Source organism: Lotus japonicus, chromosome 1 (assembly GCF_012489685.1).
Source record: "Lotus japonicus ecotype B-129 chromosome 1, LjGifu_v1.2".
NCBI lineage: Eukaryota > Viridiplantae > Streptophyta > Magnoliopsida > Fabales > Fabaceae > Lotus > Lotus japonicus.
This window is the reverse complement of record NC_080041.1, coordinates 117,704,761-117,832,800: the sequence shown is the minus strand read 5'-3', so window position 1 is coordinate 117,832,800 and position 128,040 is coordinate 117,704,761. Positions and strand designations below refer to the sequence as shown.

At 34.6% G+C, this 128,040-nt stretch overlaps 9 protein-coding genes, 2 long non-coding RNA genes and 3 pseudogenes across 23 annotated transcripts in view; 6 read left to right on the top strand and 8 right to left on the bottom strand.

The window, feature by feature from the left end:
* Nucleotides 1-10,623: 10,623 nt before the first annotated feature.
* LOC130721420 (oligopeptide transporter 1-like) lies at nucleotides 10,624-17,407 on the bottom strand (annotated as a pseudogene).
* Nucleotides 17,408-17,930: 523 nt separating this feature from the next.
* LOC130721412 (oligopeptide transporter 1-like) lies at nucleotides 17,931-19,157 on the top strand (annotated as a pseudogene).
* A 15,704-nt stretch (nucleotides 19,158-34,861) lies between these two features.
* Nucleotides 34,862-36,591, top strand: LOC130729734 (major pollen allergen Ole e 1). The gene is made up of 2 exons (XM_057581569.1): nucleotides 34,862-35,307; nucleotides 35,876-36,591. Exons 1-2 carry the CDS (start codon nucleotides 35,121-35,123, stop codon nucleotides 36,211-36,213), a joined length of 525 nt encoding a protein of 174 aa, XP_057437552.1. The 5' UTR covers nucleotides 34,862-35,120; the 3' UTR covers nucleotides 36,214-36,591.
* Nucleotides 36,592-37,512: 921 nt separating this feature from the next.
* LOC130729733 (uncharacterized) lies at nucleotides 37,513-39,207 on the bottom strand. The gene has a single exon (XM_057581568.1). It carries the CDS (start codon nucleotides 39,128-39,130, stop codon nucleotides 37,712-37,714), a length of 1,419 nt encoding a protein of 472 aa, XP_057437551.1. The 5' UTR covers nucleotides 39,131-39,207; the 3' UTR covers nucleotides 37,513-37,711.
* A 324-nt stretch (nucleotides 39,208-39,531) lies between these two features.
* Nucleotides 39,532-40,680, bottom strand: LOC130721404 (glutathione S-transferase T3-like). Its single transcript, XM_057572207.1, has one exon. It carries the CDS (start codon nucleotides 40,678-40,680, stop codon nucleotides 39,532-39,534), a length of 1,149 nt encoding a protein of 382 aa, XP_057428190.1.
* Nucleotides 40,681-45,831: 5,151 nt separating this feature from the next.
* On the top strand, nucleotides 45,832-49,526 carry LOC130729732 (uncharacterized). Of its 6 annotated transcripts, none has more exons than XR_009016092.1 (4): nucleotides 45,832-46,505; nucleotides 47,217-47,285; nucleotides 47,394-47,523; nucleotides 47,719-48,129. It is a non-coding gene; the product is annotated as an uncharacterized LOC130729732 (long non-coding RNA). The 6 variants fall into 6 exon arrangements; XR_009016093.1 differs by lacking the exon at nucleotides 47,217-47,285 and adding an exon at nucleotides 49,508-49,526 and having other exon boundaries at nucleotides 45,843-46,505; nucleotides 47,719-47,991; XR_009016094.1 differs by lacking the exon at nucleotides 47,217-47,285 and adding an exon at nucleotides 48,563-48,888 and having other exon boundaries at nucleotides 45,843-46,505; nucleotides 47,719-47,991.
* A 1,682-nt stretch (nucleotides 49,527-51,208) lies between these two features.
* On the top strand, nucleotides 51,209-61,642 carry LOC130729731 (uncharacterized). 5 transcript variants are annotated; one of them, XR_009016089.1, is made up of 10 exons: nucleotides 51,209-51,438; nucleotides 51,866-51,963; nucleotides 52,085-52,165; nucleotides 52,838-52,962; nucleotides 53,054-53,112; nucleotides 53,201-53,278; nucleotides 54,988-55,033; nucleotides 56,152-56,229; nucleotides 58,941-59,139; nucleotides 59,258-61,642. It is a non-coding gene; the product is annotated as an uncharacterized LOC130729731 (long non-coding RNA). The 5 variants fall into 5 exon arrangements; XR_009016088.1 differs by having other exon boundaries at nucleotides 51,219-51,438; nucleotides 58,941-61,642; XR_009016086.1 differs by lacking the exons at nucleotides 58,941-59,139; nucleotides 59,258-61,642 and adding an exon at nucleotides 58,287-58,934 and having other exon boundaries at nucleotides 51,220-51,438.
* Nucleotides 61,643-65,054: 3,412 nt separating this feature from the next.
* LOC130721366 (ubiquitin carboxyl-terminal hydrolase 14-like) lies at nucleotides 65,055-72,740 on the bottom strand (annotated as a pseudogene).
* A 4,635-nt stretch (nucleotides 72,741-77,375) lies between these two features.
* LOC130729730 (uncharacterized) lies at nucleotides 77,376-78,363 on the top strand. The gene is made up of 2 exons (XM_057581567.1): nucleotides 77,376-77,724; nucleotides 77,930-78,363. The coding sequence occupies exons 1-2, from the start codon at nucleotides 77,533-77,535 to the stop codon at nucleotides 78,227-78,229; spliced, it is 492 nt and encodes a 163-aa protein (XP_057437550.1). The 5' UTR covers nucleotides 77,376-77,532; the 3' UTR covers nucleotides 78,230-78,363.
* A 1,363-nt stretch (nucleotides 78,364-79,726) lies between these two features.
* Nucleotides 79,727-82,310, bottom strand: LOC130729729 (omega-hydroxypalmitate O-feruloyl transferase-like). Its single transcript, XM_057581566.1, has 3 exons — nucleotides 82,203-82,310; nucleotides 81,387-81,846; nucleotides 79,727-80,785 (listed from the first exon to the last, which is right to left on the bottom strand). Exons 2-3 carry the CDS (start codon nucleotides 81,825-81,827, stop codon nucleotides 79,928-79,930), a joined length of 1,299 nt encoding a protein of 432 aa, XP_057437549.1. The 5' UTR covers nucleotides 81,828-81,846; nucleotides 82,203-82,310; the 3' UTR covers nucleotides 79,727-79,927.
* Nucleotides 82,311-91,998: 9,688 nt separating this feature from the next.
* Nucleotides 91,999-100,374, bottom strand: LOC130729728 (actin-related protein 2). The gene is made up of 15 exons (XM_057581565.1): nucleotides 100,220-100,374; nucleotides 99,990-100,100; nucleotides 99,644-99,778; nucleotides 99,459-99,530; nucleotides 99,290-99,368; nucleotides 98,753-98,802; nucleotides 97,831-97,934; nucleotides 97,660-97,728; nucleotides 97,510-97,573; nucleotides 97,063-97,131; nucleotides 96,763-96,846; nucleotides 95,693-95,751; nucleotides 94,815-94,881; nucleotides 92,820-92,903; nucleotides 91,999-92,504 (listed from the first exon to the last, which is right to left on the bottom strand). Exons 1-15 carry the CDS (start codon nucleotides 100,259-100,261, stop codon nucleotides 92,424-92,426), a joined length of 1,170 nt encoding a protein of 389 aa, XP_057437548.1. The 5' UTR covers nucleotides 100,262-100,374; the 3' UTR covers nucleotides 91,999-92,423.
* Nucleotides 100,375-106,184: 5,810 nt separating this feature from the next.
* LOC130729727 (uncharacterized) lies at nucleotides 106,185-114,671 on the top strand. Of its 2 annotated transcripts, XM_057581563.1 has the most exons (11): nucleotides 106,185-106,514; nucleotides 107,373-107,435; nucleotides 107,541-107,632; nucleotides 108,234-109,058; nucleotides 109,180-109,279; nucleotides 109,371-109,520; nucleotides 109,618-110,373; nucleotides 110,485-112,692; nucleotides 112,773-112,845; nucleotides 113,789-113,937; nucleotides 114,016-114,671. In XM_057581563.1, the coding sequence occupies exons 1-11, from the start codon at nucleotides 106,436-106,438 to the stop codon at nucleotides 114,345-114,347; spliced, it is 4,827 nt and encodes a 1,608-aa protein (XP_057437546.1). In that variant the 5' UTR covers nucleotides 106,185-106,435; the 3' UTR covers nucleotides 114,348-114,671. The 2 variants fall into 2 exon arrangements, with proteins under 2 accessions (XP_057437546.1, XP_057437547.1); XM_057581564.1 differs by lacking the exon at nucleotides 109,371-109,520.
* A 4,271-nt stretch (nucleotides 114,672-118,942) lies between these two features.
* Nucleotides 118,943-123,682, bottom strand: LOC130729723 (pentatricopeptide repeat-containing protein At5g14080). Of its 3 annotated transcripts, none has more exons than XM_057581558.1 (4): nucleotides 121,836-123,682; nucleotides 121,321-121,692; nucleotides 119,751-119,958; nucleotides 118,943-119,485 (listed from the first exon to the last, which is right to left on the bottom strand). In XM_057581558.1, the coding sequence occupies exons 1-2, from the start codon at nucleotides 123,544-123,546 to the stop codon at nucleotides 121,394-121,396; spliced, it is 2,010 nt and encodes a 669-aa protein (XP_057437541.1). In that variant the 5' UTR covers nucleotides 123,547-123,682; the 3' UTR covers nucleotides 118,943-119,485; nucleotides 119,751-119,958; nucleotides 121,321-121,393. The 3 variants fall into 3 exon arrangements, with proteins under 3 accessions (XP_057437541.1, XP_057437542.1, XP_057437543.1); XM_057581559.1 differs by having other exon boundaries at nucleotides 118,943-119,482; XM_057581560.1 differs by having other exon boundaries at nucleotides 119,751-119,901.
* A 948-nt stretch (nucleotides 123,683-124,630) lies between these two features.
* The window catches only part of LOC130729725 (ACT domain-containing protein ACR6-like), a 3,761-nt gene continuing 351 nt past the window's right edge, over nucleotides 124,631-128,040 (bottom strand). Inside the window, exons 2-7 of the mRNA XM_057581561.1 lie at nucleotides 127,628-127,673; nucleotides 127,378-127,492; nucleotides 127,179-127,246; nucleotides 125,769-126,374; nucleotides 125,398-125,502; nucleotides 124,631-125,316 (exon numbers count right to left, since the gene is read on the bottom strand). Coding sequence (XP_057437544.1) covers nucleotides 124,975-125,316; nucleotides 125,398-125,502; nucleotides 125,769-126,374; nucleotides 127,179-127,246; nucleotides 127,378-127,492; nucleotides 127,628-127,673 — 1,282 coding nt within the window. The 3' untranslated portion in view covers nucleotides 124,631-124,974. The remainder of the gene's footprint in view (nucleotides 125,317-125,397; nucleotides 125,503-125,768; nucleotides 126,375-127,178; nucleotides 127,247-127,377; nucleotides 127,493-127,627; nucleotides 127,674-128,040) is intronic.

Here is a 128,040-nt window from a genome sequence, read left to right as displayed (position 1 = left end):
TTCTTAAATTAGGTTATAAATAAATGTTTATGCAATAAGCTTTTTTTCCCAAACGCGCATTATCTCTTACTTATGTTATTTTAACCTATCAATTAATCTTGTCGTTTTCATCAAGAGAAAGTGGTAAAGTTAGGACTTTAAACTCTATCGGCAAGGGAACAATCTGATCCACCCATTAGGGATATGACTTCTGATAGACTAGTTTATTTAATGGGCATAACTAAGGGTGAATAAAATGCATCGACCGGTTGAATAAAGCCACCAACCCACCTTATATGCATGTGGGCGGGACGAGAAGAGATGCATGACCCTTCAACCCGCTTTGATAGACCTCGCCTAAATCATTTTTAAAGCGAGTTGAAAGCTAAACATTTCAGATTGGCCTATCAAGTCAGCCATTTGTTTTTGAAAAAAATAAAATTATTGTAGATTGCGAGTCCTTACTACTCCTCAACCTTGATTAGGTTTTAATGAATCAATAAAGAAAAAAATGTTGAATACTGTGAAGATTGGAAAGCATGAGGAATCAAATTTCATAGATAAGATTTATAACATGAAAATAGGTGTACGGTACACGAGGTGTTATACATTACATAACCCGCACGCTAGTGTAGTGTGATTATGGGTCTGATAAAATCGGTGTTGTAGCAAACCGGACCCATGCGGTCCTGTATAAAATACGGAACTCTAATATGAAGTCCTAAAACTTTTCAAATTCTTGTGAGATGTAGTACATGTTACTCGCCTACCCCACATATCTTTAGTGATCAACTTGTAGGAGTGATGACGTTCCTCACCAGGTCTCATCTGTGGACCAAGACAAAAACAAATAACATAAAATAAAGAGTTATGAATTCCTACATTTTCTTTCTTTTACAATTTATTTTCACCATGCTTTTATTTCTATCTTTGTTGTGCATTCTATCACATCACTTACATATTACCCATTTCACTTTCTTTCATTCTTAAATTTCAAAAGGTTGAAAGGTAAAGGGGTGTGTACCCAATATTTTCTTAAAAGAAATCTCATCTTAAAAACTCTCGTGTAAAAATATGAAAAGTTAAATTCAAAATTAAGTAAGTATTTGAATCACCATATTAGAATTGATTTTAGTTATGATTAATTTTAGTAAAATTGGTTATTATCAAAGTAATTAATTGAAAGTAAAATAGTTTATGTTTGAATGAACTACTTATAAAGGTTAATTGGACAACTTTGCATGCTAAAAATCAATTGCTTAAAGAATATGGTGAACGAATATTCAGTAAGCAAACAGGATTTTTAAAGCCCGATGCCACCTAGGAAGGGAAGAACTTTGGGGCAAACTATTCCTTAATCATCATCAGCATATACCTGCAGCAATGGCGCCATTGCCTCTTCTTCTATTTATTTCTCATTTAAAAAAAAAATTCTCTTGTTTTGGCCTTAATTTTAACACTTAATTCTATTTCAGATGAACAAATTTCGATCTCAACCCCCCCCCCCACAAGACTTCAAAGTTCAAAAGCATAAATTTTATTTAGAATTAAGATACATATAGGTAAACAATTTAATTTAATTAAACACTTATGATAAGAAGCAGTTATGCGACAAATGCTAATTCATAAGCCAATTTAGAAATTTATTGAATTATATTGAAAATAAGTTTTAGATAAACATAAGTTCTTATTCATAAGCTAATCCAAATAATAAACTATGTCATAACCTGTTTATATAAGTTGTTCCAAACGGTTGTATAAGCACTTATGTTATAAGATAAACTTAAATAAATTTTAAAAATAAACCTTTATTTTAATGGGAAGTCATACATTCACCATCTTCATCAACATATGACATTTTCTACAACAACTTTGCAAAGTTCATGTCAAGATGTCAATATTTCGTGGGTGCGTGGAGCGTCCTTAGAGGCGCTATTAACAGAACAGCCACATGGTTTTGACAAGCTAATTTGGAACTTAATCCTTTATTCTATTTGCTTAATTGGTAGTTTGGAAGGAGAACTAGCAATAATGTCAGAAATCTTTTGATGTGAATTATGAGTTATGTGAATAATATCACAAAACAAGGTTGGCTTTGGTGGATTAAAGCTCATTGGCCTCAATGCCCTTATCAATTATCTCAAGTGTTGCAGACAAGATGCAGAATATTTGACTTCTTGATCTCCTCAGGTTGTGTGTGCATTTTCTATGTGGCTGCCCCCATGAAATATGTTAAAATTCAACATCGACGGAGCATGTAGAGGAAATCCAAACCTAAGTGGTATTGGGGGAGTACTTAGGAAGGGGAGAGCAAGATTTTGGGGTGTAAGTATGTGGTCACGAGTTGAAGGATTTAATGAAGGCACAATGGTTGTGGGCTGTGGAAAGATTTTTGGTTTGGTTCAAATGGAGATGGGTGGAGAGTATGGTCTGGAGAAGATAGTGAGGAAGGGGTCGGCAGGCGTCACGAGTTGAAGGATTTAATGAAGGCACAATGGTTGTGGGCTGTGGAAAGATTTTTGGTTTGGTTCAAATGGAGATGGGTGGAGAGTATGGTCTGGAGAAGATAGTGAGGAAGGGGTCGGCAGGCCGGCCGAGGAAGGAGGTGGAGGAGAGTGGCGAGTCCATGCTACATTTGCTATGTAGTCTACTAGGTAGTATCCCGTGCGATGCACGGTTGCCAATTTTTTATTTATTTAATAATTATATTATAACATGTAAGCTAAAAATCAAATATACGTGAATTAGTGCACATATTTGATTTTGTTTCGTACTAAAACCAAAGAAATTAATGTGTATGTGTCGTCAGTGTAACATTGTTTATACAATCACCAAATTGAATTCCGACAAATCAAAAAAATATCATGGTTTTAATTAAAACTTTAACTAAATTAATTATTTCACTTATGTAACATGCTATAATGTGTTATACGTATAAGAATTTTACACTGACAGTGCATATCCACTAACTCAAAATAAATACATATCCATTCTATCGAATATAATAAGATTCAATATGGAGTACCAATTAATCCATGAAAAAAAATTATACTGGTCATTGTTACAGGAGGTAGGGTACAATACAATCTTAAGACAACACCACCTGATATCTCATTGGTGTTTACTCCATCATTCAACAACTATTTCACTTAGAATTGAGTTTCCAAAGACCCTAAAAAACTATAAATACACTCCTCTTGCCTTCACAAACAGCACAAGTCATTGACATCCTCAAGTATTCAAATTTAAAAACAAATCCAGCCAGAAATTAATACCTTGAGGTCAAGGTAAGTACAGAAAATAAAAAGGTAAACATAGAAATGAGACAAGGAGAGCACATTAGTTTCAACGATCCACTTACCAATACATTGAGAATAGACAAATACATTGATTAGAAGCCTTTGATTATAGCATACCAACATAGCAGCATAACCGTTGATGTGCGAAAGTAGAGCTCCAGGGTACACATATGAGAGAAAAAGAGAAAAGAAATCAGTAAAGGCAGGAAATGGTAAGAAGATGAAATATTTTGCAGAACAGATAAGAACAAATTCATAAATCCCAGATAGATGAAGAGAAACAAAAAAAAAATGAGGAATGAGCAGGAACGACATAAACAACAAACAATGGCAATGGCTATGAGTATGACAGTATTTATAGACAAGTGAAAAGGGAAAATCAATGACAATTGAATGGAAGAAACAAACCTGCTGGACCATGATGAACCCCTCTTGTACTCAACTGACGGGAAAGCATCAGCTGAGTAAAGGACGTCTTTGGCTTGTGATTTTGCTCTTCTCCTGACAACAAACAGTGAGAATTTCCACCATCTCCTTCAACAATCTATTTAAATGAACAAAAAATACATACAGGCTGGATCAAAATGGATCCCAACCCTCTTGTACTAACCTGACATCTAGGGAAGCTTCAGCAGACGAACAAACATGAACTCTTTCTCATTTTGCTCTTTTTCTGACAACAGAGAATCATCACTACTTCCCCAATCTCCTTCAATAAACTAACCCTAATCCAACTCATTGTCACCTAACCCAAACTCAATTGAAGAAACATACGTCATTGTGATGAAATCTCAAACACTCCCAATATCGATTAAAGAAGCACATGACATAGTGACAAAATTCTGCATCCCTGATAATTCAAAATAATCCCCAAACATCACCTCTTTCTCAATTTACTCTTCTTCCTGACAACAGATAGTAAGTACTTCCCCAATCTCCTTAAATAAGTGATTTCATACAAAATATTAGAATAGTAGAAATGATCAATCATAATTGTTCAGCATTGGATTGTGTGAAATAAGTAAACTGTAAACTACACTCTAGAAATTATTTATGCAATGTAGTCATTAATTGAAGGACAAATGAAGTGTAGGACAGAATCCTCGTTTCTGGCCTCATGCACACATATATGGTTAGTTCAATTTTGGCATTTGTTTTGGCATTATAATTTTGCTTGGCCAAAGAAAGCACATAAATATAATAAAGAATTTTTAACAACTAATGATGGCTTACATGAAGAGGTAAGATAAAGGAAATTCACATTTTGCTAATAGCTTTGATTAGTACAGTTCTACCATTATAATTAAAGAACTCAATCATGAATAGACACAGTCAACCAATCTTTCTTCAGTATAATAAAGTTAAGATTTTTACTAATTCTGTGAATAGAAGAGATGGAGGAAGCATCATTAAAAGGAAGAAGGCAGAGTAGTTTTCTTTTAAAAAAATAGAAAGAAAGAAGCACAATATTAAATAAAGTTGAGATTTTGAGTGATTCTGTGAATGATTGAATGTGGTTCACATGATATGAGAGTGGTGATGAATGAGGAAGAGACTCACCCGCCTGAGAACAACATTGAAACTGCACGAGAAGACTCCATCGCGTTTGTTCTCTCTGCTGAACTAACCACTGGATGAACAACAACACAACCGAGGGTCAATTTATAAGCACCATATAACAAAAATCAATATCCAATGAACAAACCAAAACCAGAAAAAGATAACCAGATGTGAGAAAGAAAAAGTTGGCTAAAGAAGAAAGCATGTTGGTATGATCCAGTAAGTGAGTAAGCTGCCAAATCTTGAAAATTTAGCTAACACATATTTTTCAATCCCCCCCCCCCCCTAATAAGATAATTAAATCAGTGGTCGAACCGAAATGAAGAAAGCATGCCCAGACAAGGGCTCTATTTGGAATGCTTCATTCCAGTTCCACAGCAAGGCATCATTATTATTGAGAAGACCTTTCAGGAGGTAAACTGGATTAGAAGTTTCTGTTTTTTCTCTCTAAACTTGTTTTCTTTGCGAAGTGACGAAGTCCTTCAAACAAAAATGAACTTGCTGAGCATTAACTAAATCATGGTGAGCATAAAACCAACAGAAAATGAGAATAATTCCATAAAACAATTAAGTGTCCCTTCAGAAATCCTTGGTACGTGACTATATGTACCTGGAATCAGTAGATAGCATAGCACAAACATGGTTTTTCTTAGATAGCATTGAAGAACAAATAGGCAATGCATAGAACAATATGGTAAATCCATTGAGTAGTTTAATTTAAAAACTCAAAAGCAATACTTTATATAAGCCAAAAGAACCAACCATAGAATCAAAAGAACCACCCTCGTCATATGACACAGTGATGTCTTCCATTTGCAAGGCATCAAAGAACACGAACCTGTGAGTCAATCACAATCAAAGAAAATTATTAGTTATGTAGAAATGTAGAAATAGAAAAAGAAAAGGGTTATGAGCAGCAAGAAGATCACAAAATGACAGTATTTAACTATTTATAGACAACTGCAACTCTGCAAGTGAAAAATCTAGGACATTTGAATTGAATTAAATAAATTAAAATTAAATTGAAATGAATTGGATGCCAGAAAGAAACTTGTTGGAACACTACCACTACAACCCTCTTGTACTCTACTAAAATCAAATGAATGTCAGAAACAAACTTGCTTGACATTTGACAACTATGCATACCAAACCTAACCTGTTTATATTATTATAAATTACACAGTTTAAATTATTATGAATTACCTTGACAAAGATAAAGATGAATCTATCCCCTTTAACTATCTCCTCCAATGAGAATGCAGAAGCTTTCCAAAGAGTCACGAGACCCCCAGCAGTTCCTAACAAATGAACAAACTCCATTTCATACTGAAGATGCAAAATTCCTCAATGACTTCTCTCTAGATTGGTCAAGTTTTGTTTCTCGTAATAATACTATCTCAAGAGAGAAATCCGAAATCACAAAGTGGAGAAGAGGCAAAATCTCGATGCACAAAACCAGAACCAGAAATCAAAAAATCAAAAATCAAAAATCTGTGAGAACCTGGAGGCAGCGTTGAAAACCAGAACCAGATACCAAATCAGAGAACATAAATCACGAACCAGATGTGAAAGATTGAAGGAGAGGAGCAAGAATGAGGCGATTGCCAACCGAAAAGTCGAAAACACCATTGTTGAAGCTGGAAAAATCATCTTAGCAGAGAGAGCAGAGAAAGTTTCATGTGGGTGGTTGTGTAAATAGATGAACCAAAAGCTTCGAATGTGGGTGGTTGGAGGGATTAAATAGATGGAGAAGAAGAATTATAATGGGTTAAAACTATCAAAAGTATGCTCAAAAGTTCAGTTTTCCTCCAAAAGTAACATTAGATACCAGAGAAGATGGAAGAAACATGAAAAGTAATCTGAAAAGTAAAAAAACAGTTAAAAGGCAAATAAAGTTTAAAAACCAATGCATTCATGCTCAGGAAAGTAGAAAAAAGGGCTAAAAAATCAGACAAAGCAACAAAAAGTACCCCAAATCATGACCTTATGGTGCACCAACACACATGCTATAAAACTCTCCTAGTGAACAGTAGGAAGAAACTTCTCCCTTTGTAGTGTTTATAGATGCTACATTTACTATGTAATATCCTAAGTAGTATTTCATGTGTTATCTTTTTCAATCAAATTAAAAATAAATGTCACATATCAGGTATATGAACTTCCGTCTAAGTTTGTTGAAAATTTTAATGTGAATAAGTAAAGACGGAAGTCATAATTTTGGAGGAATGAAAAACCAATTTTTTGACATAAACTAAAAATGAAAATGAAAAATATTATCGGGACCAAATTAAAACTTGTTTAAGCCATAAGTTAATATGTATCTTTCCCTTGCACAGATCTTTGACAAAAGAAGAAGCTTTCAATTAGTCCGTAGATAAATTGACCCCACATTAATTAATTATTTAATTAATTAATAGACAGCTGAGATTGGGAAAAAATATAAATGATGGAAAAGGTCCTACTATACTAAAGTTTCTTGTTTTACACCAAGCTCACATTCTATTAAGATCAATAGCTTGTTTTATGTCTTGTTTTTGAGTCCTGAAACAGATACTATTTGGCTTTGATTCTATTGAAATTCGTTAATGAATGGTATAGATGGCCTACTCAAAGTGATAGTTCTGACTTCTGAGCATAGCTCCACCCAAGTGAGTGCCATTCTCTTCCATTACGGCATGATCTTCTTAGGACCACCCTCCACTAAATTATTATGGCCAAGTCAAATAGGCTTAGATTTGATTTGTACTTCTCTGTGTCACTACATTCATTAATTCTTACAATGATCCGTTCTTAGTTAAGGAAGAGGAAATAAAGAAAAGTAATTTTGACGGTAATTGTCTCATTCTTACAAAAAAAACCCAATGATCTATTGCTTAAAACAATCGGTGATTAATTTTTTCTCTCACTTTCATATCAATTAGCTACTTCCTCTATTTTAGAAAGATTGTTATATTTAATGTTACGATATTTAAGAGTAATAAATTATTAATAGTACAATGTTACTAAAACTCACCTACTTAGGCAAATGTTAGTTGTTAGAAATGTTAGTAAATTAAAGGTGAATATAGTTGATAAAGAAAAGTTGTAGTTGATTATTATGAAAGGTGATAAAAGAGATAAAATTTACCATACGAGGATATAGAAAAAATTAGAAATAAATACATTCATTTTTTAAAATAACAAACTTTTTAGAAAAATTGAAGAAGGGCTAAAATAATAATTTTGTAACGGAGGAGGAAGTATTCAAGTAGGTAACTACTTAAACTTGGTAGAATCTCTATGGATTACACAACATTCTTTTTTTTAGTGATTAATGTATATATATGGTCTAAAATCTAAATTGAGATATCACTTTATGTTTTTTTTTTCCTTTCTAATCTAATACAAGTATACAACATGTATCCTCTCTGAGTCAATTCTATATGTTTTTTTTTAAGTCAATTTTATATTTTTATTAAAGGTAAGTAAGACTACTATAAAGTAATATCCACAAAAAAAAAAAACCTATAGAGTAAAATTCTCCCTTTGAAGTGATTACACAATAAGATAAGTTTTAGTAAGCTATTCCAGAACAGGGCCCTAAACACTTTGGATTCCAGAATGTTTTTGGGTAGGACAGGGATGGGCCAACATTGAATGTACACTAATAATTTGCTAGCATAGAATTAGAGCCCTCTATGGACTGCAGGCTTAATGAATAGGCCATGACCATTTTTCTTAAATTAACTTTACTAAATAGTTTAGAGAAAATGGTCAGTAATCATACCCATTTAGAACACTTTTCCAAAAAAAGAATCCATTTTTAACTTGGACAAAAGGTAACGGACTCCTTAGCAAGTCATATTAGTAATATATCTAGACTAATCTAAATGAACTTAGACAAAGTTTGTGTTCAATTATACAGTACTAGTTTTAGGTGGATTAATAATATTTAAGATAAGTTAGTTTCAAAAAAAAAAAGATAAGTTATAAAATATAAAATTTAAATTGCACTTATTTTAAAGAGATTCACTTAGAATTAGAGTAATTTAAGTATTTAACTGAAAAGGAGCATGAAACTTGACGAAGAGTGATAAGTATTTTTTATTATAAAAAAATTATATATTTTAGTGACTGAAAAAAGTTAGGTAACATTGATTTTGTTGGAGATGGACTTATACCCTGCAACTTGCTTGTATGAGGTTGGGACAGATCGAGGCCAAGGCCGGAAGAAGCGTCGTAACTAGTAGAGCTTTTGGGTTCAAAAAAAATAGTAGAGCTTTTTTGGTAAGGTTGTGCCACAACTCCAAGCAATGGAAAACCTAACCATAATTATTGATTAGTTAACTAATTGATCAAAATTGTAATAATTTTCATATGAGGTGATAAATGAGAGATATAAGATTGTTTTTTGTTCTTGGATAATGAGAGAAGTTTGATATTGGTCTTTGATCAAGAAAAAAAAAGTTGCAAAAACAAATGCATTTAGAGAAATACACCACATTAAGTTTTCGTCGGAGAATAAGATTCAATGACCTTATCATGTGTCGGAGAAGGTGATGTGGCATGTGGGCGTGAGAGGTGACTTGACTAGCGGAGCTTGAGTACTATATAATATATATAATATTTGAAGGGACCAAAATGAAAATAAACCCAAAAGCTATATATATGCAATATTTAATTCAAATGTGTCCTCTGGTGAACATTATATAATTTTTTTTTTTGAGAGCAAATAGATTTATTCAATGATAAAAAGAAGGATACAACCCAACGAGGTGGGGAAACCAAAAAAAAAACCAAACCACCCAAGAAAAACCCGAACAACCACCCAAAAGAGAAAAGATCCACTACCCTAGCACCTGGGAGGAAAATTTTCTTTAATAACTTCAGCCAATCCTCGAACGGCATCTTCATCACTACCAGGAAAAGACATGCCTACGGACTTAGCAAGAAACCAAGCCTTCCTTGCTCGGGTGAAATAAGGCCCCGAAGGAGACGGAGGGCTAGGCGGCGCGGTGTCAATGGCGAGAACCACACTCTCGGATTTACGGGGACGACCCCTAGGCCGCCGAGAGCCCTCACACCTCGTCCCCGAATTTTTCCTCGGCCTACCACGAGGAGAACATTATATAATTTAATGTATGGCATAAAAAAAGTTTAATTACATTTTCAACCCCTCTAGTTATTTCACTTAGTTTTAGTACTCTATCTTTTTAAATAAGATAAATTTGATCCCCGTTAATTTACCATCCAATCTTTAACAATGTTGACTAAAGCAGTGTCTAGAGGACATGTAAGCGTGATATGCACCCATAATTTTTGTTTTAAAAAAAAACTTGTGAATAGTGACAATTTCTCTTTCATCTAATACCCCGTCAACACGATCTCGCCAAGGAATTGTTGATAATGTGTCCGTAATAGCTGCAATTAAGAGGGGATATTTAGTTAAGATTTATTTTTCTTTTAAGATATTATTGGCTGGATATTTTTTATATTTAATATTATTAGATGGTTATATTGATTTTAACTTCAAATATTGATTTTAAGGGAGACCAATATAACAATTGAAAAATACATATTAAAGAAAAAAAAAATTCATGAGGAGTGATTGCCTCATTTCCTATATGTCCATGGGTTCAATCATGAAAAAAAAGAGGAATTTAATCTTGAAAAGCTTCCTAATATTTCTAAAATATGAAAACTTAAAGAGAAAGTTATAATTACATTCAAACTTTTTATAATATGTTATGTTTTTAATGTTACAAGTTAATTTGTAAGTATATATTGCCCCTACAAGTTAGATCTGTCACTGTTGGCATCCCCCAACAACTATAATAAGAGGTGTGGGGCATTGCACCAAATGACAATGATCATCAGCATCATGAACCCACCAAGTAGGTCCAGAGGTGTCATAGGTTAGTAGTGAAACATATAGTAAGGAACCCATGTAAACAGAACCAGCCTCCAAAGAAATAAAGGTAATATAATTTTGTCTAGCCCACCAAACTTTGTAATTGAAAAAAACATAGAAGTTTGAGAATATTCCAATGATTCCCTAAGGAGTGAAGTTTATTAAAATTGTTGGTGGGATGCCACTACCCCTGCAGAGATGAGAGGTATGTTGATGCTTTTAATCCACTTTTGGTTGAAGAACTTCATTGCAAGGAGACACACTAGCGCAGGTAAAAGTGGACCAATAAGGAAGAACCATATTATTCCAGGGTAAATGTCATCTTCGGTAAGTACTCTTTTTGGTCTCACTACTCCGCATGATTGAAGCCTTGTAAAACCCAACTGATAAGTGCCAATTTTACCTAATTTCGATGAGTAACTTAGGCATTTATCCTTATGAATTCATGATAAATCTTGATCAAATCCTACTTATTTTGATTAGAACTTATTGATAGGTGAACTTTAGGCTAAGATGTGCTTAAGTTTGATTTTAATCTCAACTTGTATTGTAGGATTGAAGATTCAAGGAAGATGGCATGTTTTGGCAAGAAAAATGGATTTTGAAACGACCAATTTTTCCTAGAACAAGGTACCCTAGGCTTGCAAGTCCCCGTTGTCACGTCGGAAACTTCTGTTAGAACTCAGAACCCCACCTGTCACGTGGAAATCCACTGTTGCTCCTACCCGAGATATTCTAACCCTAAGACAACTAGTTCACTGAGTGATTTCTCTCTTGAACTGGACCCGCAATTATCTCCCAATCTCATGCTAGTCCATTGAAATCTAACACAAATCAATCGATACTTATAGCGAAGAAAGTAAAACTTTAACACAGTGTTGTGACCTAAGACATAGGCGTTATACTTTCATTTATCTAAGCATTCACCAACTCATATCAACCTCTCGATCTATTTACAAATTAGTGAAGCTCATTTGATTATCAATTGATTGGTTAAAAGCATAAAGCATAGAAAGAAACACCAAGCATGGAAGATTTCCATATACATCAATGAATGAACTTAGAACAATCAAAGAGTCAAGCTATACAAATCTAAATACACAAATAGAAAACAACAACTACAAGGGAAATGGAAGAAATAACTGAAACCCAAGAGGAGAAGACGTAACCACAACCATGGAAGCTCTCCCAAGCTTTCCATGGCTTCCGGGAGGTTGTCACCGTCCTCCCATGGTTTCCATCACCATCTTGAAGCTCCAATCCATCCAATCCTAGCCCAGGGATCCTTCTAGAGTCGTGCCTAGCTCTCTTGCTATGAGTTTTGAGAGAAAATGGTGAAAAATCTTTCAACAAATTTGGCGCCGTTGCCGGGGAGGTGTGCCAATACTAATTGCATTGCGATAGTTTTCATTCTTGAATGATTGTGAATATAGTGTATAGTTTTTGTTTTCAGTTTAATTTTCCTTGTTGTTACTAATCTCTTGTGTTAGCTTGTGCTTTCATTTTCATTTAGTCGGCTACTCAAAGAGAAAAGAGCAACAAGAAGCTTCTGAGTCACTAACCTCCAAAAATGCAACAACCATCAGTAAGAGATCAGGTAATGTGGTGTGATATTTGTTTTAACACTCACTGTGTGGGTTATTGTCCTTTTCAGGAAGTACATGTATCACCACCACCATATCAGTCATATTATTCCCCAGAACAGGATAGGATTGCTAAGCTTGAGGATACCTTGGTACAATTCATGCAGATTTCAATAGTTAACCAAAAGAATACCGAGGCTTCCATCAAGAACCTAGAAAAACAAGTGGGGCAGCTTGCAACACAACTAGCTGAATATGATAAGGTGGTTGTGGAAACAAAAGAAATTGAGAAAGAAAATGAGGAAGAAAGTGAGGAAGAAGAGAAAAAATCAAAAAAAGAAGAAAAAGGTCCGACCCTGCACCACTTACCGACTCCTTCAAGCCCTCCAAAGGTAAAACATGAAGTGGATGAGGTAAGCTTTAAAGATTTTGATAGTGTATCACATCACCAATGCAATGATGAAATCCTTAATGTTGAGCATATAGGCTTTGTGTTCGGTGATAGGTTTGATGAGCATATTGCATCAAATTCTTCAAAGAATTGTAAATTTGCAGTCATTCATATGCATGTAAATAGCTTGGCATGTGATTTGAATGTAGGTGAATTGAGTTGGACCGTTAAAAGAAAGAAAAAGAATGAATTTTTGATGGCTTGGAAGGTTTTTGGTAGAAAATTAGATGAAGTCCAAGTCAAACGACCTAAGAAGCGGAAGGAGTTATATTATAACCCTTGTTTGTGGTCACCTTAATTGTGTTTGAGTCAAGCTAATGACGTTAAACGAGCGCTTCATGGGAGGCAACCCAGTATTTTTATTGTTTTTATTATACTTATGTGTTTTGTGTGTTTTTAGAACTAGGTTAGTGATTTTGTGAAGCCTTGTTTAACTGTGTGTTTTAATGTGCTTCACAAGCTTTGATAGATATATTGAGTGTGTTCATAGGCTTCGGAAGCAATGAAAATGTTAAACTTGAAAATTGAGGGTGTGACTTGTGAAAATGCATGAAAATTGAGTGAAAAATTGGACCTCGTGATATTTCTTTGAAAAACCTGAGTTTAAGAGTTGCTACAGGTCCAATTTGATGTTTAGCACGCATATGGATGATTGGTTTGAGTGTTTTTCAAAATTTGGGGTATGTTGTTGTGAGTTTCGGATGAAAAACTAGTCTCTCTTAGCCATTTTCTGCATAAACTGTGAAAACATGCTTCCAATTACTTATGAACCATCTCATGTGTGAATCAATGTTGTTTTTCAAGTTTAAGAATAGTTTTGTAGTGAACCCTTTGATGATGTGATGAAATTTCAAAAGTGAAGGTCAATTTGCTCTTGTGTGGTCTATGGAGTGTATCATGAGAAAATGTGCTTCAATTGTGTGTTCTAAGGCTCTCCACAAGTTTTAAATGACATGAATGAGTGATTATGAGGCCTAGAATGCAAGGAATTTGAGCAATGAAAAAGATGAGGTGTTGAGTTGTGAAATCATTAAATTTGACCCTTAATGGAGCCTAGAATGACTTTTGTGCTTCAATTGCTGATTTTTAGGTATGTACAAGTTTCATAGGGTATTTGAATGTGTTTGGACCAAGCGGCATGTGCTATAAGTGAATACATCAAAATATGGCTTATTAAGTTCCGAAAAAGCATAAAAACTTGTATTTGGAAGCCTTGCATTGTGAATCTTTGATAAAATGTGTTTGATTGTTAAATTTTAGGGCTCGGACAAGTTTTAAATGACATATGAATGTGAATAAATCAGTTGGCATGATCGGGAAGTGTAAAGCTCAAAATTTGACCTATCTGGTTGTGGTTTTTAAGTTTTCTTGAGATTTTACACTGCCCAGAGCGCCCAGCGCCCATCTGATAGGGCTCAGCGGCCTCAAACTCTGATGCTGACCGCTCAGCGGTATGCAGAGGCCGCTCCGCGCCACCCTTTTCTCAGCAATCCACTCTTTTATTCAAATGAGCATAACTTCTTCATTTCTTATCGGATTTGTGAAAATGACCACTCTATAGAAAGCTCTTGAGGTCTATTTTCATATGGAATAGGGTTTGAGTTGTTTCAATGCTTTGATATTCTCATTTATCTCTTGTACTCTAACATGTTTTTAGTGACTGTAAGGCAGATTAACAGGTGAATCATGCAATTTGGCCTGAGGACAGTCCAATTCCCATGGAGGGAGAAAGAGATCAAAGATTTAAGTAGAGAGCTTGGTTCAAAGCATTCACATCATGAGGGAGTCCCTTTTTTCACCGTTTTTAGTTTCCTTTTAATCATGTAGTTTATATATAGCACTCGTGTTCTGGTTTCCATGATTTTTCTGACTGTTTCAATACTTGTATGACTATTATAAGAATTGCTTGATATATGCTACAAAAATAAATGATTCCATGATTGAAATTGTGCTTGCACTCATTGATTCCATGACTTGATATGATTGCATGATTTACTTGGAATTCTTGAAGCATACATGAAAATTACTCGAAAATCAGGGAAATTTGAAACTTTTTAGTCTGTGAGGGAGTGTTCCTATACACTGTGAGTTGAGAGAACATCACTGAATTATATGGTTAACTTTGTTTGAGTCTCTTACGAACATTGGTTGCATGGAATTTCTGGGAAATGATCAAGGCATGTTTTGTTCTGTATATATAGCTACTTAGCCAAACAGCCTATCTATGTCAATTAAAATCCATTTGTTACCCCTTTGAGCCATAAAGTTGAAGATTTGTGTTTTGTTCATGATTATAACCCTAAGCCTAAAAGAAAAACAACGACTTTCCTAAGCTCGATAGGCTAAGAGAGCATTCACTAGTGTGAGTTGCATGCAAGTTGGGGGGAGAAGGCTCTTGAGCTGAAGTTTTTGTACAATTTCAGATTCAATGTATTTGTAAATATTTTCAAATGTGAGTATGCTTGAAAAGAAAAAGAAAAAGGCAAAAATAGAAAGAAAGAAAAAAGAAAAAAAAATGCAAAAAGAACAAAAAGAGAATAAAAGAGATTGATGAGAAAACAAAGGGTTGAGTTGAATTGAACATGGTGAATGGGAGTTGGTTTAAAGCAAGTTGAGAGGAGTGAATATGATGAAAGTGAAGTGTGATTGCTCTCTTACCTTGTTGAGTTTCTTTGCATATCTTGAAAAACCAAGTTCTTTGTAGCCAAGCCTCATTACAACCTTTAAAAGTCCTTAGTGATCCTTGATTGCACATGTGACTTTGATGATTGAGGAGACAAGTAACAATCTTGACTTTTGTGATTCAGTGATGTACATGAGCGAAACACAGACCTTGCCTGATTTACATGCTATATCCTGACTTGATTGAGTGGTTCCCTGATCAAGAGTAATTGACTGCATGCCTATTGAGTTTCAGGTTGAATAAGTAGTTGTATCACTGTTATGCATTCTCTTGTGGGCATCATGTTTCTGTTTTGGATCATTGATTCAATCTTTGTGAGATCTTGCAAATTTAGCTTTGAAAAAGTTTAAGTCATGCTTGTTTGATTTAAGTCATTACCTTTTGTTTGAGGACAAACAAAGTGCTAAGTTGGAGGGAGTTGATAAGTGCCAATTTTACCTAATTTCGATGAGTAACTTAGGCATTTATCCTTATGAATTCATGATAAATCTTGATCAAATCCTACTTATTTTGATTAGAACTTATTGATAGGTGAACTTTAGGCTAAGATGTGCTTAAGTTTGATTTTAATCTCAACTTGTATTGTAGGATTGAAGATTCAAGGAAGATGGCATGTTTTGGCAAGAAAAATGGATTTTGAAGATGTACTGGGCGCCCAGCGGCCTGCAGAGGCCGCCCAGCGCCCAAGGCGGTGCCAGAAACCTTCCCCTTAAGTTATCTGGCCGCCCAGCGCCCAAAACAGGCCGCCCAGCGCCCTGTACTGCGTTTTTTCAATATAAAAAGTTTCTCTTAAGAATCTGGTGAAAGGAACTTGAAGAGAACAGAACCCAAACAGAGGGGAAACACAAGAGAAACATGGAGAGAGGCTTAGGAGGCTAGAGAAGAGGCTTGGACATCGGATTCGGCGGCGAGACATCGCGACGATTTCGGTTCTTCTCATTCTTCTTCTCTATTTGTAAAGTTATCCATGAAAATGGATAGCTAATCTCTCTTTTGTTGGGGTTTGATGTAATTGATTGATACTTATGTTTTCTATTTGATTCTCCTTGATATAAATCATGTTCTTTGTTTATGAGTTAGTGATTCTCTCTTGATCTTCATGTTATGTTTTAGTTTGCGCACCTAGAACATATATGCTTGATTTGGCGTGAGAGCGAGAGCTATATCGCCTAGAGTCCGAACTAGAGTTAATCACCTAATAATCCTAATTGCTAGACATAGAGTTAGGTTTGTTAGTCACTTAAACACCTAAGCTTCATGATAACTATCTTTCTTAATCATGTGAGACATCAATGTTTAGGATTAGAGAGTTATTGCTATCCACTCATGCGAGACATCGATGATGTAGGGTTGAACTAGTGTAGATGAGTCATAAGCATAGACTTGGTTGTATTTGAATCACAAGAAGGCACAGAGGTCATTCAATGAAATCTCATCCCAACAATTCCTCATACCTGTTGTTTCTCCGTTATTTTACTTGTTTTCATTTACTTTTATGTTTTTAAACAAAAATCAAACTATTGTGCAACCATCATTTAAGCTTGATAACTATTGAACGACATAAGTATTACACCTCCCTATGGATACGACAAAACCCTTTACTATACTACAATTGAGTCTTGAGAGATTCAAACGTAGAGTGGTAAAAAATCTTTCAACACCAACATCACTAGGGCAAGTCCATGGACTACCCTCAAGCAATATTTATTGATCATTTATATATGGAGTAGTTGTTAGAAGCCACAATGATATGCCAAAGCAGACACTTAAAGAAACTAGAGTTCCTGTTGCCTAAAAAATTCAAGAAATTACCACAAGTCAGATAATTTGCAATATTCATATTTGATTACTGACTTGTAAAACTATTTTTAGTTTAAAATAAATCAAGTTTGATTTGTTCTTAAAGACATATCTTACATGGACGATGAACACTAATATTGGAGGGACATTCATGTGGCCCATTTTTAAGTGACTAAGAATCTCTAGTGCATGTGTCATGCTAATGTACCCATCAGTCTTAAATGTTTCTCTAGTGCATGTGACTAAGTTGTGTAATCACGTTCAGTCCAACTTGTTGCATAGAAAATTACTTTATGTTAATTAAAACAAACTTTGATAAAATTATAGAAATAATCAGCACGATTGGATCAACTTCTGTTTCATCTGAATCAGCATGCTAACCACATGAGTTTCTTCATAGAATTGATTCTAAGTTTAGAATTAATTTTAGAAGAGTTTCCATGCAAGTACATACAAGGGTATTTTTTCTATTTGGACAAGGAACTTTAGCATGTCTGTTGTTGCTTGATTGACTCCAATTGGTAAAGTGAATATGAATGCTATCAGTTGAGAAAGCAAAAATCTTAACCATGGAAGTTGAAGCTGCTTGGGAAAGCCTTCAAGACATATTATAGCAAAGATAAACATTGACACATAATAAAAATGACCTAGGAGCAACAAGAAGACTTCTTAATCCATAACACTAATGGAAGTCTTCTTGTTGCTCCTAGGTCATTATTTATGTGTCAATGTTTATCTCGCTGTAATATGTCTTGAAGGCTTTGATAAGCAGCTCCAACTTCCATGGTTGGGACTTTTGCTTTCTCAACTGATAGCACTCATATTCACTTTACCCATTGGAATCATTCAAGCAACAACAGACATGGTAAAGTTACTTATCCAAGTAGAAAAAATGTCTTTGTATGTGCTTCTTTGGAAACTCTTCTACAATTAATTTAAAATCAGAATCAATTCTAGGAAGAAGCTCATCTGATTAGCTTCTGAGTTTTAAAATTAATTTAGATGAAACAGAAGTTGATCCAAATATGGTGATTATTTCAATAAATTTTCAAAGTTGTTTTTATTAACAAAAAAAGTAATTTGCTATGCAGTAAGTTGGATTGAACGTGATTACACAACTTATAAGTGATTACCTTTACCCTGTAAAGCCTCTTGCTAATGCAAGATTTAAGACTTATGGGTACATTAGCATGACACATGCACTAGAGATTCTTAGTCACTTAAAACCGGGCTACATGAATGTCCCTTCAATATCAATGTTCATCGTCCATGTAAGATGTGTTTTTAAGAACAAATCTTGATTTATTTTAAACTAAAAATAGTTTTACAACTAAGTAATCAAATATGAATATTGCAAATTATCTTACTTGTGGCAATTTCTTGTTTTTTTAGGTTACAGGAACTCTAATTTCTTCAAGTGTCCGCTTTGACATATCATGGTGGCTACTAACAATTATTCCAAATATATGTGATCAATTAATGTTGCCTGAGTATAATCCATGCACTTGACTTGGTGATGTTGGGTTTTACAAGGCTTCAATCATATGGGGAGTAGTGGGACCAAAAAGAGTGGTTACAGAAGATGACATTTACCCTGAAAAGATATGGTTCTTCCTTATTTGGTTCAGTCTTATCTACGCTAGTGTGTCTCGTTGCAGTGAAATTCTCTAACAAAAAGTGGATTAAAAGTATCAATATACCCCTCATCTTTACTAGTGGCATTCCACCAGCAAGTTCAATAAACTACACTTCTTGGGGAATTATTGGAATCTTCTCCAACTTCTAAATTTATTCCAAGTACAAAGTTTGGTGGGCTAGACACAATTACATTATCTCTATTGCTTTGGAGGCTGATGCTATTTATATGAGTTCCTTACTATATGTTTCACTACTAACATACTTGGTGGGGTGATGATGCTGATGATCGTTACCATTTGGCGCAATGCACACAACTCCTGGTATAGTTGTTGAGGGATGTCAACAATGACATATCTAACTTGTAGGGACAATATATAAATATAAATTTGTAACATTAAAAACGTAATATATTATAAAAAGTTTGAATGTATCATAACTTTTCTCTATAAGTTTTTATATTTTAGAAATATTAGGAAGCTTTTCGATTAAATTCCTATTTTTCATTGTTGAACCCATGGACATATAGGAAATGAGACAGTCACTCTTCATAATTTTTTTTCCCTTAATATGTATTTTTCAAATGTTATATTTGTCTCCCTTAGAATATTTAAGGGAGATAAATCAATATTTGAGGTTAAAATCAATATAACTATCCAATAACTAAATATAAAAAATATCCATTTTTTTAAATAAGACTTAATAGTCAAATTTGTTCATGTTTAGTAAGCGAGTTTGATTTTAATTTTTTTCCGAAAAAATGACGTTTAGTGGCGGTAAAAAATATTCAGTAATTATAAAAGTGACCGCTACTGAATGTCATTTTTCCGCTGATGGATTGAAATCAAACTCGCATACAAAATCAAGGATTAATTTGACCATTAACCAAAAATCAATATCTAAATTCACTTAAATAGGTCAATTGCACTAGAGAATTGATTTTAAAAACGATATATTGCCATGTATTGAATTTAATATTAAACTAGTATTATTTTAATCAGATTAATTTCTATGCACTGACGGTGTAAATAAGTTTTACACCATCATTCAATCACATCCCTCCATTTTGTTTTCTCACAATTAATTTTGAATTTAATAATATCTAAAATAGAAAATAGAAGGTTGTGATTGAATGATGGTGTAAAACTTTTTACACCGTCGGTGAATTGAAATTAATCTCTTATTATAATATCTTCTCATTAGTATTTTAAATTTAATTTCAGGACTGAAAAACTATATATTATATATTGAAACGGACCTTTTATGGTATATTTACAATTTTTTGGAATATATATTTAGAAAATGATTGTTTGCACTATTGAATTTTGATTCTTATACTATATATATATATATATTTCCTTTATTTTTAATTTTCCATTTTAAATTATAATTATATCATATTGTTATAATTATTAAATAATTTCTATTGAATTAAAATTAAAATTAAGTAGACATAAAAAATATAAATATATAAGGTATTATGGGATCCAACACAAAGTAGAATAAGGTGCCTTATCGGAGCAAAATCTGCACCAATAGCTTATAGATACCTTATATCTTATGTTACATTTCAAGTCCACGCAACTAGTTCTAAGTGTCCACTAAGGTACCAAACATTAGAAATGTTGTTACTTTACCCCTTTCCACATCCACTCTCTTTGAATTTCTCTTTCATGAAGTTCAGGCTAGATACACAAGGTACGTAAAAGGTTATGTGACCGAGTTGAATTGGAGTGGAGCAATCTAAGAGTGTGAAGATACCATTATTCCAAAACAAATTACAACTAGCACAAAAATCAAAACTACCAATATGTATGAATAAATTAATTAACTAAAGATTGAAAAGAAACCATACCCGGATGTAATCTTGTTTGAGTTGTTAATAATTAATAGTGAGAGAAGAAGTTGATAACAAGCCTACATGAAAATCATTAGACCAAAATTAGCAAACCTGATTACCTTGAAACGGGATGGATATAATCAAAGATGATGACTATTCTTAAAATCTGTTTGTTAAAGCAAGTAAGAGATAATTCAATGCTTGACTTTAGCAAATCCTATATATATACAAATTTACAACAGTAGGGTTAGGGTAAATGTTGAAGGGTCTAGGGTTCGAACCTTGAGAAGAACTAATTTACTATCATTACCGACAACTAACATTTGCCTAAAAATTTTGATGCCAAGAAAATGAAATACCTGGTTACATTTAATGCATCTTCTATTCTTAATTTTTTATCATTCAGGTTTATTTGTGTTAGTGCTCCCACCTATGATTAAATTCCAGGTGCGACTTCCATTTGTAACCCCCAAAAAAAAAATCCAGGTGCGAAATTGCAAATGATTTTTCTTTTTAAATAGAAATATAATCCTAACATTCCAGATTGTCATGACACAAAATAATGTGAAATATTAATTCATATTACCTGAAGAATGGCAAAGCCCCTTGATAATCTTGTTGTCCAATCATTCGTCATCTTGTTTTTGAATTTTTCGTTATAAGTATTCTGCAAAATATGGAATAGATGTGTATGTAATCCAAAGAGATGTCAACCATGCAATTGTTAATCTTAAAACTCAAAAACTGGTGAAGTGTGATGTGAGGCTTGATGAGTTAATTAACTGGCACAATTAACAATATGCATGTTAACCCACGCTAAACAACATTGTGAATATTGAATGGCAACAATATGTATGTGTGTATTGAAGGCTAACATTTCAATTTCAATGTCCGATCCAGACACTGAGAAAGCCTCGATCATGCTAAGCACATCAAAACCAAAAACCAAATGAATTCTTAATGATTATCACTATTTTTAGTTTTAATTAAAAATGTAGAACTAATAAAAAGAGCAATATAAAATTTAACTAAAATAAAACATGCGTAGATAATTCAATGTGTTCTACTCAACTACAAAACCAATAAGTATTTGATAATTCAATATCAAGTGCATTTTTTATTTGATTAAAATTAACAGAAAAAGAAGCGATCATAATTTGAAGAAGCAAAACACCCATAATCATAACCATAACTACTCAATTCAAATAAAAGGGGTAATACTTCACGACTCAATCAATAAGAATCATGACTCATCTATTTTCCATTTGATTTTATCAATTGTTCCTTCCTTATTCATTTTATCATTATCATTATTCATTAGTTGGTCCAACAAGCAAAATCAACGTGACTAATAGCAAGTAAGGACACACACAAAAAACATGTGAAGATGTGAAGCAGACACAGTAAGAGATGACCTGATCAGAGGTGATATATTCTGATATAGTGGCACGAACCATGGCAGCGTGGTGGTGCGGTGGCTGGTCATGTGGCGTGCAGTTAGGGAAGAAAGAGAAGAAGTGACGGTATAAGCCATGAGGGTCAGGATTTTGTAGGTTGAATTGAAGGTGGGTGGGAGGAGAATTTATGGATGAGAGAAGGAGAGAAAGGCTGATGCCTCTTTTTTAGGAGACTGAGGGAATATTTCAATGGGAGAGCGAGTATGTTGGCTGCTCAGGATTTTTCTTATTTAAGAAGGGGAACTAGGGTAGATTTGGTCTCTACCTTGCGCCTTTAGCTGACAGTTTTTGTTGGAGTACTAAATTAAGTTTGAATTTTAAATTCAAATGTATCTTAATGTTAGGGTTGTTAATACCTTTAGCATAGTTTGTTATTTTTTTTTTTGCTGCAATAGTTTGTTATTTTTAAAATCTAATTGCTGATATCTAGCACAGCAACAGCTTTGTAATCTATATATCTATATATATATATATGAAAATAATGTTTCCTTCTAGAAACCTATGCCACATGACACCCCCAAATTCTTCCAATTTCCCTCCAAGAAAAAAAATCCTTCCTTTTTTTTTTCCAACATAAAACCACATGACTCACATAATTATTGTTATCTAATTTAATTTTTAGTTTTCTTTGATAAATATAAAATAGAAACAATTACAAAACACATGCCTAACATTCAAAAAAATTAAACAATACGGATTGAAAATAATTTTTTTATTAAACAATGTGATGATTAAGATTATATATATGTGCACCAAAGGGTATTAACCATGTACATGTATATTTTTCAAATATTATATAGATTATATGATCACATCATATAAAGGAAAAAACCAAAATACATTTCCGTAAAAACTATTATTCTGGATATGTTTAAAACTATCTTAATTATTTAATAATATGTATTGTTGTCAAATTAATATACATATTTTTTATTTTATCACATTAATATCGTTTTATTTTTTAAAAACATTTAGATAATATAATCCATTAAAAAAGTAATTCATGTCTCCTTCTTAGTAATTCATTTTCCCTCCATGACAAAAAAACTCATTTCCATTATTTTTTTATCTCATTAATTGCGAGATTTTATAACAATTATGACCACATACACAATAAATAAATAATTTCTGAAATTATTTTATAACAATGTTGTTATCAAATATTTAACATCTAACGTCAAAAACAAAAATATTTAACATCTAAGGATTAATACAATTATACACTAACTAATTATCATGCAACTCAAATTAACCAATAAAAATATGAATTATTGAATATATTTTTGGAGACATGTTTCAAAACAAAACAAAAAATAAATTTAAAATTTAAACTTAATAACCATTTTCAAAAAGAAATTATTACAAAAAAATTTGAGATGTTGTATTCAAACTAAAATCAAGATGTTAAATTTTTTACATCATAAATAACTCAATTCCGGTCATTTTTTTATAAGCAACGAGATATATTGAAATGAAGTACAAGGGTACTGCAACTCAATACATATAAAAAATATCAAAGTAAGTATATAAATTCAATTTTATTTTCCCTTAAATTATTTTTTAAGATTTATCAAATATTAAAAAAAAATATTACAAATTTGAAAATGCGATTCATACAAATAATTGGAAACCTTTTTATTTTAATTAATAATATACTACATCCTAATAATAAATATACGTATTTATTTCAAATAAAAATAAATATTGGATCTTTTCATTTTTTATTTTCTAAAATTAATTTATTTGTTTTTCTTTAATATTATGGTTAAAATGATTTTAAAAGATAAATTAATTTTTTTAAAATTCGAATTTCCTTTATTATAGTAATTGTTTAAAATCTAATTAATACTAGATTAGATGTAAAATGAGTGTGATGAGCAAATGAATTTTCGAAAATAAAACAAATATTGAATTTTTCAAATTTTCAGCCTCACTATTTTTTTTGTTTTTTTCAAAAAAATTCCAATTGAATAAAAACTTCCTATTTTAGACACTGCAATTTTTTTTTCTTATAATAGAAATTAATGGCTCTAATTAATTCCTAAAATTAATTAATTATCTTTTTGAAATTCAAATTTTAAAAACATTGATGCTCAAGAATTGATAATTTATTGGAACAATGAAATAATTTGTAATAAATAACGAAAAAAATTATTTAGATGAGACAAGATTAATTAAATAATTGAATTTTCTTTTTCATTAAATTAAAGAATTGAATTTTCAAAATGGAATATTCCACATTTTCAAAATTAAATTGATATAATTTAATTAATGAATCCTTAAAACATTTAATAAAAATAATTTTTATGATATGTTTAATTTCTGATTAATTTTTCATTGACCAATAGTAAATATTTCATTTTAGGAAAAAAATTAAGCATTAGTAAATCAAAATTATTAATTTAGGAAATAAAATTACATGTTAAATTTATAGCATTAGTCACAATTTTAGCATCATTTTGTGCATACCTCCTCGACAACAAGGCAATGACATTCATTTTTCTCCATTTTCTATTCATCATATATACTTCTTCCTCGCATCTTTGATATTTCTTAAGAAAAAAACTCATCCCGTTTTTTTTTCTTTGTTCGTCTACTCCATAGTAAGTATTTTCAACCTTCTTCCATATTTTCTATACTCCTCTCTTTCCTCCCTTTCATTTTTCTTTTACTCAATTTGTTATTCGATTTCATGTTAAGGAACTTTCACCTTCAAATTTTCTTTCGTTTGAAACATCTATAGAGAAAATATATCAATCATGTGCAAGGTAATGCTTTTTATCTTAATGCAAAAATAATTAATTTTGTTATACCTGCGCATTGGTTTGAATTCATTTGCTCTTTTGGGACATTATTCACATTATTTATTTAATCTATAACATTCTATTTCACGCGTTTTTTGTAGCATTGTGTTTATCTTATTCTGATTTATTGTTTTTAGAGTTTTATTTCCATTTTTTTATTTTATAATTCTTCACCACCACTGTATGATCGCAATATTATAAGTTTATTATTGGTTACATTAACCTTAAAATTCACTCCTTTTTATTTGTTGTGTAAAATGATTTATTTCATGTTTCATGTTAGGGGGGTGTTCGCGGTTCGATTTTAAAGGAAAAGTTCTTCCGATTCGATTGTTTCGGATTTATAATTTAATCATCAAATCATTTTTTCTTCAAATCCGAACCAATCTGATCCAATTTTTATCAGTTTGGATTGGATTGAATTTCAATTTTTCAAAGAAACTAAAAATCTTGAAATAAATAACGAAATAGACAATAAAATCATAAAACAAGAAACACTGTAAAAGTTACAGAGACAAGAAATCATGCTTAACACTAACATCAATATTGTAAAAAATGAATTAAGTACACACTGATACGATGATTGTTAAGTGATGACTGTAATTTGTAACACTACTGCATTTCATGGACAATATCTAATTAACTCTATCTAAGTTGATTATCAACCAACGTTATAAATGTATTGTTTTGAGTAAGAGGCAAAGAAGCAGAACAATGAGGGTTTCACTTTCGCTTAGTGAAAAGAAGACATATGTCTTTTAACTTGGAAAAGGTTAAACACATTACTGTAAAGGTTTGGGTATACATGGAATAAAATATTATAAGTATGGTTAAATGGGTAATTATGTATGTCAAAATTTAAATAAATAAATACTTTCGGTTTGGTTTGGATCGGTTCTATTTTGAACATGGGAACTGAAAATCAAACTGATCCATTAACAAAATATTGGGTTTTTTTGGTCGGTTTGAGCTATTTTAATTGGTTTGGTTCGGTTATGAACACCCCTATTTCATGATCCTATTATTTACTCATTCTTCCATTTTCGATTCACCATTATATATTGTTTCACCTCCTCAGTTTGGTTTGGATCAGTTCTATTTTGAACATGGGAACTGAAAATCAAACTGATCCATTAACAAAATATCGGTTTTTTGGTTATCGGTTTTTTCGAGTTTTGGTTTTTTGGGTCGGTTTGAGCTGTTTTAATTGGTTTGGTTCAGTTATGAACACCCCTATTTCATGATCCTATTATTTACTCATTCTTCCATTTTCGATTCACCATTATATATTGTTTCACTTCCCCGGTTTGGTTTGGATCGGTTCTATTTTGAACATGGGAACTGAAAATCAAACTGATCCATTAACAAAATATCAGTTTTTTTGGTGATCAGTTTTTTCGAGTTTTGGTTTTTTTGGGTCGGTTTGAGCTGTTTTAATTGGTTTTGTTCAGTTATGAACACCCATATTTCATGATCATATTATTTACTCATTCTTCCATTTTCGATTCACCATTATATATTGTTTCACCTCTTATTTAAATCATGAAGGGGAAAGATGGAAATCCTTCATTTTATCTGCTTGGATTGATAAAATGAATTTTTTCCTCCATCGTCTTTGGTAGGCGGTGGTTACCAAAGGTATGATCTAAGAGTCAAAGACAAAAAAGGGGAACGAGTTCAAACTTTTAATAGTAACGTGACACTTTATTCAAAAATAAGAGAAACCTTTGAATCGAAATAATTTTCGTTAGTCGTTGTTTTCTCGATTTTTCAATAGGGACCTTTTCAGTGGGGGTAGGCTAGGGGTTTTATGTGGGCTTTTTTAGCACGTTTGTGTGCCTCTAGGGTTCTTTCGAGGTTTTCGCTATAGTGACATGGTTTTATCATTTCAGCTTTATGCTGCTAGGTTACTGTACTCATGTTGAGAGGGGATATTTCTCAACACTTTTTATATATCATTTTGCTTTTAATTTTTTTCGTAAATTATCAATTATTTTAGTTTATTTAATCTGGTGATTTTTTCCTATGATTTGATTTGATTTTTATTAGAAGTGGGGTTTCATTTTGTTGTTATATATTGATATTGATTTCTCTTGAAAATTAACATTTTGAATCAAAATATATATTATTATTGTTGTTATTGTTATTATAAATAAAAACATTGATATGAAAAATAGTCAATCAAATATTAATAATTAAATATGTATTAAAAAATTTAAAATATAATACTAATTTAATGTATATACAAAAATTTGAGTGAATTTAAGTCTTATAATTTAAAATATTTAATTTTTTCATATTTAAATAAGTAAAAAATTATTGTAGACTAATACACAGTTATCAATGTAAAAAAAAATACACAATTATCACTATTAAGAACATATAATTGAAACAATTGTTAAAATATATTGACTAGAAAGATACAAAACATAATATTACACGAAATTTAAATTGTAAATAACAAAATTACACGAAATTTAAATTGTAAATAACAAAATTAGTCACTCGTGCAGGGCACGGGTAATTCCGCTAGTTCTTATGTTTTGGAAATACAAGATTTATTAATTCAAACTTCTATATGGTATCAAAATTCAAACTTAATTTAGTATTTCTACAGTTTTTTCTTTATGATTTTTTATAGGCAAATTTTAATGGTTAGTTGTTACTAGTAAGTTAGAAAATCCCTTCAATTATTTTTTCTTTATGATAACTGAGTCATTTCCTCTTTTTTGTGTGCGCCACTTCATTTGCTTCCTTTTTTTTTGTGGATAAGGACCAATATCTAAACTCCAAGTTAAAAGATTAATTAAACATGAATAAAATAAAATTTAAGAAAACCTTAAATTAGTGAAATAAACTATTTTTGTATATTTTTAAATTTCTATCATTTTTGTTTCTTTTTAAATTTTCTACTTTTTAGGAAAACTATATAACCACTAAAAAACTAGGCAAAGTTTGAGTTTTTACAAAATCTTATAAGGTGGAGTAAACTTTTAAGATATTGATAAGAGTAATTAGTTTCTAATGCCTTAGTCAAGAAATATACGTGACAAAATTCTAGCCTTAATGTCTTAAGTCCTAGTGATCGCAAAAGGAGCATTATAAGGGCTGACAAAAAAGTTTTAAAAAATAAAGAAAGAGAAGATGCACCATGAATCTATATATATATGAAAATAATGTTTCCTTCTAGAAGCCTATGCCACATGGCACCCCCAAATTCTTCCAATTTCCCTCTAAGAAAAAAAAGACATCCCACTTTTTTGTTACAACATATTTCATCTCTCACCTATTTAATTTCATTTATTATTAATAATTCCTTATCCTATATGATACACTTGAATGTATATTTTTAAATATTATATTTTTGAAAGTTTGTGACAATTCAAGTAATATTACGAAATCTATTTAAAAAAAATGATTATTTCGAAATCTTTTTCTCACTTTTTAAATTTTAAATATAAAAATTACTTGAAATTATTTTAAAAATAAATCTAACATTAGTTTTTTTTATTACAAATTAAAAAATATAATACACAACAAAAATTGGAATCCTTTGTTTGTTCAACTCCAACAGCAATGTTGATAATAAATATTGAAACTTTTAATTTAAACTATCATTATTTCCTAACCTATAATTTATGTCTTTAACATGTTTTTAAAAAATATATTTAAATTTTTTAAAAAATATATTGGAAGGAAATATTATATTAATTTTACATTTGAAATTTAACTTTCTTCATTATAATAATTGTTGAAAATCTAATTAATATTATTGGTTGTTGGTTTACTTAGATGAGAAAATGAATGTTTTCAAATCAAATAAATATTTTTTTTTTCCAGCATCATGATTTTTTGGTAAATTGGAAAATAAGCATCATGTTTTTATTAAGTTTGATTTATTCTTCCGAAATTTTAATCTATATTAAACATTTTATCCTTATAATTGTTATTAATGACTCTAATTAATAACTAAAGTCAATGAATATAATTAATTACCTTTTTTAAATTCAAAAATGAAAAAAATCAATTTTTTAAAAAATTTGTTTTTTTTTTTGGCTAAAACTTCTACAAATCAAACAAATAATTTATATGTGAGACACACATCATTAATAAACATTTCATTACTAAACAAATTTTCAAGGTTTTTTCCATTAGCGAACCTTATTATCCTATTTGATCCAAAAAGCTAGAGCATATTCTGGAATTTTTTCTCAAAGAAATGGAATATTCCAAAAATCTATATATATGTGAAAATAAGGTTTATTCTAGAAGATCTATGACACATGGCACCTCCATATTCATCCATTTTCTCTCCAAGAAAAAAAATATTCATTCTACTTTTTTGTCACAACATACAATCATGACTCACCCTATTTAATATCATTTAATGTAATTCCAATTTTTATGTAACCTTTATTTAAAAGTTCAAAAATATTTTAAATCCTTTATAATTGAATTATCACAACAATTAATGTTTTAATTTTTTAATATTTAATATTTAATTTCGATTTTTTATATAACCTTTACTTGGAATTATATTTGAAAACATTACAAATATGATAAGAAAAATTAAATTTGAAAATAAAAAATAATAATCACAAATCGGAAAAAATACTTCTTAATTTAATTTTCAACGTAATTATTATTTTAATTTTTCATCTGTTTCGAAAGTACAGATTTTCAATATTTAATATTGATTTTAATTTCAATTTTTTATGTAACCTTTACTAGGAATTTTATTTGAAAATATATCTAATATAATAAAAAAAATTGAATTCGAAAATAGAACAAAAATAATAAAAAATCAGAAAATAAAATTAATTTAAATCCTTTTTAATTTAATTTTCAACGTAAATGTTATTTTAATTGTTCAATCTATATCTATATATATATGAAAAGAAGGTTTTCTTCTAGAAGACCTATGCCACATGTCTCCTCTTAAGTAATTCATTTTCCTTCCAAAACAAAAAAATATATTTCCACTTTTTTTGTCACATTAATTGCTAAGTTTAATATAGGTAAAATCTTTATTAAGAATAAAACATAAGTAATACTTATAAAAACTATCAAAGTAAGGATATAATTCCAAATAATATTATTTTCTGCCCCTCCATATTTTCGAAAACATGATACAATACATGAACATCTCTAAACCTATTTCATTTCATCCATTATTAAAAATTCATAATTAGATTAAAACTTTTTGAAAATAATCAATTCTGATTAAAAAAAATTAAATTTTTATTTTCCCTGAAATTATTTTTTAAGATAAATCAAATATTTTAAAAAAATATTACAAATTTGAAAATACGATTCATAAAAATAATTACAATCCCTTTTTTTAATTAACAATATTCTAAATAGTTATAATAAATATTCGTAATTATTTCAAATAGAAATAAGTATTGGATCTTTTAATTTTTATTTTTCTAAAATTCATTTATTTGTTTTTCTTTAATATTATGGTTAAAATGATTTTAAAATATAAATTAATTTTTTTGAAATTCGAATTTCTTTTACTATAGTAATCGTTTAAAATCTAATTATTACTAGATTAGTTGTAAAATGAGTGTGATGAGCAAATAATTTTTTGAAAATAAAATAAATATATTTTTAAAAAAAATTTAGCATCATTTTTCTTTTTTTTTTTAATTTTTCGAAAATTTGGCAATTGAATAAATATTCCTATTTTAGATACTACAATTTTGATTTCTTATAATTGAAATTAATGGCTCTAATTAATTCCTACAATTAATGAGTATAATTAATTGTCTTTTGAAATTCAATTTTTAAAAACCTTGATGCTCAAGAATTGATAATTTATTGGAACAATGAAATAATTTGTAAGAAATAACGAAAAAATTTAATTAAATTAGACAAGATTAATTAAAGAATTGAAATTTCAAAAATGAAATATTCCACATTTTCGAAATTAAATTGATATAATTTAATTAATGAATCCTTAGAACATTTAATACAAATAATTTTGTTGATATGTTTAATTTCTGATTAATTTTTCACTGACCAATAATGAATATTTTATTTTAGGAAAAAATTAAGCATAAATAAATCAAAATATTTCAGCATCATTTTGTGCATACCTCCTCGAAAACAAGGTAAGGACTTTCATTTTCCTCCATTTCCTATTCAACTTATACTTCTTCCTCCCATCTTTGGAATTTCTTATGAAAAAAACCCATCATGTTTTTCTCTCCGCTCCATGGTAAGTATTTTCAACTTTCTTCCATATTTTTCATACTCCTCTCTTTCCTCCCTTTCATTTTTCTGTTTCTCAATTCTTTATTTAATTTCATGTTAAGCAACTTTCACCTTCAATTTTTCTTTCATTTGAAACAATTATAGAGAAAAATAATTTATCAATCATGTGCTAGGTAATGCTTTAATTTTATCTTAATGCAAAAATAATTAATTTTGCTATACATGTGCATTGGTTAGAGAATTCATTTGCTCTTTTGAGACATTTCTCACATTATTTATTTAATCTATAACATTTTGATATAATTTAATTAATGAATCCTTAGAACATTTAATACAAATAATTTTGTTGATATGTTTAATTTCTGATTAATTTTTCATTGACCAATAATTAGTATTTTATTTTAGGAAAAAATTAAACATTAATAAATCAAAATATTTCAGCATCCTTTTGTGCATACCTCCTCGAAAACAAGGCAAGGACTTTCATTTTCCTCCATTTCCTATTCATCTTATACTTCTTCCTCCCATCTTTGAAATTTCTTATGAAAAAAACCCATCCTGTTTTTTTCTCCGTTCGTCTACTCCATGGTAAGTATTTTCAACTTTCTTCCATATTTTTCATACTCCTCTATTTCCTCCCTTTCATTTTTCTGTTTCTCAATTCTTTATTCAATTTCATGATAAGGAACTTTCACCTTCAATTTTTCTTTCATTTGAAACAACTATAGAGAAAAATAATTTATCAATCGTTTCGGTTTTATAATTTAATTACCCAATTTTTTTTTTCAAATCCGATCCAATTTTTATCGGTTTGGATTGGATTGGATTTCAGTTTTTCAAAGAAAGTAAAAATCTTGAAATACATAACAAAATAGAAAATAAAATCATAAAACAAGAAGCACTGTAAAAGTTACAGAGACAAGATATCATGCTTAACACTAACATCAATACTGTAAGAAATGAATTATGTACGCACTGATATGTTTCACTTTCGCTGAATGAAAAGAAGACATATGTCTCCTAACTTGGAAAATGTTAAACACATTACTGTAAAGGTTTGGGTATACATGGAATAAAATATTATAAGTATGGTTAAATGGGTAATTATGTATGTCAAAATTTAAATAAATAAATACTTTCGGTTTGGTTTGGATCGGTACGATTTAGAACATGGGAACTGAAAACCAATCCGATCCATTAGCGTAAATATTGGTTTTTGCTATTTTCGGTTTTTCAGTTTTTGGTTTTTTTGGATCGATTTGAGCGGTTTTAATTGGTTTGGTTCGGTTATGAACACCCCTATTTCATGATCCTATTATTTACTTATTCATCCATTTTTTATTCACCATCATATATTGTTTCACCCCTTTTTTAAATCATGAAGGGGAAAGACGAACATCCTTCAATTTATCTGCTTGGATTGATAAAATGAATTTTTCCTCCATCGTCCCTGGTAGGCGGTGGTTACCAAAGGTATGATCGAAGAGCCAAGGACAAAAAAGAGGAACGAGTTCAAACTTAAAAGTAATAGTCACATGAGAGTTTATTCAAAAATAAGAGAAGCCTCTGGATCTAAATAATTTTCGTAAATTATCTATTATTTTGGTTTATTTAATCTGGCGATTTTCTCCTATGATTTGATTTGAGTTTTATTAGAAGTGGGGTTTCATTTTGTTGTTACATGTTTTTTTTTTGTCCTTTGGCCACCAGTCACCACGGGGGAAAAGAGCCCCACGTGACTAATCTGGCTCGGGATACGGTAGTAATGTCCCTGACCACAAATGTATTATATTTTTCCTTAGAGGGGATCGAACCCGGACCAGAAGCCTAGGCGAAATCCCTTAAGGAAATGCACATTCACCAAACATTTTGAATCAAAATATATATATTATTATTAGTGTTATTGCTATTATAAATAGAAACATTGATATGAAAAATAATCAATCAAATATTAATAATTAAACATGTATAAAAAAATTAAAATACTGATTTAATGCATATATAAAAATTTGAGTGAATTTAAGTCTTATAATTTAAAATATTTAATTTTTTTCATATTTAAATAATTAAAAATTTATAAGTAAAAAGTTGTGGTAGATTAATACATAATTATCACTATTAAGAACATATAGTTGAAAGAATTGTTAAAATATATTTACTAAAAAGATACAAAACATAATATTACATGAAATTTAAATTGTAAATAACAAAAGTCACCCGTGCAGGGCACGGGTAATCCCGCTAGTTAATGCTTTGCAACAATTAGTCAGTGCACTCCCTTACTTTCATATAACATTACTCTTAGCTTATTAGTTATTAGTTGTCGGTATTAACGTGGACGCGGGATGGATGGGCTCTTCCTCCACCGGTTTTGGGATGGTTGCGTGATCACACGACTCACAGCTAATGGTGGCAGCATCGTCTATTGAGCCTTATCAATCGGATCCAACGATTGCAGAGGCTATGGAGCTTCAATGGAGTTTGAAGACTACAACGGATATGCAAATTGAAGATGCAATATTTGAGTCGGATTCTCAGATTGTTATAAATGCAATCCACTCAAAGTGCAGCAGGCCAGACATTGATCCTATCATAGCTGATTGCATACATATCATGAGATCCTTTAATTCCTTGATGCTTAGACATGTTAATAGAAGAGAAAATTAAACAATGCTGCTCATGTTTTAGCTTCCATTGCTTTTGATTTTCCTTCAAAATTCTGGTGGGACAATCCCCCTAGAGCTTTGGCTGAGGCTATCTTTGTAGACACATTTGATTATTACTATGAATAAAATGCCTCGTACTTGAATGAAAAAAAAATGTTATTAGTATTAATGAAAAAAATTGAGTTTTATGTTATTACTTGTTGCTTGTTGCCCCTTGTTGGTTTGGATAATCTTCAAACATCAATAGGTGATAGGTCCTGAGTTCGGATCCAGCAGCTAAAAAGCTTTGTGTCCTTTGCCTTCTAAATTCTCCTTTACTTCCAACCAGGGACCATGATTTATTTCACCTATTAATGCCTTCCCTGAAATGACATTTTCCAATGGCTGAAGCTCTGCTCAGAAATGCACATGAACGACATGAATGCTCTTAAATCTTGACCCTCCTCCCTCCACTGTCACGCTATTCTTCAATGCCTTAACTTTTCCTATCAGCAACAGCCAGATGCATAGATAGTATATGATCTCAATCAATGAATGATTTAAATGGCATTGTACACACTACATGTCTAGAACTGCTCTGTGCTTAATGCTCATGCACTTCAAAAAAAAGGATTGTTTTCACAAGATTTTGTTGCAACTAGACTTGGTGCATGTTTAGAAACCTTTTACAACTAATTTTGAAGGCAAAATCAGTTTTGGAGAGAAACTTCTATTTTTGGAGTAGTTTGTGAATTTCAGAATTAATTTCGACGAAATAGAAGGTAATCCAAACATGCTTCACAAAAGAGCTACTCCACAATTACCATTACAAATTACAATTGTGGGTTCCTGTTTATTTATATTGCAGATAAGGGTGTGGAGTAAACCGTGACAGCAATAAACCTTCATTACTACACAACCCTTTTTATGTACCTACCTTGTTGGTCTTTTCCAAACTAGAATCTCTATTTAAACTGCTGCATCAATACTCAATTTCCCAATAGAAGCTATCCTGCTTTGCTCCTATTTGCCTCTTTTTCTTCCCAAACCAAAGAATCTACTACCTCTTCTCTCTCCTACTCATAAGCTCCATGTCTTGCCAAATAACATTCACATGTCTTTGTTTCTTGTGAAAAAAATAAATCATTTCCATCTTTTTTCCCCCTTGAACTTGGCCCTCCCCACTCACTAACAACTGCCTCTCATTATCCACACACCAAACTCACTCATCTTCTACTAGGTTGCTGCTAATGCTCTGAAACCAAAGCTCTAGCCATGAATTCCATAACCCTCTTGCTCCTTTTACCTTTGCTTGCTCAGGTTTTGGAAGTTGAGCCTGCAAGAACTAAGCTTCTGCCAGGGAAACCCAGGCTTCCCATTTCTCAAATCAGTGTCATGGGTTTTGTTTACTGTGATTTCTGCTCCAACAACAGCTTTTCCAGACACAGCTACTTCTTGCCAGGTAATGAGTCTCAATATAACCTTCTCCTATGTCATGTTTGGATCAGCTTCTCTTTCATCATAATGAGTTTTAAAATCTAGAAGTTGCTCACACAGGCTTCTTCCTAGAATTGATTTTGGTATCAGTATCAATTGTAGAAATGTTTCCCAACATTCACTTAGATGCAAGTGTTGGTGATGCAACCTTGATTTGCATATGTTTAGTTACACTTTTTTGTTTTCACAAAAGATAGAAACAATACTTATAATTATGTTTAGATCATATTCTTCAGCAACCTTGATTTGCATATGTTTAGTTACACTTTTTTGTTTTCACAAAAGATAGAAACAATACTTATAATTATGTTTAGATCATATTCTTACTCATAAGAGTCAATTCTGAAACCAAGGAGCTACTTAGACAAGCTTCTCATTAGAATTGATTCTGATTTCATAATAAATTGTGAAAAACTTCCAAACATGCACATAGATACCAGTGCTGATGATGCAACCTTGAGTTGGATATGATTGATGATTCCAAGTAGGGAATTTACTTATACTTTTTTGTTTTCACAATTATTAATTTCCAGGAGCTGAGGTGAGAGTAGATTGCATGTTCAAAGCACTTTCAGAGAAAACTACAGAACAAATTTCACTTTCAGTGAACAGAACTACAGATAAATTTGGGCTGTACAGGCTGGAAATTCCATCAGTTGATGGAGTGAGGTGTGCAGAAGATTCTGAAGTTGTGTCTTCCTGCAAGGCAAGCTTAATAGGGAGTTCATCTTCTTCTTGCAATGTTCCTGGCTATAAAAGCACTTCTAATGTGATGGCAGTGAAAGCAAGAAAAGCCAATCTCTGCATATACAGCATCAATGCTTTGACTTTCAGGCCATCCAAGAGGGATATCACTGTATGTGGTAATTAAAGGAAGCAGATTACACAAGTAGCCTAGTACTTTGGTGAGGTTACTTGTGTATTCATTATTACAAATTCCCAAAAACAAAAAAGCTCATATATGTTATCTTGTTCAGCCTTTTGAAGGTCATAGATGTCCTCTCTCTTTCTCTTTCACCCTTCATTGTTTTGCTGCATTAATTGTTTGGCAATACTATTATCATATTATGCTATGCCAAAAAAAATATCATGCATGTAGAATTTGGGTGTGGAATAGTTTGATTTACCCAGTTGATTAGGACCTGTTAAAATGTACTTGATGAATATAGTTTCTATTTTGTGAAATTGTAAAGAATGAGAAAGTTGTTCAACAAAGCAACATTATGATTAAAGTAGTTAATGTTATGCATATCGTAGTTCCCATGTGAAAAACTACTTCAAAATAGAAGATGGAAAGAATACACATCATAAATTCAGAATTAACTGGAAATCTGCAATGCAGAGACAAACTGTAGTTCCTAAAAAGATGACACTTATTTTGGTCCAAAGTTTTGCTTTGCAAATTAGTACCTAAAGTTGTCAAATTTCTATGAATCCAAACAAGCCCACATGAAGTTTGTAATGTGCCTTCCTAATATTAAGGGAAATTGTAAACTCATGCGTTCATGGAATTAGAGCTGTTCAATCAAAATCAGACAACTCAGATGATCACCTAAGTTTGTAAAACTCGTAACACTAATTAATACCAACAACTGCAATTATAAATAAGTGTGGGAGTGGGTGTATAATTCAGTGTGATTTTTCAAGAATTGCCTCAATATCATAAAAGGTAACTATTTCTTTGCCAATTATATACGGTCCCCCCTCAAGCATGATGCAACTTGCCATTTGTTCCACAACCCCGTACAACAATATGTCACGTAATCATGTCTCTCTGGTCCTTATTAGCTCCATAGTGGAAGATAAATGCTATGAGAGCAACTCCAATGCTTAGGCTCTTATTTGGGCTTTTATACACTATTCAGCACTATTCTACACTATTCATGTGCCACGTCAGACTTAAGAGCCTGCTAAGAGCCTGAAGCAGATTTTGCTCCAATGCATGGGCTCTTAAATTACTATTACAAGGGTCCCACTGTGTCCCACCATACAACATTAAATAATGATATTTATTTTCACCTAATTTAGATTTAAAATTTAATAGTATATCAATACTTCAACTAGAAATTAATTTAATTATTACTTATACTAATTTAATTTAAAATTAATTTTCCTAAAATTTTAAAAAAAGTACATTGTATTGAATTATAGAAATAAAAGAGAGCCAAACTTGAGAGAGAGAGCCTCATTAAAACCTTACTAGGAAAAGCCCAATTGGGATACAAGCCTAGTGAAGGAAAAAGAGTACAACAATCCCTAAGAGAGACCTTAATACATTACATTAACAAAATAAATACGAAAGGAAATACATGAGAATGAAAAATAAACAACAATACATTTGAAACGAAATACACATCAAGGCGTGAAGATTAAGTTTCATTATTATCGATTTCAGGAAGGTCCCAGATATGCTCCACCAAGTCTGCTTGAAGTTGGCGATGGATTGACTTTTCAATTTGATGTGCTCTCCTTTCCAACATATTTCTAAAAGCGGGAATAGGACCGCTTAATACTTCAGCATCCGATATGTCATTATTGACCTGCTCATAAACAAAATTACCTTTGTACGTGTTGCGCTCATCTTCAACAATCATGTTATGCAATATGATGCAAGCATAGATGATTGACTTCATGTCATTCGGATGCCACCAGCGTGATGGACCACGGACAATCGCAAACCGAGATTGGAGCACTCCGAATGCACGTTCCACGTCCTTTCTTGCTGCTTCTTGTCTTTTGGCAAACTTTTGCTTTTTTTCTCCTTGTGGCATTGGGATGGTCTTCACAAATGTACCCCACTCGGGATAGATACCGTCTGCTAGATAGTATCCCATGTGATACATTGTTTCATTCACTCTAAATTTCACCATGGGAGCAGCTCCACGCAAAACCTCATTAAACACCGGAGATTGGTTTAGCACAGTAATGTCATTATTTGAGCCTGCAATGCCAAAAAATGCATGCCAAATCCACAAGTCTTGTGATGCCACTGCTTCAAGCATGATTGTGGGTCTTCCATGATCACCTCGGGTGTATTGACCTTTCCACGCAACTGGACAATTCTTCCATTCCCAATGCATACAATCAATGGAACCTAACATACCTGGAAATCCACGAGACTCCCCCCATTGAAGTAGGCGTGTCATGTCTTCCTCGTTTGGACGCCTCAAGTATTGCCCACCAAATACTTCACACACACCTTCTACAAAATTCTTTAAGCACTCAATTGCAGTACTTTCACCAATTCTAACGTATTCATCAACACTGTCAGCAGGTGATCCATACGCTAACATACGAATAGCGGCGGTGCACTTTTGTAATGGTGATAGACCTTGTCTTCCAACTGCATCAACGGACATTAAAAAGTACGGGTTATAAGACCCAAGGGCCTCTACAATTCTGAGGAACACATGCTTTCGCATTCGAAACCTTCGTCGGAAAAGCTCTTCCGTGTATACAGGATTTTCAGAGAAGTAGTCCTTCATCAACCGCTCGTTCCCAGCTTCACGATCTCTCTTTATTACTCTTCTTGTTTTCTTGGGCCTAACGGTGTTGGCATGTTGTTGTTGTTGTTGATAGAACTCCATCTCCTGCTGCATCATATCTTCAACGAACGTGTCATTCATAAAATCCTCCACACATTCGTTGTAAAATGTGTTCCAGTCGGGTAAATTGTTTGGATCCATTATATGGCACAAATGACAAAATATTGGTGTAATTTGATAGGAGGAATACAAGATGAGAGAACGAAAGAACTGTTGAATGTTGAAATGAATGAAATATGGCATGAATAAATAAGAGAAACAACGGTTATATTCCCAACGGCTATATTCCCCAACGACTATATTCCCAACGGCTATATTCCCAACAGCTATATTACCCAACCGCTATATTCCCAACGGCTATATTTCCCAACGGCTATATCCCCAACGGCTATATTCCCCAACCGCTATATTCCCCAACGGCTATATTCCCCAACATTGACATAGTACTTATTACGAAATTTGAATGATAAAATTACGACATTGACAATATACTAATTAAGAAATTAGAATAACGAAATTACAACATTGATTCAGTACACATGAAGAAGCTAGAATAATAAAGTTACAACATTGATGCAATACACATTAAGAAATTGGAAGAATAAAATTACATCACTAATACACATTAAGAAACACAAGAAGATTTAAGACATTCCTAGTTCACTTAAGGCGAAAGCACGTAGTGCGTTATGCGTACGCAACTCCTCATCGTTCATTCCAGATGTGTTCTTGTTAAGGATATCCATATATGCCCGAAAGTTCTCCGCCTTCTTAAATTTGAGTTCTTCCTGTCTCAATTGCAGTTCACTTTGTTTCAGTTGTTGGTCAGCTTGTTGCAAATCTAGTTCTCTGTTCCTTATCTCCCTAAAATTTGCCATCATTTCCATTTTAGCCTTCCCCATGGCTAACACATCAGGGTGAGGAGCAAAAGATAGAGTACTTGACGCAGTATCTGTTGTTTTGGCCTTTCTCTTCTCTGCCTTCTTGCCCTTCGGGCGAGTTGTTGGTGGTGTTGCCTCATATTCGTCGCAATCAATTGATGCACTTGGGTCAGTCGATGTTCCGTCGGCGCCAGCTCCTGACTTCTTTTGTCCCCTTGAATTGGTTTTCATTGATTGTCCCTTCCACTTTGGTTCATCTTTCACCATCCGCCATACATTCTCATGTGTGAAATCTTTTTTATGGTCTACCTGAAATAGGGCATGCGCCTCAGCCATGATATCCTTCTCTGAGTGTCCACTTTTCCAAGGAGTGGTAACTTTGTTGTAGCAACCGGTAAAGAATTGAATATCTTTACTCAATTTTCCAAAACGACATTTCAGCATCTTCCCTGTCCTCGGAGGAGTGTCAAAGTCACGGTACTCATCAAATTGGTCGCGGATCCTATCCCAAAACTTTGCTGCCGTTTGATCAGTTCCCACCGTCGGATCCTTAGAAATGTTGAGCCATGATTGAACAAGAAGTAAATCGTCTTTAACCCTCCATCTGGTGCGTTTCTTTCCAGAAGATTGATCCTCATCTTCAAGATCAATATCATCTAGACCCTCGTGTTGTGTATCATCAGGCGTAGCCTCACATTGTGTATCAGAGACTTTTGAACCAGTGCTACCAGTAGGAGGGGCTTGGCTTTGAAATTGGTATTGTGGTGGATACATGGGGTATTGTGGATTTGTGAAATTTTCATCAGGGTGAAGTGGTTGGTTTTGAGATGTATATGGAAACATTTGGTACTGAGAATTATGAACATTGCCACCGGTGTGAGGCGATTGGTTTTGAGGTGGATATGAAGACATTTGGTATTGAGAATTTTGAAAATTGTCACCGGGGTGATGCGGTTGGTTTTGAGGTGGATATGGAGACATTTGGTGTTGATAATTTTGAAAATTGCCACCGGGGTGATGCGATTGGTTTTGAGGTGGATATGGAGACATTTGGTGTTGAGAAATTTGAAAATTGCCTCGGGTGTGACGCGCTTGGTTGTGAGGAGGAAATGACGGCGTAGGTCGAAACACCTGTGAAGGTTGGTTTCCTTGTTGTAACACCGGCGGAGGTTGAGAACTTTCATTGGTGGGAAGTGTTTGATCGTCCAACAAATCATAGTATTGTTGATAATGTTGGTGATCCATTTTGAATTGATGTGTAAAATGATGAAGTGCACACTATATATAATGTATAAAAGCTGAAAATGGGAGAGAAACGGTCTGATAACCGGCCAAACCAGTCAGACAACCTAAAACGGTTAAAAAACCGGCTCCAGCCGGTCAAAACCGGTCTGAAACCGGTCCACAACGGGAGGGTGACCTGCTGGGCAGGTCACCCTATATATAAACCCATCAAGAGCCCCATTTGTGAACCCTAGCCGCCTCTCCCCCTCCCCCCCCCCCTCGAAACCCTCTTCTCCTCCCCTCTTCTCTTCTTCTTCTTCTCCTCCCCTCTTCTCTTCTCTTCTTCTTCTTCTCCCCTCTGAAACCCAACCCACCTCTGCAACCCCACCACCACCACTGAAACCCAACCCACCGAAAGCCTCTTCTTCTTCTTCTCCTCCCCTCTTCTCTTCTTCTCCCCTGCCTCCTCGAAACCCCCTTCCCTTCTTCTCCCCTCTTCTCTTCTTCTTCTCCCCTCTGAAACCCAACCCACCTCTGCAACCCCACCACCACCACTGAAACCCAACCCACCGAAACCCAACCTCACCACTGAAACCCAAAACCCACCTCACCACCACTGAAACCCAAAACCCACCTCACCCCCACCGAAACCCAACCCACATCACCGCCTCAAACACCCACCACCACAGCCAAAATCCACCTCACCGCCCCCAAATCGACTTACCACCACCCAAATCGGAGCCACCAGATCATATCAGGGGAAAGGAAGCCCCTTTTCGCACATTCAAGTCTCCCTTTCAACAAGATCGGACATGCAAGGCTCAGAATTTTTTTTTTTCCTATGTAAATATCAGTTGCAGTGTAAAAGTTTGATTTTGGTTGTAAAGTTTGGATTTTTTTTTAAAAAAATTGATTTTGGTTTTGTTCTTGTGTTAGTTTATTTCAAATCTGTTCTTCTTCTTCTTCCCTTCTACCGTTTCTTCCCTCTGAAAGTAGTTGATGAGGAGCATGTGAGAGAAAATAATCGTTTTTTAATATAAGAGCTCATTAAGCAGGAGCTCTTGCAGAAGAGCCTCTGGACTGTAGCTAAGAGCTTTAAGGCTCTCTCCAATGCAGGGAAAAAATAAGAGCCGGCTCTTAGCAACTCCAGCAGGCCTAAGAGCCCAGCGTTGGAGTTGCTCTCAGTACACCAATATAGTCCAAAGTTTTGCAAGTGCGGCCTAATAGTTACATGAGAAGTTGAGAACAACAACGGAAGCAACCTAATAAGTGCTGAAGTTGCAGCTGGAAAACAGGATTAGCTTATAAATGTGATACTTAGATTTGAACTAATGGTAATTGCAAACAGTACTATACGTCTATACAGGCAAAGTAATTGCAAAACCCATGAACTGATTTGAACTATAATGTAGCAATAAAAAGTTATCTATTCTTTTCTCTCTGGTGGTCCGTGGTCGGAGGCCATAAAATTAAGAATACAGTTGAAGAGCTCTCCTATCATTGGACTGTTAATTGTACATGCCAGCATGCTTGTGTCCCCAGAGTTTTTACCATTCGAGCCAGTGAAGGGGGACAATAATAAATTTCTTTGACACAACTTGAGCCGGATTGGGATGGTGGGACTGGGACAGGTATGTTTTTTATCTTCTAGAAATAGAGCAAGCCAATTCTTTGAGCAAGTGTGGCAGTGACCGACTAGGTGCACGGTGGAATAGTGGTGGAGAAAAGGAGTAGCTTGGCAGAACGGTGGTAGAGGTAACAGCTAAAGGCACTATGACACTCAAGTCAACTTATAATCATAAAAAGAGAATCTCAAACTCTAGGAGAGCAATAATGATTTGTCTGAATTACTTACAATGTAAGGAAATCTTTTATAACTGTATGATCAATTGTATATGTAGTTAATTATTTCCTAGCGTCGTATAACGGTTTAACTTTGGTTGAGTTAGCTTGATTATGGTTTTAACGGATTAACTTTTGTGATTTGCCAGTTGGTTAGAAGAATGGAAGTCAAGCTCTGATTGGTGACTTGATTGTAATTATGCTCTTGGTCGTCCTGCCCGGTCAACCTGAATGGCATTAGTTTTGTGTACGTTTAGGCCATTGGTTGTGTTGCCCAGGGCCGGTCCCAACATTTTGAATGCCCTAGGCAAATAATAAAAATAATGGACCTCTAATAATTTTAACGTTTAGGTCATTGGTTGTGTTGCCACCCGGTACATAAAAGTAACACGCATAGTTACTAACTACTAGACCAGCTCAAGTCATTAATAACATTTTGAACATTAATTATTATAACTAAATTTTATTTTAGGGGAAAGTTTAATGAGATTTTTTTTGGGGCCCTTCTTTTTTGAGGCTCTGGGCTGTGGGCCTGCTTGCACAGGCCCAGGGCTGGCCCTGGTGTTGCCGACCTAGATAACATTTGGTCGAGTGGTCGTTATGGGCTTAACAAGAACATGAGCCCCTTAACTTGGAGTATAATGTAAAAAAATGTCAAGATGAATATACAATGTCAAATTAAATAGTAAAATGTGTCAAATGAATAAGTAAAATAAATTAAGAGATGAAAAGTTGCAAATCAATACCAAGATTTTAATCTGAGGCTGAGATAAAGCACTCAAACTTAGCTTTCATTTACAACCCTATGAGCTGCTGACGAGTTGTTCGCTAGTCGCCCGACATCTTTCTTCCTCTTTGAGTCAGCTCAGACTTTCTTGCACATCATTTCTTTCTTGATTAGTTTCAATTTTATGTTGTAGCAACTTCTAGCTAACTCTTGGTTCCCTCTAATAGTAATTACCAGGGCCGGCCCTAAGCCTGTGCAAGCAGGCCCACAACACAGGGCCTCCGAAAGGAAGGGGCCCAAAAAAAAATTCCCAAAGGCTACGGTTTTTAAGGTGTTGCGTAAAATATTTAGGCAACAGCTCATAAGCCGTAGCCTTTTATGAGACCTAGTTTCTACCTACACAAAGAGGAAACCGTTGCCTTTTCAGACTTTTAGCCACGGTTTTCTGACTGTGGCATGTGCCCGTGGCCTTTTCTCCAAAAACTACCCCCACTTTGCTAAATAATTTTTTCCATCCCTTTTTGCTAAATAAATATTTTTTTTACATTATTCAGAAAAAAAATCTTAAACTTTCCCAAAAAAAAAATTAAGATTGCCCAGGGCCTCCAAAATGTCGGGACTGGCTCTGGTAATTACTACTCCATTCTTGTTCACAAATTTCATTAACAGATGCCGAGTAGGAAAGAATGGTTGGACTACTCTCCTTTAGTTGAATTGTCTTCCTCACCCTTTCCGAGGAGGCAATCTAGTCCATTTTTTACTTCTTTTTTTGCGATATCTTGATTCTTGAGATGAATCATCTCGTCTCGACTTTCTTGGAGAGAAGTTTTCTTTGTCATCTCCCCTAGCTAGAGTCCCGACTTTGTGGGCTTCAAGATTTTTTTTGTTAATCATTGTTGCTCCAACTTCCTCTAGTATCATGGCCTTTCTTTACATACCTATTCAATTTCCATCCTGAATCATTTGCTTAATTGTATTGAGTTGAACACTATCATTTGTATTATGACCGTTACTTTGGTGATACTCACAATATTTTGAAGAATAAATATATTTCTGAGGCTTTTCGAGCGGGGTTGGTCGGGGTACAAGAGCTAAGGTGTAACATTTCATTTTTTCTTCACTAATTCAATTATTATTACTATTATTATTTAGTACTAGTGTCGTAACCTGTGCATTGCACATAAATTTTATGTTGTAATATTTTAAAAAATAAATAAGTTATTCGTGTATAAGTCAACCGTGTAAAGATATATGAAGAGAAAAATGAAATAAATAATTGAAATTGTGTTGTGTACATCAAACATTTCCAAAAACTTCCTTAAACACTACATTTACAGTATTAGCCTGTTGTTTGCCCACCTCATCAAGTATACAAAGTTTAAGACCTTTTTTTGAGCGTACTCTAGAAAGAGCTACTATAACTGACCATGTGAAGACGGGCCTCAGAAGGAAGAGCCCAACCTGAGATAGTGTTTGTCCTTGGCCCTTGTTTATGGTCATAGCAAAGCATACTGCAATTGGAAACTGTATTCTTCTGAATTTAATTTGAAATTTGGAATCAGAACGAACCAAGTTCATTCTTAAAATGTGCACTTTATCATCGACATTTGTTCCCGTGATAACAGTTGTACCAATAAAACGTTCATTATGTTCATCCACAATTAACCTGGTTCCATTGCATAAACTTGTTGCTTGGTCTATATTTCTCAAAAGCATAATTGGAGTAGCAATTTTCAATAAAAGTTTGTGGTTAGGCATTCCTGAACTTTTAGTGTCGTTCAAAAATTCCGTGGTAAACCACTCACCTTGGATTAGATGGTAGTTATAGAGAGAGACGAGTCATTGTATGGGTTGAGGTGATAAGGGTTAGTGGGTTTTTGGTTTTTATGCGTTTCAGGTTGGTGATTTTGCGAAGTGGATTGCATTGAATTGTTGTCATCAATGGTAGTAGTTTCCGAGAGTATTAGGTTCTTTCATGTGCTTCAAGATATTAACCAACCCCTTGGAAAAGATAGGAAGGTGATCATTAGACGTGTGTGTAAAGATTGTAATGCGCAACAAGTGGACTTAGCAAGGTTGAGTTCTAGTTCGTATCTATACTATATATAAAGGGAGAGTTTGTGCAGCCTTGGGGGTAAACCTGTCAATCAACAATTAATTTAAAAAACTATGAAGCTTGGCCATGGTTATTTTAGTAAAAATGCTTTTTATTTCACTTGGATTCAATCTCAGCCGTGGATTCAGAATTAGTTATTGAACTTGATCTCCTTCAGTATTTCGTTTACGTTTTGCTTTTCCTTCCGTTTCCATTCATCCAGCTTCTCGCGTTGCCCGTTTTAATTCTTCCACCTCTTTTAATCACGTCGCCCGTTTTCCCCTTTATGGCTTCCGTTTTCCACCTCCTTCTCAGATAGAGAGCTCGATCAGTTGTCAAAGGAGACATCTTTGAGGTGTCTCATCTATTGTCTCAAACACCTTCGCAGCCGTTTCGCACTCAGCAGCGTGAAAGAGATGGATCCAAGGGGATTTGTGGCTCTTCCGACAGAAGAAGCTCCTTCGCAGCACAGGCAAGGCCGCGTGGATTGTTGGAACCATCTACTGTGTTCGTTTAATTCTTTCGTTTGTCTGCCTCCTCTGCGACCTGCTGATCGCCTCCGATCCTCTGCACACTGTGAAATAGGGTTTGGGCGCTCAGAATGTGGATGAGTTACCTTCTCCTCCCTTCTCCTTATTTCTTTTTCCCACTTCTCCTTTATCCCCTTTTCTTCGTTTCCTTTCTTTTATAGTGTGCATTGCATTGTTGTTACTGTTGCTATTGGCGTCTTTCCACAGATTCTTTGATTTTTTTTCCCTGTTTCTATTTGCAGCATAGGATTGGACTGGACGACTGAATTTGATTGGATCAATTCTCTTCTTGGCAGATTTGCTGCCTCACTAATCTGTGGTGAGGATTTCTTCTTGAATTTTCTGTCCACAGATTCTTTGTTTGATCTTTTTTACCCCTGTTTCTATTTGCAGCATAGGATTGGATCCTATTTTTATATAGAATCCAAAAAACTCAAGCCACTACACTATCTGCACCCAAATGCATTTAGTCTAAAGGTCACCCCAAACCACACAGGTGTTGGTTTCCAATCGGTTTCCTCAAGACTGATGTGAAAAATGTTTTTTTTTTCTTCACTTTTTTGCGTTTATCATATGTCAATTTTCCCCAAAAATTACTTGAGGTTCTCCATGGCGTTCTGCAAAGATGTCTTTGATTGCTTCTGATTTCAGTTCCCTTCCAAAAGTGAAGATACTTGGTAAATGAGCTCCATTGGTTTCAACTGAAGTACATTGTTGTTATATATATATATATCCTCAATAATATGTGTTGATTTTCTTATCTCAAGCATTAGAGTGAGTACTCATGCTGCAGTTCTTAGAATGAGGTCTTTATCCACTTCCTTTAGAATTGACCAATCATTAATTCTACACATCACACATCTTAATATTGAGATAAAAAAATCCACTAACTGTGATGGATTGCCACTTCGGTTTCCAGGCCATCTTTCCTTTCTCCACAGTTCATGCAATGTTTAATGTTTAAAAGCAACTATATCAATAAACTTTTTATTTCCATTAACTACTTATTGAAAATAGGTTACACTTGCAGGATTTTTCCCAGACGTGGGGCTTAATCCCTTTTGTGATTTGATATTTGATTTCCAATGGGTAGCTACATGTCAGTTTGTTTATCACTGTAGTTCTTTTTTTCAGCATCATTATTAGTGTTTGTGTTCCGAACTGTCCCATGAAATTTACAGTTTTTTTCCCTTTTGCATATTATTAGCTACACAACTCTGATGTGGGATGAACGAATAATGGGTTGCTGGAAATTAAAGGTTCTTGGCTCAATAGTATACAATATAAGATCTATATTGGTTTGATAGTCGTGTTGAATCTTATCTTCATGACTTCAGGTGAGTGTCTTTCCTTTTTTCTTTGTTGTGATTGTTGAATATAGTACTCATTTGTCACAATCAATTAGAATAACTTTAGCATGGATTTTTATATCTTTATCATTATTAGTATTAATTTTGAACTTTGACCTATAGATAGCAGTGACATAGTGTACTTATACAAGAGTTGTTCATGGTGGTAAAAATTTTATGCAGGGATTTGAAGTAGTGTTGCTGGACAAAGAAACCGAGGAACACACATTGGTTCCTGCAGTGGAGTCTTTGTCAGGAAAGGACATTGAAGGAGCAAGGAACTTACTGAGAATCGCAATCCATGTTCTTTTGGTCAGGGCAGTGAACGTGGTGACTCTGGCATCTGATGATCTGCTTGGTTTTCTTCCTCACAATGATCCTCTTCTCATGAAATGCATAGACCCCATGGGTGCTTTAGCCAGATCAACTATACATTGGGCAGAAACAACAGCAAAGGTACTACATAAATTGTAGTATTCCCTTCTTCCAAAATCCTGGCATCATGATTTAAGTATTCCTGTAAAAAAGTAGATCTGTGTATACATAACCTTTCTTTGATATATAGAAGAATAAAAAGAGAGTTTGTTGTGAAAATTGGTTTTTCATCACTAAGCAAATATCATTAATTTCATGAGTCATGTTAGTTCTTAAAATTTAAACTTCTGCAGTTGACCAATTATGGGGTAGTTCAATAACATAACGAATTTAAGATAGGCTCTCATACCATCTTGATATTCAGGTATGGGCCTAACTTCACATAAAAGCTCATTTCATTTCCAATGGGTAGCTACATGTCAATTTGTTTATCACTGCAGTTTTTTTCCCTGCACCATGATTAGTGTTTATAATAGATGCAATTTTATCAAAGTACCTTGCAATTCTATTAGTAATGAGTTCTAAATAGGGAACAACACCGGCATCCCTTTGAGGCTCTGAGAATATCCAAGCCTCTCAAGTTAGAGGCAAAGAGGAGTTCAAAATGGGTAGATCTTGGATGCTTTAAACTGGAGAGATTTCAATTTAACAGGACTGAGGTAGGCACAAAATAATTCAGAGTTTGGATATATGGAGAGAGCAGCAACATCGTGGGATATGGATTTAACTATTGCCATCAAGAAAGGATTGGAATTTAGTGTGTAGTACCATCGTGATTACCTGTTCCTGTCCTCCCCCTAAAAAAAGAGAATTTGTTGAGCTTTTTTATTTTTTGTATAGCTATTGGTTGAGATTTAATCAGTGTAGTATAATAGAAAAATGTAATGATCCTTAATAAAAACTTTTGTGTTGTATGATGGATGGTGTATCAGAGTGTATTGATCCTTATTGGTGATATTCAAATATTATTTTGCACTACATGAATATACAAAATTGATTATTATTTGCAAATGAAAATAAACTTTTTCTGGCAAGCTGACTTTTAGATTTTTATTTTGGTACATTGGAAAGATAAATTACACCTTCTATCCTTATAAATAATCTATATATATTCAACTTTAAAAAACATATTTTTAAATAATTAATTTAAATTATAACTAAAATCAAAATAATCTATATGTTCTTTTTTTGTTATTGGGAGGTGGAGAGCCCATCAGTGTATTCTTTTTTAAAATGAGAAAATAATCTATATATTTAGAAATAATTAATTCTAATTAGTTTAAAATTTAAATCATAATTAATGTCATTAAAGGTTGATTTGAGTAGTTTCTATCACCTTGAATTAGTGATATTAATGCATATTAATTTGCTAAATTAATATGTAATTTATCATATTACTAATTGTAAATTATTATATGTTGTAATATATCACACATATACATTCATCCTCATGTTTATTTTTGAAAGTTTCCTCATATACGTTTGTGTTTAGGTTTTTTTTTTTTTTCGATAAGCACGTTTGTGTTTAGTTAATTATTTTTTGACAAAGTGTTTAGTTAATTATTAGTTACACACTAAATAAAAAAGTTTACACTAGGTTGGGAGCTTTCAGCTGGAGGCATTTTTGGTTGGATGATTTTGGAACCTAGGTGCGGACTCAGGCTCAAAGTCTTAATGGTCTAAAATTCTTATTAGGTGTTTGGGGAGCCTAGAGATGGCGTAATAATATAGTTCTTGATGCTAATCGTTGGACCCTTGAGACAGCTTGCCGAACGGTCTGTCATATCCATGATGAGCTGTTTTGCTTTCTCTGTTGTTTATTTTCCGAAGCAACAAAAAAATAATTCCATTGGACATTATAATTTTTTTAATACATACTATATTAATTATATTTATTAATAATATTTAACAATCAAAGGTTAAGAGTTTTAATATTAAATTTGAGATGATTGTCAAATACAGGATTAATTATTATTATTTTGTTACAAGAGGAAAAAATACATGATTAATTATTTAATAATTATTAAATATATTAGTTAAAATTAGAAACTAAAGGGTTTTAACATTAGATTTCATATCAATGCTAAAAAAACTTTTCACTTACCCTTCCCCTTACAATTATTTTTCTTTCAGTTTTGAAATATCAGTTATGAAATTCCATAAGACATGATCAATTAGTTTATATTTCTATAATATATTAATTAGTATCTGTTTAAAAATTTTAAAAATGAACTTGGATGTTCAAACATTAAAGAATATTATATAGTATATTAATTTTGATTTATATAGTATATTAATTAATATTAATCTTAATATGGAATTCTATAAGACATGTTAAATTATTTTGGATTAATAAAATATGAAAATTAATATTGATATTAACCTTTTCACCTATTTATTTCAAAAAAAAACCTTTTAACCTACATTTAGTTTATTTTTACTGTTTAGTAATAAAAATATCAATACCGGGGTATAATTAATAGAAATTGGTAATTTTAATTTTGTTCAAATTAATATATTTCATATCGCTTTCTATTATCTAATCATAATTAAATTTGAGAAAAAACATTGAAAAACAGTTTAATGAAAACATGGTTCGTGAAGACATTTTATGTTTTCATTTTTCATTTTCAAATTCTTCAAGTTTAATAAACATGTATTTTTTTGACTTTTTCAAAAGAAAAAAATGTCTCCGAGGGTTAAGTCAAGTGGTAAGAGTTAGGAAACATAAGAGTCTGGGGGAATGAAGGGTGAGGGGTCAGGTTCGAATCTTGGTGAATGAACTAATTACTAACAATTAACATTTTCCTATAAAAAAAAGAATACCCTGTGCATTGCACGGATCACAAGTGGCAGATAAATAAGATAAAAACATAGTAACTCGAAAAACAAAAACAAACATTCAATACATATTTTTTTTACAAATTTATGTTCCTTATATCTAAAATAAATTTTGTTCTATTAATCCCTAAAATATCTATAAAGAACATAACACATTTTAAAAAATCAGAAATAAATAAATGAATATCCCCGTGCATCGCACGGGTATTGCATATGTAATTTAAATGTGCCCCATTGAGAGTTAGAGACTCTTTGTATGTGCCTTAGCGTTGCTTTGTTTTTATTATTATGATTTTCGAAGAAATAAAAAACTATGAGATGTCATTTATTATTAGCAATTAATATATATATATTAATATTTAATTACCTTTGGTTTGTATCATTTCATGCTAACTTGCAGTTAGCAATCGCTAGCTGGCAATTAGCTTCCAAGGTTGACACTTGTCTTCCCCTGATAAGAGACGATTCAAGACCCTGTTTGCATCATTTCACGCTATTTCTTTCTCCCTCTCTTCCCCTTCTTCTTCCTCTCTTCCCTTTCTCTCTCTTTCTCTCCCAAATCCCTAACCATTGACGATGAAACCCGAACACTTACCTTCGTTGAACTTCGATCTCTCCCGAGTTCAGATCCCGAAGTCGGAGAATCGAATCTACAAGCACGAATGCTGCGTTTCTTTTGACTCTCCGGTATTATTTCTCCTTCTCTGTGTAATTTCTTTCTTTTTCATCTGTATCAATGAGCATTTTTGCATTCAAGTTCTTGATGATAATCTGTAATGGTTGTTGTGTTATCGTTAACTCTCTTGAGGTGCGATTGCGATTGGGAAACCAAAACCCTTGGAATCTGAATTAGGTATCTGAATTAGGTCATTCTTAGTCAAACTATCATCTAAATTATGGAGAATTTTTCAATATTTGTTCAGCTGTTGTTTAACTAAGATTATAACACCAATCCTGTATTTGTCACATTTACTCTATGTTTCCTGCACTGGGGTATTGCTCTACTATTCTTGGTATTGAGTTGTGGAGTCATCAATTTGTCAGTTTTTTGAAGGCCAGATGATACGATTCCTTTTTTGGATAACATAATTTAGTTCATCTTATTTATTTTTAGGTGTGAACAATGAAGTCGAGTATGAGGAAACTTATAAAGTAGTTATATTACCTGACTATGTGTCTCTTCTGTTCCCTTCTGTGGAATTGCCAGACAAGGTACTTATTACCCCCGCTTTTAGTTTTCTCAGCTTGTTTTTTTTCCCTTTAATCAATTAAAAAGAAATTTATGCTACGAAGTTGTTAAGTTTAACTATCTCATTTCTTAAAATTATTTTAGGTAAATGCGGCAGTTGATGCAATCTTACAGGCTGAAAGTGCTGAGGGGAAGGACCAAGTTGGAGCTTGGATTGCGGATTACGTAAGTGCCTATGCAATGAATTTACCACGGATTGACAATGGTGTTGTTATTTCCACCATCTGGGTGGAAGTGTGCTAAGTGTTATAAGAAGGACAATCTTTGGCTGAATTTAATGATGAATGATCCATTGTGTTATTTTTTCCTTATGTATCTCATGAAAACATATTGTTGGAATGAATAAGTCTTATTGGAACTGGACCGCTGTGCTGTTGCAGGATTACATGCTTTATTTTCTTGACCTACTATTTTTTAGTGTTGAGATTAGATTGCAGTTGTATGTGTCATATATCACGGGCTTGCTATTTGTGATGTCTAAAGATTTTATTTCGTTGTAGGATACGAGGTACAAATGAAATTGATTTTTTGGGTTTTCTGTGTTTTCATTTCAATTCACCATGCTATATCACATCCAAACAACAAAATTTAAATAGTAACACTTCTCAGAGTTTGAGATGTTCTGATGACTGGTGATATTATATTGCTTGTATGTGATACTTCTTCTGATGGAAAGCTTAAATAAAAGTAGCTTCTGAGGGTTAGGAGATTCAACTGGATGTTTGAGAATTAACTAATGTCTCGATACTCTAAGAAGTATACTGTAAGAGTGTATTTACTGTAAGTTAAATATCAAGTCACTCATAATATTTAGGTGACCCACTTTCTTATATGCAGACTCAAATGACGGTTCCTGAAAAAGAAAATGCAATTTTTTACTTGAATCGAATGCAAGGAAGTGAACAACCATTACCTTCAGTTTCTGGACCCGGATACACGGGATTGTTCAACATTGGTAACAGGTAGAGTTGGTCCCTTGTCCCTACTGTATGCTGCTTACAGTGTAGTACTACTTTAATGCATTCTTATTTCTTCTTTTTTGTTTTCTTTTAGTTGTTATATGGCAACAACCTTGCAATTACTGTTTTCAACAAGGGGCCCTTCATAAAACGGTCAGTCATGCTTTTTAGTATTTTTTTTTGAAACATTCAGTTATGTTTGCATTTACTTCAATTCCTGTTACTATTTCATTCTTCTTAGGTACCTCGAAGACCAAAGTCGAAAGGAGGCGTTTGAGGTGTCTCCCGCTGATCCAACTGTTGACCTGAATATGCAGTTGTAAGTGCATGATTTGATTAGCTTATTGCGTAAAGATCTTATAGCCAAAATTTTGTAACATTAGGTTTTTGTATAAAATATAAGAAAAGCAAACACATGCTAATTAACTAGTTTGTTTAAGTTATTACGTTCCTGTTACTATATTTTTTTGGGTACAAATGTGTTTGGGGTGAGAGAGAGCACGAGGATCCATTAATACCAGGTGTAAGTCTTGACATACTTACACCCTTTAATAATTCTTATAATTGGCATATTTTGTCAATCTAATTGTTGGATTGAAAGTTCTCATAATATGCTATTTGACTTATTTTAACTATAATATGCTATTTGACTTACATGATCATCCAGATAATATCATATAGACATAGTACAATGGTTGTGATCAGTTGATTTCACATTCTACGAAGTTATTAGGTTGTGCAAGAATCAACCTCTTTCTCGTGGTGTTAATGGCCGCTTAACGCTAGTTGTAACTTCAAGTCTTGGCAAACTTACCATCTAAGAACTTTTATAAATTGTGAATTTTATCAATCCAATAGTTGAATTGATAGCTGTTATGAAGTATATCATGAATAAAAAATGTCATACAAATTAACAGATAATTCATTGTACCATTATATTTTTTATTTGGTAATATGCCATTCTAAATGCAAGTAAACTTGCTATTGGAAATTACAATATCTGTTCTGAATGTTTAAATTATCTAAAATATAGTATACGTGGTCATCAAGATTAACATGATTTAGTGGTCAAAAAGTTCTTTGGTGGTGTATTTGCCTCAGACTTACACCTACATCTTGTCTCGGTGCGAGCACATGCTTGATTACAGGTCAGCACTAGGGTTGTCAATAGCGCCCTATAGCGCCACGGCGGTGCGTAGTGGCCCTTGTCCTCTCCTAGTTGTTGTGTAGCGGTGCAGTTTAGTGTAGCGGCTGTTGCGGCTGCTCAAGCGGAGGAAATAGCAGCCATAGCGGTGCTATTTGGCCGCTATATGCTGGAACTGATAAAAACCCAAAAACAACCCACAAAATGTTCATGATAGGGCATTTTGGGGAGGTATTTCAAGGTTTTTTCTTTGGAAACATACTGAAAATGGTCTAACTTAGGAGGATGGGGAGGAAGTGATATAGAACTTTCATGTTCTTAGATACTAAATTTATGAATTAGATACTTAAAACTTCTTGGTTATGTTGACTTCTGTTGGTATTGGAATGTTTTGTTTAAGACACCTATGGCTTTTGAACGTTAGTTATGAGTGCCATGAACTTTGAGTATTTTTTATCATTTATGTGTATATTCGGCATAGCGGCCATCCCGCTACTATACCGCAATACCATTTTTGTGGTTGGCCGCTACGCGCCGCTATCCGAGATTGACAACACTGGTCAGAACACACAGACCTAGCTGATCTTTGAGGGTATGTAAACCTCTCAAAGCCCAAATGTTCCAATCTCGCTCAAATGACTAGATAGCCCTCTCTCTCTCTCTCTAAACTCCTTGTCATTTATGGGCAACATGCCTTTTTATGCTAACTATACCTAACTAACAACTCTCACTGACAGTCTTCTATCAATATAATATGAGAACATTATGTCTTCTTCATAAACGAAAAATGCTTTTTACTGAAAAGGAGATACTCCATGGCAGAGTTCCTTTTTTGCTTTCATTATAATTTAGATAAGTATTATAATAGTGCCATTGGTTGACAGGACTAAATTGGCGTATGGTTTACTTTCTCCGGAATGCCCAGCTGAGGTATGCAATAGCTTAGTAAACTTCATTTGAAATGTGTTGAGTCTTCATAAATTTATATGTCAATTTTATTTATTGTCCACAGAATGATAAAAAAGAAAATCCGGGATTGTCTATTTACTAGCTTTTTGGATGAAATAATTTTTTCTGCATGGTATTAACTTTAATTAAGATAGGCTTGAAGTTTTTGCTATGGCGTTTGGTTGAAGTCTCAATTGATAAGGAACGATTCATATTATTGAATGTTCTCACATATGATTTTTTATGTTATAGTTTCCATAGTAGTCAATCGCGGCAAATAGCGGCGCTATCGCGCCGTCGCGTCGCGTCGCGGAACGCCGTCGCGGCTGTCGCGCCGCGAATCGCGGCCAAATCGCGTTCAAATCGCGTTCAATCGCAGCAAATCGCGGTGCTCCAGGTTGAAGATGGGTCGGGTCCAAGGAAAATCCCCAAATTGCCCTCAAAATTTCAAAATTAGGTTAAAATTTGAGGGTACTTTTGGGATTTCGCTCTTATAAGTGAAACGGTGCGTTTCACTCGTCTTCTTCAACGCGTTTCTTCTTCTTCTTCTTCTTCTTCTTCTTCAACGCGTTTCCTCTGCAATCTCCGGTGTCGTTCCTTCAGCTCAGCCCCTTCGACCAGAAGTCCAATACCCATGGCCACGGCGCAATCTGACAAGCACCTTCCAGGCTCCGGCGACCACCACCCCTGTTTCTCTTGGGCCTTTGTTCTGTTCTGAGTTGCTCTGTTTTTTATCTTCTATTCCTCTATTTTTCTTTCCTTTCTTTTCCTTATTTATTATTCTGTTCTCAAAAATACTTCTCCAGTTCTTCTCCTCTAGTATTCCTCTCTTCTCTATCACTTCATCATGTTATGAATTTGAATTTTGAAGTTATATTTATCCCTTTTTAGTAATTATATGTATATATTAATTATATAATATTATATGTGAAAAATCAAAATAGCGGTCATCCCGCTATCCGCTATCCCGCTATCCCACTTTTGGGGTCGGCCGCTACGCGCCGCGATCCGGGATTGACTACTATGATAGTTTCTTGTCTTGATTAATTTTCTTTTCTCATTTTCTCTATCTGTCTCTGCTCACTTTTTTCAAACATTAGAAACAAGGGATACACCCACATATGTTCAAAGGTGTAATTGCTGCAAGCGATCCTAAATTTTCATCTGTGCAGCAACAGGTGCGTTGAGCAACTTATTTTTTCCTGAACATGATGATATAAGAATCATTTTTTTGTTTTTTTTTGTTTTGTATGTTCAAGGTTATTTATTTCATTCGCATGAGAGTGTCTCTTGAATATGAAGGGCAATCAGATTTTACTCTTGTATTTACATTATGGGTGGTATAAAAGTAGAATGAGATGAGAGAGAGAGATTTAAGAGAAATCTGAAACTGAATTCTTGTATATTGACAGAATGAATTATTACACAGAAATAGCTCTTATATAGAAGAGCTGAGAAACAAAGCTAACAAGAGAAGCAAGACAAACAACTAACAGAATAGTTTGAACTACTTTTAACTGACTCTAACAGAAATGACAGTTGGTACAGCTATCACAACTAACACACTTCCAGCTGGCTACACTAATTAATTTAGAAGAGAAAATATTACAATTAAAAACAGTATGTCACTATGTCCACGACACTCTAATATTGGGGATTTTTTTTTTTGTTTCTTTACTTAACATTTGGTGCACCATAATTCTTGGTAATCTTGATAGTATTAGTACTTAAGAAGTTTAACATTAATTCAAAATCTTTATCTGGTGACCTGGGCTGTTCAAACTTCAAAATATCTAGGATCTTCAAATTGTCTGACTTATTGAGTTGTATGGCTAATTTGGTGCCTTTCAGAATCTACCAGGTGTTGAGCATTAGATTTAGAATTTTACACTATCACTTCCCTTTCATGCAGCATTTTTAACATAACTAGTTGATTCGTGGAGAAGCATGCATAATATTTCTTCCCCCTCCCTTGATGTTATTTCATATCAACCGCAAGTGAGAGGAATGTAGTTATGGGAGAAAAAAAGGGCAACCCTTGGCTATTAGATGTTGTACAAATATTGAAGAATAAATTACCAGGTCATGTGACCTTTAAGAGACATTTATTTAGTCATGTGTCCAGGATCTAATGGTAGGATTCTCATCCCTCACCTTTCATAATCAACATGTCTCTAGGTGAATTTATAATTTTGGTTCAGCACTTGTCATTTATAAAATGCTGTCTTTAAAATCAAGCAAACAACATTGCTACAAATTTAATTTCATGTCTTCTTTCAGCTCATTCTCTGTCTTATTTCATATTGCTTCAACTTTCTTGTGAGAAGGATCAAATTTTGTATTTTAAAATACATTTGTAGTCATAATACCACTTAGACTAGAAATATTTTGAACAATTATTGATTGATACATACTTGTGATTCATACAATATTTATATCATAGTCCTAGTTAAACTAAAACTAACAAAAGCTCAATAAGATATGGATAATGAACATATCATAACTATCTCAAGATATAACATACCTAAAGTTAGAGTGTATATATAAAGAGTCCAGATTGGACTGTATATATGGTATCCTTGGACTCTCTAAGGATTTAGTGCAGATGTTAACCTGCTGATTCTTGGAGAAAAGAAAGAAGTTTTGATAATTCCAAAAAGAATTCTGTTTGATTAATGACAATCGACTTCCATATGACTGGATAAGAGATACAAAGTTGATTGGTTATCGCACTTTAGCTCCATAAGACCAACAACACAAAATCACAACTCCTGAATTAAATGTTTCAATCATAGGAGCTCTCATGTTGTTTGAGCCATTGATTTGTACTCAATCTCCGTACCTATTCTAGCGACAATACTTTGCATCTTATTTTTCCAAGAGACAAGGTTTCCTCCAATAAAAAAACAATAACCTAAAGTAGATTGCCTATCACTCACACCCCTGTCTCAATTCATAACGTAGTATCTGACTATTTTAGTGTGGCCCTAGTCTTTGTAAACAAGTTCATTCAAGGATTCGAATAATGGCAATGTCAATGACTATCACTTGGCGAATTTAGGAGTTGACTGACAACATTGACTTGAAAGGATATATTAGGTCTGGTCATAGTTACATAATTCAACTTGCCTACTAGTTATTGGATAAGGCTCCCCCTGATTGGGAACAAGCTTGACATTAGGATTTGTTGCAATCAAGAAGATTGGTCTCTTCTAACATAGTTACAAATGAGCAGGGAACACCGTCGTGCAGAACTGAACAAATAGTGCAGTGAATGGATGGTCGGAGGGTGGCACGTGGACCCCACATGTGCATGATGGCGCACACAGAGGGGAAGCTGATCGGGGGACTGTGAGGCATTGGGTGATGTCACTTTGGACTCTAAGCAAAAATGGTCAGCCCCTTGTGGTGGCGGTTGAACGAAAAATCAGGTTTTGGAACCAGAATGCTCTTGTAGCAACTTGAAACTACAAATATTTTGGACAATCAATTGATTGATGCATATTAACTTGTGATGTATAAAGTATTTAAAGATGAGGTTTCCTCGTCCTAGTCAAACTAAAACTAAAAGACCTATAACAATAAGATAAGGATAATGATCCTTACAGAACTATCTTAAGATATAAAACATAACAAATAACATATCTCAACCATACACGTAATTTTCACCAGTTGAAGTTTACCTTCTTTGTCATAAAAGTTCAAAACAGCTTAGTTGGATTTACTTCTATTTTTCAAATAAAATTTAGGCCTTGATATGTTTACTCTGGCTTTTAATATATAAACATAAGGTTTTTTATTCTTCAAAAGTTTTTGCTCCGTATATTGTTCTATTTAAAGTGATCTTACTTTGCTATCTTTTAACTACTTCATTCCAACTTGATATTAGGATACCCTTGAATTTTTTCTACATTTTATTGATCGAGTTAAGCGAGCTAATGCTGGGAAAACTAAACTGGAAGATCCAGCAAGCAGTTTCAAGTTTGGCATTGAAGATATATTTGAGTGTGACGGTATGTTTACACGTAAAAGAAGGCATGCATACGTTCTTTCTCTCAATATCCCTTTGGCTAAAGCAACCAACAAATGTGAGTTCTTAAGTCAACAACCTTAACTTTGAACTGAGATGTCTTTTGGATCTTAAACATATTTGTGTTGTTTGATAAATCTGAGAAGAATTGACATCCTTTGAAAAATTGAAAGCAGATAACCTTGCAAACAAAGACAAAAAGTACGTTCAGATGCTCAGAAATCTTACTATTTCCTTCATATGCTTTTTAAGACTCTGCTTAGCATATTTGTTCTGACAGAGGTGTCGATGAGATTGAGCGTCCAAGGCTAAAGGTGCCTTTAAAAGCTTGCCTTGCGAACTTCCTTGCTCCTGAGGAGGTGCATGATATTTACAATCCTGATTTGAAAACAAAGATGACAGCAAGGAAGTAAGCATTCTGAAGTTTCTAAATACCATGCTTGTTGCTTCATATTAGGAAGAACTTACATAGCTATATAATGAGGTTTCTTTAAAAAATTTGAGAAATTTCATATATTAGTGTTATGGCCATGGTTAGTGGATGACAATTACATTTGATCATAGGGAGTTAGTTATAGGGTTGACAACTTTTGATGTGGTCCACATTACACTATTAATAGCATATAATAATTTTTAATTGACGATCTTGAATCAATGGCTACTAAGGCGATGTACCACTTACTTTGCCAAGCTAGTATAGTTATAAACTCGTATTCTCATTATTAGAGCATTCAAAAATTATTTTGATGCTGAAACATCGATTATTCTGCAGGACTTCACGTCTGACTTCATATCCTAAATACCTGATGTTATATATACGAAGATTTTTTACGGAAGTAGCATATGATCCCAAAAAGCTAGGTACGCTTTGTCTTAATGTGCCTATTTACATGGAAAAGTACTATTTTAATCTATGTAAACTGCTAAGCATTTGTCTTCTTTCAGATATACATATTGATGTTCCTGATATCATAAATATTGATGCTCTCCGCAAATGACTGATATTTATGATATCAGGAACATCAATATGTATATCTGAAAGAAGACAAATGCTTAGCAGTTTACATAGATTAAAATAGTACTTTTCCATGTAAATAGGCACATTAAGACAAAGCGTACCTAGCTTTTTGGGATCATATGCTACTTCCGTAAAAAATCTTCACATATGTAACATCAGGTATTTAGGATATGAAGTCAGACGTGAAGTCCTGCAGAATAATTGGTGTTTCAGCATCAAAATGATTTTTGAATGCTCTAATAATGAGAATACGAGTTTATAACTATACTAGCTTGACAAAGTAAGTAGTCCACCGCCTTAGTAGCCATTGATTCATGATCGTCAATTAAAAATTATTATATGCTATTAATAGAGTAATGTGGACCACATCAAAAGTTGTCAACCATATAACTAACTCCCTATGATCAAATGTAATTGTCATCCACTAACCATGGACATAACACTAATATATGAAATTTCTCAAATTTTTTAAAGAAACCTCATTATATAGCTATGTAAGTTCTTCCTAATATGAAGCAACAAGCATGGTATTTAGAAACTTCAGAATGCTTACTTCCTTGCTGTCATCTTTGTTTTCAAATCAGGATTGTAAATATCATGCACCTCCTCAGGAGCAAGGAAGTTCGCAAGGCAAGCTTTTAAAGGCACCCTTAGCCTTGGACGCTCAATCTCATCGACACCTCTGTCAGAACAAATATGCTAAGCAGAGTCTTAAAAAGCATATGAAGGAAATAGTAAGATTTCTGAGCATCTGAACGTACTTTTTGTCTTTGTTCGCAAGGTTATTTGCTTTCAATTTTTCAAAGGATGTCAATTCTTATCAGATTTATCAAACAACACAAATATGTTGAAGATCCAAAAGACTTCTCAGTTAAGGCTGTTGACTTAAGAACTCACCTTTGTTGATTGCTTTAGGCAAAGGGCTATTGAGAAAGAACGTATGCATGCCTTCTTTTACGTGTAAACATACCGTCACACTCAAATATATCTTCCAGTTTAGTTTTCCCATTATTAGCTCGCTTAACTCGATCAAGAAAATGTAGAAAAAATTCAAGAGCATCCTAATATCAAGTTGGAATGAAGTAGGATAGCAAAGTAAGATCACTTTAAATAGAACAATATACGCACCAAAAACTTTTGAAGAATAAAAAACCTTATGTTTATTTATTAAAAGCCAGAGTAAACATATCAAGGCCTAAATTTTATTTGAAAAATAGAAGTAAATCCAACTAAGCTGTTTTGAACTTTTATGACAAAGAAGGTAAGGTGAAAATTACGTGTATGGTTGAGATATGTTATTTGTTATGTTTTATATCTTAAGATAGTTCTATAAGGATCCTTATCTTATTGTTATAGGTCTTTTAGTTTGACTAGGACGAGGAAACCTCATCTATAAATACGGTTATGCATACAACTTTGTTCAGGTTTAAATAAAATATGTATAGAGTAAACATTTTCATGAGAAGATAGAGTTATGTGAAAATAAATCATTAATAGAAAAATAAATTTTATATTATTAATTTTAGTATTTTTTCATAATTTTAAGAGTGTATATTTATGTGTATTACTATAATAATTTGATAGTGAGAATAGTACGGGGACTAAAAAAATTAATATATATATATATACTATTAATTTATTTATGCTAACATATTAAAGTTATGAGGTCTCACGGGAAGGAACATTTTACATAAAAATTTGTTCCGGTTTAAATGAAATAAAATTCATTTTTATATAATTAACTGTATTTTTAATAATTTTTAAAATAATTTCAACAATAATTATATATATATGTATTGTTCCATTTATAGAACACGAACAATATCCTCCGTGCAACCCACGGGTATATATTTTGGCAAACAAAACAAAGTTATACCTCACATGTGCAAAATTGAAGATTTTGGCCAATTAATTCATGTATTTTTCGAAAAGTTTTATATGGTACAATACACTAGAATTTATATTTTTTTAAATATTTATATCCTTTTATTATGATTGTTCTTTCAATCTCAAGATCTTGTTGTGAATAACCATTGGGACCTTGACAAGACCTTTACGATCATTCCAGCTTCGATAGCATGTTTGAGGCTATTACGTTGCGGCTTGCTCCTTCTAGGAGTGATGGGTGGACGTGGAATGATAGTGACTCCGAGAATTATACAGTGCATGAGGCTTACTCGTGGCTCCACCTCCAGCACCAATCTCCTGCCTCTCATCACAACTGGTCTTGGGTTTGAAAACTTCCGGTGCCAGAGAAAGTTAGTATGTTGGTGTGGCTTTGTCTTCATGAGGCTCTCCCTGGGAACATGAAACATTTTAAGAGTCACTTGGCCGGAGCGGAAACTTGCTCGAGGCGTGCTGCGCCGTGCGAGGATGGTATGCACGTGTTGAGGGACTGCCCACCCTCTCGTGCTCTCTGGAACAAGATGGGTGCTTGGGCTTGGCCGGGTTTTGGCTCCCTGGATATGTCGCCTTGGATTGCTCGACATGTTAAGGGCTCCAATGGCCAATGTTTTCTCGTTGGCCTATGGGGCATTTAGAAGTGGTGATGCACCACAATTCTGGATACGATACCTTGGACGGAGGATGTAGCTTGGCAGAAAATATGCCATGAACATGACGTCTTCATCCGCGCTAAACAACCTGCGGACTTTGATGATGATGTGCAGAACAGGATGAGCATGGGTTGGAGGAAGCCTTCCGCATACTTTGTCAAGCTTAACATAGATGGCAGCTATCGGGAGGACGTGGAAGCTATGAGAGGTGGTGGAGTTTTTCATAACACAGTCGGTGAGTGGATCGGTGGGTTTACGTCCCGGGTTGAGCATGGCAGCCCCTTCAATGCAGAAACCTTAGCTCTTCGTGACGGGTTGAGGTTGGCCTGGGAACGAGGATTTCGTAAGCTCATTTGTGAATCAGATAGTTTGGAAGTAGTTAATGCAGTTAAACATGGAGGCAATTTTGATATGCATATTCATGGCCGGGTCTTGAACGATATTCATGTGCTCTTGCTGAAGAATCGGCGTGTTGAGCTTGGTTGGGTAGCTCGTGAGGAGAATATGGTTGTCGACTGGCTTGCTAAGCCAGGCTCGCGCCTTCCCACTTCTGGTATCCATGTGGTTGAGGCCGCTCACCCTGGATTTGGGCTCCTTCTCTTGAAGGATTCCCTTGGTGTTGCTTAGTTTCTCTTTTCTTTGTTGTCATTTTCCGATGTATCAAAAAAATCTTCCTATTTTAAATTTTCTATAATTAAAATATGGCTTAAATGCATTTGTTGCCCCTGATGTATCGTCAATGTGCAAAAGACAACCCGACTCTTTTTTTGTCTATGTTTGTACCCTCAATGTTTTGAGAAAGTATAGCGAATGCCCCTCCGTCAGATTGACGTTAAAAAAATAACGGAGGGGATGACGTGGCTTTTCTTTTTTATTTTTCTTTTATTTCCGCATATGTCACGTCATTAAATGAAAATAAAAACTTAGAAAATGGGGTGGAGAGGTTTGAACCCAGGACCTTTTAGTGGCAAAACACACACATTACCGGTTAAGCTACATGAATAATTGTTATATTTGACCACATGATTTTATTTATTTCATATATCTTCTTCATCTTCTTCCCTCATCATATCCTTTTCTCCTTCCTTCTCCCTCTCACCACCACCCACCACTCTACCCAGAACCCTCCCCCTCAACCACACTATCCAGAATTGGAGCAAAATAAATCAAACACTAAAAGGTCCTAGGTTCATGGAGCATTTTGTTAAACATATCCTCAAGCCATCACACTTGGCATACATTTCATTTCAACAATGGCAGTGCAAGAATTGTATTACTCTGAATCCACCTACTTTTAATTTGTGACCACTGACCACTCACTAGGCCTAGCAAGTAGCAACTTATGAACTCACTCCTTGTTTTGCATTTTGCTAACAGAGAGAAACAAATAAGTCCAATTCAATTGTTGAAACCAGTTGAAAAAGTAATAGCATTGTTGGATCCAATTCAAGCATAACTCAGTACTAATAGACAGGATATTCTCATTCTCATACTATACAAGAATCATCAGTGCTTACAGAACTAATCTTGGCGCACCCACGCGAACTCCTGGCGCATACGATGGTTGGGTGCGGCTGCGAAATGCGTAGTAAGGTGGGATTCTGGATGCGAGAATTGATGGTGATTTGAGAGATTGGGAATGGAAGAGGGTGATCGGAAATCAAAAGGAGTAACTGGGTTATGCAAGTGTAGGGTTTCAGTGATTCTGGGTAGTGTGGTTGAGGGGGAGGGTTCTGGGTAGAGTGGTGGGTGGTGGTGAGAGGGAGAAGGAAGAAGAAGAGGATATGATGAGGGGAAGAAGATGAAGAAGATATATGAAATAAATAAAATTCTGTTGTCAAATATAACAAACTTCATGTAGCTTAACTGGTAATGTGTGTATTTTGCCACAAAAAGGTCCTGGGTTCAAACCTCTCCACCCCACTTTTTAAGTTTTTCGATGTATCAAATACAACAGGTAAAAAATACTAGTAAGCATTCAATTCCGTTTGCAATCAAAAGCTATTCTAAGGTCGGGGCATCCGTCCAATTCTTCTGGTTGATCATGTAACAATGGGCAACTAAGTGCGTGTCTAGAAAGAAGAGGTAGATGGACCCAAAAAAAAGAGGTAGAACTGCTCATGAAGTAGAAACGCATCAAAGTGATGCTATATATAGTAGCTTTTGTGCAATCACACAATTTTTAACTGGAAAAAAAAATGAACGTAATGTACTGCCCTTCTTGAAGATATGTGGATGTTTGTATCAGGTTTGAAAATATAATAGTTCATGATGAATTATTTTCACCAAGGAAATTCTCAACCAACGAAAACTATCTATTAGTAAAAAGTTTGCAGAACAATTTGTGACAACTTTCCACTCGCAAAATGGAAACTGGTTTTGGACATATAAAAAGGTAATAACATTCACTAAAAACTAATCTTTGTTACTTCCATTATCATGTGTTTTCCTAAACATACAATTTCCTTGAACATGAAAGAAAAGTTTGTTCCAAAATGATTCAGGACTAGTGAACCCAGAAAAAGTGATTCAACACCAGTTGATATATTCATTCACCTTTCAACTTTTACAACGTATCTTCCCTTCAATCTAGTCTCTCGTAGAAATATAGATAGCCCATTTCCTTTGGAGGACTTGTCGAATCACCAACCTTTTCGTCATCCAAGATCACCCATTGACCTTCTTTAAAAACGTGAGCAACAAACTTCTGACCACAATGCGTTTCCCTATGGCTAACAATTCCAATAAGTTGATATCCTGAAGGAATACAAAATGTAAAAATAAATAGATAAATAAATAAATATCAGATTGTGAAAATAATAAAAATAACATGACCAAACAATTTGTCACAACTTCCCTCTCCCAAAAAGTTGGCATAAAAGTATTGTTTTATGCATAAGCGTTGAAACTAGAGCTTTACACTTCTATTATAGCTTACAATCGTGCATTATTTAACATGAGGCGAATCATATGGTTGATGTCAGTTTAAGTATTTATATACTAGGGAGACAATGTTACCACATACAATAACATTAAAGGAAAAATGGAAGTACAAAAACATCAGACTAGCAATATCAAACTTCAGGTGTGTGGTGAAAGGGGACAGAAATAAATGATCATGATTCATGCAAAATACCATCATTTCCTTTCAAACATATAATCAACAAGGTACACAAAACGAAGTAAAAGCAACTTACTCCCTCCTCCATCAGGTAGACTGTCATCATTGTGAATTGTGGAGCATTTGATGAGGTAGCATCCATACTGGAGACTGCATCAGGATTGCTCAATATCCAATATGTTGCTTTGTCAATGTCACCACCCTACAAGAACAGAACAAAAATTTCCATTCAGAAAATACATTCCTGCATAATTTGTCCTAAACCTCCTTCAGTAACAAGGTATAAAGGGGGAAAATATACAAGGAGAAAATTACCGATGCCTTCAGTGCCTTTCTAGAAATCTCTTCTTGAAATCCAAATGAAATTAGAGAATCAACTTTTGATTGGTCAACATTTGTCAAAGTTTCAGAGCCATGGCTTTCAAAAATAGGAGTGTCAATATCTATGTAAAACAAAGTTATCCAGCATTATGTCATGTACTAAAGAGGCGCCTTGCAAAATGATTAAGAAAACCCAACTTCAAATACCTGGATCATCCATGTGAGACAGTAACCAATTCATTGCCTCTCCGACTCCAACATTTGATGTATTTATAGCAGCTTTCTGACAATGGAGATGATTAAAGCCCATGGAAACAAGCTGTGAGACAATTGATTCATTTGAATCTTCCTCAAAGGGTGCTGCTGATCCAGACGATAACATCAAGAGATTAAAACATAACTCAAGTTAAACCAGTAATTAGATTATTTAGCTGAAACAGGTACAGGTTTATATGTCAATAAGAGTTACAGAGCTCATATGAGAAGCGAGATTTGCTAGTGAGAAATTTTCTAGTTAACTAAGGTAATTAGCATAATCAGATTCATCACGTGCATTTATTTAATATAAAGTTACTGCTCAAGTGGCATAATTTTTAATTTATCTTAAGACATCAACTTCAATTGAAAGCAAATTAGATAAGACAGTATTAAAAAGCTTACTTAGCTGGACCTCGCCGAAAAGCATATGTGGAATCATAAGCAATGGAAAATGATATTATTAATATGGCTTAATTGCAACTTTGGTCCCCGACGTTTATCAATACCACGATTTTGGTCCCCCACCTAATTTAATTACATTGATGGTCCCGACGTTGTAGGCCGTGTGCAACGTTAGTCCTACCGTTTATTTCTTAATGGAGGAGGCTTACGTGGACGTCCAATTGGAGAGATAAAGGAGGTATAAGAAGAGAGGGAAGCACGTGAGTATCACGTGACCCTTATCTGAACCCATTATACCCAAACCCTGACCTCCCTAGAACGAAGAAGGTAACACGATTTAGATTCCTAGGGTTTCAGATTTGGATATAATGGGTTTATATAAGGTTCACGTGAGTTCATGTGATACTCACGTGCTTCCCTCTCTCCTCAGATCTCCTTTTTCTCTCCAACTAGACGTCCACGTAAGCCTCCTTCATTAAGAAATAAACGGTAGGACTAACGTTGCACACGTCCTACAACGTTGGGGACCATCCATGTAATTAAATTAGGTGGGGGACCAAAATCGTGGCATTGGTAAACGTCGGGGACCAAAGTTACAATTAAGCCTATTAATATAAGATCTTAAGTCGCCATTCACCAAATTTACAAACTTGATCTCTTGACATCAAAATCCACTTATGATTTTATGAAATAGCATTGTCACACTTGAAAAGAAAGGTAACACGTGGGCATGATAGCAAAGCTTAGCTTTGATATGTTATTGATTTCTATGAAACAACATTGCTTTTCTCTATTTGAATTTTGTTAAAAAATATAACATGAAACCATTTATTAGACTTCACCCAAACAACTTCTTTTGGGATAGCTGTGTCATGAGACTTATCGCAAAAGCTTAAGCTATGAGGTGAAGACACATGATTGATTTTACATTTACTTTTAACACGCCCTCACGCAATATACCTTAAGCGTGGACAATACCCAAGACTACCGACCTTGTGGTAAAAACCAATTTTCTTATTATAATAATGGGGGTTACAAGAACCAAACTCAAAACCACTTGACCATAGTGGCTCTATTACCATGTCATAAACCAAATATCTCAAAAGATTAAACTAGTGGTGAAAGCACATGAATGATTTTATATTACATTTCTAACACGGTGATTCAAGACATAGCAAACCAAGTGGTTTAAGGTTCAGCCTTTGATATCCCATTATTCTAATAAAAAAATGAATTCAAACATATGGTAGTTGGGTTTTTGCATTTTCACACGAGCCAATTGGTATTCAGTGACAAAGCTTGCACCAGGACTGCTGATTATTAAGGCCAATGGGATCTTGGGTAAGGGGGCATTTTAGAAATATAATATAAACTATTTGTGTCTTCGCCCAACAACTTAAACTTTTGGGATAGTTGTTTCATAACAAAATCTCTATATGATATCACCTGAACAGAAAACGCTTCACATACCTCCATCAGGTAACAGCTCTTCCCCAGTCTAATGACCTAAACTCCGCATATGACTGATATCTATGATATTGGGAACATCAATATATACATCTGAAGGAAGAAAAAACCTTAGCACTGTACATAGATCAAAAAAATTAAAATTAGTACTTTGCGACGTAAATAGGCACTTTAAGATAAAACGTACCAAGCTTTTTGGGTACCCATGCTCCCTCCATGACAAATCTCTGCATATGTAACCCCAGGTAATCAGGAAATGAAGTCAGACCTGCAGTCCTGCAGAATAAATGGTTTTCAGAATCAAAATGATTTTTGAATGCTCTAGTAATAAGAACACGAGTTTATAACTATACTAGCTTGGCAAAGTAACATAATCAAATGTATTAGTCATCCACTAACCAAAGACATAACATTAATATAAAATTTATAAAGAAAATAAGGAAAACGGAAAACCCAATGATATAGCTAATGTAAATTCTGCCCAATAAGAAGCAACAAGCATGGGATTTAGAAACTTCATGCAGTTCTTACTTCAGTGCTGTCGTCTTTGTTTTTAGAGCAGTGCTGTAAAAATCATGTATCTCCTCAGGAGCAGAGAAGTTTGCAAGGCAAGCTTCTAAAGGCACCCATGGACGCACAATCTCATCACCACCACTGCCAGAATAAATATACTAAGCAGAGTCTAAAAAAACATATTAAAGAAATAGTAAGATTTCTGACCATCTGAACTTACATTTCCTTTCCCGCTGCAAGTTTCTCTGCTTTCAGTTTTTGAAAGGATGCTAATTCTCCTGAGATTTATCAAACAATACAAATATGAGATTTAAGATCACAAAGACACGTCAGTTCTCAGTTAAGGTGGTTGACTTACGAACTCACCTTTATTAGTTGCTTCAAGAAAAGGGATATTGAGAGAAAGAATGTAATCCCTTCTTTTATTATATGTAACTTTTCCAGATGAACACAAAATTCTATCCTCAATACCAAACTTGAAACTCCTAGCCGAATCCAGTTCAGTTTTCCCAGCATTAGCTTGTCCAACTTTGTCAACAAAATGTAGGAAAAATTCCAAAGCATCCTAACATCAAATTGGAACGAAGCAGTCAAAAGATAGCAAAGTAAGATCACCTTAAAGTGGATAATATACATGGCAGAAACTTTTGAAGAATAAAAAGCTTATGTTTATTTGTAAGCTATGTAACGTTTTATTAAAATCCAGAATAAACAAGGCCTAAATTTTATATGAAAGAAAAAAGTAAGTCCAACTAAGCTGTTTTAAACATGTATGACTCAGAAGATAAACTTCAAATGGTGAAAATTAAGAGTATTGTTGAAATATCTTATTTGTTATACTTTATATCTTGAGATAGTTCTGATAGGACCATTATCTTTATCTTGTTATAGTTGTTTTAGTTTTAGATTGACTAGACCTGCGATATAAATGTGGTATGAATCACTAGTTAGTATGTATCAATCAATCAATAATCGTTTAAAATGTTTCTAGTTAAGTAGTATTATGACAAACCACAGAGGAGGTCAATGCAATGTCCCTAATTAAAGTTGATTAATATCTGGTTAAATAATATATGAGAAGTCAGTGCAATTTGTCCAATTAAATTTGCAGCAATGCTGATTGCTTGATTTTAAAAACAGCATTTTATAAATGTCACAAGTGCTGAACCAAAATTTGAAATTCAGAGACATGTAGATTATGAAAGGTAAGAGATGCAAATTCTATTAATTAGTATAAGAGTATATACTATGTAATGTAATAAATATAACTAAAGTTAGTTAGTTAAGTGTGTTAACAGTAGAGCTTCTCCTAGAAGCTACTGGTCCAAGTCTATATAAAGACTCAATGTGCTATGTGATTGATAGGTTGAATAACAGATTCCATATTCAGTTACAACTTGCTTTTCTGTTTCGTTAGTTAAACTAGTAATTAGATGCTGAAGACATGGCTAAATAAAATGAACGCTTAAAGGTTCCCAGATTTCATTTTTTGTACAACGTCTAAAAGCAAAGACTTGCGCCCCCTTTTCCTCCCAAAGCTAATTAACACTCTTTTCACTTGCAGTTGATATGCAATAACATGAAGGGAGGGGGAAGAGATATTATTGCATGGTGACTTAATGAGTTTCACTCCCAATTAACTAGTTACGTTAAAAATGCAGCATGAAAGGGAAATGATGGTGTAAATTTCTAAATCTAATGGTCAGCACCTGGAAGATTCTAAAAAGGGACCAAATCAGAAGTCAGACAGCTTATCAAATATATATATATATATATGTCAGACATTTTCAATATCCTGAACAGCCTCGGTTTTCGGATAAATATTTTGAATTAATGTTAAATTTCTTAAGTACTATCAAGATTACCAAGAATTGTGGTACACCAAATGTTGAGTAAAGAAATTAAATATAATGAAATAAATACGAAGTTCTAAGTAAACACATACATTTCACTTATGCACAAGTTTCCTCTTCAAATGAAATAAATAAATAATTTTGAACATATTAATTCTTGTTCAGGAAAAAAGAAGTTGTTAAGCATACCTGTTGCCGCAGAGATGAAAATGCAGGATGACTTGCAGCAATTGCAACTTTGAATATAAGTAGGCGTATGCGTTGTTGTTTCTAATGTTGAAAAGAAAATTCGTCAAGACAAGAAACTATAGCATGGAAAAGGATATTGAGGAACATTCAATAACATGAACCAATCATTTTCAGTCGAGACTTCAACCCAAAAGCCATAGCAATCAAGGTCAAAAGATTTTCTACAATTCAGAAATTAGTTGATACTTGATTGAACCATCCTGTGTCAACTATAATATGCCGTGTATCTGGGTTGAAGTCTCAACTGGATTGACAAATTAACAGATCCGGTATATCCAGGTCAAAAAAATGGATCTACATCTTGTCCACTTTCTTGGATTTTCGATTCAAATCGAAATTCGTATTTTGGTCAAGTTCTCTTTCAGCAGTCATCATTTCAGTCTGACTATAAGAAAGCAGGTCACTCAAAATTAAGCGTGACTTGATATTTAATTTACAGTAAGTACACTCTTAAACTATGCTTGTTAGAGGAACAACACAGAAGTTAATTCTCAAACAACTGAATCTTATAACCCTCAGAAGCTAGTTTTATTTAAGCTATCCATCAAAGGAAAGTATCAGATTACAAGCAATATATATAATATGACCAGTCATCAGAAACCTCAAACTCTGAGATGTTACTAATTTGATTTTTGTTGTTTGCATGTGATATAGCATATAGTGAAATGAAGACACAAAAAAAACCAAAGACCAATTTCATATGCATCATGTATCCTACAATCAGATATATGCTCTAGACAACTCCAATAGCAAGAGCTTGACATAAGAGACATGCAATCCTGCAACAGCGTCGTGATCCCTCTTAATTGGAAGAGATGAAAGAGTCTGAAAATATTTCATTAATCTACATTTTAGAAGTGGGCTTTTAAGGCCCCAAACCCACAAACTAACTACTATACATTAACACTCCCCCTCAAACTAGAGCATAAAGGTCATAAGCACCCAGCTTGTTACAAATGAAATCAATACGGACCCCTAAGGGACTTCGTGAGAATGTCAGCTAGCTGATCTTTACTACTAATGTAGCTGGTGATGATACATCCAGAAAGCACTTCTTCTCTAATAAAATGGCAATCCACTTCAATGCATTTGGTTCTATGTTAGGATCCAAGAGAAACCTCCACTATAGAAGGTGTATTCTAGAGGACACTTGTGCACTTGACTCTGTTTGGCGCCTTCAATGGGATCCTAGAGGAGCAGTTTTGTCTACTATGTTAGCTTCCAACCTTGAGGACAGGATTGATTTTTGGAGGGGAGTATTCTAGAAGGGACCATAAAGATAAGGGGAAGGCAACATATTATTAAGTATTTATTAGTGATGAAGTTTATATTTCTTATAGATTAAGTTTCTTAGTGATTAAGTTTATTTTTCTTAGTGAATAAGTATTTTTTAGTGGAGAAGATCATTATAAATAGGTATTGCCATCAGGGTTAGAGGGAAGTTTTTGAGTAGTGATTTGTAAGGGTTTTCTCTTGGAGAGGTTAAGCCTCTTGTTCAGTTTTTAATATTAAAAAAACCAAAAATATAACTATTTCCTCTATTTCATGATAAACTGGGTCGGAGACAATGTGAAGAGCAACCTGATTATCACAAAACAACTCCATTTGTGAGATTTCTATAAATTTTTAGTTCTTGAGTTAGTTGCTTAACCCATACGAGCTCACATGCCATGACTCTATTATACCTTAACACAGATATAGGGTACTCGATCTAGCCACAACCTCTTGCTTCTTACTTTTCCACGAAACCAGATTACCTCCAACAAGAACACAATACCCTGAGGTAGAACGTCTATCAGAAGGAGATCCAGCCCAATCAGCATCTGAATAACCAATCACCCGAGCATGACCTTTATTCTCATATAATAGACAATGAAGAAGATTTCTTGACACCGTTGTCATTTTTGTATGAGTTTTCAGAACCACTCACTGAGAGTTTGAAGACATTAGGGCGGCTGAGACTATTCAAAATAAAAGATTCTGATGTTCCAGACAATGTTCTGAATATATTGGGCAGCAATTGTAAATTGCTGATGGAGCTTGCGCTGTACCGCTGCAGAGAGTTCACTGAAGGTGGAGTCATGGGCCTGATATCTGGCTGTCAACATCTGGAGAGGCTGGATTTGAGTGATTGTCAAAACGTTAATGATCAAACCATCATTGCCATAGCAATGGTCCGTTGCCTGGTCTCTCTTAATTTAAAAGCTTGCGACAAGGTAACCAATATTGGTCTTAAAGAGCTTATACCAAGTTGCTTGCTCCTTGAAGAGCTTGATCTTACTAGTTGTGGTATGGTGGATGACTTAGGTAATTGCTTATGGTTCTGATTAATCAATTCCCAATATTTTATCTTCTTGCAGTTCAATCTGTATATATATTGTGTTCAAAATTGCTTATGGTTCTGATTAATCAATCTTCAATTTTTTTTTATCTTCTTGCAGCACTTGAATATGTATCAAAGTGTTCCCACATCGTAAGATTGAAGTTAGGAAAATGCAAACACATATCAGATAATGGGTTGGCACTACAAAAAAAACGCTATTTAGTGGGGTTTTTTTTGCATTTAGCGGGGGTTTTCAACCCCCGCGAGTTACTTAGCGGGGGTTTTGAAAAATCCCGAAGTTACACTCCCCACAAATTATTAGCGGGATTTTTTAGCAAACCCTGGTACCTGCATATGGATTTAGCGGGGGTTTTTAGCGGGGGTTTTAAACCTCCCTTATCCGCAAGCTTTTTTTTAACGGGGGTTTTCAACCTCCCTTAGTTGCAAGAGATTATTTATAGTTTTAAACCTCCCTTAAACCTTCCTTGGCTACTAGAGGTTATTCTAGGAACATTTTTAACCTCATTTAATTGTTGAATACACAGTTATTGAATATTTAAATGCACATAATATGAATTAATAAAGCTCTATTGCAAATAACTAATGTAATGTGATATAGTTTAAAGATTCAAATCCAAACAAACATCCATAGTGAGAAACTTAAGTTGCAATATCCAAAATACAAAACACTAAATAAAATAGCACTACATGTTGCTAGCATTGTATGATCCGCTTTCATCCGAATGTATGTCGGATGTACTTTCAATATCATTTACCTGAAATAATAAATTCAAATATTTAGTAGATGATAAAAATACTTATAAGAAGAGTGATAAAAAGAAATACACTAATTAGCATTACATATAAGACAACAAGACACTCTAACAAGTTTTACAAAAGTTCATGCTTAACTGCTTATACTTAACCTGCATAAATATGTTGTGTTCCTAGGCATATGAGGCTGTGTGAGCATACATCTCATTTTCAATTTTGCTGCTAATTCACAAGAACAACAAGCTTACATAAACCAGCTTCAGTTTCTTAACCTTTGATATTGGTCCTTCTGAAATATGTCACAGTCCCTTCTAAGGTTTTCCAGGTCCTCAGGCAACAAAGACTTGATTGTTCCACTCATTAGCTAAAGTCTTAATACACAGTTACCATTGGTCATCTACAATATCTAAATCATAACATGCTTAATCTGTCTCTACATGATTTGATTGATCTTTTGGGTTAATTTAAATTCAGCAAAATAAAATGATGGAACCAATCACTGACAGTTACCATTCAGACACAAACCAACAACAAAAAATCAGTTATTGATTTCTATTCTAACTAATGAAAAACTCCTTAAATGTACTTACTTATAGCACAATGTTTCTAGTTTCTACAATTGATTATGAAGAAAGATAAGCTGATTAAACATGCAGATTAATGTTAATTTTGAGAAAAAAGAAGCATTTAAATGCCAAAAGTCACTCACTATCCTGAACAACCGCAAATTAGTGGTTGTTTGGAAATTCAGAATTGGCTCTGGACTGGACCCCACCCTGTTGTGTCAAAACAGAAGTAGAGAAAAAGATAAGGCGTCACGAGAGAGAGAGAGAGAGAGAGAGAGAGAGAGAGAGAGAGAGAGAGAGAGAGAGGGAGGGAGGGAGAAAGGGATAGGACATTAGATGAAAAGAAGTTAGTTTCATGCACAAAAGAGAATTTTGACAGACTTCTGATATGTATTACTAGTTGTAATTTTGACAGACTTCTCAGTGCTAATCCATTCAAACAAGCATGCCAAACTAAAATCATAAATAAAGCTTAAGAATTTAAAATCACATACATGTGATTCAGGAGCAAAGAATTGAGCCATTTCTTCAGGGATCTTAAAATAGCTGATATAAAATGTGGGATTTATATTGTATGAAGAAAGTGAAACTTCTCATACAAAAACTGTCATTTTGATTCATCCAAGATATACATTGTTGTTAAACAGCATAAAAAGGAGATAATCAAACAGCATGTTACATTCTCACAGTGTAAAATGGGGAAACCAAAAGCTACAAACATATAGGACACTAAGATGAACAGTAAGGGAGACAAGACAAACATAGGAGCAGGACTTTTCTTTAAACACACAGACTTGAATGCGATGCATTTCTGTTAAAATAATAGGAGTGACTCAGATCCTTGGGTGAAATTAATTTCTATGAGCTCTCCTCTAAAGTCTTGGAAGAATCCTTATGACTGCTGGAAATTAATGTAGAATGAAAGAGACATGAAATATAACTTTTTTCATTTGGGGGTATTTGTGTTGGGGGTTGGGAGGATCAACAAGTTTAAGATGCCTTGGAGCCAACAAGGCAGGAGAAGATAGCTAGAAGATTCAATATCATTTGTTTTCTCTTTGACTTTTGTTGCATTATATTCTCTTATTCCCCTTGCTATCTGATCTTGCATATCTCAATATGTATTTTCATTCATGATATGCTTTTAATGATATGTAATAGTGAAGCGAACAGCACAATTAAAGGACAAGTTACTCAAACAAAATCATGATATGTTGGATTATAAAAAGCAAGAAAATATAAAAAGCACCAATGATTCAAAGCACAGGAAGATAAAGAAACAGCCATCAGCAATGCTGTCAAACAAACAATGACCAATATATAAAACTCTGCACATCAGCACATTCAAAGCACATTCAACAAAACAACAAAATTCACTCTCAGCAACCACAATGTAACATTAATTTATGCTTTTACACTTAAGATCAATGATTCAAATCACTTGTTCAACGCCAAATCTGAATTTTATCTAAGAAGCTATCCAAAGATACAACTCTGCACATCATCATATTCAAAACACATTCAACACAACAACAAAAATTCACTCTCAGCAATAGCATCCACCATATAACATTCGAATTGCAGTCACGGTCAAGTCACAAACTGAGATAGTAAACATTCATGAAAAAATATTACCAATGTGGCCATAATTATGATCACTAAGACCTCAAAATTCTCTACCTATCCTAGAGGATCAACATGAAAAAAATAACAATAAAGAAATAAGTCAAAGCTTCTTCCTCACTTGGCCAATTAAAGGATATCCAATTGGGCAAAGGGAGAATTACTTCTAAACAAAGTATCAACAACCTTAAATTGATCAACAGTACAAAAAAATAGCTAGATAAGCACTTTCCACCCTCCTGTTCTTTTAATTGATTCTTTGACAACAAAATGAAGGCAATGGTTCTGCAACACATCGTATTAACTCCTCACATGACCCTTGTTAACCTTCTACGCCTTGACATGACAAGAAATCAGAGAAACAGATCCTGTATATCTCATAAGTATCCTTCCAAGAGCATCCCTCAACTACATATAGAATATCTGGAGTTTCACATCTGCATAACGATCAATTCTACTATACACAAAAACCTGTTCAAGTGCACACTTAATCAACAAACCCAAGAGGAACAAACTCCTCAAACCAGTAACAACTACCCACTTAATCTGACTTGCAAACCAGACCCAATTTCCCAAATCAACTAATGAAAACCTAATTTAGAAATCTGAATAGGTTAATTAAGAAAAAATCGGTACCAGAGAATGCAACATGCGACAGAGTAGAAGTTGTTGAGTCTCTGAGCGATGGATCCATGAGAAAATGGCAGAGAGAACTGCGAATGAAGAAGAACAAACCGTTAGTCAGCTTTTGAAGCAAAGAAAAGCAAAGGTGAAAAAGAGATCAAATCGGTGGAAAACAAGGTCATACCGACGGTGGAGGAGACTGTTGCTACGGCGGTGTGCGGTGGTTGAAATCTGTGGAGGTTGAAATCGGTGGAAATCAAGTTGCAATCGGTGGAAATCGGTGGAAAACGAGATCAATAGGTTCAAAACGAGAACAAATCGCTTAAAATCGTGAGCTTCCATGGCGAACGAGAACGAGAACGAGAACGAGACTGAGAAGTGAGAGTTCTGAGAGTGAGAGTGCGAGAGTGAGAGGGTTAATGAATAAAAAAATTGCGGGGGTTATTAAAACCCCCCTTAACTATTAAAAATTACCCACATTTACGGAGGTTATCAAAATCCCCGCTAAATAACCCCCACTAAATAGCGTTTTTTTTGTAGTGTGGCACACATTGCTCGTAACTGCCCAAAACTGACTGATCTTGATCTCTCTGGGTATTAACTTTAGAGTAAAGATAGTTGATTGAAAACTACAGATAATGAGGAAAATCTATACGATTCATTCTGTTTCTTTTATTACAGTTGCGTAGGTATTGGAGATGATGGGCTACAAGTCATCACAGATGGATGCAGGAAGTTGACTAATCTTAATTTGTCATTCTGTAAAAGAATAACAGACAAAGGGATGGAGCATGTCAGCCATCTAGCCAATTTATATTATCTAGATTTGTGTGGCCTTTCAAGTATCACACACATGGGCATCAAATCAGTTGCAATGGGGTGCAAGAGGTTGACTGTTTTAAGCTTGAAGCATTGTAATAATATTGATGATTCAGGCTTCTCTTTCCTGGCTTTTTGTGCACGAACCCTGCGGAAGGTCAGTGATCCCCTTCCTCATATGTGTTTGTTATCTCACTTCTCTTTCCATTATTTTGATACTTTACCCCTTCAATTTTGATTTTTGTTTGTGTTCTTGTGCATTGCTGTCTCACATTTAATATCTTCTAACCTTGAAATGAAGAAGAATATGCTCACAAAAGCTCTTTCCCCCTGTAAAAAACTATAATTTTGGAAACTTCCAGATAAATTTGAGCTACTGTGACAAGCTGTCAGACAAGGGGCTATTGGATCTTATGAGCAACCTGAAACACCTCCAGCACATCAAGTTGGTGCAAGTTCGTGGTGTCTCTTTCACAGGTTTGAAGAATTTACTTATAGTTTGCTGCGGACAGCCTAAGAAGGTTCAAATGGGACAGGACCTCAACCGATCCAAAGAATGGAAGGCTCAACTTGACGATGATCGCAAACGGAAACTTAGAGAAGGAGGGTTCAAACGGAATAGGTGTGATGATGATGATGTTAGTGATGAATATAATATTTAGGGTTATCATACAACTTTCATGCAAGTGTTGGAATTATTTCCCAGTGTTTGTTTGACGTTTTGTTACTATGGTTTTCCGTTATGCTTGATATTTGGTTAACTTTTCCATAATGGTTTATAATGGCTAATATTTCACGTGTCCCATCAATCTTATGTGCTTGAGTTTGGTTCTAATAACGTGATAAATGATCCTTATGGAGATCATATAAAAATCAATTTTATATCTATGAAGCACCCCATACTTTGCATGTTGAAGAATTAATTTCAATTTTGTAGTCGGTCAATTTCAATATTTTTTGATTGAAGATTCCATGATTTCATGTGTTTCGCTCCGGGTTTTAATTTATCGAATTTCAAGGATTGTGTTAGTTTACTTCAATTGTTACCTGTTGTAATGCAGAAAGCGAAAGTAAAATAGGAAGGCCAAAGTAAAATTGGAAGATATCGGATTGATGGTTGTAACTTAGAAACTAATAAAATCGAAACGAGAGCACGATTATGATTGAAATAAATTCAAGTTCAAAACGCGTTAGAGATATGATTTCGTTAACCTCTTTTCTCATGTATTTTCCCCAATTTAGTTATAATTAATGATTCAATTAACCCTTCAAGGTGCTTAGCCTAGATGTCCAATTACCAATTTCTTACCTAAGTGTCCCTTCTAATTAGTTAGTGATAGCTAATTCTTTAGGACGTAATCCTAATTAATTAGAGATAAAACACATTCAATTCAAGCTAACACTAGCAATTCGTTACCCTTATCCCTAAGGTGTACATATCCTTGCTCAACTTTTCCCCAGTTCCCTAAATTTTACCAATTTCCCAATTGAATAGAACATAGCAAAACAATCTAAACGCAATAGATATAATTAAAATAGAGAAGAAGTTTAAAAACACAAGATAAATCCTATTTATATCTGAAAATTCAGGTTAATACATAATAGGAGAGAAAACTAATCAAATCTCTAACCCAAGGACGGTTTAGCGTAACATAATAGAAATTACAAAAGGAAGAGGATAAACCTATGATAATCAACGAAGAACCAAAATTATTCTTCTTCCTTATTCATATTCCAGAGCTGCTAGTGTCATTCTCTCTTTTACATTCCAACCTCCAATATATATCCCAAAACATAATATATTTGCTTTTTTCTCATGGCTTAATTAAGTTTTTGGTCCCTAACTTTTACACCACTTTTGATTTTAGTCCTTCGTCGGAACAAATGTGGGCGATAGTCCCTAACCTTTGGGGAAATGGTTGGTTTTAGTCCCCTCCGACCAGGTTGATCAATGCCGGAGTGCTTATGTGCTCCATTTTACCTACATGTATCTTCTTTTTCTTTTTTCTTTATTTTATTTAAAATCCAATTCAGATAAATAATTATTAAAAAACTCAAAAACCCCAGATATTTTTTTCTTTTTACACGTTTTTAACATGAGTACTGGGCAACTGCACGCGATTCTCAGTGAGAAACTGCAAAATCAAACGCATTGCATAGTGTTTGATGAACAAATGTACTTCTGCATTATGAAATTACAAAGTAGGACATTAAACTAACTTCAACAAATATAATTAAGGAAGGGGTTGGTTATTGATCAGAACCAATATATTCAAAAACCGAACAAGTGCTCTTTTCTTTTGGAAATAACAGAATCCATTAAATGAACATAATCATATAACATATAGGGCCCTATTTGGCTATATCTGCATCAAATCCTGGAAGATCTTCATGACAGAAGCAGGCAAACCCAGAAGCACATTAATGTTCCTCCTCTCTTGCCCATGAGAAAGGAATAGAATCACTTCCTTCTCAGGCAGTGACACAGGCCCTGACAGAACAGGCTCCCCCCATCCAAAATCAGTAGTATGAAATCCAAGCCTAGACCAAGTAGTAATCAGAAGAGTGCAAGCCAGAGAAGGCCTTGCTCTTGTGACCTCAAAATAATCAATAGCAGATCTCATGTAACTGTCTGTGACCATCTTCACTGCATCTTGAATCAGCCTCACAGCATGTGACAGCTTCTTCTCTGACAATTCCCCTGCTTGGCACACAGAGTTTGTTAAAACAATTCCATTCCCAAAGTACCCTTTTGGGAGAGGAGGGGTAAAATTTTTTCTTCCATCAACAGCAAAGAGGAGCTTTGTTTCCTGCTCTGGCAGCAATTTGAGTGCTTTGGTTCTTGCTATCCATACAAATGCTGAGAGGACTTCAAAAGTTGTGCAGGATTCAAGAGCACCATCTTCCATGGCTTTCATTTTCAGTTGCTTTAACTTCTCAGGGTCAAAACAGAAGGACCTGTAGAGCATTTCATCTTCATATAAGGTGTTGGTGTTGGATTTGTCTTCAATGTCTGCAAATTCTTGGTGCAGGTGCTCTATCTTTGGTGGGTTTCTTGCCTTGAGGATGCTCCTGTCTAGGATTGGGGGAATAGAGAGGGGTAGAGCTCTTGCTGCTTCACCCCATGAATTCACAAACTCCATAGCTCCAATGCCATCAAACATGCAGTGGTTCATGCACAGACCAAGAGAAAAGCCTCCACATTTGAACTTGGTCACCTGGAATAGAATTGACACTTCAAAAACTAAATACTCTATGCAAACTTAGAGACATTCTCTTGTTCATTTTGGAGCATTTTTGGAAACCTTTGTACCAAAATCAATTTTGAGGATAAGCTCACGTGAGATTGTGAGTAGCTTCTAGGTGATGAATTAAGTTTGAGGAAAGATAAACTAATCCAAACATAATATTGATTGTTTGTCATAATTATTGGGTAAAGATCCAAAGGAAAATATAGTTTGAGATATAGCTAGTCAGAGTACATACACTCAAATGGCAAGCCAAGTACTTGCTAAATCCATAAGAAGGCTACTCCTAGCATGGTTCTGTTGTCCTCACAAATATTCTTGTTTCAATTGAAAATTTATTTTATTTTTTTCATTTTTAATTAAATGAAGACCATATTATTTTAGTTTTAAATTCTGTTTTCAAGTATTTACATAAGAAGTAAGGAAAACAGTTACAAATTTTGTTTTTACTCTGTTTCCATAAAACATTTGAAAAAGAAAAGTGAAAAGAATGTCATATTTTTAGAATTAAAAGTAAAAGTAGTTAATTTTTTTCTAAAACCAAGAACCAAGCACAACCATAAAAACTCACCTGAGCAACCAAAGGAGGCATTTGAAGGATGTGCTTTGCACCAGGAATATCATAAACCAGCTTACCAAGAGTCCCAGGGTCAGGCTTTGTGATATCACCAATCTCTTCCAGTGAACAATTTGCTTCAGCCTCCACAAACAGAGCACCCTCCCCTGTGCACTCCACAATTAGCTTACCCTCTGGACTTATACTCAGCCTCCCAGCAAGAGGGTAATAGTGAACCAGAACCTTCTTCAAAGCACTCTTGATAACTTCCCCAGCCTTCTCATTCCCTTTCTCAGCAGTTTTGAAGCAATAAACTGTTCTAATAATCACTGCAATGTTCTGGTCAAGGTTGGACAGAAAGTACATGCCTTTCTTTGTTTCTTCTGCAGGAAGAACCAGAGCTGGTTCACTCAGCTTCACACTAAGTTGGAAGCCATTTTCATTGAGGTTTTCCATCTCAAGCTCCTTAATTAACCTGTATCATCAGGAAACACCAACAGAAACTTGTCCTTAGGTTAGGTGAGGCGTATCCAGATATTTTTTGAACGTATGGTTGAAATAAAATTATAAAAATCTATAAAATCTTTAAATGGCCGAAATAAGAATAAAAAACTTTCTAGATAAAAAACGTATAATCAACAAGGAAATTAAAAATCTTGGGAGCTGTGACCCCTTCCTGCCCCTCTTATATACTCATCTAGTCCTTAGTTTGTGTGTGAACTTATGAGCATGAAAATCATGTGAGCAAGAAAATGTTGAAGTTTCAGGCTAGAACATGCAAAATGTTGAAAATGTCATGAAAAACACATAGGTTGAGTTTGTTTCTCATACCTTGGTGACTGTCCTTCACAGAAAATGAATATATGATACGAGTGAGTCTGCTTAAGAGAAGTTGGCAGCTATATATGTATGATATTGATGGAGTGTGATATTCAAACAGAATAATGGCACATAAATAAATATAATGTGAAGAGGTCAGAGGTAGTTGTTTATTGGTACAAACAAAGCTACAGTTTTTTATTGATTTTGTTGTTTTTCATTTTTTCTTTGTTTTGTTTCCCTTTTCAGACACTTTAAACAGGTAAGGGTAGGTTACTAGTAAAAAGACTAAAGACAAAAGAAACTTAGTCAAATAATGCAGGGAAATGAGTTTGTTTGGTGTGGTTGGTTACATTTGATAACCTAAGATCTTGCTTAATTAGTTGTTAGTTCCCTGATGACCAAACAATTAAAAACAGTTCCTTTCACACATCATCATCTTTTTGGAAGTGTGAATGGTAGAGCTGCATGATTGAGGATCTTCTTAACGAATTCCTTAGGCTGTTTGGATGAACAAAGAAAATTAACAAAAAGTACTAAAGTAGATCAAAAATACGTAAAAAATATATATATGATTTTTTGCATTTATAGAGGGAAAATGAGAAGAAAAAGAAGTAGAATTTTATCTTTGTTTGTTTTCTTGGATGAAAAAAGAAAAATAAAAAAGAAATGAATGATTGGTATAATGTTTTTGTTAGAATTATCTAATGATTTTGTGGACTGCAATCAATTGTTATTTTTATTTTGTGAAGAAATGATTCATTCATGATTCTGAATGGAGTGCATAAATAGTTAAACATGTTATTTTAAGTGATCCACTTTTATTTGAGTCTTAGTATTTGAAAGTTGATTAGTGTAGGGCTTAATACTTTGACCCATAATGAGTACGGACTAGGGTTATAATTCGTATGTCTAGGTTTCTTCTGTAATCACTGAATCAAAAACTCACATTTTGCCCCATTGAAAATTGTAAAAAGAAGTGTGGGATACAAAGAAATGAACTTTGCAGGTATTCGCGCGGAATCAAAGAAGTCAAGAATGGCAATTCTTCTTCCCCAAAATCATGTATTGAATAAGTAAGTGTTGGTGTTCTAATTACATATAATTGCTCCATTACTTTTTTTTCACTTACATTTTTTTACCTATGATGAAATGAAAAGAGTCAAGTGAACTTTAAAACTAGATTTAAAAGATAAACAAATTGGTATCTTTGAAAAAAAAATGTCCATTGAAAACTGTGTTTGTTCTTCACATGAATCACATCATGAGGAAAAATTCAGCCCATAGAAAACTTTCCTTCCTCCTTTTGTTTTCTCTTTGTAGCAAAGGAGAGAAAAATAATGCATGTTTTCCTCATTTTCTCTCCACACAATTTTCTTCCTCTCATTTTCCGTGGAAACAAAGTAAAGCTATATTTGGTAGTTTGAAGGGAAAGAAAATGGAAGACAACAAAGGATAAGGCAGGTTAAGGAAATGCTCATTTGTAAAAGAATGGTCAACGGTAATTGTTATTTGATTTAATCTGTAATGTTTATTGTTACTCTTTTTATTTATGTGCTTTATATTTACCTAATATTATTTATGATAAAAAATATATCAAAATAGTGAAAGATTCAAGGTTGTTAAAAGGTATTTTAAAATATTTCAGGAATATGTGTATGTGCGGGAATATGTATTCTCGTATTTAATATAAGTTTTGTAAAAATATTCCTGACCATAAATTATTCTCAGGAAAGTTAATTTCACACATTATGTCATGTCTCTTTTTTTTTTTTGAAAGGCATTATGTCATGTCTCTATTCCCAAAGATAAATTATGGGAATCTTAAAAGGTTCTCATGAGAATGAAAATTGCATGTGAAAAATAACAACTCACTTCTATAATTCTATCACATGTTTTTCTATTTTACTAATATTTTAATTTTTGAATTAAATTATTTAAAATAATATTCCTAGGAATATAAAATACCTATCAAATGATTTTATTTAATTCACCCAAAAATAAATCATGCCTGAAAATATAACATTTTTAGGAATGTAGTTTCATATTTTCAAACACACTTCAAGCTAACAACTCAGCTAAAATGTTAATGTCCAGCTAAGGGTTGACGTGTACATTCTAAACAGTTTTCTAATTTAAAAATGAATAATTGGTTTAATATCCTTTTTATCACTGACCAAATTAGGAAAATCAAATGAATTCCACATGAGATGAAAAGATAAATAGATTGATAAAAATAAAATTTTGAACTCAAATAGATTGATAATATTAAAAATAGTGAATTGTCTCCTCGAAATTTAGCTTTTTCTTCACTGTAAGAGTTAAGAGGAAACTTTGATGTTTTCCTCGCAACATTTTATTCATTCCTATATGATCTCTCTTAGTACTCAAAGGCCAAAAGAGAGAAAATAACACACACTTCTCATTTTCTTTCTCCACCCAACTTCTTTATTCCCATTATTTTAATGGAACATCGTGTTTATAAGACTATGTTTTGAAAGTGGGAGGGAAAGAACGGGAAGATAACAAAATTTGAATTTATCTTAATTTTGTAATTATATCAATTTATAAATTAGTTATCATCTTTTTAAGAAATCATTATTTTCATAAAAAATGAATTTGTCATAAAAAATGAATTTGTCTTGATGTTAGGAAATTTAATAATTATAATGGCCAAATTTTGGGACCAAATTTCTTATGTTTCTATAATGATAAAGATGGAGACCAATGATTTTATAATTGTATCAATTTATATCGATTTGTTATCATCATTTTAGGAAGGTTTAATACATCAGAAAATCCCTTTAATTGTAAAGGGAATCAAATCCAGTGCCTAAAAATTTTTTGCATCAAATTGGGTCCTTACAATTTTTTTTTTAATTCAATTAAGACCAAAGTGTACCAGCCCTCAATTTTATCTCAGTCATCAATTCCATGTGGCTTTTATTATTATTTTTTAATTACAAAAATAATAAAAAAATATTTTTAATTCCAACTTAATTAAATAATCAGAAAAAAAACAATTAAAAACTTAATGAATAACCTAATCTAATAAACCTTAACTAAACAAACTAATAATCTGTAATTAATCATCTCACCCCATTCAGGGCTAATTAATCATTTTAGCACCTCTTTGAACCCTAGAAATTAAACCCAGAACACACCACCTAATTAATCATATCAGCAAAAACTTTTCCACTTCCAATTCCAGCCTTCTAATCTTTCATCTTCATCATTATCTTCTCCATCCACCTCTTACACAGCTAAAGCCCTCGAAACAGAACAAGGAGCTGTGCGGAGCAAAGGAACCAGAGCTGCACCACAATTAATTTTAAATTCAAAAGCAATTTTTTGGATTAGCTATAGCTTCTAGTATGACAAAATATAAACTTATCCAAATAAACGTGTTATAAGGAGCAGTTTTCAAGCAAACAAAAGAGCAACATGTTACAGGATGAATACAAATTGCAAACTAATGGTCTTGACATCACATATATGATAATGAAGATAACGAAATTGAAAGAGAATTGAAATACGAACATAGATGTTGAGTTGGGTAGCCATGGTTGTTTCTGCAACTTAACCCTGGACCCATTTTGACCAAAAAAAAAACCTGGACCTGTTATCTATGTGTATCTCAACCCATTATCTTCTTCATCCACCTCTTACCTAGCCAGAGCTGCACCACCCTTACCTTCCACCATCGAGCCTCACCGTCAGCCCCAGATCCCAGATCCACGCACCACCACCGCCACCCTAGATCCACGCACCCCAGATCCCAAATCCACCAATTGCACCACCACCGCGCACCCTAGATCTACCATCAAACTAATCCTCTTTCATCTCCTTTGACCGCCACCACTCCCTCCTCCTCCACCCCGATCGGATCCTGCCCACCATCTCAATCTCCCTTCTCTTCTTTCTTCTTCTTCCTTCTCTGCCTTCTCTCCTACTTCAATAGAATTTTAGATTATATTAGATTAGGTTTTATTTTTAATTTTTTTTGGATAAGCAGGTTTTATTTTTAATGAAATGAGATGGAATTAAAAATAAATGAATAACAATAATTAGTATTAAAAAAAAAGATAAAAGCCACGTGGAAAATCTGTAAATGAAAAAACTAAGACACATCAGCCGGAAACACACTTTGTCCTTAATTGAATTAAAAAAAAAATCTTAGGGACCCAATTTGATGCGAAAATTTTACAGGTCCTGAAACTGATTCCCTTTATAATTTCAGGGGTCTTCTGATGTATTAAGCCTTTTAAGAAATCATCATTTTCAAAAAAAATAAACTTGTCTTAATGTATAAATGAGATTGAATGATGTTAATGTTAGGAAACTTAATAAATGTAAGGCTAAAAAGCACTTTTGGCCCCTGATGTTTTAAGTTTGTGCAAATTCCGCCCTTACTCTATTTTTCTCGATGTTTCTACCCCTCATGTTTTCAAACAATGCACCGTCTACCCCTCCGTCAGTCAGATGTTAAAAAACTAACGGAATTAGCTGATTTGGCTTTTTTTTATATATTTTTTGGACCTACCACGTGGAAATTACAAGTGAAATTGGAAAAATGAGGCATGGGAGATTCAAACTCAAGACCTATAAGTAGCAAAACATGCAATTAACCAGTTCAGTTACATACATAATTGATATATACATCAAGCAAATTTAATTTATATCATTTCCTTAATCATCATCAACTTCATATACTCCTATTCATCTCTACAATCCACTCATGAACCTCTCCTGAGAAAGTCCGACTGACAGAGGGGTAGACGGTGTACTGTTTGAAAACTTGAGGGGTAGAAACGTCGACAAAAATAGAGTAGGGGCATAATTTGCACAAACTTAAAACATCAGGGGCCAAAAATGCTTTTTAGCCTAAATGTAATGACCAAATGTTGGGACCAAATTTATTAAGTTTTTATTAGAATAACGATTGAGAACAATGATTATATAATTCTTTGTATTTATGTCAATTTGTTATCATCATTTTAGGAAATCGTCATTTTCATTATGACATAAAATTCTCGGAAGCGATTCCAGATAGCTTGGCATATAAAGCTGAAGTTCTAGCAATTCTAAAAGCGCTTTTGTTTTGTAAACTCCACTCCTTCCGAAACGTGCTCATTGAAAGTGATTCCACTTTGGCGGTTGGGTGGGTAAACAATAGATCAAACAGGCCTTGGAAATTAACTAGTGCTCTCAACCAGATTGATTCCCTCATGGTAGAGGTGGAGTGTACTGGTGTTGGTCATATATATATAGAGAAGCCAATCACATTGCTGACGAATTGGCCAAATCGAGTCGATCCAGGGTGAATCCCCTGAGTGTCTTCTTTTAGCGTTTTCTTCCCTACTGGCTTTGTTACCCATGTTTACATTGTTTTCGTTTTTTCCTTTCTTCTGTATTGGTCTCTTGATCATTTGCCTACTTGAGAGGGTTGGTCTCAAGGACTCTTTATCTATATATATATAAGTTTTTATTTCAAAAAAAAAAATTGAGATATTTGTTATCATCGTTTTGGGAAATCATCATTTACATTATCACGTAAAAAGTATGCATAAAATTGTATGTGACATCATCAAATTACTAATTATAGTATGAAAAAGAGTAAAATTAAAATAGACAAAGGTTGTGAAGGTGCCACCAAAAGAGTTGTCATTTTTTTTATTTGGAAAATAGGTTGTAGTATAAGATAAGAGAGTATGAGGAGAAATGAAGGGTAAGAAAGTAACAAAAATACAAACTCTTATACATTTAATTTTACAACTTGATGATAAAAGAAATAAAATAGATGTTCTATCACATAAATGTAAAATTTTACATTTTCTTAGAAACTAACATAACACTTTTCTTTCATGACTTGATTACCCCTATGTACCTTGACCCTTGTCTGTGTCTCTGCATAATCCGCAGACCCACGATCAGCCACCACAACGCGGCCACCGCCACCCATTCTACCTATCTGCATCGAGTTGTACCAATTCAACACATTTACTTACTTCAGCATAGTTCGATGCAACAGTCATAATTTATGTGAAGACCATCCAACAACTAAATCTCTACTCATAGAAGATCAGGAGCTATAAATACGAAGAATTGAAGATTTCACAAGTTGGCTTTTGCAAGTACAAACAGGGACTTTTAAAATCTGAATTGGGATTCAATCAGAATATCCTAACCTAATTCAGCATTTCCAGACGTGCTCTCAAGAACATATTCTTATCGTCTGAAAGAAAAGTCTAGAGGCCTGAGCTCAGAAGAAGACATCATCATCACACTTAGGAGATTTATCTTTTCATTTCATCCTTGTTGTAAAAGAATATAAAGTAGTTCTATAATACTTTATAGTTTTTAGTGTTTCATTTTACTACTATCCCTCTTATTCATAAGAGATTGTAAAGTACTAGAAATGGTCTTGAAAAAGATCATTTAGGAGAAGTCCTTTATAAGGAAAAGTCATTTATACTTGTAAGAAGGAGTTCTAATAATACTTGGTAGGAGGAGTCCTTAGAGTAATTGTGCCTGGAGAGGCATGGACAAAAGAATACTCAATGCTTGGAGAGGCAGTGAGAAAAGAATATTTGGATCTGGAGAGGCGTTAAGAATATTCAATGCCTGGAGAGGCAATGGAAAAATAATACTCATATGCCTGGAAAGACAGGGACAAAGAGTACTCAATGCTAGAAGAGACATTTCTGAAATAATACTTAGCCTGGAGAGGCTTAAGAGTACTCAATGTCTAGAGAGGCAGTTCTGAAATAATATTTGCCTGTATAGGCTATAATACTCAATTTATGGAGAGGCAGTTGCCTGAGGAGGCAAGCTGACGAATACCTGTAAGGAGGAGTCCGTGAAACTCACCCTTAGTGAAATCTCGGTTAACACGAGGACTGGATGTAACCCTATCATTCTGGGAGTGAACCGGTATAAAAGCATGCGTGTCATTGTCTCTTTCATTTACTCTGCTTATCCGCTGCGCCAAACGATTCAGTTTCTCGTCTATGATCAACCGTCATTTGGATCTTAAAGTTTTTTAAGGGCACAATTCAAATTTTCCCTTTCGTATGCATATCTTTGATCATCATGGTAGACATTGCTTGTGTCTTTACTCAAGTTAATGAAAAAGAAAGAAAGATATGATAAAAAAATAAAAATAATAGGATTGTAATTTGTGCACACCACTTTTGCAATTATAGTTGTAGCACGTATAATATTTGACGGTTTTTAATTGCAACAAAAAATTTATGAAGGTTGGAAATTGTCACAAATTAAAGTATTGAAAGTGTCACCACAAAATTGATGTCCAACTTTTGGAAGGTCTGGCATTTTCCTCCTTCAGCGGTGGTGCCTCTGCTTTGTCCGGACGTAGTTATCTAGTTTTGCTTTTTGGTTTTCAATTCCTTCTGTAACAAAAAAAAACACCACCAAGTGGATGTATGCACTAACATCCACTAAAATAAGGAAGAAATGAAAGATATTATTTATGGTGGAATAGAAATAAAAGAGAGTGCTGAAAGAGAATGTGCATGAAAACAAAATATGAGAAAAAGTAAAATGTGAAGAAATCACTCATATAATAACATTACTTTAATATGGTCTTTGAGAAAATATCGTCATGGGCAAATTACGACATGTAGTGCGGCCTTGGGCTTCTCAATCCAATGAACCCATACATCATTTTATTTTTGTCAAATTCACACACAATGATTGAGTGTAGAATTTATTACACATTAGTTTTATTTGGAATAGCCTATTTAAGTTTATTTTATAGTATACTTAAGTAAGTGTTTGAAAAAATTTAGATAAATAATTTATGGCTTGCTTATAAAATATTTTGAGTTTATTTAATAAGTTGTTCAGAATAGTATATAAATAATAACTTATTCTTATTTATAAATTATTTTTACTTATTTCAATAAATTTTTAAGCACCATAGTCAGAAGCGCATAATTAAATTATTTTTTCAAACGCACACATAGCACATCCTTCGAAAAAAAACATTCATAACTTTGTTTTAAGCTTTGCTTTATCATTATTAGTATCATATTTATATCAAAAAAACATTTTACTCTCTCTATTTATAAGTTACTTTTTAAAAGTTTGTTCTTATCCCTAGATATTGATTACTTTCTTTGTGTACATCGAACTCGCATGTTTCATAACTCTTACCACCACTTGAGTTATCATTCGAGAACAGATATAGATTACTTTATCATATCAATGAAGTATTATTTAATATTTTTCATAATTGTCCAAAATATGGAAGGGCTATTATGATTTTGAATTTTTTTAAAGGAAATTAAACAAATACTTAAAGTAACCAATAAGGTGTTGTTTAGTTGTAAACAAGTTAGACCCTAGTAAGGATAATAACACAAATTTGAATTATGAGAAAGTCATTTATTGAGGGGGACATCCAATTGTTTCTAGAATGGGCTGCTGCATTCATCAAATACTAAAAATATGTAGATAAAGTAGAGAGAAATTAATTGAATTTGCAACTTATTTTAAGTAATATAGAAAAGTTAATAAAACTTTTCAAAAAAAATATTGCTAGTAACATTTTTTTTTCTAGGGAATTAGATATTATAAAAAGTAATGGAAGGAACAGTACCCAACACAAATATGGACTCTTTATGAAATGCAAAATGAACGATAATACTCTACTCAAAACTTTAGTTTATTTTCTTTTTACGAGGGTTTCCACTTTTTTGCTTATTTTTGTTCGAAAGATTTTTCCACTTTGAAATAGTAATTCACCCAATATAGATTTGTGGCCCACGAAATAGTGGTAGACCACTTTTGACACCCCTTTTGTGGCGGTTCAAACCGCCACAAAAGTTGTAAATTTTTTTTTTCTCCATTTTTCACAACCACCACAAAAGTAGATGTCCCAAGTGGTCCCGCACTATACCGTAGTCCTATGTTATCAAGACTGGCTCACCACCTATTACTGTTTGAGCCCTATTACAAGTCAATCTTAGTTGTAGACTTGTAGTTAATCTATCCCGGGTTCCAAGCCAAGTCCATAAGGCAGAATGTGAGAAAGAAACAATATGCGTCTATGGAAGTTGGAGAAATGCTGGTGACTTTTTTACTTGTCAAGCTGTTTCCGTTTTGTAACATGGGGTTGGTTTTACCACGGTGAGTCAATTCACACTTGCACCGCTGTATTTGATATTTTTATACTATCATTTAAGATAAATAAGCATTAAAAAAAGGTTGGTTTGATTTATATCATATGCTCATTGGCAAAGGTTGGACAAACCAGAAATGGAACTTCACCCAGAGGTTGTAGTCAATTATATTAAGATGAACAAGATTTGCTCAACTTTGATAAACAAGGTTGAACACAACATACATAAATATGTCTAACACGGATACAAAACTTTTAACACGCTGGCACTCGTTAGACAACTGACAAATAAATTATTACTACATGAAAGTCACATTGACAGTTCGTTTTGGCTTATGTTAAGAAAGCTTATGACCCATTTAGAAGAGTTTATTTTATAACATAAGCGTTTATGCAAATGTCTAGAAGAACTTGTGTAAATAGTTTATAGTCTAACTATAAGTTGTTTTAAACTTATTTTCATAAGCTATTCAGAATAGCTTATGAATTAAAGTTTATGCTTATTTATAACCTATTTTCAATTTATTCTGTTAAATTTCTCAAATTAGCTTATGAAGTACGATAAGCGCGCGATTATGGTCGCTTATGACCAAAGCGCTTAATCTAGTTGTCTTTCCAAACACACCCTATGGTCTCAAACATAGTTAATAAAAACAGTAAAAATGCACACAAAGCAGGAATATTTTCCTCAGATGGATTACATAATCCATTAACTTGGTTATTGCCAACATTAGTTGTCTATTATTGTATAGTGCTAATACAAACTCTCAACAAAGTAACAAAACATTTATAAAATTTACAGACGATGTGTTCTTCATTCACCATTTTACGCCAATAGCTAACAATTTTTGTTGCACAAATAAGATACAAGAATTCTTTTGTCATACCTATAAAGAAACGTGATTGAATATACTATCACATTCAGCCTCAAGTAGCTTAAGGAAAAGCTATACAAGGCCAACAACATCAATATGTGGAAAATGTGGCAGTTCTAATAGCTTTGAATATTCATCATTCAGCCTCTCATGTGCTTTTGCTTTGCCAAATGATCTATTTTTAGTGAGGTCACATCACAGGAAACCAAAACGTCAAGCCTGGCCACACCTGCTTAGGCAAGCAACTCCTTCTTCTAGATAATCTTCCCTGTTTATCCAGAACTCTGGTGCATCCTGGGTTTTAACCACCAGAGGAAACTTTCTCAGATGATTATTGTTCAAACAGGGAAAGACCCAAATATTATTCAATTTGGCTGTTCTAAAGTGAGAGATGCACTTCAAAGGGTGAAAACAGTGCAACAAATGTATTATAACAAACTATGAAGTTATTAAATTGAACCCATCAATCTTTCAAACGAGTGTTTTAATTTTGCACTTTTACCACTGAAGTTCATTTCCCAATTTTGATAGTCAAATTGACAGCTACTAAGTTTAGATAAGCTTATAGATAGAGAGAGTACAACCGAAAAGTTAACAGTTAACACAAACCTTCATTATGCCTGCAAGGACAGCACCTCCGAGGTACACCATATGTTTCCTACGTGGTGGATCCTCAATTCTTAATCGTAATTTCTGATCACCATCAGAACAAGAAAGATGAGAACAATTTCAAGGGAACAATGTGCGGGCTTAATTTATAACTGGAGATATATGTCTCTCATAGAAAAGATCAGTTCTACATAGAATTTAAAACACACTTTTGTATATAGAATTTATTTTCCATTAACATAGAATCATGAAGCTCTAAGTGAAACAAAAGGTGGACTCATCAGGATGTTGGATTTCGGGTTTCGGCCCAGCCAGGACAGAAATTTCAATCAATTATCTATTTTTCAAGTGTAAATTTGGTGCATGACAAATACAACTTATGGGATTCTATCATTTATTTGTACCTTACACAAAGCAAAGCCTTTTTCTACTAAGTAGGGTTAGCTATGTATATCAAACCATAATTGTTAAGCTTGGACTGGATTGACCGGTTCAACTGATGAATCAGATACGTAACCAGTCTGGGAAGGATGCTAAACTGATGCTCGAGAGCCAGGGAGATCCATTTTGACTAAACCAATTCAATTTTCACCAATCAACAAAGAAAGTATCAAGTAAGGCACTAAAACACTTGAAATGATTCCAGGCTGCTTACAATGAGAGGGAAAAAGGTCTAAAAAATGAAAAGTACAAGAGCTGGCAAAGTAATTAAATGACATAAGAAAAGTACAAACTTCATATTCATTTGACAAAAAAGGGGGCGTGAATTTGAAATAAATTTGACCTTGTGGAGATAATGGTTATTTGCATTTAAAACATGTAGTTGCTATTGTGATCTTGTGCAGAAAACCTTCGATGTTTAGTTGAGTTTTAATATTGTATTGTGTATTTATGTTTAGTTGTGTAAATATTTATGTTGCCATCATCTAACACTTACCGCATGGACGCACCCACTGTGTGCGTGTGTTGTTGAGCCCGAGTGCCCTACGAAAACACTTCATGCTTCCAACACCGACAACAAATACAACACAATGTTGGACATCCCTCACTGAGTATCCGATTAAAAATTATTTTTCATCAGTTTGGATATACACAAGACACGGCATGGGCCCTTAGCTATAGAAGGAGGATAAGGGATAATAATAACAAGAGTTAAATATGACTTTAGTCCCTCTAAAATAGCACTATTCTGGGTTTAGTCCCCCACTTTCAAAGTCACAGGGTTTGCAAGGCAAGGGACTTGAATCCTATATCGGAAGTATGGGGATTTTGGTTCGGGGTTTATTAGGACTTGATTCTCCAACTATAGCAGATAGCTTTTGTGCTGTGGTTATCCCAAATCAGCAACCAATCCACAATTCCACATCACTACTCTTCTCCTTTGAAGCATATTGTATCCCTCTATTGTATGTGGTTGCATGCTGCTGCCTCTTTTGAAGGAAATACCAAAAAGAAAAGAAAGATATCCATAAAGGGATTAGGGAGGGACTAAAGAAAAGCTTCCGATTAAATTCTTTTGAATTTACTAGCGACATCACATGGAGAGGGAGGAAATTCTGTAACTATCGAGTTGCAAATCCATGAGATGGATGGTCTCACAATTTAAGGCATGCCTGCTAATTGTTAGCACTGTAAGGCCACAATTAATACAAAAGCACCAACACTTTCTTCTTTCTGGCCAAGTCTACAGATTTAACCCAACAAACAATATTTCTCTCTAGAGTTACTATTTAGCTTAACTTGCCCCAATAAGCAGCTGTATTAGGTAGCAGTAATTAAATAATAAATAGGAACAGGATTAAACTATGATGGTTGTTGCTAAGTTATCAAGAAGCAATAACAACCTATATTACCCTCTAGGTATCAAACTAATGATGCCCTTGGGCTCTATAAAAAACTGAAGATTAATAAAAGTTAAATTACAGAAAGAAAAAAACTGTCTTCATAAATCCACACAGGATACACATGCAGAAGCAAAAAGAAATCTAACTTTACCTTCAATCCATCTCTGTTTCCCTTCAGAACAACATCAAGATAACGATCATGTATTTCTTTTTCCAATCTGAAAACGGGAGGAATGGAGGAAGAACACTGGTTAACTAACTTTAAATAGAAACACACTAAAAAATCAAAGCCTTTTAAGAGTACAAGACAGCATGCCCACCAGATAAAAAAATTATTAGGAAAAAAAACATAACTCCAAAAGGATTTATTTAAATTTTGAATTCAATGTTAAAAGCAATCTTGATTCGAGAAATATGTATAGCATAATAATAAGAATTTGGGCATTTTTAAAGTGGTATATATGTAAGTAACCTAGCTTGCAATATGTCCGGTTTAACTGTATCAAAAGGTTTATAAATTTAACTAACATGAAAAGAACCCCAGTCATTAGTTTTTGGAGAAATGCTAGCAACACACTCTTTTCCGCACACTTCATGTGATTGGTTAATTTTTGCAAAAGTAAACCTCATATTTAATGAGAGAATACATTGACTATTTTGAAAATAGACCAATCACAAGGAGTGTGTACAAAAGAGTGTGTTGCTAGCACCCCTCTAGTTTTCAAATGAATATATCTAGAAGGTAATTTCAGCCAAAAAAATGTAATAAGGTGTGATGTAAATGTTGTGAGAATCGGGCAATAAGTGATCACCAATACGTAGCCATACATATAAGGCGTTTACTGTCTACAAACAATTAACATATCATTACCATGGATCTAGGCATCTAGCAGAAAAAGAAACTAAATGGTTGAGATCAGAGTCATGCATTACATGTACAGTGAGCATATATAATATGAATATTAAAAAACTCAGCAACACAAAAGGTAGGACAATTAGGGACAATGTAAAGGAGAAATAACAAACTACCGGCTTGGTAGTCCAGGATACATGGTGCTCCCTCCACTTAAAACTATGTGTTGATAAAGCTGCAAGACAAAAGCTCACAATATAATATGCAATAAATTGCATGACATTTTCAAAATACAAAGGCAGAGGAAGGAATGCTCTGTGCACAGATTATATGCAAGACCCTCTAGAGCTTCAGTGCTTTTATCCATAAATGTAACATCTTCAATTTAAGGACTGTTATAATGATACTTATTTGGAAACACGGTAAATGACATTGTAAATTATCCATGAACCATTATAAATATCCAAAACCAGGTGAAGGTCAAGGAATGTCATATGGATCTTCTGGGGACATGACAAATCAAAAGATTAGCACAACTTGAGGATTTGCAGGGTTGAGTGGGCAGAAAGGTTGAAAATTGAGGACAGTGAAAATAATTTTCAACCAAATTATGGCCCAAAGTGAAACTGAGTCATTTTATTTTTCACCTCCTCAAAATTTTATAGGAAGCAAGTATAAAGTAATTTTCATTCCAATCAAAGAGTCCCATAGTGTTGGCAGCCAAAGAGTAATGAGAGGCAAATAACTGTTTTTGAGACTTGTAACATTGCAAATGCACGACCAGTTAGCAAGGATTAGCAGACGACAGAAGGAATTTTTAAGTAGAAGTAATTCAGTACTAATCACATGACAACTCCAAATTTGATTAGAAAGAACAAAAGGAATCTAAAAGATTATTTAATTTAAGACACATGCAAAAGAAAGATAGAGAACACAGTGGATCGAACAAATATGATAACCTGTTGAAAGGGAAAACAGGATTAGTTAAATAAAAAGAGGGCTTGTTTTTCAATAACAATTAGGAGGGGGAAATAGAATCAAATAGGAAGTGGTGTATCTAACAGCTGTCATAGATTTCATCTCAGAAATGGCAGTTAAACATTATTATTATTTCACACTTGCATTGTTAAATTTCAAAATATGGAAGACAATGTCACATCCTTTATAGCCTAAAATGGTGATAACAGATATTAACAGTTTTTTCTACTTAAGAAAATGATAATATAGTTCAAATGGAGTATCGCACCATCATCCGGTTGTCAATATCCATTTCCTGAATGCAGCGAAATACCATATCAGCCATTCCATCACCTTCAACATCTATAAGTTCCTGCACAAAGGGGGAAAAAAGCTACCTAATCACAAGCCAGCAAATTATAAACACTAAATAATTTAGCTAGAATTGCACTGGCACATCATAAAATTACTGAAGGTATGTTAAAAAATGCCTTCCGCGCCATAATCACTACAAAAGGATTTGAAGATATGTTTCTTTAAAGAGAGAGAGAGAGAGAGATCAAAAGTCAAACAGACACCAAGTACCTACCGGTGTGAAAAGAGCCTCAGGGGCCTGGAACCTCTCAGTCCCTACTTTAATGACCCTTCCATCTGGAAGCTGATTCAGAGAGTAAATCAATAAGTGATATCAACTTAAACATTATATTAATGATAGCGACATCATGCATAATTGTATACATGAAATGGTAATCTTAGTGACAGCCTGGAACTTCATGCATACATGAACCTTTAGCAAGTGGATAATAAGCATCCAACAAATTACATTCATGGCAAGCATTAAGGCACAAGAAATATGTATGTGCTTACAAAAAAGCTTGAAAAGAAACACTCTAAAGAACAGAATAAAGGATTAGTAGAACTTGAGCCTCTATCTTCAGGCAAGCCATTGACCACAATGCCAACTAAATCAAATCAATAACCATTTACACAGAACTAGTCCTATAAAGATTTCAAGAAATTCAGGATAACAACTTACAGTATAGTTCTTAACAAGGATGGTGGTCTCAAGTCCCAATTGATATTCCCTCTTGTAGTCATAGCTGCAGGAAAATAGATGAGCTGGTAAGGATACAGTAACATTACAGACCACAGGAAAGCAAATTCTGGCTTGAGATTTGTTACTGACCTTATATAGCATAGCTTTTCTTTGATTTCCCTAACAGTCTCAAAATCAGCAGTTCTATTCAGAGAATACCTTAAGGAAAGAAAATTGTGTTCCAGTTAGAGGCATAAGATAAAAGAGTCATCTTCTCATCATACTAACATTACAACTAAAGTGAAAGGAATTAGCCCTCACCCCCTCCTTGAAAGCAAATCAACAAGATAGGAAGTTATATGTCGGCCGGCTACATTCATTCGTTTCGTTAGATGAGGAAATGAATAGCCATCAACAACTGGAACCTGGATCAAAACTTCAATTATTAACATTTGTTGGTCAAATACTTCAAATATTAATCAAGAATCATAGACTCATAGTCATAGTAATGACAAAATAACAAACTTATGAACCATCTTCTGCTTACTTAAACCATGGGTGCCAACATAACGCTTATGTCAAGGATGGTGAATAGTGATCAATCAGTATATCATATACACAAAGTATGTTTCACAGTCATTAAGGAAAAGAAAATATAGAAATAGAAATAACAAATCACAACATGCACCTTCCAATCTTGCTTCAAGAAAAGGCCATGCAGAAAAGTAATTTTCTTTTTGAAGGAGGCCTAACTTAACCCAAAAGCTAGCTCAAGAGTTAAGGTTTGCACAACCATATATAAGCAATTGCTTGGCCACATCTCTAGCCAATGTGGGACTCTAACACACCCCCTCACGCCCAGTGTAGAACATCTGGAGCGTGGAATGAAACGGGTGGCCCAAATATGGGAGGTCTCCACAACAAATGGATCTAGGATAGGGGCCCAGGCCCATGGTCAGATAACCATTGGCTCTGATACCATGAAGGAGGCCTAACTTAACCCAAAAGCTAGCTCAAGAGTTAAGGTTTGCACAACCATATATAAGCAATTGCTTGGCCACATCTCTAGCCAATGTGGGACTCTAACACTTTTAAAGAACTGATTTAACTTCTCTACACAAAACTTAGATCACACTTGCATATTTCCAAACTGCGTTGGACTATTAAGGATGTGATGGAAAATGATACAATAATGCATGCACTCATGTGGTTTCAACTAGTAGCAAATAAGCTAAGAAATTACCACATGAGTAACGCCATCACCAGAGTCGATAACTAGTCCAGTCAGCAAACCTGAGACGAGTGAATAAATGTTAAGCGCAAATCGAAAGAAGACACGAAGAGAACTATTTCAAAATTGAAAGTTATTGATGAGCGGCAAGTTAGGCAGAGAACTATAGATAGAGGAGGCACAAATTGGCCTTATTTCACCGCAAACTATAAAATTATAACAAATTATAAAATATCTAAGGTTTATAAATAACTTTACATTTATCATCAGACCTAAAGTGTGTATGGTTTTGCCGTGGGGATCTGTCCAAATCATGGTTTTCCTAAACACTATAACTTATAGCTTTTGTGAAAACCCTGGTTTTGTCCCAAACGTAAAACAAAACATGCACTTATATATATATATATATATATATATATATATATATATATATATATATATATATATATTTCCAAAGATAAGTAATGGCAGTTAAACGGAGTAAACTGCAACTAGGATGAGATAATAAAGAAAATCTAAACATCAACCTTCACTCATCTCTATAAGCACCTTGAGCATATAATGTTAGAACAGCTTGAATTTGGATAAACACTCCAGCAAAATTGTACTTCTCAAACATTGTCTCGACCTGCCAGTTCAACTCACTTAAAAGTTAAAACAACAAGAACAAAAGAAAAGTAACATCAAAATAGAAAGGCGCCAGATCTGGTTCACAAACCATCTTTTCACGATTCTTTGATGGATTGAGCGGCGGATCTGTGAGTAGAATCTTACAGTCTGGAGGGTTAATCTGTCAAGGAAAATTTCATAACAACAGCATTAGCAGCTGCGAATATCACTACACCAATCAACAACACTCAAAGTTGAAAAAAAAACATTCAGAAAGAAGCACTGGAAAATTACTTTTAACTCATTGTAAAATGCATGATCCCACACATGAGACATATCATCCCAGTTTTGCACAATGCCGTTGTTCACGGGATACGATATATCAAGCTGATGCCTCAAGTCCGCGCATCCTTCGCCAACAACAATATCCTAAATAGAACAAAAATTAAAGAAAAAACTCCGTAACGCAATATCGAAATTGCAGGAAACTGAAGTGCATAGAATGTCATAAACTCCGAATCATGAACAACATAAATGATAATCATAATCATAATAGTAACAACTACCTATGGTTAGATCAAACAAAGTAGACACATATATATCATTTCAGAAACTAGGAAATTCAGATTTGCAACAACACCTTTAGCTCTTGTTCTGTGAGAGATTCTTCGTAGCGGAGCATGGGTCTCCCTACCACACAAGGGAAAACGGAGGTGGGGAAATTCTCACCAGCGAAACCACACTTCACGTACTGCATTCATCGACAAAGGAAAAATCAAAATGGAAACAACAAATTCGAATTACATGAGAACGAGAAGAAATTGAAACTGGTAAATTGGGGATCCATTGCGATACGGGTTGAAGGAGTACCCCGGTTCCGTTGTCGCATACGACGACGTTTTTGCTGTCCATGCTGCTCTGCGCTTCTTCTTCTTCTTCAGCTGCGTGGCTTTGAGTGTAAGTTTGGCTTCCGCCGGAGATGCCGTACTAATGCAGCGACCGCGGGGTGGTGGGGTCGGTCTACTTGTTGGTACGTCTAGTCAAGGGAATAGAATGAAACGACAATAGCTTTTGTCGTTTAATTTTTCATCTAATTTCCAAAATGATAAAACTTTTTTTTTTCTAAGGGATAGAAAAAAAAAAAATTAAGCTTCAAGACTACATCATTATATTATAAGGACCAAAAAAGACTACATCATTATGAATCAAATCAAGAAGTCCGGGAGGAACTTTCTCCACCCAACAGAATTAGAGGATGAATGAGCTCCCTTAGCAAGGAAATCAGCGGCATCATTGTCACTCCTACGAACAAAAGAAAAGTTCACAAAGTCAAAACCATAAATAGTGTCTGAACAATCTCAAATAATAGAGCTCACATAAGAAGAGTGAAGAGAAATGTGCTCTTCCATAACTCAACAAAGTTGTAAATAACTAGTCTTCAAATAGACACATCGAAACCAAATCCGTTGCAAGACACATCGCTTAACGACAAGCCAAAGCTTCTACAATCACCAAAGGAATTGCATGGACAGGTGCACTGTAAAAGTTTTTTTCTTATTTGTACTACTTTAAAACTAAACTCTTGAGATTCAATCATAGTAAAGCAGCTACGGATTTAACATCATCAGAGAGATGTGATACTCATGTCATTCAATAGTGTACGTACTTAAATGATAATTAAAAAAGAGATTAATTTGTTTGTTTGTTTAAGAACATTAAATTATAAATGTAAAGCAAGTAAAATGATGGAGAAACAACTTGTATGAGAATTTGGTGAAATTAGACTTCATTAAATAACCTTTGTGCATTCTAGTGATTCCAATACATGACATGTTCAAGTATATAATTCATATATACTAGTTCCAAACATCATAAATCTCTTGCATGAGTAGATATAAATAACTCTCTAATTTTAAACATTGATCTCTCACATGATTAAGAAAGACAATTATCATGAAGTTTGAGTGTTTGGGGACTAACAAACTTAACTCTATCTCTAACTGTTAGGATTATTGTATGAGTAACTGTATATCAGTCTCAAAACGTTGTAGCTCTCACTCTTACATGGCATCAAGTAATGTGTTATAGGTGCGCAAACTAAAACATAACACGAAGAACAAGAGAAAACTAAAAACATTATTATGTATTAAAAACTAGAGTTACATAGAAAACATAAGTATCAAAACATTCACATCTAATCCCAATAAAAGAGAGATTAGTTATCCATTCTCATGGGTAGCTTTGGAAACATAGAAACTAAAAACTAAGAATTGAAACTCTCGTTCACCTTCGAATCTAACTTCGAGAGCTTCTTCTCTAACCTCCTAAGTCTTTCCTCTATTTCTCCCTAAGTCTATCTATATTTCTTTGTTCTTCGAGTTTTGATAATCTCAATCTTCTAAAAAACATTTTTGTAATTTGTATACAAATTGGGCGCTCGACGCCCCCTGAGGCATGTCGAGCACCTCATAAACCTTTAAAAGGGGTTTTCTCAACCACCATAAGCGTTGATCGCCTTCTCCATTGAGCGCCTTCTAAGCCTCGCCCAACGCCTTAAACACTCCTCAAGCTTCATTTTCTCACCAAAACATGAATTTTCCCGATCCAACCGTTCAAATTAAATTCCAATTTGTTGTAAATAACATATCCAAATTTTATCCTAATCCAACAGTTAATGAATGCGTTGTCGCAATTTTGCTTAGACAGCTTTGAACCTCCTACATCATAAAGTGGGGATTAGAATTGAAATTTTCATAAAACTCGAATAATTGTTGAACTAATGAATTGGAGATTAAAATGATATAAATTGAAGTATACAATTCAAATAAGTGCCTAAAATGATATTCCAATATACGTAAAAATGACACTTATCATGTACACACCGTAGCAGCAAGCACAACTCTATCATGATACCTAGCCATACACGTGAACCCAGCTAACTCATAATCCAACATGAAGGTGTCAAAATTTACCTTGAAAACATCCTTCACAAGCCTCGACCACCTAGAAGGAAGAGTCATCCCCCATCTCAGCTCTACACGTATGTTTCACATAGGCGCAATGCTACGATCTCGGTAAAACATGAACTACTCTGCTGCTTTCTCTCCCGTCGTGACGGTGCTTGGCGGTTCTTTCGGCGGCCCACCTCTCTTCCATTTGTGTTTGTTGACATTCTTTTTAGAGCTTTCAGACCTGTAGTTTGGAGTCTTTGGCGCGCCGCCACGATAGATGTCTCGTGGTTTTTGGCAGGTGTGTTGTTGTTGTTTCGTCTGTCGCTTTGGGCGTTTCTACTGGTGCGTTGTGGATTTTTGTGTTTACCGCAGGTTTGGTTGATGGTTGTTACTTGAGCTTGGTGAAGGTCCAGAAGCAGTGTTGAGTTGTTGTTGTGCATGTTGTTTTGTTTTTATCGTTTGTCTGTGTTTTGGGTCTCAGCTCTATGACGTTGTTTTGCGGTGGGTCTTTTGGTGCAATCAACTTAGTTGGTTCCCTGTTGCAGGTGTCGTGCAACTGTTAGGTTGTTTTCGACTTTATTAAGGATCAATCTCAATGTTTTAATAGATCAGGGTGGTTTGCTTATGGGTGTTCTTAGAGGCGGTTGGAAATATTTGTTGTAGTGGCTGAGTTTTATGCTGGCTTTTGTTGGCTCGACTATTGTACCCATGTTGAGAGGGGTGATTTCTCAACTTTATCTATATTAATATATCTTTTAACTTAAAAAAAAAAACATGATGCATCAACTAGCTCATATCTTGGAACAACATCCTTGTTACGAACCTCCCAAATACAATACACAATGGTTGCTGCTACACAACTTCGGTTTGCAAAAAATCACGAACAAAAACTACAACACTTCAACCATGCCTTTGATCATAATGCAATCCCAACTTTGAAGCAAACCAAAGCTGGTTCGCATGAACACAATCAAAGAAGACATTCTCCAAAGCCTCCTACTCAACAACACACAAAGGGAAAATAAGATCAACATCCATACCTCTCTTTCAAAGACTAGCTTGAAGTACTAGCATTTCTGAGATCTTCTAGATGGAGCTTCTTGCTATCCTCCATGGGCTTCGTGCCTACTAGTCTACTATCTTCAAGCGTGTGGTGAACTTTTCTAACTCTTTGATTTCTTTGTCCCTAGTAAACAAGGAGGTTCCAATTTTCATAAGTATACAACCATTATTAGCGGTATTAAGTAGCTTTCTGCTAGAAGGTGGGAGCTTAAGTTTGAGCATTGCCTTCGCGATGGTACACTGCAAGGAGAATGCTTATTAGTGTTTTCCAGAAACCGACGCTAACAAGGCAAAAGAAGACGCGATAGCCGATTTAGCAATAATGACCATTGCCATTTTCATATCCGAACATGAGTGTGATGTCGTCAAAATGACATTTACAACCAATTGCAATGACAAACAATAATAAGAATCTTAAATATAATATTAATCATTTAATTGTCTTATTACAAATATTATTTTGTACCATCACATGATCCAACACTTTCACACCTTTATATAGCTTTAAATTTAAGCTTACAACTCACTCTTTCAATCTTCAAAAACCATTTTTCAATAACAAATGCAATGTCTTTTGCTTGTCTTCTTTGGTCTTCGTTTTCTCTTGCTACTCTCCTTGCAACAGTTTCTTTTTTAACATCTTCCATGACTCTTGCAATTAATTTATGTTTTGTAATTAATCTAAAGTACTATTTCTCAGTATCATTTTTAAGAAGCTACGAGAAAAAAAGGCAATAAGAAGAAACCACAAACAATCCCTAGAACCCCTCCCATCATAACCATGAAGAATTTTTTTAATCTTTCACAAACAAAAGTCTATCACAGATAAAAGTTGAATCATGAGCAGAGATTTATCATCCCATTAGATAAGCTTCAGTGTAACCTTTTGGTTGACTACCAAAATTACCAAAATATAATAGACAAGAGAAATGACTATTCCATAAGTTAATAAAACTCATGTTACGATTTGGTTACTCATGCTAAGTCGCAACGGAAGGGGGCATACCGAATATTGGTCGCAGCGGAAGGTGGGTGTGAGGCGCGAAGACTACATGGCATATTAGAAGATGATGGTTCATGTAGGATCATAGTAATTAAGGGTTAAGGATTGTGGGGTGGCAAGAAAAGAGGCTACAAGGCGGAGGGGATAACGACGAAGAAGTGGGCGTGAGGGTTTGTGAGCGCGAGGGGGGGGGGGAAGCAAGGCGCGAGGATGCAGGGAGACATCGTGGGAGGCATGAGCGACAATGGTGCGAGGGGTGAGAGTTATGGAGAAGTATGTGGATGGTTTACGGGGGGAGAGGTCTTATAAGGTCGATGAGGTGGAGAACCATTGATGCTTAGTATCTTCTAGGCCGACACTAGTTTGTGGATCTACAAGATTTGCCAATAGTTTTAGAGTCTGTTGTAGCCGACTCTTAGCGTTCTTCATAGCAACGTCACAAACATGAGAAGAAAGGACATGGTTTCTCATTTTCTTCTCACTCAGACTGTTTTGGAGAAATCTACATAGGGTAAAACTAAAGCCAAATACATAAGAGACAAAAGTACAAGACACTGTCAAATGAGTCTTTCTTCTCCTACACACGTATTATTATCTCTCATAGATCAGCACGACACGAAACTTCACCTGTATGCGTTCCAAAGCGCACGTCTACTGCCATGTCAGCTCACCAACATATCACTCATGCGTGGATTCCCTAAAGCCTTTGGCCCCATTCGATTGTGAGAATCACTACAATGTGGGCTATCCAAAGCATTATTGCGTAGAAACTTGTTTCCACTCCTCTTTGATTCAAATAAATGAGTCAGCCTAACTCTATCCCAATTTCCAATATCGAGTGCCAGCTATATCCACCCATTGAAATGACCGTTGCGATGATTCCAAAATAAACAAAGAGATATCACAATAAAATTAATTCCAAGATTAATGATGCCAAAAGCGTAACAATTTCTCAATTGATAAACTCACCCACACTATCATAATTCCACAACAATCAACTTTTTCATGATTCATGAACATCATCTTTTGTTTTCCTGCAAAATCAAAATAGTTTCAGAAGATATTGAGGGGAGGAAGGATGGTGGAGAGGATTAGGAAGTAAAATATAAATTTTAAAATTAAAATATAAGTGACCTAAAAATTTACAATAGCAAGTAAAAATGAGACTTGTATGAATATGCTGTAGGTAAATGAAAATGTTTAGAAAACAGTAAGACTCAAAAGTGTAAAAAATATTTATTTTACATCCACTATCATTATCCGACAAAAAATGAGAGAAAAAGAGTAAACATCAAATCAAAGGATTTGGATCCTCTCCATCCAGCTTCTCTCCATCCTCTCTCCATCCAAATCTGAGCCATTGATTTAGAAATTTAAAGGCTTGGATCAATTTAAGAAGAGAGAGAAAAAATGAATTGTATTTAAAGGCTTGAATCAATTTAAGAAAAGAGAGAAAACATAAACTAATCCTCACCTTTAAAATTCAAAATCAATGGCTCAGATTTTGGATGGAGAGGGAATGGAGAGAAGCTGGATGGAGAGGATCCAAATCCCAAATCAAATAAGAAAGAGATACAAAAATAAATGACACATAGAACAATTTTATTTTTTGGTTTAAACTTGGAAAAACAAACATAGAACAAATGAAATCCCAAAAATACCATATAATTAAACTTATAAAAATGGAAAATAGTAAAACTCATAAACATCTCATCTCATTTGATAAAATTTCATTTGCATTTATTTTACTTGAAGTGCAATAAAAACCAAAAAGAAAAAAAGCAAAAATATATCACACTCCCTCGTGGTTGTTCCTGATGTTAACACACCCTCGAGCCTTCAAACCCTCACCCTCATTCTCTCTCTAACCTTCTGAGTCTTCTCCTCTTGCATCTCTCTCTCTCTATCTTATACCCTGCAATTCGCAAACCCTACCCTTCTCTCTCCGTCGCACTTCCACCCTCGCCGCATTCGCATTCCACCGCCGCAATCTGCTTCCGCTCCTCCGTTCTCGGATCTCTCTCTCTCCGTTTCCCCAATTCCACCAATCTCCAACTCCACCACACACCCATGGGCGACGGCAAGATGAATCTCCCCGACGATCTCTTCTCCTCCAAGCCTTCCGATTTCCACTCATCGCTTCTCAAAGGTGAATCTCCAATCATGATTCATTCAATTTTTTTTGAAATTGATTTAATTAGGGCTTTTTTTTCTCCCCTTTTTGTGTTCTTGAACAATCTAAGCTCTATTCGCTTCTTCATTGTTGCGCTTGTTCGTTTCGCAATCTGGATCCGTTGAATCTCAATCTGTGATTCGTTCGGGTCTGTCAATTGCGTCCATCCGACATTACTGTTCCTGCTTGGTTCGGTGTTTGTGTTGCTCTAGATTTATCTTTTGTTGTTTCGTGTGTGTTTGTGCTGTGTTTTTTTACTTTCGAATTTTTTGGGGTTGACTTTAGTTTAGATTGGAGATTGATCTGTTTGCTCTTTTTCGATTTTTCGATTCCCCTCGGTTTTTTCATCAATGCTTTAGTGAGTGTGATTTATGAGCTCTCATTTGTTGAGAATCGGGGTTCTCTTTTTCTTTTTGTTGAAGGTTGTGTTTGGATGAATCCAGTGGAGTTGAGTTTGTTCTTCTTGTTAATCTGAATCTAGATAATTCATTTGTGCGTGTGTGCCCGTGTGTGTGTGTGCGTGTGCTTGTAAGTGAACTGATTTAGTTGATTTGATTTGCCTCTTGTTTTTCTCTTTTAATATTTTATGATATGTAATTGTGAGTGGTGGTGGATACTGTAGATCCTGTCATTTAGCACTTGCATGATTTTTACTTCAGTTTTTTGGAAGCTACTTTTTATAGGTTATGAGAAGGCATTAAAACGACCTATTTTTGTGTTTTTGTATTTTTTTAAAAACGTATCCAATTTATCTAACAGTATATTAGTCGTTTGTTCGATTAAAATCTAATCTGAATCACATGGCTGCTAATACTTGCTTTTTGGTTGTTCTAGATGAGGCATTTGGAGGACATGGTGGGGAGAAAGGGATTGCAGCGCTACTTGATGATTCCAAAGGTATTTTATATATCTTTGCACAAGTGAAGTTTAATTTTACATTTAGTCATGTTTCTCTCATGCATATATGGTGACTGTATTGATAAAACCTGGTTTTATTCTCAGATCAAGTGTCGTCTGACAGCAGCATACCCTTATCTCCACAGTGGCTGTATTCTAAGCCTGTTGATGTGAAGACAACTGCCAACCCAGTGGGGGTATGTTATACTTGATATTTTGATATTAATTGCATTATCAGAGGTTCCTTTTTATTTTTGTGAAATCTAGTAGTTTGCTTGGGCTCTATTGTTACTATTCTTTATCATTTCAGAGAATGAGAGTTTAACATATCCTTCTTGGACATGTAAGCTTGTTTGGTTTTATGTTTTCAATTTGCCAGGACTTGTGTTATAAAACTCAAAGCAGTGACGATGCATCTGCATGTTGTCCTTTCCGAGTTTTAGTTGCTTCCTTTAATTTTGAAGATTCTGCCAAAAATCAAGAAAATGTTCTTCATGACACAGCTGTTTCTCTTAATCATCGTATTAAACTATTTATCATGATTTAAGTGCTCAATTAGCATCCCAACAGCCATTGTGACTTTTATATTTGTTAGTGATTTTTTTTAATTAATATGGAGTAAAAAAACAAAGAGAAATCTCGTGTCTCTAGTAGCTTGACTATCAGGTTTGTCTTATAAAAATTTAAAATGTATGTATGTATATTTGTTTTGTTAAGTTTGAATTGGAGTGTTCATGTTTGTTATGCTTGATCATTGGAAAGTAATAGGATGCACATCTATTTTGCTCTATGCCTTAGGTGAACTCCACCGATCCCATACTGAAAGATAGTTGGCGCTTGGAGGGGTCTCAAGACAAGAAAGATTGGAGGAGAGCTGCCCCTGATGTTGACATCAGTCGCCGCTGGCGTGAAGAGGAGAGAGAAACCAGCTTGCTTGGACGAAGGGATCGCAGAAAAGAAGATCGTCGTGTGGAGGTTACTTCAACCTCAGAGAATAGATCCTTGCCTGCTGATCGCTGGCATGATAGCCGTGGTTCTGTCCATGATTCTCGTAGAGAGAACAAGTGGTCATCAAGATGGGGTCCTGATGATAAAGAAAAGGATTCTCGAAGTGAGAAAAGGAATGATGTGGATAAGGAAGATGGTCATACTGAAAAACAATCTTCTGTTGCTAGCAACCGTACCGGTGCTGATCGTGACACTGATTCTCGTGATAAATGGAGGCCAAGACATCGTGTGGAAGCTCAAACAGCTGGTGTGGCTACATACCGTGCTGCACCTGGATTTGGGCTGGAAAAAGGACGTATAGAGGGCTCCAATGTGCGATTTTCACCTGGAAGAGGAAGGGCAAATTTCAATGAAAACCTACAAATTGGGAGGCCTCCATTAGGCTCTAGTGCTGGGTCTTCCCTTGTGGACAAGAATAAAACCATATTAGGGAAGTCTAGTCTTGGTGCTGATTCATATTACTACCCTAGGGGTAAGATTCTTGATATATATCGTAAGCAAAAGGTTGATCCAACTTTTGAAAGCATGCCTTCTGAGATGGAGCATACATCACCAATAACCCAACTTAGTTCTGTTGAACCATTAGCATTTGTTGCTCCTGCTGTTGAGGAGGAGGTACGCTGAATATAAAAATTAATAAACACCTTTATTATGCGTTCTTGATCTGATGTCTTTATCTTGAAGGGCCACTTGCTCTTCAGTATTGTTATTCATTTATTTTTGAATTTTGTTCCAGGGTGTCCTTAAAGATATATGGAAGGGAAAAATTACTAGCAGTGAAGTCTCAGGCTATTCTGTTCGGGGAAAAGATGGAGGGTTAAATGAAGATATATCAGGTAACAAACTTTGCATGTATTTTAGGTTTTTTTTTGTTGAAAAAATCAACCTTTTCTCCTTCTGATTGTAGTCTCCCTTCGCTTATTTTAGGTCTTGGTGTTACTTTGAGCGAAGGAAAGCAACTGACAATTGGGAGTGGTGAAAAGGTTATATCTAGAATGAATATCCAAAATGAATCTGAGCAAATTTTTATTGGTTCAGCATCAACTGCTGATGGTTCATCTAAAAATGTAGTTAAGGGTGAGAAAATATTAATATTCTTTATTTCTATTGCTCTAAACAGTTGATTGTAAGATTTCAATATGTTATTTATGAACTACCTTTTTTTTTTTTGCAGAAGTTGCAACTTCTCAAGAAATCAAGCAGAAACATATGCCTTCTCTTGGTGTATATGAGAAAGATGAGATCTCTGGTAACAACACTAGGGAGGGAAGCATTCCCAGAATCAAAGTTGCTGAATCAGAGACTTTTGATTACCATCAGGGACAACTTTCAGCTTTTAAGGAACATGCTACTCAGGATGGTGTTGAGTCAATTGGTGCTTCAGCAATCAGTAGTAACCTACCTGATGATGCTCGCTCTCTTTTTGATTTTTCATCTTTGCAGCAAAATGCCAGTGTTAATCCACAGGACTTGAAACTTAATGAAAAGATGTATGCTCTTGAGGAGTTGAGTTTGTGCTATCTGGACCCTCAAGGGATGGTTCAAGGACCCTTTCTTGGGATTGACATAATTATGTGGTTTGAACAAGGGTTTTTTGGGTTAGACTTACCTGTTCGCTTGTTTGAGGCCCCTGAAGGATCACCATTTCATGAACTCGGTGACGTCATGCCTCACTTGAAAGTCAAAACAGGACTAGATTCTGGCAGTAACCTGGTTAATCAATCAGAGCCATCTGATGCCAATGAAAGGAACCTAAAAGTAGATGTACATACATTTGACTATGGTAGCGATGATCAACCTTGGTCCTCATCCCGACCTGATACTACCTCAAATGTTGGTATTTCGTCTCAAATGTCTTATCAAAGTTATCACTCCGAAATCAAATTCTCTGATGAGCAGCGCTTCAATAATATTGTTGCACAAGATGAGGGTATGTTTTCTCATTCTGATTGTCTATTATTTTGCTACTCAATTTGAGCGGCTATATTTGCTATGTGTATGTTTATTTCTACTTTTTATTTATACATTTGTTTGTTTGTAGATGCCACATTTTCGAACTTGGCTGGAAGCAGCAATGATAACCCTTTGATGCGGCCTGTGGGTGCCAATGCTTCATATTCCCATCCCACTGGAAGACCTATTGCAAATGAAATTACTGGGAGTGATACTCAAAATAGTGAGGCAGATAAGTTGCATCCCTTTGGTTTATTGATGTCTGAGCTTAGAGATGGCTCTCATTTAAGGCGTGCACAATCTTCCAACAATTCTATGAGATTGGGTGATCAGGGTCATTTTCTAGATCCATTAATTGATAGAGAAGCTCCTTTTGCTGATCAAAGCTCTGTTGGTGGCATGGTTAATCAGCCTTCTCTCAGAGAGGCATGGCCTGATGAGTACGGGGTGAATAGGCATTTTAGTCCTAATCCACGTATTGGTTCACTAGAAGATCAGTTCTTGTCTCGTATGGGACCAAAATTTAATAACTTTGATGTGTCAGAACATCTCATGTTGCAAAAGATGCAGAAGGACCGGCTTCAGCAGCAGACTAGTTTATCTAATCATTTCCCTGCACATCTTAATGGGTCGGATTTAGAGAGGTTTCCAGGTTTCTCTCTTTCTCAAAGCAATAACCCAAGCATCCAGCAGATGGTGCCGAATCCAGGGCCAGATTTTGAACGTCTTCTGGAACTTCAGATTCAACAACGCCAGCTTGAGCTTCAGCAACAGCATGATATGCACCATCAACAACAACTACTGCAACAAATGAAACTGCAGCCCCAGCATCAGCCTCAAGTTCAGCAATTGCTTCTTGAACAGATTATGCAACAGCAGCAGATGTCTGATGCTAATTTTGGACAGTCAAAACATGATCTTTCTAGGGAAAATTTGTTGGATCAGGTACAGTTGAGGAGATACCTGCATGACATGCAGCAGAATTCACATTCTTTAAGGAACCTTGATCCATCCATGGAGCAGATTATCCAAGCAAATATGGGTCTCAATGCTGTCCAAGGAAGGCAAGCTGATTTGTCTGATCTCTTGTTGCAAGCAAGGCATGGAAATATATTGCCTTCTGAACAACAGCTTCATTTTCAGCAAGATCAGCTACAGGCACAGCAGTTATCTGCGGCTCTTAGACAGCAGTTAGGTATGGACGGGGAAAGGCATTTTGGCCGGTCGTGGCCAATTAATGAAACTGGACAGTTGGTAAGAAATCCATCAAGCCATCAATTGGGTCATTCAGCAGGATTTAATGTTTCAGATATCCACAAACAGCAGCAGAGGCTTGTGGCACAAGAGGAGCAATTAAATTATCTGGGAAGGAATCATCTTGAGCAGAACCAGAGAGGATTCTATGATCCTAGTTCTATGATGTTTGAGAGGTCTTCACCTGGTTCTGTTCAAGGAAGGGAACTACTAGAACGTCGTCGCTATATGCACCCAGCTGAGCAACTGGGTCCTGTGTCTTCTCACCACCTACAATCATCTGATGATCTGTTTGGCCACCATTCCCTCTCTGGAAACAATGGGCATGTCGAAAATAACTGGATTGACCCACGGGTGCAACAACATCTTGAAGCTGTGAGACAGAGAAGAGACTTAGGGGATACTATTGCATCGGCAGATCTAAACATACCTTCTGCTGGAGCTCATGAAGAAAGTTCAGCACGGGGTTTTATGGACCTTCTTCATCAAAAGCTGGGTCTTCAATCCTCACAGTCGTCAAATGTTGATAAATGGCACCCTCTTTCATCAAGAAGTCATGACAAATCTTGGCATGTTCCTGAGGCTAGCTCATTAATCCATCCTTTTGAACTTGCACCAGATCAGCAAGTTCATCTGAATGACCCATTTTTAGAAAGGTCTCAAAGTGCTAATTCAAGTGCCCTAATGCATGATCATTTGACCAACATGCATATTACTGAGCAGTTCAACAATCTAGGAAATGCTGAAAGAATGCCACTTCGGTCTAGATCTGGATCATTACTTGAAGAGCAATCACTACTATCTGCAAATAAGGATATTTTACATTCCAATTACAGAATTCCTTTTCAGATTGGTAAATCATCTATGGAAAAAGACTTGCTTGAGTTGGAGACAAATAAGGGACATAGGCATGAATTCCTAGGCACAATGAGCAAGTTAGCTCCTGGGATGTCAGATTTATCAGAACAAGTGGAGAGCACGATGAATTCGATGGAACTGCCTCCTATTGCCCATAGTAGACATAGCTCACTAAGCAGTGCCGGTATATACTATATAACTGCTATCCTTCATTATTTTTGATCTTCTGTATAATGGTTAAATATAATGAACGAGCCTCTGCAGGTGGTGATGGAAGCTCATTTGGTCGTGAGATGGGTTTGAATAACTCCCGTGGAGATGAAGTTTCTAGTGACAGGTACATTCTTTGTGCATATTTTCCTTTTTGTCTAAAATTAATTTGGTTATGTACTATCTGGTTATCTGGTTCTAGATAATGCTCTGAAAACTTATCTGTCTACCAGCTGGTGGTTAAGAATTTTATGAACATTGAGTTCAATGTTCTTTATGGCACATTATTTCATTTTTTTTCTATTATTCCAGTTGCTCTTTAGTTCAAGCTCTGAGAAGTAAATATGAGAAGAATGAGTATAGAAAAAAGTAAATGACCCTTTTCTCCCTAAATCCTTGTTTGTTTGAAATTTGAATAGATAATAAAAAAGATTCCTTGAGATGACAAGTAACTCCAACTTGCAAATGACCCTTATTCGCACTAAGGGTACTTCAGTAATTTTATCAATTTTTTCTCATGTTGCCCTATTTTCTTTGGGTTTCTCTACACCTACTTTCCTTCTTCCATCTGGATGATAAAATACCCTTTTCTTCTTGGTGCTTCTCCCAATCCCATTTTATTTCTTAGCCAAATTGTACAAGTTCTGCATGAAGATTGCAGTTTGGATGACCTGTGAGTGTTGTTTAATGCAGCCCATTATTTTCTCATTTTGTGAACTTTCTGCACTACCTGCTACAAAGTTTCCTGTGTTCATAGTTGATGCATTTTGCAGATAATACACTTTCTGAATGGATTTGCAAAGGATTTCATTAACTAGATTTATCTAATATCACTTCCTGATTTAGAAGAGCTTGATTGGTTTTTAAGCACAATAATTAAAGATGACTTGTTAAAGCATTTTATCTGTTTATTGTCAAAATAACAGTTTTGTTATTCATGGGTTCATATGCCAATCTGTATAGTATACACTCTGTAGTCTGTACACAAATGGTATTTGGTACAAGTTGATTAACTATCATATCAGGAAAATAATTATTAAACATGAGGTTTGATTGTTTTCTATTGACAGGATTCCTCCAACATCAAAAGGGTTTGATAACGCTTTCCATAAACGTGCTCATGTATCTCGGGTTTTGTCCTCACCGGATGTCCAGTCAGACCAACCATCTGTACCCCATTCCAATCAGAACAATTTAACAAGTCTATCATCCAGTGAAGGTATGTGATTTTTTAACTGCCGCCTTGCCTTTTTCTTAAAACTTTTCAGCAGTCAGTGAATTATGAGATTTATGGTAGGGAGAAGAGAGCCCGCTGGGAATTTGTCAACTAGTAGCATGACTGATGCTCAAGCTTTGGGGAAGAAAGAGGTTCGATTTAGATCTTCATCTTTTAGTGAAGGCGCTGGATCAGAGACATCATTTATAGACATGCTCAAAAAACCTGTTCTTCCTGAGGTGGATACACATTCAACCAGCGGAGCTGGGACTGAGCCATCTGACGGTGGACAAGCCGGCCGAAGTGGCAAAAAGAAGGGTAAGAAAGGAAAGCAGATAGATCCTTCACTTCTTGGTTTCAAGGTCTCCAGCAATCGGATCATGATGGGTGAGATTCAACGCCCTGAAGATTGATAGTTACTTGTAGATTGGCTGTAAATTTTGTTTTGCCTTTCCATTTTTGTTTTCATTTTTTTCCGGAGGAAAGGGATGAATGGTGTATAGTCCCGTTAGAGCATAGCTTTAATCTTTCAATACATCTCTTTACATAGATGTCATATTGTATGCTTATATCTGAAAGCCCATTTGGCGTTGACTAGTGTGTACAGTCACTGATGAGTGGTGTATATACGAGGAAGCTATGCGATTTTATATAGATGGATGCATCAGCGATTTTTGTGGGATAGAATGGAAACTTAGAGGAATTCAAATTTATCATAAAATTGTGATTTTTGTGGATTTTTTTATGGTTGAGGATAGTTTATGATTGTCTTGAGAATTACGGTTGAGGATAGTAAATCTATGACAATTTTTTTTAAAGTGAGACCATAACTCTACTCTCAATAAACTCAAGTTAACATTTTTTGTCTCTTCTCATTGGATAGTTAATTTTACACATCATGAGTGAGATTCTTCTAAGTTGAAATTATTTCAATTCAATTTCAAATATCTTTTAAGTTTAACTTATTTATTTTAAAAAGTCACTGAATCAAATTTATAGCAAACTAGTACTCCCTCCGTTCCCAATCTTTTGTTGTTTAAGGTTTTGCACACTGTTTAAGACCTAATCATTGAATAAATTTTTTGACAAAAATACCCCTAATTATTTTCGTCCATATTCTTTTGCACTCCACAATTTTCCATGAAATCCCCCTCATTACAGTACACTTCTCCACATATCTTATACCGAAGCATTTATTACTACTCCATCCACACCACCTTCACTTTAAGTTTGATTAGTCTGTTGATGTTCTTAAAAAATAAATTCAATCAAATGCAAAACAACAAATATGATGGTTGTTTACAATGTTTCGTTAAATTTTTGGCTCCATCCAATTTTTCTTTCCCGCTAACTCTTGTTCATTTCATGTTTCCCACTTGAAGTTTGCCAAAATTTGAACTGCAAATTCTCTTTTAATTTCACAATCCTTCAAATTTTCCCACTTAAATTAAGCTTTTAAATATTTTTGATTCCCTCCTAAGTTTGCTTATAAATATTCAGTTTTTTATGTTAATGGAGTAGTATGAAATATGGCAGCAAGAAAACTTCATGTGCCTTTAGAAGAAATAGACTTGAATATTGATCTAAGAGAACCTAGCATGTCTAATGAAGAAAATTCTTCAATGCTAGATTTAAATGCTGAAGCTTCAGAGTTTATTGTCTTTGATCATAATCAAAATTCATCAAGTATAAATGCTTCATCTTCAGTTGAAATTGTTTGTGACGTTCCCTCTCTAACACTTAGGAAACGTAAGGGAGATAATAAATTTTGTTTTATTGAATAGAGTGATAGTGGGTAGGAATTAGCGGCTAACAAGGTAAACTAGGTAGTAGGTTAATTAAAGTTAAATTTACAAGTAAGGTTAGAAATGGAAAAAAAGGAAAAAAGATGCATTGGTTATGTAAAACAACAAAAGTTTTGGAATATGAAGAAAAAACTAAAACAACAAAAGATTGGGAACGGAGGGAGTAATAAAGTCATAAACTCAAGTTGATTATATTTTAACTTTGAGAAAATGGATGATGCACCGATTTTCTCACATTCTTGAAATCTGATTGGTTGATAGTATAAAAAATTTTACATCGTCGGTGCATAGAAATTAAATCATTTTGAAAATAATATTCTTATAAATTTATATTTTAAATTTAAGTATTTTACAAAACATGTTCCTATTATCCTCTGTGGGAGTGTCATAGATTGCTTAGTCATGATTGTTTGCCGGGTGCGACCTCTTCTAGTCTAGTTTTTTTTTGTTTTTTTTTATAAGCATTTTGTTTCGTAGTTAACCTTTGTTTTTTCAGGGTCTAGCCTCTGCCAATGCCATTCAACTAGGAAAAATAATAATTTCGCATTTTCGCTGTACATTGAGCTCAGGGATTGTAATGGGTCGGGGTGAGTGCAGGTAATGCTTAACCTGTAACCATACCTATCAACTATTAGTGTGTATCATGTGGTATCTGACATTTATGGATATTCATGAACATTTAATTTTAAAAATAATTAAAAGAAAAGTATCACATTATATAACATAATATCATTTACATTTTATTAACTTCATATATTATGCTTTCAAAAAAAAAACTTCATATATTTTGAATTAATATGATTTTATTTATTAGTTAAATATATTTTTATAGATTGGAGAAAACATGCGGATTAATATATCAAGATTGATTATGTATGTTGTAATAATAAATAGACATGAAAAAGTGATAAAACTACAGGGACCTACAGACTAATTTAACCGATTAATTATTACGATACATGATCAAACTTGATAAATTAGTTGTAATATTCTCTAAACCCTGTAAAAATATTAAGCTAATAATTGAAAATCATATATACAATGTTAATAGAAGATTATGAATATTATATTTCATGATGATAATGCTTTATGATTTTTAATTCTTAAAGATAGGAGTTTTGAGATGAAGAACCAAACTTGTCTACATTTCAATTATATCTTAATTGTTATTAAAATATTTTTTCACATTTGGCTCATCAGCATTTGAACCTGAGACCTGGCAGTTGTGTTACAACAACTCCCATCAAGTGAGAAGATATTGACATTGCATATTTCGTATCCATGGAAATGGCTAACTATTTTCCCTGTAACCTCATGATCATCAAGTTATTGATTCAGACAAACCAACATATGGATTTGTTGTAGTTTGAAAAGTAGCTGGGAAGGATCACAGAAACCGTTGGAACATACTGTATTTCATCATAAACACCACCACCTTAGATCATAGTTGTTTTGGGATCTTGGCATCTCTAAGTCCCACATCGTCTATATAGTAAAGCAAACCAGTCTTTATAAACGCCTGACAAGCTTTTCAGATCGCCGAGTTGGGTAGCGCTAACTTGTGACCCATGTGGGGGCACCAAGGTGATGGAACATGGCTCTGGCTTTGCTAGGATGGGTTGGTAGCTGCAATATGCTGGCCTGCCCACTCCAAGTTGAGAGTTGAACCATGGGGGCTTGGGCGAAGGCTCATGCTTCCTGGTTCCTAGACCGGAGGGCACTGCGTTAGACTGGCTTCACAGAGCAGCGAACACCTCCGGCTCCTGACAGTGGAGGGACTACAGGCTGCTGCACTTCCAGCCCACAAGTCCTGGTCAGCCTAGCCTCATGAACCATCATTTTTTTTTTCATAAAAGACAAGAGTCATCAGCTTGTTTATGCCATCATGAGTCTAGCCCCAATTCATACCTGGATAAATCTTCCTTACTGATTTTGTGATCTGAAGGCACAACATGAAGAGTGATTTGCCCAACAGCCCAAGCTACAGCCTACAATTGTAATCATAAAAAATAAATACCTTCTTCCAAGCAAATATTACTTCTTTTTTTTACGAGAGGAAAACAGAAAATATTACTTTGAAACCACATATTTATTGGCAGATAATTTGAGATATTGGCAATTTGGGAAATGACAACTAAGCTTATGTTACATAGGCCAACCAACAATCGGGTCAAACTCATAAAATTCATGTATTACGGAGACACTAATGTATATGACCATGAAAAGGCATCATTGGACCATCCATAGAAGCCAACAATATTTACTTGCCAACAACAATTGCATTGATAATTAAGATTCAGAAGTGTGAGCAACGGTAATTGTATACATATGCTTTAATCTGACTTGAAGGAATGTGAGAATAAGGCCGACTAACAATTGGGTTGACGCAGTAGTTCAACATTTCATTTTTTAAGCAAGTAGTTGACAATTCAATTTTCAATTTTTGCGATTAGAAAAAAAAATTCATTGGTCAGCCTCCTAATGCTTAGTGCGCTGACAGTAAAGTAAAATATTAGTCCCACAAGTCACAGCTACCGGTTGGGGATACCTTTGCTTAGCACTATAAAACGTGGGAGGGAGATGTTAGAGTTTATAAAGAAGGATAAATCCTCATAATTAATAAATTTTAAGTCTTCCCTTCCATCTAAACCCTTCCCCCAATGATGGAGAGGAGGAACTTTGGTCATTTTTTCCCATCCCTCATTCAAATATTGAAACCAAACAAGGAACCTTATAAAGATCCCTTCTCCTTTTCTCCCGTCCTCCATGGCCTTATAAACATTTTGCTTCCACTGCCAATAATTTGTACCCTTCTCACAATTTTTCTAATGCCTATTTGACAACCTTTATAGTCATATCATTTCTACACGTTGTTATTACTTGCTTCTCTCAGAACCCTCCCTACAAAACCTCTATCAAAGAAACTATATTTTTCATCTCATTAATCTGCAAAACTCGATCATAGTAGCTAATTTTATTCACTTTCATTTTGGTGTGCACATCCATAACCAAGACCTTATATTGAGTCATTTTTTAAATGTTTCTATCTTTTCATATATAATAGAAACTGATTTGAGAGCATAATCTAATGTAATGCAATAATCATTTCTATAACTAAATAACACACTGCCACCCTAAACTAGTATAATCATTTCCCAAAAGTATAAAACTCAATGATTGTATCATAGATACTATAAGGTTGCTTAGAAGACAATATCAAATATAGGTATTATCAGTTGAGGCTGCTCCCCTACCATTGGTAATTTGAACGTAAATGAAAGAAACTATTTACTAGGGTAATATCAGTTTAGACTAATTACAGTTGTGGAGTGATATCAGGGTAATACATAACGATTAAAAAAATTCATTTCAGGTATCAAATAGAGAAGAACTATGTTATATACACAAATAGACACATCTGTGACAAAATAAAATGTATCTTTTGCCTTTCTATAAACAGTTGGTGTTTCCTCTCTTTTGATGCATAATCTGTTCTCTCAGAATATCCTTGTGATATCTGAGAGTAGTTCCATATGATCTTCTGCGCATGATTCCAGTTCCATCCCATGTAGACAAGCATATATTAGCGAACATTGGACAAAAGTAGTCAAGAGTTGAACTTCAGATGTGTAGCTATTAAATATCAGATGCTCGCCTTTAATTGTGGGATCAAGACACTGTACAAGTTGTTCTTGCTCCGCCTCTTAGCATATAGGAGATTCATCAACATGCCGAACATAAATCTACTACATAATGAAAAAAAGGAGAAAGCAAATTAGTCGTCCAAACTGGGTTAGAACAATCCATGCTGAAAAACGAAGCTCAAAATGTTAAATACGCGTTTGATGAGTCAATCAGCTTTTATAATCATATACAAGTAATAGAACCCGTATAATTCAACTGACAAAAAAGTTACCAGCCAAAACAAATTAATTTTCAAGTTTCCTAAGTACAGGAAACTAAGCTAAAGAGGTTATCATTTCCTAACAGCACAATTAAATGTTGGCTAACCTGATAAGCTTCCATCCTTGCCTTCTGGAGTCTGGACAATGGTAATGTTGTTTTCTACCATTATATGTCAAGTCGTTAACTATTGAGTAAGTCAGAATCCCAGTGGTGATACACTTTTATCTTCTTCCAATAGATGCACTCTAAACTGTGTCTACCAGATGAAGAAAGCAAGGTCATATAACCTTTGCCGGAAGAATAGAGGAACCAACTGAAATTTGATAAATAAAATAAATGATAACTGAAAATGAAAAAAGGAACATCAATTATGAATGAGCATGTATCTTCCTCCATTCAACTTGGTAAACAAGTTGAGAGCTAGATCATGCAATCAGCAATGCGGAAAATGAGAGTAAAAGGATGCTGAGGGTCACACATGTATTAGTAGTATAGTTAGTTTGTGGTTAATTGTCAGGAAGTTAGTTGGTTAGGAAGCTGAATTGCTCAGCTATTTTGTTAAAAGCCAAGATTGGCTCATTCTGTTGGTAACTGAATAGATTGACAGTTTTCTTTCCCCCTCTTTCTCTCTTCCGATCTCTTCTCTCTCTAAACCTATCACATCATTGTGCTATAAAAATAATGAAATTCAAACAAGCATGCGAGATGCGTCCTGCTTACTTAATGTCATGAATCAACTACTCTCAAAGTTTAAGCCATGAATATGTGTGTGTGTAGAGGATGTATCATATGAGAAAGGTGTTCTTATATGAGAAAATAAGAATAACTCATAACCGTTAGATCTAATCATGAATAACTCATATAAGAACACTTTCTCATATGATACATCCTCTATATATATAACACACTCTTCACTCTTCAAGAAAGGGTCTGATAGGAACAAGCACTAAAGAAGAAGAACAAACTGTTTATTGAATTTTTTTGTTAAAACTCCTGAATATTCGATTTTTCAGGTCTGTTCAATTACAAATGAACACCCCCCCCCCCACAAAAAAAAAAGATGTCCATACTCTCTATCTCCCTTTTATTTATAATATTTCCTCTCTCACTCTCTAGCTATACTCCTGTCAAACTAACTAACTACCTAATCTACTAAGTACTAGTAACTAACAATGGGTACTTATCATCAGAGTTCTTTGGGTTTGAAGCATAAACAAAGCATATAAATACTTACCATGTGCTGAATTTAACATTTTATTTGAAGAACGTAGAAAGGGACGAACTCTAGATCACTAGATCTTAAAGGCTCCGATACTATGTTATGAAGTAACCGTTTAAAAGATTAGACTGTTTGGTGATACATGAAATGCTTTATATAGTATCTAATTATCTATAACACTTAACTTGAGGATATCTGGCAAAACACAGAAAATACCCTTCCACACAGAAGCAATATATATCAACTTTCAATTAAAAGTAGTCTAAAATTGCAAATATACGACTTCCTACCCTCTGAATATAATCAATGACTTCTTTATCACTGATTTTGTCTCCACTATGAAACACTGAAATAATTAATTAATACTAGGATCTTGTTGTTGTTGTGCATCAAATTTAAAATATTAATTCCTCAGGTAACAATCCGCTTAAAATAGCTTTGTTAAATCGCACTTACCTTGAAGATTTTGCTAACTAATGTTGCATGCATACTGGCGGTACTCAAATCAGATAGCCTTCTCATGCTGTAATCATCTGTAGCACATTTCCTTCGAAGTACTCTTACCTTGGAAATCAAACACATCTTGTATTCTTTGAAGAAACTGTAATATCGGCTCCGGGCAGGCAGCGGAAGAAAGAGAAGCTAAAAGCCCAGTACATATATCTTGTAGCATAGAAGGTGAGTTTTCCTGAACCCACCTTAAGTGCTCAATAGCAATAGGAATCTCTTTTGTATCTGCCAAACATTTCAACAAAATTACATGGGACTCTGCAAGTCCTATTTCAAGATTGGGACTGCAAAGCAGCTTGGAAGCAGCCCTTAGATGTCCTACATGGAAGACACACAATACGACAAGATGTCAACTTCTTGCATAAGGCAGCAAGCTGACAAGCCAATCATTTCATAACACACAGAACATCATAGCATGCAACATGTTAATTTATTGAAGTATTTGTTCAAGCGGTTAATACCTTTCTTGCAGAGTGATGATATGAATGAGCTCAATATGTCTCTTGCAAGAATAATGTCCTGTTTGACAGACTTGTTATAAAGCTCGAAAGCTGCTTCAATCTTGTCTTCTTGGCAGAGCCCTTCCAGAAGAGAAGTGTAAGTTGCAACATCAGGTGTCACACACTTTTCCAACATGCGGTTGAAGAGCATCTGAGCCTCTTCAATTTGTCCCTCTTCAGAAAACTTACTTATTAGAATATTATAGGTTCTCAAGTTCCCGCAACAGCCACTTGAAAACATCTCATCCCAGAGCTTCCTTGCAGGGCGCAGCATATCCTCCTTACAACAAGCTTCCATGACATAGTTATAAGACTCCACATTGGGGCTCACCCCTTTCTTCTTCATCTCCTGAAGAACAGCATAGCCTTCTTTCACTCTCCCAACCTTGCACAACCATGAAACCATCACATTGTAACCCTCCACATCTTTGAAGCAATTCCCACAGTCCAAAACATGGAACACCTCCATCAATTCATCAACCTTGCCATGCCTCCACAAATTCCTACTCAATCTTCCCAAGGTCTCAATGCTCGGGAACCTCTCCTTCTCAACCATGTAATTGAAAAACACAATTGCTGCACCAGGATCAACGCCTGACATTGATCCAATTAAAACATTAAGAACATCATCCTCACCAGGAAAATTGCCCCCAACAATAACCTCCCCGAGCTCCTTCGCCTCACAAACCCGCCTCTCCGAAACCAATTCAAGTATGTAGTCCCTATAATCATTCATCCTCGGCGCCACCCCTAACTTCCTCTTCATCTTCAGAACCTTCAGCTCCTCAACGACATCCCCCATCGCTCGAAACGCCGTTGCAACAACCCAGTAAGCCATAAAATCAGGCTTCCAGCCCCTACTCCTAAGTTCCCCCAACATCATCAAAGCCTCCGAGGCCCTGCCAGCGCGGCATAACCCATGAACAATCATAACCGCGACAACCGAACCGTTAATCCCTGAACCGCATTCCCTAACCTCGTCCAAAACACTCATTAAATTCCCTACATTACCCTCCTTGGACACCCTCCAAGCAAACACCCCAAAACCCAGGGTGCTGAGAGGGACACCCCTCACGGTCATTTCACCAAACACCCTGCGGGCGCTGTCCAAGCAACCGTCTCGAGAAGCTAGCGCGGCAAGCAGGGAGTTGCAGGTGGGCCCCCCAATGTGGGGGGCGAGGGAAACAACGTCATTGAAGACGTCAAATGCGGCGCGTGGGTTATTCCGGGAAATGTGGGAGGCTATGATGGAACGGAAAACAGAGGGATGAATAGGGAAGTTAAGAGACTGAGCTTGTTTGAGGAGAGAATGGAGCATGTTGTGATGGTGGCTATGGTGGTGGTTGGAGGAGAGTGATTTGAGGATGGAGTGGAAGGTGGAAGCGGTGTGGGAGAAGCGTGGTTGCTGAGAGGCCCAGTTGAAGAAACCGAGAGCGAGATGGTGGTGGGGGAGGAGGAAAGGGTCGATCACTGAGGCAACAAGGGATGGTGTGAGGTGGTGTTGGTCGTGGTGGTGGTGGTGATTGCGGAGGAGAGTGGTGTGGAGTGTTTTCTCTACGTCGGAGCTCCATGTGTAGTGGTATTTTGATCCGGTGGTGTGTTTCTTTGCGGCGGAGATCACGGCTCTGCTTATTGCCGCTGCTAACTCTCCCGGTGAAGAAGAACCTTTCATCACTTGCTTCCTCTCTCAGTAACTTTTCATATCAGGCTAATTGGATCATGCAAAGGGTTAAATACATTTTGGTGCCATGCATTTTCACAAAAATATTGGTTTTCATCAAACACTTTTAATTTGATTTTAGTCCCCGTATTTTTTTAAATGGTTATGTCTTCCTTAAATGAACAATACATATAGATACTTTTTAGAGAATATATCAATATCAAATAGAAAAATCTTACTTAAAATGATAGCAAATGTCTTACTTGGATGAGACAAGAATATAAATGTCTTACTTGAATGAGACATATACCAAATAGAAAAATCTTACTTAAAATGATAGAAGGTCCTCACAAAAGAGGGAGAAAACGCACCTAAAATGAGTAAAAAGCCTCCCACAAGGCCATACCAATAACTTCCCCTCACACAAAGTTGTCAAGTTTTCATCCCCCTAGAGGGGGGAGGAGCTTTACTTTAAGTGGATGCATTTCTACCCACTTTAGTGACACTTTCCTTCTCCCCAATGAGGTTTTTTTTTTTTTTCCATCATTTAGACTGCAATCTCTAATCGGTTAGTACATGATTTATGTTGGCCTATCTTGTAGCTGATCATCTACAGCTCCAATAGAGCAATTTAAATCAGAAAAGTTGAATAAGCTACGTGAAAAAAGTTATTATCTAATTTTCGCTCTTAGTTTGGATGTAATTTTTCTTGAACTTATTAGATATTATCTGTGTTTTTTTCTTTCTAGAATTAACCCTTAAATAAACTCCAATAAGTAAGTCTGTAATAAAATTGAACTTATTAGATGTATTATCTGTGTTTTTTCTTTCTTTCTAGAATTAACCCTTAATAAACTCCAATAAGTAAGCCTGTAATAAAAACTTTACTCAAACACCAGAGATCGAGAAGAGATTTAAGTTGAAAGAAATGGAGATACCATCACTTAAACGGGTATGCAATGTAATGTAAGGACAAGCAAACAATGTCCATGGTGTGAAATGGTCAACTTTTTCCCCTTCTAATTTGCATGTGTGCAAATAGCATGACTAAATGCAGCTACAGCACAGGTTTGAAAAACAGAGAAGTAAGGCAGTATACAATTATAACTACATCTTTTGCATTCAATTTCATGTACAAACCCAAATGTACACCATATTTACATTACTTCACATTAAACAAACTAAAAGTAATATTTACTCTTCTGGACTTGATAATCTAAATGGACTATTTACTCCATATATAAGCCAGGTAACATGTTCCTATGCATAACTATCTACCCTATACTACACATACCTGTAAGCTTTCTACTGTACAGCATGGATTCTAAGCCCTTCTGCTGAGAAGGGAGGAAGATGGACATCTACAGTTTCTTTTATATACATACCATTTTTGTTTGACTTGAAACATGATGAAAATGCTGAGAATATACAAAGGAGGACTTAAGAATAAGATCTGATCAACTTAAAATTCTGAAAAGATCGAGCTTTGAAGAAACTTCCAAAGAGAACCCCAATTGTTGTTGCTTGTGGGGTCTTTGGTGAAAGGCTAGAGTTGTGTTTCACCTGCAGTACTGTGTCGCCAATTTCTCTACGAACCGAGTCAATAATCTTGGGGTCAACCGGGTTACCAGTCACATCTGTGACGTAGAAAGTGTCTTTTGCCTTTCCATTTTCTGTTGATATTTCTGCTCTTTTGATGCATAAACTGTTCTCCCGGAATATCCTTGTGATATCTGAGAGGAGTCCTACGCGATCTTCTGTGCACAATTCCAGCTCCATTCCCTGCATACAATACATATCTTAGCAAAGCACGGAACAAAAGAAGGGAAGAGGGAACTTTCTAGCTGGGTTACTAATAATAACCTCAGATGCCCTCCTTTCAATTGCTGCTTCAAGACACTGTGCAAGCCGTTCTCTCTCTGCCTCTGAGCTTATGGGAAAGCCATCAACATGCCGAATAAAAAACTCCTACATAACAATCAAAATGCTAATCAGTTTTTGCCTAAACTAGGTAGATCAATCCCAGCTGACCAAATGAAACTCAGAAAGCTAAACATAGGTTTGAATATATATATATGATAATCATATAAATTCATGGAAAATTCAATTGATCAAATAATTATAGCCATAAACATTAATATCAAGTTTAGCTTCAGACAACAAGAAGTACTGCAAACCAAGCTAAAGAGGTAAACCATCATTTCCGAACATCACACAATAAAATTTTGGCTAACCTGAAAAGCTTCTGTCCTTAATGTCTGGACAAGACCATGAAAAACTACATACTGCATGTCGGTTAAAGTGCAAACAATGTCGAACAGCAATTTCGGCCGATCTTTTGCTCTCATGGTGATCACAGTGTAATCTTTCTGAATACAATCTAAAATGGTCACATGTGGGGACAGACTTTTATCTCTCTCCCTGACTCCTCCTTGTCCTGCTCTTTCAACCCTTTCATAGTCCCTGTCAGCAAACATAATCTGATGTAATCTTCTGTCCCTGTGAGTAACTCCAGTTGCTCTTGCTGCCTTCGGATCAGCACTCCCCCTAAGGACATTACAAAGCAAATTACTTATTGTATTGAGGCGTGAAGGGTCCTCAATGGCACACCCACTGGAATCATCTGTCACATGAACTACAGCAGCAGCCCTAGTATTGTGTGTCCATATCTCAGCAGTGACCACATTACAGTGAAGGTCTCTGAGAACTGCACAGATTTCAGATAGTAAACCAGGCCTGTCCGTGCCAGTGAGTTCAATTACCGTGTGCTCTTCAGTAGGTACAACCCCAACAGACTCTCTCAGTGAGGAGGGAGCAAAGCTGGGATTGTTTTCAAGTTTCTATAAAATTAGAAAGAAAGAAAATCAGAAACTAGAAGATATTTTGACAGTGTCATCAAGGAGCTATTTATTATTAGCAAAAGTTCACTGTATCAAATTCACGGATCACACACAAACAAAGAAGATAATTATATCTTAGTGAACCTAAATTTGGCATCATGATGTAATGCGAAAAATGACAGATTCAGAAATCTCACATTTCTTGAAGATGGACCATCAGGGTTAGTCTCACCCGAACTAAGGTGTGCTATCTCGAGGTTCAAAACTTCACAATTTCTGAAACTTCGAATTTCTTCAAGGATTTTAAGTTTGTTTTCTATCATTGTATGTTAACTACTTAAATCGGTATGACAGCGAGAACACAAGATCTTCCAGTACATGCAGTTCAAATACAGGAACCAATAGAATTTCGATAGATGAAATAAAAAATCATTGAAAAATGGAAAGTGAACATCAATTATGAATGAATATGAGCTCTTCCTTTGTTCCACTTTGGCAAACCAATTCATAGCAAGATCATACAATCAGCAACTTGGAAAATGAGTGTAAAAGGATGTTATAATTCACATCATTGTGTTGTCAAAAGAATCAAATTCAAAGCAGCATATTCTAATACAAGTGTCCTGTTTAATATTTAAGTTTAACTTGAGGACTTCTAGCAAAGGGGAATGTTAGAAATATAATATAAAACCATTCATGTATCCTGGTTATTTGACAGGGAAGAAAGAAGAAGACAAAGATAGCAGCAACAAAAATAAGCGTCAATTAGAGCATTCTTAGAACTATAAATATATGATTTCTTACCCTCTGAATATAATCAATGATTTCCTTGTCTTTGATCTTGTTTCCATTATGATCAGTAACATTAAACACTGAAAAAAAAAACAATACTAGGATTAGAAGCAAAGATAATAACAACAATAATAGAAAGAATAATTTTAAGTTTCTAACACCCCACCCCTAACCCCTAAAAAGCCTACCACTGGAGAAGAAAGGAATTTACCATCCATGAACCACACCCCATCAGAGGAGATGTAGGCCTTATTAATTACAAGGTTCATATCTGAAAGAACCTGAACAACATCGAGGAGAATCCCATGTTTGTTGAAACTATCAACCTGAAAAAGTGAATGGTAACTAGTAAGAAAAACATTTTTTATAGAAATTAACTCAGAAAAAAGGTATAAGAAAGAATCTTTATTAATGTGTGGACAATTTTGTTGAACCTAAACAGAGAAAAGGTCCGACTTTACCTTAATAACAGTGGCGTTTTCACAGGCATTGTTGTCAATTACAACCCTGCGTGGCATCATACCAAATTAGACCAAACAACAACACCACCACTCAGACACACAAATTCCACCAAACACAAACAACAAATCTTAAAAACATGAGATAGGAAAAAAAATTGGTCACAAAAAGTTTGAAAAAATAATTAATGGAAAGATAATAGGAGTTACTAAGAAAGGAGAATCAAGCAAATAACAACAGAGTAAAATGGAAAATTGAAGAAACTGAACCACAAAAAGAGGTTTAATTCTATACCCTATTTGATTACAACTTCCAAAAATGGAAGAAAAACAAAAAAATAATTTGTGATACTGAAATTCAGAAAGTTTAGGAGTAAAAGACCCTCTTAGTCAAAGATAACAACTTGAAGCAAAAG

Bases quoted from the DNA above. Each gene is read 5' to 3' on its own strand.
- LOC130729730 (XM_057581567.1), top strand. From the start codon at position 77,533: ATGGAGCATGTCAGCCATCTAGCCAATTTATATTATCTAGATTTGTGT. The intron at 77,725-77,929 runs GTCAGTGATCCC...GGAAACTTCCAG, and splicing joins GTGCACGAACCCTGCGGAAG to ATAAATTTGAGCTACTGTGA.
- LOC130729733 (XM_057581568.1), bottom strand. From the start codon at position 39,130: ATGCCATATTTCATTCATTTCAACATTCAACAGTTCTTTCGTTCTCTC.
- LOC130729727 (XM_057581563.1), top strand. From the start codon at position 106,436: ATGGGCGACGGCAAGATGAATCTCCCCGACGATCTCTTCTCCTCCAAG. The intron at 109,059-109,179 runs GTACGCTGAATA...ATTTTGTTCCAG, and splicing joins CTCCTGCTGTTGAGGAGGAG to GGTGTCCTTAAAGATATATG. The intron at 110,374-110,484 runs GTATGTTTTCTC...GTTTGTTTGTAG, and splicing joins TATTGTTGCACAAGATGAGG to ATGCCACATTTTCGAACTTG.
- LOC130729734 (XM_057581569.1), top strand. From the start codon at position 35,121: ATGAATTCCATAACCCTCTTGCTCCTTTTACCTTTGCTTGCTCAGGTT. The intron at 35,308-35,875 runs GTAATGAGTCTC...ATTAATTTCCAG, and splicing joins ACACAGCTACTTCTTGCCAG to GAGCTGAGGTGAGAGTAGAT.
- LOC130721404 (XM_057572207.1), bottom strand. From the start codon at position 40,680: ATGTCTTCATATCCACCTCAAAACCAATCGCCTCACACCGGTGGCAAT.
- LOC130729729 (XM_057581566.1), bottom strand. From the start codon at position 81,827: ATGGAAAACCTCAATGAAAATGGCTTCCAACTTAGTGTGAAGCTGAGT. The intron at 80,786-81,386 runs GTGAGTTTTTAT...ATTCTATTCCAG, and splicing joins TGCCTCCTTTGGTTGCTCAG to GTGACCAAGTTCAAATGTGG.
- LOC130729728 (XM_057581565.1), bottom strand. From the start codon at position 100,261: ATGGACAGCAAAAACGTCGTCGTATGCGACAACGGAACCGGG. The intron at 98,803-99,289 runs GTGCTTATAGAG...CACTCGTCTCAG, and splicing joins TCTAACATTATATGCTCAAG to GTTTGCTGACTGGACTAGTT. The intron at 97,574-97,659 runs GTCAGTAACAAA...ATTTTCCTGCAG, and splicing joins GAAAAGCTATGCTATATAAG to CTATGACTACAAGAGGGAAT.
- LOC130729723 (XM_057581558.1), bottom strand. From the start codon at position 123,546: ATGAAAGGTTCTTCTTCACCGGGAGAGTTAGCAGCGGCAATAAGCAGA. The intron at 121,693-121,835 runs GTATTAACCGCT...TCTTCCATGTAG, and splicing joins ATCATCACTCTGCAAGAAAG to GACATCTAAGGGCTGCTTCC.